Source organism: Pseudonaja textilis, chromosome 1 (genome assembly GCF_049901715.1).
Source record: "Pseudonaja textilis isolate UNSWEBS1 chromosome 1, rPseTex1.2, whole genome shotgun sequence".
Lineage (NCBI taxonomy): Eukaryota > Metazoa > Chordata > Lepidosauria > Squamata > Elapidae > Pseudonaja > Pseudonaja textilis.
This window is the reverse complement of record NC_141990.1, coordinates 3,645,860-3,768,184: the sequence shown is the minus strand read 5'-3', so window position 1 is coordinate 3,768,184 and position 122,325 is coordinate 3,645,860. Positions and strand designations below refer to the sequence as shown.

Sequence of the window (122,325 nt, the reverse complement as noted above, 5' to 3'; positions counted from 1 at the left end):
GCAACTTAGAACTAAGGAGAAATTTCCTGGCAGTTAAAACAATTAACCAGTGGAACAACTTGCCCCCAGAAGTTGGAGGTTTCTTAAAAGATGTTGGACAGCCATTTGTCTGAAGTGGTGTAGGGTTTCCTGCCTAGGCAAGGGTTTGGACTAGAAGACCTCCAAGGTCTCTTCCAACTCTGCTATTCTATTCTATTCTATTCTATTCTATTCTATTCTATTCTATTCTATTCTATTCTATTCTATTCTATTCTATTCTATTCTACTCTACTCTACTCTACTCTACTCTATTTTTTATTCCAATATTCTATTCTGTTCTGTTCTGTTCTATTCCATTCTATTCTACACTCTAATATTCTATTCTATTCTATTCTATTCTATTCTATTCTATTCTATTCTATTCTATTCTATTCTATTCTATTCTATTCTATTCTATTCTATTCTACAAGAAACCCATCAGGCTCTGACAGCACCGAGGACCTCCACAGTTCAACCATTCTGGTGGTCAGCTCAGTTATCACCTTTGTTCTGAAAGGGGAGGAGGCGTCTCCCGTCCCTTCCCACCCTCCTCTTCGCCAGTGGTGGGATTGAAATTTTTTTAATTATTGCTTCTATGGGCATGGATAGAATAGAATAGAATAGAATAGAATAGAATAGAATAGAATAGAATAGAATAGAATAGAATAGAATTCTTTATTGGCCAAGTGTGATTGGACACACAAGGAATTTGCCTTGGTGCAAATGCTCTCAGTGTTTTATTTATTTTTATTTATTCATTTTGATTTGTCAATCGCTTACAAGATAATAGGTATAAGTATATACACAGTTATGAATACATGAAATGGGTACATATAACAAAAATAAAAGAAACAATAGGACAGGGACGGTAGGCACGTTGGTGCGCTTATACACGCCCCCTACAGACCTCTTAGGAAAGGGTTGAGGTCAATAGTAGACAGTCTAAGGTGAAAGTTTTTGGGGTTTGGGGAAGAAACCACAGAGTCAGGTAGAGGATTCCAGACATTGACCACTCTGTGGCTGAAGTCGTATTTCCTGCAGTCAAGTTTGGTGCAGTTAACCTTAAGTTTGTATCTATTGTTTGCTCTTGTGTTGTTGTGGTTGAAGCTGAAGTATTCATTGATAGGTAAGTCATTGCAATTATGATTTTACATACCATGGTTAGATCAGACTGAAGACGGCGTAATTCAGGGTTTTCTAGGTCTAGAATTCAAGTCTGGTGGCATAAGGTATTCTACAACGAGTAGAGGAGTAGAGAACTCTTCTTGTGAAATATTTCTGGACTTTCTCAACTGTGCTAATATCAGATACGTAATGTGGGTTCCAGACTGATGAGCTGTATTCGGGTATTGGTCTAGCAAATGTTTTGTATGCTCTCGTTAGTAGTGTGATATTACCAGAGAAAAAGCTACATAGGATTAGGTTAACAAAACTTAATGCCTTTTTGGCTATGTAGTTGCAGTGGGCTCTAGCACTTAGATCATTAGAGGTGAGTATTCCAAGGTCCTTTACAGAGCTTGGATCATCAACAAGATCCTGACTATTCATCTTGTATTTTATTTTCTGATTTTTTTTGCCAATATGTAAGACAGAGCATTTATTTGTTGAGATTTGAAGTTGCCATTTGTTTGACCATTCTGCTACATAGTCAAGATCTTTTTGAAGGGCAGCAGTATTGTCTGTGGTATTGAACAACTTTACATCATCAGCGAAGAGAATGCAGTTGCTCTTAATATAACCACAGAGGTCATTTATGTAGAGTATGAAGAGAGTTGGTCCAAGAACACTGCCTTGGGGGACACCACTATTGACAGATACAGAATTTGATAGGACACTCCCAATTTTGACCATTTGTTGTCTGTTTGACAGGAATGCTTCTATCCAGTTATACAGTGGTCCAGAGATACCATAAGATTTTAGTTTTAGGAGTAGTTTGTCGTGTACCACTGAACCAAAGGCTTTACAGAAGTCTATGTAGATTGCGCCTATTGCTTTGCCCTGATCGAGTTGTGTAGTCCATATGTTTTTGCAGTGTAAGAGTTGTAGATTACAGGATAGTTTTTTCCTGAAACCAAATTTTTTATTGGAGAGTAGGTTGTTTGTCTCTAAGTGGAGGATAATGGATTGGTTAATAATTGATTCCATGACTTTGCAGGTGACACAGCATAAAGAGATTGGTCTGTAATTTTCAACTAGGCTGGGGTCTCCCTTTTTGAAGATGGGGATGACCGTGGCTTGTGACCATAGTTGGAGGAGCTGGTCCTGAAAGATTTTTCAAAGATTATGCTTAGGGGTTCAGCTATGGCAGTGGATAGCTTTTTAAAGAAGTAGGCACATATTCCATCCGGTCCAATAGATTAGAGATGGTTTTAGATTCCGTAGTGCTTTTTCAACATTGTCTTCTGTAAGATCAATATGTATTAGATCATTGTAGTTTTCTGTGGTTCGGCTAGGAAATACTGGGCATGATCCATTGCTGTTTACAAATACTGAGCCAAAGAAAATAAATAAAGTACATAAAAGAAAAGATACATTCATCAAGAGTCCAGAATCATCAGGTACAACACTTAATAATAGTCATAGGGTACAATAAGCAATCAAATAATACTGGGAAACAGTCAATATAAATCGTAAGGATACAAGTGACAAAGTTACAGTCATACAGTCACAAGAGGGAGGGGATGGGTGATAAGGAGTGATGAGAAGATTAATAGTAATAGTAGTGCAGACTTTGTCAATAGTTGGACAATGTTGAGGGAATTATTTGTTTAGCAGAGGGATGGCCTTCGGGAACAATTGTCCTTGTGTCTAGTTGTTCTGGTGTGCAGTGCTCTCTAGCGTCATTTTGAGGGTGGGAATTGGAACAGTTTATGTCTGGGATGTGAGGAGTCTGTAGATATTTTCACAGCCCTCTTTTTGACTCGTGCAGAATACAGGTCCTCCATGGAAGGCAGGCTGGTAGCAATTATTTTTTCTGCAGTCCTAATTCCTCTCTGGAGTCTGTGTCTGTCTTGTTGGGTTGCAGAGCCAAACCAAAGGTGGGCGTAGCGATGTGGACATATGATTCGAGGGTCAAAGGTCTTTTTTCTTTTTCAGCAAACTCCCCATGCCCCATTTTTGGCCTTCTGGGCACCAAAAAAAAGAAGCATTTTGAAGCCTTCCAAGGTAAGTACAAAAGCAGGAGGGGCGAGGAGGGGGGGAGAATCAGCTGTGAATCCAACAATTTCCTGATTTCTAGCTGATCTAAATTGAAAATACCTGTTCACCAGGGATAGGATCCAACCGGTATAACTACCGGTTCCGACAGCTGAGCAGCGCTGCGTGCAAGTGCGTAGCGGTTGGAAAAGTCCTTTTTTTTCTCCTGCTTTTTCGATCACAGCTGTGTTGCGCAAAGCAGCTGCGGTTGACAACGCAGGAAATAAAGGTCAGGTAAGAGCCTGGGTGGGCAGGTGGGCCAGAACCGTAGGAAACATAGAACCGGTTCTATGTATGCTCTCTGTTTGCTGCTCTTCAGAGCAACCAGTTCTATAGAAGTGGACAGAACTGGTAGAATCCCACCCCTGCTTCTTTGCTCAAACTAGTAGCATTGTTTTTGCTACCGGTTTGGGCGAACCGGGGTGATCCGGCAACATTTCACCTCTAGTCTTTGCCCAGCGGGCTTGGGGGCAGAGGAAGATGGTTCCTGGCCCCATGGATTGCTAAGTGAAACATTTGTTAGATCCATCTTATGACTTTCCTTGCCACCGTCGTTAAGGGAATCGCCGCATGGGTTATGTTAGCCACATGGGCGTTAAGTGAATCTGGCTTCCCTCATTGACTTTGCCTGTCCGAAGGTCGCAAAAGGGGACCGCCTGACCCTGGGGACACTGCAACCGTCGTAAGTATGAGTCGGTGGCCCAGCATCTGGATTTTGATCTTGTAACCAGGGAGATGTTGAAATGGCCGTAAGTGTGAAAAACAGTCATAAGTCGCTTTTTTTCTAGTGCCGTTGTAACTTTGGTCCCTAAATGAATTGTTGTAAGTCAAGGACAGCCTGTATTCAAGAAGAGAAGCCATCAGTCAGGTTTCCAAGTGATGAAATCCATTCAAAAAGAAACAAGCCAAGTCTATCTTCCATCATAATTTCTTTTATTTAAAATAGCATCAAATTGGCAAAGTCTGTTGTAATTCCGGATCTGACACAACCTGGAATTACACCACATAATATTGGAAGTTACAAACAAACTTCTAAAAGTCATATTCCCCAATAGAAGTAAATCAACATTGTGTCAACTCATAAAACATTTTGTATGCACATTTTATAGTTGACAACAGAAAGAGTGGAGGGAGTTTCAAAGGGCAAGTGGCAGTGTGGAATTGAAAGTACATTCTATTCATATTTTCTTCAAAGACTGATTAGATGACTGAAGCTTCTGCCACGCAAAAATCTAATTGGAGAGCATGATTGATGACTCTGGGCTATGGACGTTTTTCGTCGGATAATACACCCAGAGGGGTGAGGGGAAAAGCAGGATCATGGGTGACAGTGAATTACATATCTCAAAGTTGGCTACGCCCAGGTAAATGGTGGACGTAGAATGTTACCTTCAAATAAATCTTTTTTAGTTTTGGGAGCGTGGCTCAAGACTCATGATTTAACTGGAGTAACTGCCGGAAACCTGACACGTTGCCTGGTGATATCAATCTCCACCTTCAGATCCCAGCAGGTCAGATTTGTTCCCACGGGAAGGAGAACCACTTAGCCTAAACAACTCTATCTCCACTCCTCCCACCTTAGGAATGTGGCAAACCCGAAACCCTCTCCTCCCCATAACCAGCAAAGAGAAAGAAAGAAAAGGAATATATAAAAAGGCGAAATAAAATGACTGCACATGTCAATTTTGGGCTTGACACCATCTAGAACTTTCCTGACAATGAGAACAATTCACCGGTGGAACAGCTGGCCACCAGAATTTATGGGTGTTCCTTCACTGGATGTTTTTAAGAAGAAACTGGACAACCATTTGTCTGGAATGGTATAGGACAGGGTCTCTTGCTTGAGAAGGGGGCTCGACTAACTGGCGGTCAACAACTGGTGGTCCGTGAGAAAATTTGGGTGGTCCGCAGAAAAATTATTTCCATTTTTTATATTGCACTAAACCCTATCTTTTTTTTTTAAAAAAAAAAATTCATATTAGTGGTCTGCGGGTTTTAAAATTATGAATTTAGTGAGGTCCCTGAGGTCCGAAACGTTGGTGAACCCTGGACTAGCTCCAGGGGTGGGATACTACCGGTTCAGTGTTTTACGAGGTTTGGTGATTTATGATGCGCTTCCCTGCACGCTGCAGTGCGCGCGCCTGTAAATCGTCATCAGCACGCTGCGTGCAGAGAAGCAGCCTTTGAAACAGCCCTCTTTTCCGGCTTTTTTAACTGCAGCCGTGCCTCTTGCCTGGAGCAGGGGCCTTTCAGTCTAAGATTCTATGGTTCCAGATCGAGCTCAGAATTCGATCACGTGCCCGGGGTTAATATTGATCCCTTTTATGGGGAAACTAATCCAGGAAAGAAGCAACCTGGAACTAAGGAGGAATTTCCTGATAGTGAGAACGATTACTCATCGGAATGGTTTGGCTTCAGAAGATGTAAATCAGGGGTCTTCAAACTTGAACAGCTTTAAGGTTTGTGGACTCCGACTCCCAGAATTCCTCCTTCTCCAGTCATGTTAGCTCAGGAATTCTGGGAGTCGAAGTCCACAAGTCTTAAACTTGCCAAGTTTGAAGATCCCTGTTGTGAATGCTCCAACACCGGAAGTTTCTAAAGAAGAGATTGGACAGCCGTTTGTCCGGAATAGCGTAGCACCTCCTGCTCGATCAGGAGGTTGGACTAGAAGACCTCCGAGGTGCCTTCTGGCTCCGTTCTGCCGGAATTCCTCCTCAGCATCACGTAAGCCGCGCCCAGGGCCGCGTCGGCGGCTTTGCCGTAGGCCACGGGGAGCGTGAAGGCCTCCTCCACTTCCTGCTTCATCACCTCATTTCGGCAGAGCCCGCTTCCGCTGGCCACGATCCGCTTCGCCCCGGCGTCCTTCAAGCCCTCGGACGGGAGCATGGTGTGAAGGTTTCGGACCACCCCCCGGCACAAAGCCCGGATGACATGCCCCAAGGAAATTTCGGAGGCCGCGATCGCTGTCACCGAGGCCAGGCGGGAGGGCGCGTGCCTTTCTCCGAAGACGGTGGGGCAGATGTGGAGACGGCTGTCGGCGTGGGTCAGCCCGGCGTTGATCATCGGCTGGTAGAGCGCCGATTCTGAGACTTCGATCCCTGGGAAAGAGGAAGAGGAAAAGGAATTGGAGCAGGACTCAAGGGGTACAGGCGGGCCTGGACTAAATGGCCGCAGTGGAGCCCGATGTTTATGTTGCTAAGTGGGGCGTTGGTTAAAAGGGGAGAAGGAAGAGGAGGGAGGGAGGAAATGGAAAGAAGGTAAGAAAATGAAAAGGAAGGGAGGGAAGGAGGAAGGAAAGAGAGAGGGAAGAAAAGAAGGAAGGGAGGGAGGAAGAAGAAGGGAGAAAGGGAAGGGAAGGAAGGGTGGGAGGGATGAAAGGAGGGAGAGGAAGAAGAGAGGGAAGGAAGGAAAGAAGGAAGGAAGGATGGAAGGGGAAGAAGGAAGGAAGAAGGAAGGAAGGAAGGAAGGAAGGAAGGAAGGAAGGAAGGAAGGAAGGAAGGAAGGAAGGAAGGAGAAAAGAGCCTTGGTGGCTCAGTGGTTAAAGTGCAGTACTGCAGGAGGGAGAGGAAGGAGAGAGGGAAGGAAAGAAGGAAGAAAAGAAGCAAAGAAGGGAGAGGGAGGGAGGGAGGAGAGAAGGAGGAAGAGAAGGAAGAAAGGAAGGAGAGAGGGAAGGAAAGAAGGAAGGAAAGAAAGGATGGTGGTGGGAAGAAGGAAGGAAGGAAAGATGGATGGATGGATGGAAGGAAGGAAGGAAGGAAGGAAGGAAGGAAGGAAGGAAGGAAGGAAGGAAGGAAGGAAGGAGAAAAGTGGCTCAGTGGTTGGAGTGCAGTACTGCAGGCTACTTCTGCTGATTGTTGGCTGCCTGCAGTTTGGCAGTTCAAATCCCACCAGGCTCAAGGTTGACTCAGCCTTCCGTCCTTCCGAGGTAAAATGAGGACCCCGATTGTTGGGTGGCAAAAGGCTGACTCTGTAAAACACTTCGGAGAGGGCTGTCAAAGCGCTGTAAAGCGGTATATAAGTCTAAGCGCTAGCGCTAGAAAAGGAAAGGAGCGAAGGAAGGCAGGATGGGAAAACCACCCGGATGCTAAGCACCCCCCACCTCCTCCCTCCTCAAAGGCTCATACCTAGTTCGGCCATCCATCCGACCACCATCTTCACGAACGTCGCCATCACGTTCCCGCCATTAAGCGAAGCAGCCACGGCCAGGTAGCGGTTGTCGAAATACGGGAAATATTGGACAGGAGAATTTGAATCGGGAGACTCCGGAGGCTGGAACTCTGGGGGCATGGCGACGGCCAACTGGGCAGACGTGCCGATGTTGAGAACTGGACCGGTGGAAAGTGGGGAGGGGAGAGAGAGAAGGATTCAATTAAAAAATAAAATAAAATCAAGGCCTCCTTTTAAAAATGAGACTTTTCCCCAACCACTCCCCCCTCTCTCCCTTGCTCCACTCATTGAAGGGCAGGGGTGGGATTCTACCAGTTTGCACCTATTCGCAAGAAGCGGTTGTTAACATTATAGGCAGTTCGGAGAACCTGTTGTTAGAAGAAATTACAGGGCTAATCCTGTAAGGAAGGCAGGAAGGAAACATTCTGGTGTTGCTTACAGAAACTGCCTCTCTGTTAACCATTATTACATTCTTGGCAGGACTAGACTTCCTGTCTCAGGAACTTCTCTGGAGTTTTTTTCCCTTCCTTTGCTTGTGTGGAGTGACCATTCAAAGTTACAATGGCACTGAAAAAAGTGACTTAGGACCATTTTTCACACTTACGACTGTTGCAGCATCCCCACAGTCATGAGGGGCCAGGCGAGGAGATGCGTGCCTCGATGTGAGTGATATTGAGTTGGCCACACCCAGCCAATCACATGACTACCAAGCCACGCCCACCACCTAAGCCCCGCCCACAGAACCGGTTGTTAAAAAAATTGAATCCCACTCCTGGTGAAGGGCAAAAGAATTTCATTTATTCAGGCCTACAAACAGTCCTCTGCTGAACAACCTTGGCTCCTATTTAGCTGGTTGTCCACTAAGACTCCAAGATCCCTCTCACAGTTCCTGCTATTAAGCCTGGTTTCACCCAGTCCTCTTCCTCCTCCTCCTCTCTTCCTTCTAGCACTGATAATGTTCCCTAGTTGGGCCATGAAACGTCTGCAAGGAAACCACCCAGCTCCGAAAGCACCCAAGGACCCCGCAGAGCCAAATGTCTCTACAAGCCCAAAGTCACCTTTTCCTGCAAAGCCGGGTAATCTTCCCCTTTGCTCCAGGTCAAAGTTTTCCGTGCTTGGTTTCAGCGGCACCTTACCTGCGTCGCTGTTTTCAGACATGCAAGAGTACACCGAGCACTGGAAATCTCCCAAGGCTACCCCGACTTTGGTCCCAGCCGGGATCTGGTGCCACGCCCGGCAGGTTTTCCCAGCGAGATCTCCAGCATCGACCACTTCAGGGAGCAAGACAATGGGAAAGCCAGAATCTTCCAAACTAAAAAGAGAGGCGGAAATCAACGGCGTGTGTTTGTGGGTGGGTGGGTGGGTGTGTCTGTGTCTGTGTCTTTCGAGGCTGAATAGCATGGGTAGTCCCCAACTTACGACCACAGTTAAGTATGTTTTGCTCCGTGATACGACTTTTACGGCCACAGTTAAGTGAATCACTGCTGTTTTCTCGATTAGTGGCACTGGTCGTTAAGTGAATCATGGCTGGCCAGAATGTCACAAAAGGGGATCAGGGAGGCTGCGTCCGTCATAAATACGTGCCAGGGGCCAAGCCTCTGAATTTTGATCCTGGGAACCGTGGTGACGTTGCAATGGTCATAAATGTGAAAAACGGTCGTACGTCATTATTTTCAGTGGCATGGTAACTCCAAGCGGTCACTAAATGAATGGTTGTAAGTCAAGGACTACTTGTATTCCAGTTCTATATTTTCTTTGATTGCTGTATTTGTTCAGTTACTATATTTATTCTATTCCTACAGCCAATCACCGCAATAAATGGCTCTGGACAGCTTACAATTCAAAACATACACACCATTTAAAACAATAAGAACATTTTTAAACTTAACTTAAATGTTAAAGGATGTGCTTTAAGATCAGTGGACTTCAGCTCCCAGAATTCCACAGGCTGTCATGCTGGCTGGGGGATTCTGGGAGTGGAAGTCCACCCCCTTAAAGCAGGCTGGCTGGGGGATTCTGGGAGTGGAAATCCCCACCCCCTTAAAGCAGGCTGGCTGGGGAATTCTGGGAGTCAAAACCCACCCCTCTTAAAGCATTGCTCAGTGGGGAATTCTGGGATTCCACCCATATTCAAGTTTCCAAGTCTTAGATGCACTGGATGAAACCCCAGAGCACAGGTTGTAATGTGAACAGTTTATGGGGCGGCCAGGCTCAGTGGTGGGATTCTACCAGTTCACACCTATTTGCTAGAACTGGTTGTTAACCTTCTAAGCAGTTGGGAGAACTGGTTGTTAGAAGAAATTACTGGCCTAATCCTGTAAGGAAGGCAGGAAGGAAACATTCTGGGGTTGCTTACAGAAACTGCCTCTCCGTTAACCCTTATTACATTCTTGGCAGGACTAGACTTTCTGTTTCAGGAACTTCTCTGGAGTTTTTTCCCCCTCCTTTCCTGGTACTTTGCTTGTGTGAGTGACCATTCAAAGTTATAATGGCACTGAAAAAAGTGACTTATGACCATTTTTCACACTTACGACTGTTGCAGCATCCCCACAGTCATGAGAGGCCAGGCGAGGAGATGCGTGCCTTGATGTGAGTCATATTGAGCTGGCCACGCCCAGCCAATAACATGACCACCAAGCCATGTCCACCCAGTCACATGACCACCAAGCCACGCCCACCACCTAAGCCACGCCCACAGAACCGGTTGTTAAAAATTTTGAATCCCACCCCTGGCCAGCCTTCTTTTGAGGCCATCTGCAGACTTACAGTTTCGCATTCCAGGATTTTTCTAGGGTATTGAAGTATCCCCAGGAGGCAGCGTTTTGCACCGACATCTGTGGCTTCTCTCGGCCGCAAAGCATAGCCACGACGTAGTCCTGGATTGTTCCAGCAGTGGTGTAGGGCGCCAGGAAATCTGGCCTAGGCAGCGAGGAAAGACAAGCAGTTCAGACAAACAGAATGAATAAATGAATGAATGGAATTAATCTACAACTGTACATCTATTGGAAAAATTGTGTGGCATAAGAATATTATGCATATGAACACACACACATATAAACGCACTAGCTGGATACCTGTGCTTTGCTATAAAACTATGTGGTTTGGGCTTAGTTTTTGGGAAAGAAAATAAGGTGGGAAAAATCTGCTTCTGCCTACCAGCATCCATCGGTATTCATCTGGCTAGCATTCTGTCAGTGTGTGAGAGTTGAGGACTGTTTGGAAACTGAAACAGTATTTGTTGTGTGAGCAAGAAGGAGACGGCAAGGAGCCTGGGCGTGGCTTAGTTCAACTGTTTTGTACTAAAACTGGTTGCTGCTGTGAAACTGAAAGTGGAACTCCTCTCCTCTGCTTGTGTTTATTTGGAAGAGATTTCTTTTCAGGTGGGGAGGGGGAGTAGAACTCCTTAGCATCAGAGCGTAATAATAGTAGTAGTAGTAGTAGTAATAATAATAATAATAATAATAATAATAATAATAATAATAACGGAAATACTAAATGCTCTGGTGGTCATTTTGAAAAATCCTTTCTTAGTGAGCACCTAGAAGCCAAGAGGAACATATGTGCCTAATTTCAAGTTTGTAGGCTTTACAGTTCTGGAGATGTTGTGATGACGCATGAGGGGTATTTTGCTTTTATATATACATATACATACACACACATATACATACATTCTATCTATCTATCTATCTATCTATCTATCTATCTATCTATCTATCTATCTATCTATCTATCATCTATCGATCGTAGGAAGTTAGCACTCACCGCTCTCCTAGAAAAATGAAATATCCTGGGAAATATTAAAAAGGCAGAATATTTCCCTTAAAAAGAGTAGAAACTCAGAAGCGGAAACTCACCTCAGAGGCAGAAACTCAGCCCCTGCCCACCTTTGCTAATGGGCCACTAAGGCCTGGGCCAGAGTATTCTACATAACAAAGGCCTCTACCCATCTCACCACCTGGGCTGGGAAGATTGTCAGGTGAAGCCATGTCGTCCAGACAAAGCCTCCAACGTTAGTTAAGACCCTCAGCCCTGGGAATCTGACAGCCAATGGGATCCATTTCTTGTACAGGAACAGGAAACCCTAAGGCAGGGCCCAACGGAGGGTATATAAGGGTCTCTCAGCCTCTTGGCCCTCCCTTTTTCTCTTTTCACCTTGAAGCATGCGGTCATCCTTTTTTACTTTGGAGCTCCAAGCCACGTGGTCCTGTCCACCATTAAACCATCTTTCCAAACAGCCTCCAGGTTTCCAGTATCTTTCCCCCGCTTGGAACTGAACCCAGAAGGATAATTATTCCAACGCTATCTGTAACAAGAATATTTCTGGCTTATAATCCGTATATGTACCTGTTCTTCAAGAGCCAGAAGATGGTGGCGCAGCCGTAGCCGGAAGCCACACTGAGATGCGAATGAGGCGCCGGGAGGGAAGAGAGGAAATTGGGGCCGCAGCGGCCATCTTGCCAGGTGATGAGGTGACTCACTTTGTCTGGCTGAAAAGCCCACCTGCCTCCACTTTCGGTCCATGTGCCGCCTGGAAGAGGCAGGGGAGAGCTCAGGTGGAGGAACACCAGGGACCAGGGTGATCACAATCCTGCTTTTCTATTGTGTCCGGCCGTCCTTGACACACAAAAGCCCGTGTAGCACATTATTTAAACAGGCAGCCCTCGATGGCAGGGTTCCAACGGACACCCCAATTAATTCATGAGCCTCGAGACAAGTTTCAAAAGAAATCCAATTATTTATTAGGAGCAGCACGTCCGGCACTTTCCCCAAGTGCAGTCGGCTCTGTCCTATGTAATTGACTGCTCACCGATGACCCCGTTTTCTCCCCCTACTCCCAGGGTGTGTCATAAATCACATTCTCCAACAGAGCCCTTTTCCAGGACTGTCGAAAACACAGACTCTCCGGCTGCCTCTAGTAACCTGGGATACAATCGGGAGAAAAGTACGCCTGGAATGTGCTTCTGGCCATAGCATCAGAACTGCTCTATCATATCTTCCCCCCGCCCTCCTTCTTATGCCAAGTCGATATCAAGCCAGGAACGCTTTATGAGTTGACACTCGACTTACGACGATTCATTTAGCCGTTCGAAGTTAAAGCAGTGCTGAAAAAAGCGACTTAGGACCGTTTTTCCGCAATTACGACCGTTGCACCATTCCCACGTCAGGGCTCCAACAAATCCACCCCCATTCAAATCACAAGTCTCTAGCCGCATCTCTCAGAGTGAAAAAAAAATGATTTATTAGTTGTGACCGTGTTATTGTTAACTGGGTGCAGCTGACACTAAAATACATCATTAATTTTCCCCTTGACCCTGATCTTCCTCTTACCCCTGGACGTATATTCTCCAATGGGGCACATTCATAGCCAAGAGTCATCAATCATGTTCTCCAGTAATAATCTTGCATGCCTGTTAGGAATAACATAGATTACCTACCGTAGTTTGGGTAAAATAATATATATAAACTATGATTGTAAGTTTAAGTGTGTGTCACTTTAAACTGCAAAGCATGTAATTTTGGTTGTGGTGTAAAACCGCCATAAGAGGGAGCAAGAGAACCTGACGATTGCTGACGATTCCTGACTATACTGAATTGATGGTTTGCTAACTGCGTGTTCCCTACTGCTGAGTTGCTGAAGGAAGAGAGGAGTTTTGACTTCTTCATATCTCTACTGCGAGGAGATATATTCCTGGACTGATATTTGTAAGTTTACTGACCTCTTTTTTTCGACACCGGACTTTGCAACTGAATAATCCCCGGACGGACTGAACTTTTGAATGATATATGGACTGTTTGACTATGCTATAACTCTTACTGGAACAAACTATTTAACTAGCACGGTGTATCTGTTTTACTGAGTGTAAGCTACAAAAACGTTTATCTCACATATTTTGCCTGCCTGCCTGCCTGCCGTGCAGATTCTGCTAGGGTGTCTCCCTAACAGTGTCAACCGTTTTGGGCTGCCAAGGCGATTATCTAAGGCGTTTGAGGAATGCGCTGCTTTGCCCCACTCTCTGTCTGCTGGCAAGTACCCTGTTTCTCCAACAATACAGCCTCCCCCAATAGGAAGTCCCAGCATGTTTTATAGGCATGAAATGAAATTAAGCCCCTCCCCCCAAATTAAGGCCTATATTAAAACATGCGAAATGGAGGAGGGGCGGGGCTTGCCGTTAGGAAGTACTTTTGTGGCACACCCGGATATGGTGCTGCCTGCGTTGACCCCGATACGAAGTGCCCCACCAACGCCGAGGTCAACGTCCAAGCCGTCGCCGCCCGCCCGAAGATGCAAGGGGGGGAGGAATTAAGTCACCCCCGAAAAGACAGCCTAGCCATTTTTTCGGGGCTCAAAAAAAAATAAGACCCGGCCTTATTATAGGAGAAACACGGTAAAAAAAAAACCAAAGGAGTATTTTTTTTAGTTAACACCCCATGGGTCAGGTGATGAAAATTCAGAGGCTTGGCAACTGGCATGGACTTAGGACAGTTGCTGCATCCCGGGGGTCACATGATCCCCTTTTGAGACCTTCTGACAAGTCAAGCCAATGGGGAAGCTAGATTCACTTAACAACCAAGTTTCTTAATGACCGTGTCCCTCTGTTCTCCAAAGCACCGGAAGGCAACACCAGAAGCAACAGATAGAAAGTAATCAAGGAGACGAAATGCCCAGGAGAAATGTAAGGCTAGAAGACGTCCGAGGTTCCTTCTAACTCTTAATATTCTATGTTCGACAACCTCCAATGCCTTGCACACCTCTAACATCTGACGGCTGTTCAGAAAGTATGCAGCCGAGCTGGTTAACAGAGGGATTGAGAACATAAGATCTTCTTATGGGTGATGTCAGGGTTCCAATGGACGCCCTAATTAAACCATGAACCTAGAGCCAAGTTTCAAAAGAAGTCCAGTTATTTATTAGGAGCAACATGTCAGCACATACTCAAATCAAGTCAGCTCTGCCTCACATAATTTACAGCATGTCAACTAAAAAGATACTCCTTTGGTCTTTTTAGCTGCCGGGGAAAGGGAGGGCGGGAAAACAGTGCATTCCTTAAGTGCCTGGATAATCGCCCTAGCAGCCCAAAGTTGTTGGAGTGCACGAATATTACTGGAGAGCATGATTGATGACCCTTGGCTTATGGATGTGTCCCATTGGAGAATACACATCCAGGGGGGCTGGGGGGAAGACCAGGGTCAAGCGGGAAATGAATGATGTATTTGTCGGGCTTCGAGTTCGCTACGGAGCCTGTCAGCTCCGAACACACCTTGCAGCAAATCAGCTGGCAGTGGAGAATATCACCTTAGCTCTGCTGACGCCAGGTCTGTATTGCTGTTTGTGTGCTAGCCGATGGTGCTGAAGGTTGCTTTAGAATGACTCAGCAGAGCTGTGAGCTGCAGGATGGATTCTGAATCAATTGCAGACTGAAGGATGGATTCTGAAACAACTGCGGGCTGAAGGATGGATTCTGAAGCAACTGCGGGCTGACGGATGGATTCTGAAACAACTACGGGCTGAAGGATGGATTCTGAAGCAACTGCGGGCTGAAGGATGGATTCTGAAACAACTGCGGGCTGACGGATGGATTCTGAAACAACTACGGGCTGAAGGATGGATTCTGAATCAACTGCAGACTGAAGGATGGATTCTGAAGCAACTGCAGAGTGAAGGATGGATTCTGAAGCAACTGCGGGCTGAAGGATGGATTCTGAAGCAACTGCGGGCTGAAGGATGGATTCTGAAGCAACTGCGGGCTGAAAGATGAATTCTGAAACAAATGCGGGCTGAAGGATGGATTCTGAAGCAACTACGGGGCTGGAAATGGGTTTTTTCGTGTATTAATATGGTGCATATTGTTGGAGGGGGTTGGGGCACATATAGGCGGTAATTAAGCATTGAGTTAAGACATGGTGAAGGTGGCACCAGGTGGGGATCAGTTAGTGAGGGTCGGAGTAGGTTAAAGAGGTAGACATGTTATAGGATTAATAGCATTTAGAGATAATAGGTTAGGCGTGGCCAGGACTAGAACTGCTACAGGCCTGGGTGTGGCGGGGGTGTATCTCATGACAACGATAATAAAAGGAAAGAGAGCCAATGCTAACCTCGCCTGGCTTTTAGCCATTCTTGCCTGATTAGAGTATTTGTTGTTTGCTGAATAAACCATCATTGTCCTAAAGAGGAGCTGGAGTTTGGATTCGTTTAAAAGACAAATCTTCAATACTCAAGGACTGGCTGAGAGTATTTTAGTATCGGCTGCATCTAGCCAACAACGACATGGCCGCTTCTAATAAATCCGTTTTATTTTCTCCGAGAGATGCAGCTAGAGATTTTTGATTTGAATGGGGGTGGATTTGTTGGGGTCCTAACATGGCGCTCCTGTGACCCTGTTTGACCTCTTCCCCCACCCAGGGTGTGTCATCAATCATTCTCCAGCGGGAGTCCTCCTGCCTGCCTATCGCAACTCGAGAGCAGGCCAGGAATGCTTTACGAGTTGACAGCTAACGTGACAGCAGCCTTCCAGTATTTGAGGGGCTGCCCCAAAGAAGCGGGGAGAGTGGTCAGCCTATTCTCCAAAGCACCAGAAGGCAGGATAAGAAACAATGGATGGAAACTCATCAACTTGTTGTGGCTCCGGGCTTGGATTCAGCTCCTGTGACTGATATGAGTTCAAGTGAGGAGGTCATGGCAGAAAAATATGAGCCGGCATGGCTCAGTGATTGGACTGGTAACCAGGATGAGGAGATGGACGTGACAAAGGACGACAGACCTGATGTATTAGAATTGTCAGGACCTTTGACCTCCTCTGGTTCCTTATCTGATCAACAGCCGGGAATGGCTGACAAGGAAGTTTTGAGAGAGTCTTCTAGTGGAGATGAGAACTTGGAAAATTTGTGGTTAAATGTAAGGAACGGAAGACGTTTGAGAAGGCAAAATCAGCTGGAGCGAATGAGGAGAGCGAGTCAGTAAATTAGCACGTTGCCTCAATGAGTATAAAAGGACACAGCTGGGCTGGTACATTTTGCCAGGAACAAAGTGACTTATTTGAGTGAGGACGTTACAGAAGCTCTGAGACTGGAGATTTATTGCCAGGACTGGTTTGCCAGATGAAGTAAAGATTTATGCTGTGGATTGAGATTTCTGCCAGCCGTTATCTTGTAAGACTTCTTTCTGTTTGATTTAATTGTGAAACGGCTGCTTTCTGTTTTGTTCATTGGAATTTTGAAGGGGAGTCATAACATCAACTAATCCTAGAACTGGGGAGAAATTTCCTGACATTTAGAATAGGTAGGTGAGCTAGACTTCAGAAGCTGTGGGCGCTCCATCACTGGCAGCTTTCAGAAAGAGACTGGATGGCCATTTGTGTGAAACGGTCTAGGGTTTACGTGCCTGAGCGGGGTTAGGCTAGAAGACCTCCGAGGTCCCTCCTAACGGTGTGGTTCTGTGTTCTAAATCTCACCTTTCCCAGCTTCCCAAAACATCACCCCGTGCATTTGTCCCGAAATGCCAATGCAGCAAACTCTTCGTGTAGCAGCCAGAGAAAGAGTCACCAGACAGGCGTTCAAAGCGTCGATGATTCCGTGGACATCCCTGCTCGCTCTCCTAAGAAAGAAAGAAAGAAAGAAAGAAAGAAAGAAAGAAAGAAAGAAAGAAAGAAAGAAAGAAAGAAAGAAAGAAAGAAAGAAAGAAAGAAAGAAAGAAAGAAAGAAAGAGTGAGAAGGTAGAGGAGAAAGTGGGAAGGAAGGAAGGAAGGAAGGAAGGAAGGAAGGAAGGAAGGAAGGAAGGAAGGAAGGAAGGAAGGAAGGAAGGAAAGAAAGTGGGAAGGAAGGAAGGAAGGAGGGAGGGAAGGAAGAGAGGAAGATGAGAAAGTGGGAAGGAAGGAAGGAAGGAAGGAAGGAAGGAAGGAAGGAAGGAAGGAAGGAAGGGGAGAAAGTGGGAAGGAAGGAAGGAAGGGGAGAAAGTGGGAAGGAAGGAAGGAAGGAAGGAAGGAAGGAAGGGGAGAAAGTGGGAAGGAAGGAAAGAAGGAAGATGAGAAAGTGGGAAGGAAGGAAGGAAGGAAGGAAGGAAGGGGAGAAAGTGGGAAGGAAGGAAGGAAGGAAGGAAGGAAGGAAGGAAGGAAGGAAGGAAGGAAGGAAGGAAGAAGGGAAAGAAGGAAAGAAGGAAGGAAGAGGAGAAAGTGGGAAGGAAGGAAGGAAGGAAAGAAGGAAGGAAGGAAGGAAGGAAGGAAGGGGAGAAAGTGGGAAGGAAGGAAGGAAGGAAGGAAGGAAGGAAGGAAGGAAGGAAGGAAGGGGGAGAAAGTGGGAAGGAAGGAAGGAAGGAAGGAAGGAAGGAAGAGGAGAAAGTGGGAAGGAAGGAAGAAAGGAAGGAAGGAAGGGGAGAAAGTGGGAAGGAAGGAAGGAAGGAAGGAAGGAAGGAAGGAAGGAAGGAAGGAAGGAAGGAAGGAAGGAAGGAAGGAAGGAAGGAAGGAAGGAAGGAAGGAAGGAAGGAAGGAAGGAAGGAAGGGGAGAAAGTTGGAAGGAAGGAAGGAAGAGGAGAAAGTGGGAAGGAAGGAAGAAAGGAAGGAAGGAAGGGGAGAAAGTGGGAAGGAAGGAAGGAAGGAAGGAAGGAAGGAAGGAAGGAAGGAAGGAAGGAAGGAAGGAAGGAAGGAAGGAAGGAAGATGAGAAAGTGGGAAGGAAGGAAGGAGTCATTCATTCATTCATTCATTCAATTAGCTGCTATCTAAAGTGATTCAAGAGGGGAAAAAGAATAATCGGGGAAAATTTTATGAGAAAAGAGAAAGAATATTTTACGCATGAGAAAGGCAACCGAAAGGATTTCTCCTGGATGGATGACTTCTTCTGTCAGTTATTAAAACTCCTTCCTTTCTCCATCTCTGGGGGTCTTTAAAGAAGAAACTGGACAGCCACCTGTCTGAACTGGTATAAGATCTCCTGCTTGAGCAGGGGGATGGACTACAGGACCTCTGAGGTCCCTTCCAACTCAGTTATCCTGCTATCCTTCCTTCCCTCCATCCTTCCCTTTCTTTCTTCTCCGTCTCTGGAGATTTTAAGGAAGAGAGTGAACTGGTAGGGGGTCTCCTGTTTGACCAAGGTATCAACTTTGAACCTTGAACTTTGAACCTGGCTGGGTCATTTTTGAAGCTTCAGGATTGCCACGATGCCAAGATGGGATGGAGAGAGGAGGGAAACATAGTTAAATGGGGGTTTTTGTTATCCAAAACAAAACAGTTTCCTGTGGGAACCAAGGACGTTCCAGCAGGTAGCCGGGTGAGAGGGAGGAGTCCGGTTACCAGGCAACCAGCCAGCACCTTGATTGGACCATGGGACTGATTGCCTGGGAAAGGGGGAAACTTCCACTTTCCACATCAGGTGAAAACCGCAGGAACTTTCAGGGTCGGTTTTCACCAGTTTGTGCCAACGTGATCTCTCCGGTGTGACCAAAAGGTGAGAGATTCAACCTAGAAATAAGGAGAAATGTTCTAACGGGGAGAACGATCCACCCATGGGACGGAAGTGGCCTTCGGAAGTCGTGGGAGCTTCATCACTGGAGGCTTTCAAGAAGAGGATGGACTGCCTTTTGTTGGAAATGGGGTAGGGTCTCCTGCTTGGATGGGGTAGGGGGTGTTGTACTAGATCACTGGTCGCCAACCAGTCGGCCAGGGTCCACTGGTGGTCCGCGAGAAAATTTTGGTGCTCCGCAGAGAAATGTCCCCCACAAAGCAATTAATCCAGGCTGCGCAGGTATACAAGGCTGCACCGCCCACACGGCCCACGGGAACACAAGGCTTGTGTTGCTTGCATTGCGAAGACCATGAGGGAGTGAGGTGAGGGGGGGGAAAGGGAGGAGGGTGGGGGGGAACTCACCCCACGCGCCTCTCCTGGGCACCGGGCTGCTTCTTTCTGCTTCTTTCTTCTTCTGCTTTTGGCTGCACGCAAAGAAAGCAGCCAAAGTCTTTCTTTCTCTCCCCCAAACTCCGCCAGAAATGAGTCTTTGGGACCCTGCAAGGCCTCCTGCTCCACGAGGCTCATTTCTGGCAGTTTGGAGGAGAGAAAGAAAGACTTCTGCTGCTTCTGCTGTTTTCCTTGCATGAAGCCAAAAGTCTCTCTCTTTCTCACTCTCTCTCTCCCCCTGAGAACGGAGCTGGAGACGGTATCCTGAAATCCCAAATAAAGAACGGTCGATCGGTAGGAAAACAGGGTGGGGAATTTTTTCTGCAGACTTTATTTGGGATTTTCCCAGGGTCTCTGGTCCGCGGGGTTTAAAATTATGAGTTTGGTGGTCCTTGAGGTCCAAAAGGTTGGCGATCCCTGTAGTAGATGACCTACAAGGTCCCTTCCAACTCTGTTAATCTAATCTAATCAATAAAATTGTTCTTTGAGGAACCTACCTGCCTCAGAGTTCAGCTTCCCATGGAGTTACTACTTGGAACCCCGACACAGGGGGTTGGGCTAGAAGACCTTCCGAGGTCCCTTCCAGCTCTATTCTCTATTCGCCTTACCCGCAACTGAGCATCTTTGATGGGCACATCGGCTTGCAGTGGCTTGGTGCAGCTGGCCACCAGGGATGGGCCCTCGCTTGTTTTTTCCACCAGGACCACTTTGACGGACGTGGTACCCAGATCGATGCCAAGGATGCACGGGGTCGGCAGCCCAAAAGACTTCCGTGCCTCCTGCGCCATCCCAGGTTCCTGCGCCTTGAAGCCTGGAGTCTGAAACCACCGCTGGGAAAATGAAGCCAGGTTAGTCCTGCACCTGTTCAACGGGAGAGACTGCAGCCCAACAAATTCTGGGTGCTTTTTAAAATCCCTGTTTTTAAAATGTCCCTATTGTTTTCAATGCCACGCAAGGCTTTTGAACTGGAAGCTCCAAACGGGATTGTAGGGATGCTCCAATGGTCGTAAGTGTGAAAAATGGTCATGTCATTTTTTTCCCAATGCTGTTGTAACTTCGGTCACTAAACAAACTGTTCTAAATCGACTTGTATTGATTTGTTAGAAGTTTAAAAAGCCTCTGATCTACCCCGCCCCTACTCCTTTGCACAGATCTTTTTAAAAAAAGGTTGGATAACCCTTTGTCTGAAGTGGTGTAGGGTTTCCTGCCTAGGCAGGGGGTTGGACTAGAAGACCTCCAAGGTCCCTTCAAAATCTGTTATTCTATTCTATTCTATTCTATTCTATTCGATTCGATTCTAATTCTATGGAGTCAGAGTAACCCTGTATCCTTTCATAAAATGCAATGTTTCCTTAAAGGTAACACACTGGAATAAATCAACATTTAAAAGACATGGGAATTTTGCACCTAAGTCTGTTTTTCTTAAACCATAACAATTCTCTCAAGAAAAGACATTGTCAGCGTTCCAGAAATCCTCCACTCCAACAAATAACTCCGAGACAGACATCCTCTCCAAGGTTCTTTTTATTAGAGTAGTAAACTGGCACACCTTGGAAATCTCGAATCTGAAAGTTCTGGGTTTCCTTGCAGTAAGTAAAAAAATTACCGATCCACCCCCTGCGCCCATCATGGCATCACATGCTCCAACCACCATCTGTCACAACTTGAAATGTTCTGTCAGCCAGGTGTAGAAATAATATGACCTTGACTTAGAAGAAGAATGCTATTATGTCTACCCACATACACTCCAAGAAATTCCCCCCCCCCCCCGCTCATTTTCCCAGGCTCAAGAATGTGTTAGTGTGGAAGTGTCTGGTCTCAATATGGCTGATGAGAGAGATCTTATTCTCACAAAAGAGACAAATAGGATATTTCCTATAATCATAAAAAGCCATGTTTCCTTTATTTTTTTCTTTCTACCTGAGGCTGTGAGTTCGATCCTAGGCAGAGGCAGATATTTCTCTCTCTCTTGGGTACAGTGAGAATATATCTGCTGTGAACTCCGCATTGGTGACAGGAAGGGCATCTGGCCAGTAAACACTCAGCTACCTTCAGTTGCCCCGAGTCCACCCCGATGCAAGGGGTTACGGGGTCATTAAAAGACAAAAAAATAAAATAAAACCGTATATTATATTACTGTAAACTATGATTTATGATCTACAACCTATCACTTTTGTTACTGTATGTGTACGTGCTGAGAGCTTATGCACCAAAGACAAATTCTTTGTGCGTCCAATTGAAATTGGCCAATAAGAATTCTATTCTGTTCCATTCCTATTTCTATTCACGTCTTTCACCAGAGGCTTAAAAGTCTATAAAAATCTTGCCGGTGTGGCCAGCTGCCCGAAAGGCAAATCTTGCACAGGTACTCGTTCAAAGTCACGACACTGAAAAATGCGACTTAGGACCATTTTTCACACTTACGACCATTGCATCATCCCCATTGGCAGATAATCAAAATTTACATGCTTGGGGCAACTGGTTCATATTTAATGGCCACTGCAGTGTCCCAACATCGTGGGATCCTCTTTTGTGACCTTCCCACAAGCAGAGAGGAAGGGGTCAAGCTATTTTCTAAAGCCCCCGAAGGCCAGACAAGGAATAATGGATGGAAACTGATCAAGGAGAGATTCAACCTGGAAATAAGGAGGAATTTTCTGACAGGGAGAACAATCAACCAATGGAACAGAAGTTGCCCTCGGAAGTTGTGGGAGCGCCATCACTTGAGACTTTCAAGAAGAGATTGAACTGCCATCTGTCAGAAATGATGTAGGGTCTCTTGCTTGGGCAGGGGGTTGGACTAGATGATCTACAAGGTCCCTTCCAACTCTGATTATCTGTTATCTGTTAAAGTCAACAAGGAAGCCAGATTCACTTAACAACTGGGTTCCTAACTCCCCAACTGCAAAGATTCACTTAACAACTGTGGCAGGAAAGGTCGTAAAACGGAGCACAACTTAACAAATATCTCACTTAACAACAGAAATGTTGGCCTTAATTGTGGTCCTACTTTATTTGGCTGCCCGTCTCTAACCTCAGTGACTCTGGGTGGCTTATAAACAACCTTCTAACAAGGCAAGCCAGTGAGGAAAGCTGGTTTCCTTTATCAACTAAAGTGATTCATTTAACAACCGCAGGGAAAAAAAGGTCATAACTCACTTAACAAACGCCTCCCTTAGGAACTTCTTGTCTCAATTGTAATCATAAATTGCCAACAGGCACGCAGACTTTGCTAATGGATTCACATATGCCAGATTTCCATCATCCCAGGCCATGCTGCATGATGGGTATTGGAGTCCCACATATCTGGAGAAGAAAGGGCCCAAAAGGACCAGGGAAGAGAAATGCAATGTCAAAGATAAAGCTATAAAGAGGAGATTTCACAGCCTTTAAACAGCCCCACCCCCCCCAAATGCAGCTGCAAAGTGACATGCAATAAAGTAATAAAACCATAATGACCAGAAATGCAATTAAAAGGAAGCAGGCAGCTGGAGCAATGCAGAATAGCTTTGAGACCTCATTTTCCAAGCAGATTTTTCACCTTGAGACGGGTTAAGTTGGGTGGACTGTGCCCAGAAAGGCTCCAAAAACGGCTCCGAAAGTAAAAAAAATCGGCTTTAACATGAACTTTGGAGCAGAGGAAGCCTGACACGCTCAATATGGCGGCCATCGTGACGCGGCAGCCATCTTGAAGAGGTCACCATCGTATTTATGCTGTATCAGTGGCTTCGCCACACCCAATATGGCGAACTATGACCGTGGTCGCCATGTTGGATATGTCCTCGCTCCTCTTAATCATCACCCCTCCTGGAGTTTATACGATCGTTGAGCTGGAAAGGCTCCGGAGCTTTTGCGCATGCGCAGGCGCGACTCGTTGCCACGGAAACGGCCACCCTTTTAACTCACCCAAGATGGCCGCTACGGTGAGCAAGAGGCAAAGAGGGGGTGCCCGCCTCGTCATTATATAGCGCCGATCTCGTGAGCAACGGCAAGAACGGAGCGATGGGGCGGGGCGTCATGTTCCTGGGATGGAGCGGCGGCGCTGCTTCTCCGGGTAAGTGGACGCCCACTCGAGAGGCGGCGGGGGACGGAGACGAAGCCCCGGGCCTTAATTTGAGCGGGACGGAGCGACTTGTCGGTGTGGGAGTGTGAGGATGACTACGGGTCCCAGCGTGCCCCGCGAAGCCTCATAACGAGCTTCGACGGTTAGCCCACCGCGTTGCATGATGGGGATGGTGGTTTTGGGAAGAGTAACACCCCCCGCCGCCTGTCTAGCAGACTCTTCTCCAACTGGGCGCCCTCCTATACGATGGGAGTTGTAGTTCAGAGCCCCAGGAGGATGGGGCGAAAAATGACGACACCTACCCCATTAATCGTAGACGTTTTATGCCCGTTCTGGTTAGGAAGCCCCGCTCCAATCCCCAGAATTCCCCTCCTCCCTTGAATGTCTGCTCCTCTTGAGTGATTAGAGCCTCTGAGCATGGGCAGAATTCATGGCTTCTTGGATATCGAGATCCCTAGGGGTGTTTGGGGTGGGAAATGGAGCCCAAAGGCGACCCATAAAGATTTGGACTACAGTTTCCATCGTTTCCATGTGTGGACAGTGGGATTTGTAGCTCAGGACACCAACCTGGGAAACATAACAATAATTTATTGTTTAGCTTATTGTTATTTAAACATTTATCTAATTAAAAATATTGCTGAGGCAGAAGCTCAGGAGAATTCAGAAGATGAGATTAATGTACTGATTAAGAGAAAAGTAAATGTTTTTTTTCTGCTTCCTTTATTTAAAAACAACAACTATTTAAACAGCTGTTGTCCGGAGTGTCAGCTGGGTTCTTGTTTTTCCAGCATGAATAGATAACAAATCGTGCTGGAAGGAGGAAGGCAATTTTTTAAAAAGTCATAGCAAAACTTTTTAAAACTTTGGTCCAGTTGCCCTGATTTAACCTTTCTTTAGATATCATTGGCCTGGATGATTGAGTTTTCATTGGCACGAGGAAAGCAATTATTTTAGCTGCTTATTTCTGCAGAGGCGCCCTAATTTATCCGAAAAGTGTTTTTTCTTTATATCCTGCCAATCTACTGATATGTGATTTCTCTCACAAGATTAGTGTTCACAGCTGGTTGGTGCTGTTGCCTTTTGTTGGTACAAGATAACAAAACCTTCTTAATCCAGTCTCGTTGTCAGAGGTCTTTTGTACGGAATACAGAATAACAGCATTGGAAGGGACTTTGGAGGTCTTCTAGTCCAACCCTAGTCCAACTAGTCAAGCAAGAAACCCTTCTTCCTCTCTTCTTCTTCTTGTCCTTTCCTTTCCTTCTTTTCTTTCCTCCCTGTCTCCCTCTTTACCTGTGTCTTCCTTCCCTTTCTATCCACCATTCCTTTCTCAGAATAACATAATTGGAAGGGACCTTGAAGATCTTCTAGTCCAACCCCCTGCTTAAGCAAGAGACCCTAGTCTTTTTCAAAACATTTTAAAAATCAAGATTGTACATGGGATGAGGAATTGCAATCAAAATGTGGTGGGTTTTTTTTTTTTACATTAGCCGTAGAGGTTTATGGATAAACAGTCCTGTTGTGAAGGGACAGTTGGCTCTCACATTATCAGATTTGTAAAAAGCTTCATACAAGGAAACATTTCTAGAAAATGAGATGGTTGGCTGCCTTCAAAAATAGCAAATTGTGGCCCTTTGCATTTGCGAATCACAAGAGGGCATACCAGAGGTCTCCAAACTAGGCAACTTTAAGACTTGTGGACTTCAACTCCCAGAATTCTCCAGCCAGCATAGAATTCTGGGAGTTGAAGTCCACAAGTCTTAAAATTGCCAAGTTTGGGGACCCCTTGTGTATCCGATTGGTGGAATGCAGATTTTCAACTTACAATCATTTCTTTGGGGGACTGTTTGAAGTTAGAACAGCACTGAAAAAAGCTATTTATTGACCAGTCCTCCCATTTATAACTCTCAAGAGCATCCCCACCTTCGCATGGCACAATACAAATGCTTAGCCTACTGGAGGTCATTTTGCAGGGCTCTGGCGGTGCTCCTCCTGTCCCTCCTTGCACAAAAGCGGAAGTAGCTGTCCTGATGCTGGGTTGTTGCCCTCCTATAGCCTCCTCCATGTCTCCTGATGTACTGGCCTGTCTCCTGGTAGCGCCTCCATGCTCTGGACACTACGCTGACAGACACAGCAAACCTTCTTGCCACAGCTCGCATTGATGTGCCATCCTGGATGAGCTGTACTACCTGAGCCACTTGTGTGGGTTGTAGACTCCGTCTCATGCTACCATTAGAGCGAAAGCACCGCCAGCATTCAAAAGTGACCAAACCATCAGCCAGAAAGCATAGGAACTGAGAAGTGGTCTGTGGTCACCACCTGCAGAACCGCTCCTTTATTGGGGATGTCTTGCTAACTGCCTCTGCTTTCCACCTGTTGTCTATTCCATTTGCACAACAGCATGTGAAATTGATTGTCAATCAGTGTTACTACCTAAATGGACAGTTTGATTTCACAGAAGTGTGATTGACTTGGAGTTACATTGTGTTGTTTAAGTGTTCCCTTTATTTTTTTGAGCAGTGTATTTCCTAGGATATTTCATTTTTCTAGGAGAGGGGTGGGTGCTAACTTTCTACAAGACAAAATGAAGCAACCATTTTAGACAGTAGATGCTGAGCGGTATAAAAAGAACAGCTGTATTTGCCATGTGACCTGTTTAGAATTTTTTAGAATTTACCTTTATTGTAATTGCATTCCACGAATACAATGAAAGTTAAAAGCTACTTCAGCACAGTGGCCCAAACACCACATCACAATCACACTACAAATTGTAGCTAATAATAATAATTAAAAACCTAGTGTAAAACCTACCTAAAACATATAGTAAGTTAGATAGTTTCAAAATGGCTATATACTATATACATAGGGCAAAATCACATATGTATTGTTTGATTCAAGACAATTATTGCCTTGGAAAATAAACTGTTTCTCAGTCTATTAGTCCTCATTTTAAGACACTTATAATGTCTCCCTGATGGTAACAGTTCAAAATATAAACAACCAGGATGAGAGCGGTCTGTGGAGGTTTTTAATGCTCTAGAGAGGAGTCTGGTCTTCGCAATCTCTTCCAAAGAAGTAAGAGAGCAACCGATGATTTTTTTTGTGCTGTGTTTATTACTCTCTGGAGCATCTTCTTATCCACTATAGAGCATCCAGCATACCACACCGTTACACAGTAATTCCAAAATGCTCTCAATGGTAGAACGGTAAAAAGTAACCAGCAACTTCTCACCCAGACCACCCTTTTTCAGCAGCCTCAGAAAGTGCAGGCGCTGTTGGGCCTTCTTTGCGGTAGCCATAATGTGGATCGACCAAGTAAGGTTGTCGGAAATATGAGTTCCTAGAAATTTAAAACTGCGAACTCTTTCCACACAGTCTCCATTGATATATAGTGGGAGAGGCTCTGCTTTGCATCGTCTGAAGTCTATAATCAATTCTTTGGTCTTTTTTGATGTTCAGGGCGAGGTTATGACTCTTGCACCACAAGACCAGCCTGTTCCTAATGCCTGTAGTTCTTCTGCTGTTCTTAGAAGAGATAGAAGAAGAGATTGTTTCTTCTTCGGTTCAAGTGTGCACATGTACTGAGAAGTGTACTTTGTTCTTTTCTCAAGTGCCAAATTGTGTTTCATTAGCACTGAACCCTTCCAAAACAAATGGGGCAGTGACTTGTGTTAGCGATTAGCTAATGTGTAATAAGGTTGCCACTAATATTTTTTATACTGAAGAGGTGCCATTTGTTAATTGTGGGACTCGTAGCTTTAATTCAATGTTTAGAATAATATACATGTCACTCTAATCCCCGGTTTGCTTAGCTGTGGTTTGTTCAATAAGCTATGATTGGTTATGTTCACGTACCACAATAAGCTATACCTTCTGGGTTTCCCATAGTCACGAGTGATAATTGTGTCTTGCAGCTCCTCAGTTATTATTTGCTTACCAAGCTCTCTTGACTCACCTGATTTCATTGGTATTTCCAGTGTCATTTGCAAACTCTTAACAAAACTCTCCTCTCCTCTGCTTGTGTTTTGCATTTGGAAGAGATTTCTTTCCAGGTGAGGAGCGGGAGCAGAACTCCTTAGCATCAGAGCGTGTTAATAATATAGGAAATACTAATAGCTCTGAGGGTCATTTCGAAAAATCCTTTCTTAGTAAACCCCTAGAAGCCAAGAGGAACATAGGTGCCCAATTTCAAGTTTGTAGGCTTTACAGTTCTGGAGATCTTGTGATGATGCGTGACTGGCATTTCACTTATATATATATATATACCAGTGATGGCTAACCTTTTTGCGCTCCCGTGCCGATAATTGCGTGCGCACTTGTGTGCTCGCGCTCATGTGCCATCATCCAGAAGGCAATGCGTGTGCCCCTCATGCCCCTGCACATGGGACCCGTGCGACCCACGCTGCGCATTTCCACACATGCACACGTGCCATAGGTTCGCCACCACGGATATATACCGAAAGAAGAAGATAAACTGATGGGCAAAACCATTTACAGATTGTCCTCGACTTAGAACAGTTCGTTTAGTGACCGTTTGAAGTTACAAAGGTGCTGAACAAAGTGACTTAGGACCATTTTCACACTTAGGTGCAGCTTCCGTGATCCCAATTCAGACGCTTGGCAACTGACTCTTATTTATGATGGTCGCAGTATCCCGGATTCCCCCATTTTGCAAACTTCTGACAAGCAAAGGGAAGTGGGGGGGGGAAGCCAGATTCACTTAACAGCCGTGGCCACAAAAGTCATAGAGCGGGACAAAGCTCATTTAACAACTTTCCCACCGAGGAACATAAATTTGTGGCTGAATTGTGGTTGTAGGTCAAAAGGACTACTTGCCATTGTTTTGATTTTTAGTTTTGAGCCGTTTGGGCACAGCCTTGGTCCCTTGTGATCCCATTTGTTTTTGGGATCCACCAACTTCAGATAAGGATCAATTGTCTTCTTCGGAGAGTTGAAAATCCCCCCCCCCCTCCTTCAGTTGGCATCACGAGGGCAATTTTTTTCCATTGTAAAACCACAGAAGCAGATAGATTTATCACGTGATTTGTCCGCTGAGCGTCCCCATTTCCTTTGGTGATAAACTGTATTTTTTCATTGGAGTTTGGCACTTTGAGACCGATGTGGTTTTTTTTCCTTTTCTTAGTAAACTGAGAATTTCCTCTTTTGTGTTCTCGCTTTGCAGCTGTCGGCTCTTTTGGCGTGATGACGAATAGACTTGGCCTTTTCTCGCTGCTCTTTTTATGCTTTGCCTCGTTCGCAACCGGCGGTAAGTGATTTTGGCTTGACTTCACAGGCATTCAAGCTTTCCCGTTCACTTTTTCAACCTGGCCAACATCTGCTTCCTGTTTTTTAAGAGGTGCTTTAAGAGTTTTTCAGAGTTAACCACTTTAAGCTGAGGGAACTTCAACCCCCAGAATTCCCCAGCCAGCAGAGTTCCACCAATGTTAAAGCAGGCTGGCTGGGGGATTCTGGGAGTGGAAGTCCTCCCCTCTTAAAGCCTGCTGGATGGGGGATTCTGGGAGTGGAAGTCTTAAAGCATGCAGGCTGGGGAATTCTGGGATGGAAATCCATCCCTCTTAAAGCATGCAGGCTGGGGGATTCTGGGAATGGAAGTCCTCCCCTCTTAAAGCAGGCTGGCTGGGGGATTCTGGGAGTGGAAGTCCTCCCCTCTTAAAGCAGGCTGGCTGGGGGATTCTGGGAGTGGAAGTCCTCCCTCTTAAAACATCCTGGCTGGGGGATTCTGGAAGACCTCCCCTCTTAAAGCAGGCTGGCTGGGGTGAAGGGGATTCTGGGATTCTGGGAAGCCCCCCCTCTTAAAGCATCCTGGCTGGGGAATTCTGGGAGTGGAAGTCCATCCCTGTTAATGCATGCTGGCTGGGGGATTCTGGGAGCGGAATCCCACCCCTCTTAAAGCAGGCTGGCTGGGGGATTCTGGGAGTGGAAGCCCTCCCCTCTTAAAGCAGGCTGGCTGGGGGATTCTGGGAGTGGAAGTCCTCCCCTCTTAAAGCAGCTTGGCTGGGGGATTCTGGGAGTTGGGATTCACCCAGATTTAAGTTGCCATGTTTGAAAATCACTGCTTTACATAAAAAGCTTGTTAGGTTTGTCTTCCCTTTGCAGCACCTGCTCCTATTTATGCATGCATGGATGCAAATGAGATCTTTCAAAGCTATATCCCTAAATCTAGAGTCAGATTGTTGAGGATATTGAGTATCTCTTTTTAATGTTTGGGCGATAGCCTGGGAGTCCAGTCTGGGCAATTTGAAGACCTGTAGACTTCAATTTCCAGAATTCCCTAGCCAAAATCTTTTCTCCCTCCTTTCCACTTTCTTCCTTCCTTCCTTCCTTCCTTCCTTCCTTCCTTCCTTCCTTCCTTCCTTCCTTCCTTCCTTCCTTCCTTCCTTCCCCTCTCCTCCCTTTTCCCTTTTTTCTCATCCCTCCTTCTCCCTCTCTCCCTACCTCCCTTTCCTTTCCTTTCTCCTCCCCCTATCCTTCCTTCCTTCCTCCCATTTTCCTTCTTTCTCATCCTTCCTTCTTTCCTTTTCCTCTCCCCATCCTTCTCCTCCCTTCCTTCTCTCCTCCCATTTTTCTTATTTTCCTTCCTTCCTTCCTTCGTTCCTTCCTTCCTTCCTTCCTTCGTTCCTTCCTTCGTTCCTTCCTTCCTTCCTTCTCTTCCATCCATCCATCTTGATTTGAAGTTGAAATAGGCACATTTTAAAGCTGCCAACATCGAAAACCACTGTCTATATCAGGAATCCTCCAACCTTGGCAGCTTTTAAGACTTGTAGACTTCCAACTCCCAGAATTCCTCAACCAGCCCTGAGGAAATCTGGCAGTTGAAATCCACCAATCTCAACGTTGTCAAGGTTGGACCCTGCTTGGGCTACAGTCAGAGAAGGGCGACATGGAAAATTGGAGGCGTCACACCCAAAGGGCAACCTCTTCCAGGCCCCGAGCTTAGATCAGGGGGAGCTCCCATGCCAGTCTCTTAAATGGACCAGGTTATGTGGGCTCCAATTCTGCCAAATCAAATTATCCTTATCCAAAGCCGGGGATGTGGGATGAAAAAGGGACTTCAAAGCCGACATTTTTTTTCCCCCAGTTGAAGATGGACCCTCCGCTTTCTCTGCTCCTGGAGAAGTTTGCCTGGAAAACCACAGCGTGCAAAAAATCACACTCACCTTCAGGTAAGCCACCTCAAGGTCAACAAACACACCTGGTGGGAAAACCCAGGAAGTGCCAATCAGGCCAAGTCGTTTGGGATGCAGTCACTCGCGGGGATATAAAAAATTCAGTTTTCTTTGTTCTGTGGGGACTTTCCATCTGGGCGTGATTTGTAGGATGATGTTATCGTTCAGTCAGTCCTAATTGTCATGTCGGCCCAGCCGGTAATAGCAGGGCTGGGCCCATCAGCAGGGCTAGATTTTATTTTATTTACTTATTTGATTTGTCAATCGCTTACAAGATAATAGGTATAAGAATAAACATGAGTATGAATACAGGAAATAGGTAGGAAAAAATGGGGGCAATAGGACAGCGACGGTAGCCATGATGGTGCACTTATGCACGCCTCTTACCGCTTAGGAATGGGGTGAGGTCAATAGTGGATCATAGTGGATAGTCTATCAATCTATCTATCTATCTATCTATCTATCTATCTATCTATCTATCTATCTATCTATCTATCTATCTATCTATCTATCTATTTTCTGAGATTCTCACGGGTATTTGTATGTGGATCTTTGGTTATTCGGGTTTTCTCCCGCATAAAATTGAAAGTATCTAGGCAACGTTTTGATGAATTCTCATTCATCATCTTCAGGCTTGTGTCTTCAGCTCTGTGCTTCTCAGAGTAATGTGAGCTTGCAGCTGCTTCTTCCTTTTAACTGCTAGTGGGGGTGGGACTTGATTGGGTGGGGGCTTGGCTGTGTTCTGATTGGGTGGGGGTGTGTTCTCATTGGTGGGGTTTGGCTGTGCTCTGATTGGTTGGGGGTTGGCTGTGTTCTGATTGGCTGGGGTGTGTTCTGTTCAGGTGGGGGCTTGGTTGTGCTCAGGTTAGTCTTAGTTGCTGGGGGATTTGAGCTGGTGAGCTGTGATCCTGCTGTTTGGCTTCGTGTTCGTGGTCGTGCCGCATCTTCATGGTGGGCGTCAGTTCACTTCATGAATGGGTCGGAGGGGTTTGAGGCGGGTAGTGATGCAGCTGCAGTGTGGCTTCTGGTCCATGATCGTGTCTCCCGTATGGGTGTGAGTCTGCTTTCTACGTGGAAGTGTGGTGGTAGCATCTTGTGTGGCCTTCGTGGGTGTGGGTCTGGTGTCATTCTTCATGTTAGGTACTCGTCTGTTCATGAGGGCGGGTTTCCAAATGGCTGGTAGGCGGGAGGTGTCATCTCGTTTATTCATGCTGTGTGGGCGTTTTTCTATCTCTATGGCTTCTCTGATTGTTCTGTTGTTGAAGTGTTGGGTTTTGGCGATAGTTCTGGTATTTTTAAAGTCAATCTCATGTCCTGTGTCTTTGAGGTGTTGGACCAGGGAAGAGGTCGGTTCTTCTTTTTTGATTGAGTTCTTGTGTTCTTCAACGCGTGCACTTATTCTTCTGTTAGTTTGTCCAATGTATGTGGTGGGGCAGGCAGTGCAGGGGATTTCGTATACTCCTTGGTTTTCTAATTCGACTCTGTCTTTGGGGTTTCTTAGGATGGTGGATATTTTTCTGTTTGTGCAGAATGCTGTTTTGATGTTGTGTTTTTGGAGGATCTTGCTGATTTTGTCTGTAGTGCCTTTTATATATGGGAGGAGGGCTTTGACGTTCTCTTGTTCTCTGCCTTGGATTTTGGTTGGGGTTTCTTTTTGGATTAATCTACCTAATCCACCTAGTTACCATCTTTGAAAACTTTTATGGAATGCTGTTTTGGTTGCAAGCTCTCATACTGATCCCCGCTCCCTTTCTGTTAGCATCTCTAAAAGACCATAGAATTATTTTATGAGTTGACAGCGCCAATGTGACAACTGTAATAAATTCTTACTTGGATGAAGTTTGTTTCTGAGTGCTGAATGAAACCGGGAGTTTCGTTGGAACGCTGACACTGAGGGTGCGAATTCTCCCAGTTGCGTGTTCACTGCCCATCTATGCCATTTTCATTTTCGGATGTCCCTGCAGGGCTCCACCCAATGAGACTTTGGCGGTAAGGTTCAACATGACCTATACATCCAAGGAGAACGTCACCATTGTTGAATTGCCCAACCAGGTAAGTTTTTGATGTAGATTTTAGCCTGCTTGGATTGGATTAGATCAAGGGTCTTCAAACTTGGCAGCTTTAAGACTTGTGGATGTCAACTCCCAGAATTCCTGAGCTAACATGGATGGAGGAGGAATTCTGGGAGTTGAAGTCCACAAGTCTTAAAGCTGCTAAGTTGGAAGACCCCTGCTCTATTCTCTATTCTATTCTATTTTAAAATTCTTATTTCTATTTTAAAATTCTATATTCTAAAATTCTTATTCAAATTCTATTCTTCTATTCTCTATTCGATTCTAAAAATCTTATTCTTATTTTATTCTATTCAAATTCTTCTATTCTATTCTTATTCTTATTCTCTATTCCAAGGTTTTCAAACTTGGCAAGTTTAAGACTTGTGGACTTCACCTCCCAGAATTCCTGAGCTAACATGACTGGAGGAGGAATTCTGGGAGTTGAAGTCCACAAGTCTTAAAGCTAGTTTGAAGACCCCTGCTCTATTCTTCTATTCTATTCTATTCTATTCTATTCTATTCAAATTCTTATTCTATTCTTATTCTATTCTCGATTCCAAGGGTCTTCAAACTTGGCAAGTTTAAGATTCCCAGAATTCCTGAGCTAACATGACTGGAGGAGGAATTCTGGGAGTTGAAATCCACAAGTCTTAAAGCTGTCAAGTTTGAAGACCCCTGCTCTATTCTCCTATTCTATTCTATTCTATTCTATTCTATTCTATTCTATTCTATTCTATTCTATTCAAATTCTTATTCTATTCTTATTCTATTCTCGATTCCAAGGGTCTTCAAACTTGGCAAGTTTAAGATTCCCAGAATTCCTGAGCTAACATGACTGGAGGAGGAATTCTGGGAGTTGAAGTCCACAAGTCTTAAAGCTGTCAAGTTTGAAGACCCCTGCTCTATTCTTCTATTCTATTCTATTCTATTCTATTCTATTCTATTCTATTCTATTCTATTCTATTCTATTCTATTCAAATTCTTATTCTATTCTTATTCTATTCTCGATTCCAAGGGTCTTCAAACTTGGCAAGTTTAAGATTCCCAGAATTCCTGAGCTAACATGACTGGAGGAGGAATTCTGGGAGTTGAAGTCCACAAGTCTTAAAGCAGTCAACTTTAAGGACCCCTGGATTAGATCAATCCTTTCAGTCTGTTACATTTTGTGGTGTAGATAGAAATAGTCCTCTAGCTTACCCCCCCCCCCCATTCGCTTACTGACCGGCTGAAATTATAATAGCAATGAAAAATGAGACGGCCATTTTTCATATGACAGTTGCAGAATCTCCATGGTCACATGATCAAAATTAGGACGCTTGGCAACTGGCATGTACTTGTGACAGTTGCAGCATCCCCAGGTCACGTGATCCCCTTTTGCGACCTTCTGACAAGCAAAGCCAATGGGGAAGCCAGATTAGCTTAACAACTGGGTTTCTAACTTACCAACTGCAGTGGATCACTTAATAATGGTGCCAAGAGAGGTCGCAAATTGGGGCAAGACTCACTTAACCACTGTCTTGCTTAGCAACAGAAATTTGGGCTTCCATTTGGTCATAAGTTGAGGTCCATCTATAGTCCTCAACTTATGACTGATTGCTTAGCAACTATTGTAATTTCAACCCAGCCAGTAGGATTTAAGATGGGTGGACTTCCACTCCCAGAATTCCCCAGCCAGCCTGCTTTAAATTGGGGTGGACTTCACGCTTGAAGCCATGTAGACTTCAACTCCCAGAATCCCTGTTTTAAGCATGGCTGGCCAGGGAATTCTGGGAGTTGAAGTCCACCCATTAAAGTTGCCAGGGTTGAAAAACACTAAGACAAGGTGGAGACAAGGTCTACCTGGATCAGCCGAAAAGAATGGCCGGATTGACATCCATCTGGCCACAAGCCCATCCCTTGAATTTCATTGACAGTACATATATTTTATGTCTCCATCCCTGACAGGTCATAATTGCAGCAGGCCAAAAGGAGGCACATTTCCTTGTGAAAGCTAAAGAGGTCGGGCAGGTGACGGTATATCTACAGGTGAACGCATCCCATGACACAGGGTAAGCAGAGGTGGGATTCTAGCAGTTCACACCTATTCGCTAGAACCGGTTGTTAACATTCTAAGCAGTTCGGAGAACCGGTTGTTAGAAGAAATTACAGGGCTAATCCTGTAAGGAAGGCAGGAAGGAAACATTCTGGTGTTGCTTACAGAAACTGCCTCTCCGTTAACCCTTATTACATTCTTGGCAGGACTAGACTTCCTGTCTCTGGAACTTCTCTGGAGTTTTTTCCCCCTCCTTTGCTGGTACTTTGCTTGTGTGGAGTGACCATTCAAAGTTACAATGGCACTGAAAAAAGTGACTTATGACCCTTTTTCACACTTACGACTGTTGCAGCATCCCCACAGTCACGAGAGGCCAGGCAAGGAGATGCGTGCCTCGATGTGAGTAATATTGAGTTGGCCGCACCCAGCCAATAAAATGACCACCAAGCCACATCCACCCAGTCACATGACCACCAAGCAATGCCCACCACCTAAGCCACGCCCACAGAACCGGTTGTTAAAAAATTTGAACCCCACCCCTGGAGTAAGATGCATCCATCCCGAGCCATATTCAGCCGGTAATTCCCTTCATCGAGATGTAATTTCACTTAGTGGCCATTTTTCGGTCTCTGTACTCCAGGCACTTTAGTCCTCCACCTCCAACTGAGGCTGTGTTGCGTCTGTGCGAACCAGTGGTGGAATAGTAGGAGGAGATGAGGAAGAGCCGAGAGGGCGGCGCCAAGCAAGTCATTAGCCTAGAACGTTCCCACAAACATAACCTCTCTCTCTCTCTCTCGTTCTTCTGCAGGCCCAGAATCCGGTTCCTTGTGATCCACAGCAACGCCATTAGGATTGTGGACCAAGTGATCGGTTGGATCTACTTCCTAGCCTGGTCGGTTTCCTTCTACCCTCAGGTGTTTGAGAATTGGAGACGCAAAAGGTAAAAGACCCAACGATCCTCAGTTGCCATCCTCTGGAATTTACCAGATGGCCCAATAGCAGTTGGCATGGCACGACGATTCCGCACGTTTTAATTTTTGTCCCTGAAGCCGAGCAAAAATTGGCCAGGTTCATATTTCCATCCGTTAAAGCATGTTGCTCCTTTGTTACCCCCGCCCCAAAAAAACAGGTGTTCAGGTGATCATGATTTGTAGTCATAATGGAGCCTGGAATTTGGCTCATAAGTCACTGTGGTCTAAATTGAGGCCTCAGGTAATCAGACTCGATTCTATCACCATTTTTATGATGTTGGTAAAATGAGTCTCCAAAATGGTCATTAAGCAAATTGGGTAGCTGTTAAGCAAACACGTGGTTGTTAAAGCAACCCAGTATATCCTCTTGGTGGTATTTGCCATTTTCTGCTGGAAAACAAATTGTGGTCACGTCTTAAAGCAAGCTGGCTGGGGGATTCTGGGAGTGGAAGTCCACCCCCTTAAAGCAGGCTGGCTGGGGGATTCTGGGAGTGGAAGTCCTCCCCTCTTAAAGCATCCTGGCTGGGGGGATTCTGGGAATGGAAGTCCTCCCCTCTTAAAGCAGACTGGCTGGGGGATTCTGGGAGTGGAAGTCCATTCATCTTAAAGCATCCTGGCTGGGGGATTCTGGGAGTGGATGTCCATCCATCTTAAAGTGGGTTGGCTAGGGAATTCTGGGAATTGAATTCCGCTTGTTTTAAAGTTGGCAAGTTTGGAAAACACTGGCCTAGAAGCGGGATTTTTCCCAGCTAATTGACAATCGCGATCAGAAAATGCTGACTTTAGTGCACTTGTGAAGTTCCCGAAATCTAGCTCAGGTTGCTCCCACAACCGTTCTTCTCAACATTTACCTGTTCCTTTTGCCAGCGTTGTGGGGCTCAGTTTCGATTTCATCGCTCTGAACCTGACCGGCTTCATCGCCTACAGCGTCTTCAACATCGGACTCTTTTGGATTGTCCCCATAAAGGTACCAGGTCCCGTCTTGTCCGGCTGGGAGTCATCTGCCATCTTGGGCCAATTTCGGCGTAACATCTTTGCCTTCCTCCATAGGAACAGTTCCTGCACCAGTATCCCAATGGCGTGAATCCCGTAGCTAGCAACGATGTGTTTTTCAGCCTCCATGCAGTGGCTCTCACTTTGTTCACCATCTTCCAGTGCTTAATCTATGAGGTAGGTGCACTGATGGTATTACCTAGTTGGGTCATGGAATGACTGCAAGAAAACAGCCAAGTTCAGAGAGCATCAAAGGACCCTGGGTCTGTCTGCCTATCTGCCTACCTACCTACATCTATCTATCTATCTATCTATCTATCTATCTATCTATCTATCTATCTATCTATCTATCTATCTATCTATCTATCTATCTATCTATCTATCCCTCCATATCTTTCTATCTATCTGTCTGTCTGTCTATCTATCATCTATCTCTATTATCTATCATATCTATCATCTATCTATATCGTATCATCTATATCTATCATCTACATCTATCATATCTATCTATCTCTATATCATATCTATCTATCTATCATAACTATCTATCCATCTATATCTATCTATCTATCTATCTCTATCTGTCATCTCTATCTATCTATCATCTATATCTACCTATCTCTATCTATCATATCTATCTATCTATCTATCTATCTATCTATCTATCTATCTATCTATCTCTATCTATCATATCTATCTATATCTGTCATCTCTATCTATCATCTATATCATATCTATCTATCTATCTATCTATCTATCTATCTATCTATCTATCTATCTATCTATCTATCTATCTATCTATCTATCTATCTATCTATCTATCTCTGTCATATCTATCTATCTATCTATCTATCTATCATCTATCTATCTATCATCTATACTACAATATCTCCCTTCTCTCTCTGTCTCTCTCTCTCTCACCTTTCTGTCTTTCTCTCTATTTACCTACCTTCTGTCTGTCTGTCTATCTTTGTCTATCTACAACAGGTTAATTAAGGAGCCAGCAAGAACACTCCCACCATATGGACAGAGCAAGTCATTTGTAAACAAAGAGCAATCCCCCTTCCTTATAGCACTGATAATGTTCCCTAGTTGAGTAATATGACATCTGCAAGTAAATAATCAAGCACCAAGGACCCCACCATTCTCTTCCTCTTTCTTCTCCTCCCTTCTCCTTCTCCACAAAACAAACCCCGCTCCCAAATAGCACTGATGATGTTGCTTAGTTGGGTCATGAAATGTCTGCAAGGAAACAGCCCAGCTCAGAGCACCAAGGACCTACTCTAAAGTAGCTCCGTTTGAGTTCTAAGCCCTTTTCATAGCTAGTTTTTGAGACTGTAAACTTGGAATCAGGGCTCGGGGCTTTTATTTCAGTTTTAGGCCTTTTACAGTTAAGTCAGGCAGCCTAGTTTTATCATCACTCTATAAGAAATACGGGCAGTCGTGGATGGAGCCTGCCCACCGTGGTTGTAAGTTAGGACAATCCGTAAAACGAATCGCCTCCGTGACCCGCTTAACTTCGCAACTTTTTTTCCGCCCCCGGGCTGTTAGATAAATGCCAGCGGTTGTAACCGTAGATTAACAACGCACCTCTCACTCTTCAAGGCTGGCATAAAACTTGAATCACCTAGTCATTTTATTTATTCAGGTTTACTAATCATGAATCACAGCCAAGCCCCGTCTGGTTTTCTTCTCTGTGATTCAAGACCTACATGAAGTTCTAGGAATCGGGAAGGTAGCACACTGTTGTTTGCAACTGGGCTGCGGTGAATTATTCCACGCTTTTTTTAAGTTCTTTTAAGGCCCTGTGGCATATACTCCTTGCAGACACAGCTGGTCATTTGCATCCTTTCAGAGGGTCGTTGAGCCCACTTGGATGTTTGATCTGTATCATCGGGGTTACCTGAGGGGTGCAAATGGTTCCTGTAGTCTGTAATTTTTCCGTCTGAAAATCCATTCCTCCTCCCACACAATGGGAGGAGGGTTTATTGGTCATCTTTCTCAAGTCCTCTTCTGTATCAAGTAGTCCTTGACGTAGGACCACAACGGATCTCAAAATTTTCACTGCTAAGCAAGACAGCCATTAAAGGAGTCTGGCTCCTGCCAAGCGGTCTGACCCTTTCCTGCCAAGCGGTTAAGTGAATCACTGCAGTTGTTAAATGAGTCACAGGGTTCTTAAGTGAACCCAATTTCTTTGCTGGCTGCCAAGTGGCTGAATTTGGCTCACCTGACCACGGGGAAATGCTGCAATGGTTGTATGAAACCTAAGTCACTTTTTTTCAGTCCTGTTGTAACTTCGAATAGTGACCGTACAAACGGTTGTACGCCGAGGACTAGTTGTACACAGCTTAGAGATTTTTAGAAGGAAACTGAGGAAATTAGGATTTTACACGAATTTAGCAGGACCATTTGGCAGACTGAGAACATTCCTCTGCCCACGGGCTGCCCCACGGAAAATTCCTTTGCCACCCTTTGAATCGACCTGTGAATTCCTTGCATTTATGCCCACTGGAATACAATTTCTGAGGCCAAATTCTTGCTGGAAATCTTGTGACCCGCCAGCTAAGCAACTGTCTCGCTTAGCATTGGAAGTTCTGGCTCCAATTTTATTATTATTATTATCAAATTTATTTGCACCCTCATCTTGAAGTCTGTGTTGCGGCTGGCCAGTGGAGCTGGTGGCAGACTCAGACAGTGAGGAGGTTGTGGAGGAACATGGGCCAGTCCTGGAGTCTGGTGAAGGCTCTGACAAGGGCTCTGCGTCGGAGGCAGAGATGGGGCCAGGGTCGTCTGACAGTTATCAGCTGCCTTCAGAATCAGAGATCAGTGGGGAAGAAGAACAGCTGGAGCCTGTTCCCAGTGTGTGCATGCACAGAGCTGCCAGGAGAAGGGAACAGTAAAGGAACAAGGGTCAACTCGGGAGTAAAGACACAGATGGATGGTGAATGGCCCCTCCCAGAGGAAATAAAGAGGAGTGAAAGGGGAATGGTGTTTGCAGGAGACAATTAGTTCCTTTAATTAGTGTGAAGATTTTTTTTTCGTGACTCTCAGAGACTCTTTGCCAAGGATTTCCTCATACAGCCTTGCGCTTGGAAGCTATCGGCCTGGCAACTCTTCAAGCCTGATAAGCTCTATGGTTGTAATTCACCTGTCAGGATTCCGGCAGTTACCTCAATTAAATCATGAGTCTTGAGCCAAACTTCCAAAATTAAATTGGATTGATTGGGAGTTAACATGTCCGGCACTGCCTGGGTGTAGCTGACTCTGAGGCACATCATTCACTGCCACCCTTGCCTCTGGTTTCCCCCCACCTGTCTGGGTGTTTCATAATTCATATTCTCCAGTGAGGCACATCCATAGCCAAGAGTCATCAATCATGCCTTCCAGTTAGATAGTTGCGTGACAGAAACTTCAGTCACCTAGTTACAATCTCTGAAAAACTATGTAAGGAATGCAGTTTTGATTTCCAAGCTGCCGCACTGCTTTTTCAAACCCCTTTTCCCCCTCCCTTTCTGTTGGCAACTCTAAAATGGCCATGGGAATGTTTTATGAATGGACATCACCTTTGAAAGACCGTTTGCTGGGACTTTGCTGGATGTGAATGATAGTGCGAAGACCCAAAGGGGTGTGGCACAAAAGTAGCAAAAGTCACAAAAATAGGTAAAGTCCTCCAACTTGGCCCCCAATGTCCAGTTATCATCGACTGGAGAAAAAAAACTCTTCCCAAGAACAGTTTTTTGGGTTTGGACGGAATTTCTTCTCTTTAAAAAACTGTTCCTGGGAAGAGTTTTTTAAAGAGAAGAAATTCCATCTGAACCCAAAGTACGTATAAATTATAAATAAAAACCAACACAAACCACGCTGCAGCAATTAACGAGACAGGGCAGGATAAGGAATTGCCAAAAATATATAATATTATATAATAAAATATAACATACAGTATATTCAAAAAATAAAGAAACACACACACTTGGGAGGACGCCAGAACCCAGGTAAGACTTGACAAAGATAATGCACGCTTTGCTTCCAGCAAGGTGCTGTGCGCAAACGCCCTTTTAAAACCCTGTTTTCCCAGCTGCAGCTAATGAAGGGAATCAGGGCCCTTTCCTCCCCCATAACACATGTTGCTCCCTTCTCCGTTCTACCCTGTGTGCCCTAGGATGAAGAGGGGGCGGGCCTGGATCTTCCTCTGAATGCCCAGCCGGACTGTGCCCTTCCCCAGTTTCCTCCCCAGCCACCGGAGCCACATTTCCACTTCCTGTCAGCTGTTCGACCTCCCCCTCAGAATCAGACTCCCAATAGGGGCATGACAGATAGGAATTGACATTAACCTAATAAAAAGGGGTTTTTGTCAGGCTTCGTGATTTTGGGAAGCCTGGGTCAGAACAGGGAAATGTTGACTTTCTCTCTCTCTTCTCTCTTTACTTTCCCCGCCGCAGAGAGGGACTCAGAAGGTTTCTCGCGTCGCCATTGCGTTCCTGGTTGCGGCGTGGCTCTTCGTCTTCACCACTTTGGCCGTGACGGTTGCCCAACAGATCACCTGGTTGCAATTCTTGTTTTACTTCTCCTACATCAAGCTGGGAATCACACTCATCAAATACTTCCCTCAGGTGAGCGAAGGAGGGAGTCGGTTTTTCCATGACGGGTGTGTGTGTGTGTGTGTGTATCCTTGACCCACAACCCACAATGGGCCCCCGAAATTGCTTATTTCTTAAGCGAGGCATTTGTTAAGTGAGTTGTGCCCCTATTTATGACCTTCCTTGCCACTGCCGTTAAAGTGAATCGCTGCAGCTGTTCAGGTAGCAACACGGTCGTTAAGCGAATCCGGCATTTCCCCCCGCGAACTTTGCTTGTCAGAAGGTTGCAAAAGGGGATCGCGTGACCCCGGGACGCTGCGACTGTCATAAATGCGAGCTCAGTTTGCCGGATGTCCAAATTTTGAGACCATGAGACTAGACTGATAGTCCTTGATTTACAGCAAGCGAGTTCGTGACCCTTCACAACGGCACTGAAAACGTGACTTATGGCCGTTTTTTCACACGATTGTGCCAGCCTCCCCACGAACCCATGATTGAAATTCGGACACTGGGAAAATTGGTTCATATTGATGATGGTTGCAATGTGCAGAGTTCATGTGATACTCCTTTGCAACTTTTTGGCAAATAGTCAACGGGGAAGCCGGATTCACTTAATGACTGTGTTGTAACCGTGGGGGCCCAGTGTTTAGAATGCAGTATTGCTGGCTCACTCTGCCCACAGCCAGGAAGTTTGATCCTGACTGCTCCAGGTCGACTCAGCTTTCCATCCTTCTCGGGTCAGTAAAATGAGGACCCAGATTGTTGGGGGCAAGAGGCTGACTCTGTAAAACTGCTGAGAGAGGACTGGAAAACGGTATATAAGTCTGCTGCTTGTGAAAGGAGGGAGGGAAGCAAGGAAGGGAAGGGAAGGGAAGGGAAGGAAGGAAGGAAGGAAGGAAGGGGAAGGGAAGGAAAGGAGGGAGGGAGGGAGGAAGGAAGGAAGGAAGGAAGGAAGGAGAAACAAGGAAGGAAGGAAAGCAAGAAGCAAGGAAGGAAGCCATTGTTTTAATTCAGTATTGCCAGTTAACTCCGCTCAGTCAGGAAGTTCGATCTTGACTGGCTCAAGGTCGACTCCGCCTTCCATCCTTCCGAGGTGTGTAAAATGAGGACGTGGCGGTGCAGTGGTTAGAATGAGTATTGCAGGCTAACTCTGCCCAACACCAGGAACTTCGATCCTGACTGGCTCAAGCCTTCCATCCTTCCGAGGTCATTAAAACAAGGACCTGGACTGTTGGGGGCAAGAGGCTGACTCTGTAAACCAGTGGCCCCCAACGTTTTTTGTGCCACGGTCCGGTACCGGCATCACAAAATGATCCGCGGCCCGGTACCAGCATCAGCACGCATGACAAGGCAAGGTGAGCCGAGTGACCGGCCAGCCAGCCGTCCCCGCTTCTCCCCGCCACCTTCAACTCCTCCTTTGTACCTTTGTCGATGGGCTTCGCTTCGGGACGGCTTCGGGACGGCCGCTCGGCTCGCCTTGCCTTGGGTGCTGAAAGAATCCTCGCGCCTTAGTTTCATCGAAGAGGGGGGGGGGGGCTTCGAACGAAACTAAGGCGGGAGGATTCCTTCAGGACCCAAACGCCGCTTTCCAACGGGAAAAGCTCACCTGGAAGCACTTTCTCGTCAAACAAGATGGCGGCGCCTAGCAAACCAGCGGCCCAGTAGGAAATGTTCCACGGACCAGTACCGGTCCGCGGCCCGGTGGTTGGAGACCCCCGCTGTAAACTACTTAGAAAGGGCTGTAAAAGCACAGTGAAGTGGTATATAAGAATTAAGTGCTCTTGCTTGGGAAGGGAGGGAGGCAAGGAAGGAAAGGAAGGAAGGAAGAAAGGAAGGAAGGAAGGAAGGAAGGAAGGAAGGAAGGAAGGAAGGAAGGAAGGAAGGAAGGAAGGAAGGAAGAGCTATTGCTAATCTAACAACTGTAGTCATTCACTTAATGGTGGCAAGAAAGATGGTAAAACGAGGCAAAACTCACTCAGCAACCGTCTCGCTTAACAATGGAAATGTTGAGCTCAATTGTGGTCAGATAACAGATAATCAGACTTGCAGGTCATCTAGTCCAACCCCCCCACCCAAGCAGGAGACCCTACACCATATCTGACAGATGGCAGTCCAGTCTCTTCTTGAAAGCCTCCAGGGATAAAACTCCCACAACTTCTGAAGGCAACTTCTGTTCCATTTGTTGATTGTTTCTCACTGTCAGAAAATTCCTTCTTATTTCCAGGTTGAATCTTTCCTTGATCAGTTTCCATCCATTGTTCCTTATCTGGCTTTCGGGTACCTTGGAAAATAGCGTGACCCCTTCCTCCTCCTCTCTGGGGCAGTCCCTCCAATATTGGAAGATGCTATTCTGCCTCCCCTGGTCCTTCTCTTCCCAGACTAGCCAGGCCCAGTTCCTGCAACCGTTGATCGCATGTTTTAGCCTCCAGTCCCCTCATCCTCCTGGTTGCTCTTCTCTGAACTTTCTCTGGTCGTAAGTGGAGGACGTAGCTCTTTTCTCTCTGACGCATTGTGCGCCATTGAAGAGGACAAGAGGCTGACTTGTCTGAGGTCCTGGTTATGGAAGAGGTGTTCTTTTCCTACTTACCTGACATCCTGGTCTCCTCATAGGCCTACCTAAACTTTCGCCGGAAGAGCACTCAGGGCTGGAGCATCGGCAACGTCCTACTGGACTTCACCGGCGGTGCCTTCAGCCTCATGCAGATGTTTCTACAATCCTACAACAATGGTAAGAGCAGCTCGTTGGGTCAGGCAGAGAGAAGGGGGCATACAGCCAGTCCTCGATTTATGCCCATCATTGAGCCCAACATTCTTAACCACGACCATTTTTAAAGTGAATCACTGCTGTTGTTTAAGCTAGTAATGCGGTTTTTCAGTGAGTCTGCTTCCTCCGTTGAGGAAGTACGAGCCAGTTGCCAATTGTTTGAATTTGGATCACGTGACCATGGTGAGAAAACTGCTCACGATGATATTTTCAGAGCAGTTGTAACTTTGAACGGCCATGAACAGTTTTAAATTGAGGACTTACCTGTACTTTGCAGGGCTAGTACGACCACAACTGAGGCCAAAAGTTTTATTATTGAGTTTTGGCCCATTTGACCATCTTTTTTTTGCCACAGTTGTTAAGTGAATCGCTCCAGTTGCTAAAATGAGTCACACATTTGTTAAGTGACTCAAACCCAGGGACTTTGATTTTCAGAAGGTCACAAAAAGGGATCACGTGACCCCGGGACACTGCAACCTTCATAAATATGAACCAATTACTAAGCAGCTGTGTTGAGGTAATTCCCCGTTAGGAGAATGAGCGCATACAGGGAGACGTATTTGAGAATAGTGTTTGAATAATACACATACAGCACACAGATACACTGTACAGTAAATGTTGGATTTTACTCCCAGAAATGTTAAGCAAAGTCCAAACAAGCAATCCAAAGTCCTTCACAGGTAAATCAGTCAGTTTTTAGTCCAGGGATAATTCAATAACAAAGTCCAGTGTCAAAAACAGTTCAGTAACAGACTTACATCAAATCCAGAAATATCAGTCAATTAGGAAAAATGGCAATACTTTCCAACCGAAGGAAACAGAGATACACTCACACTCTCTTCTGAGACTAAGACAAAACAACCCAGGTTTCTGGCTCCATCTTATGGCCGTTTGAGAAACCACACCCAATTACACTTTTAGGATTGTCTTAAAGATACAGTTTTAAAATGTCTATCCTGGTTTATATATTGTCCAACCCAAACAGCTGTTAGGTGACTTACATTCCTAACAATCTGAATTTTGATCACGTGACATCATGGGGATGCTGCAAATGTCATAACTCTGAAAAAACTGTCATAAATCCCTTTTTTCAGTGCCATTGTAACTTTAAACGGTCATTAAATGAACTGTTGTAAGCTGAGGATTACGTGTATGCGCCCATCAAGAGCTCACTAAAATTCCTATTCACTGCAAAGATAATGCATTAACTTATGACCACAGTCAGGACCAGAAATTACTAAGCAAGGCATGGCCAAATTTACAACAATTTTTCCCACCGTTGCTAAGCAAATCACTGCAGTTGTTAAGTGAAACATGTTGTTAAGTGAATCTGGCTTGCCCCATTGACTTTGTTTGTTAGAAGCTAGATGGAAAGGTTGCAAATGGTGATCGCGTGACACTGCAACCACCAAATTTTGATCACTCCTGCTTTGTGGATTTACCTCAGGATGCTCCTGCTGTGTCAATTTACCTCATTATGCCCTTGTTTGCCTGTCTATCTGGTTTGCTGTATATAGATGCAAAATATATTTATTTTTTAAAACCACGAGTTCCACTTATAGGTCACTTTTTTCAGTGTCATTGTAACTTAACAACCAACTGCCTTGCTTAACAATGAAAATTCTGTTCTCAATTGCCATTGTAAGTGCAGGACAATCTGTACTTGTTTGGTGATGCTTGTAATCTTGCTTTGTAAATTCTACAGGGAAGCAGTAAAAATTTGTTAAGATATTTAAATTTGGTAGCTGGAGCAATGAGGTTGTGCAGTGAGCCAGAACACAATAGTTGCGGTTGATTGGAGAGCGCTGGCTCCTGCGTGAGGCAATCTGTGATGATTGGTTGCTGTGGGTTTGGAGGTGGAGTTTCCCTCCCCTCCCCCCGCCTTTTTCTTCTGTGTGCTCTGTTTGCTCTGTGATTTACCTCAGGATGCTCCTGCTGTGTTGATTTACCTCAGGATGCTCCTGCTGTGAAGATTTACCTCAGGATGCTCCTGCTCTGTTCATTTACCTCAGGGTACTCCTGCTCTGTTCATTTACCTCAGGATGCTCCTGCTCTGTTCATTTACCTCAGGATGCTCCTGTGGTGTCAATTTACCTCAGGATGCTCCTGCTGTGTTGATTTACCTCAGGATGCTCCTGCTGTGTTGATTTACCTCAGGATGTCCCTGCTGTGAAGATTTACCTCAGGATGCTCCTACTATGTTGATTTACCTCAGGATGCTCCTGCTGTGTTGATTTACCTCAGGATGCTCCTGCTCTGTTGATTTACCTCAGGATGCTCCTGCTCTGTTGATTTACCTCAGGATGCTCCTGCTGTGAAGATTTTTATTGATGCTCCTGTTTGCCTGACTATACAAAAATGTCGAATACAAGTATTTGTATAAAACTACAAGTTCACGTCAGGGCTCTTAGACTCCATTTGGTCACCAGCTGCACAATTTCCTTACAAAATTGTACAGATTCTTCAGTAAAATACCAGAAAACATTCATTCCATTGTGAATTATAAACGGGAAAAATCTATTTATGCTTTTCCAAGTATTTATTAGTCTCTTGTCAGTCAACCCCACTGGTTTTTGTAAGCCCTCATTGTCTCTTATTTTTCAGATGCATGGAAGCTGATTTTTGGAGACCCCACCAAATTTGGTCTTGGCCTCTTCTCCATCTTCTTCGACATCATCTTTATGATCCAACATTACTGTTTGTATCGCCACCAAATTTACGATCAGTTTGAGTAGATCAGTAGCCTATCCAAGTGTGTCGGTTGCACTGAGAAGCCTTAACTTCAAAGAAACCAGGACTGGCAAAATTGCTACAACTCGAGTTTCCACGCCACCTTAATTGCACCAAACCAGCTTTGCCCTCTTGTGCCTTTGCGTCTTGCAATCCACCAGTGCGGCCTTGCCAAAGTCATCCTCCCCTGATTTTCTCAGATGTGAATTCCTCAAAAGCTTCCAAAGAAGTCATCATTTGCAAGAGAAGAAGAATTGTGTTTTGCCCTCCGTTTTCTTACGGGAGCCCTACATCGAAGGCCTCTTGGCCAGGAAGAACCTGTTTTAGGGGGAAAAAACGGTTGTCATCAGAAGGAGCTTTAAATCAATAACTTGAAGGACAGTTTGTGTGACCTTGGGACCCTGGGTGTCCCCTTTTTTTCTTGCGCACAGGGGAGAAATGTCTGGAGGATGTCGGACTACCTCGAAAAGCTTTATGTTGGCGTCAAAGAACAATGCACTGCGGAAAAAAAACTCTTGTAAGAACTTTTGTGTGAAACGGCTGAATACAGGGATCGTTATTATTAAAGCTTTTCTAGCAGGTTGCCGATGCCTTCCTTGTGGTTGCTTGACGAAGGCTCCTATTGAAGGTTCTGTTGTGGTTGCCCAAGGTTTGAAGGGGCTCGGGACACCCGAGCGAGATCGTGGGTCCCTCTGGAAGGGATTGCAGTGCCCCGTCTGCAACCATGACAGCTCTGTGGTTGGGTTTCTGCAAGACCCTGTTTGTCTTACCGGGACTGAAGACATGGAGGATCTGCTCCTTCCCTATTTAAACTGGGGGGGCGGGGTGTGTGGTACTTTCAGGAGGAAGGTACTGCAATTTGTGGGGTCCTTGGTGCTCTCTGCGCTTGGTTGTTTTCTTGTAGACATTTCATTACCTGTCTAAGTAACACCGTCAGTGCTAGAAGAGGGGGGTTGTGGAGAGGAGGTGGACGACTGTGAAGTCCTTACTGCTCTCTGAGTTTGGTTGTTTTCCTGATAAGGCTGTGATAGAGATGGATGGATGGAGATAGATGATAGATGAGGTAGAAGATAGATAGATAGATAGATAGATAGATAGATAGATAGATAGATAGATATGAATATAGATAGATGATAGATGATAGATGAGATAGATATAGATAGATGATAGATGAGATAGATAGATAGATATAGATGAGATAGATGATAGATGATAGATTAGATAGATAGATAGAGATAGATGATAGATGAGATAGATAGATGATAGATTAGATAGATAGATGATAGATAGATAGACAGATAGATAGATAGATAGATAGATAGATAGATAGATAGATAGATAGATAGATAGATAGATAGATAGATAGAAACAGCACTTATATACCACTTTATAGCCCTTTCTAAGTGGTTTAGAGAAAAGCATATTGCCCCCAACAATCTGGGTCCTCATTTTACTGACCTCGGAAGAATGGAAGCAGAGGTGGTATTCAGCCAGTTCTGACCAGTTCTGGATAACCGGTAGTGGAAATTTTGAGTAGTTCAGAGAACTGGGCAATACTTTTTTAAAAAAATTATTTATTTTATTTATTTTGTCAATACCACCTCCGACTGGAGATTTTACAGTGTCCTTCCCTGGCCATGCCCACCAAGCCATGCCCACAGAACTGGTACTAAAAAAAAATTGAATCCCATAACAGGAGAGATGAGAGAGAGAGAGAGAGAGAGAGAGAGAGGGATAGATAGATAGATAGATAGATAGATAGATAGATAGATAGATAGATAGATAGATAGATAGATAGATATAGATAGATAGATAGATAGATAGATAGATAGATAGATAGATAGATAGATAGATAGATAGAGATGGATGGATGGATGGATGGATGGATGGATGGATGGATGGATGGATGGATGTGGGGTCCTTGCTCTCTAAGTGTGAGGCCCAAGATTCTCTCCCCGCTTCAGACGGTAAGAATGAACTTTTGAAAACTGGGTATTTCAAAAGGAATTCTTTATTGAAGAGGAAGATACCCAGCGGATATTCAAAGCAGGGTCTAAGGCATGCAGCTTAGATAAAGGGAGTTAGAACCCCTCCCCTTTGTCCGGTGAGGCTTTCGTCAATACAAAGAAACAACATGTTAATTCCCTCCCCCCCCCTTTTTTTTCTGGGAACGTAGTTGAGAAGAGCTTCCCAGGAAGTTTCCTTTGGAATTTCTGGAATTTTTATGGCCCCCTCTTCTCCTCTTGCTATTTCTCCAAGAGGTGACAAATTTCCAGGCGTTTGGGCTCTAGTCCGCCAGTTGTATATCGTGTGCAAGTTATGCAGATTCAATACAAGAATTAAGAGATTCGGGTTACATCAAAAAGGGATCAAGTGTAGCTGGAAGCATTGATAGTTCCTTGACTAGGCTGTTGTTTACTGTTGTCGAAGTTGAGTTGCTTGGCTGAGGTATTACACTGACAAGTCATTTCTCTACAAACGGAAATATATTGGCACAGATCTGGTGAAAACCGACTCGAAAGGATCCCTTGGGTTTTCCCCTAATTAAAAGAAAAAGTCCCCCCCCCATCCAAACAGTCATACATGGCCCAATCAAGGCGGCATCCGCTGATCAGGCAACATCACTCCTTCCTCCGGCCAGGTGTGGGAATGACCTTGGTTCTCAAGAGAAAGTATTTTGTTTTGACCACATCACCCCAGCTATCTCTAATCCCTCCTCCTTCAACTCTAGTGTAGCAGCACTGCAGCTTCCAAGATGGCTTCGGTCAGGTCAGCTTCAGGGTTGACACACAAGTGATTTTATGACTCACTTTTTTTTGCCACAGTTGTTAAGCGAAGCACTGCAGTCGTTAAGTGAATTGGGCGATTATACACCGATCTGTCTTTCCATGTTGGCTTTCCTTGTTGGAAGCCAGGTGCAAAGGTCACCACTGGTGATTTGAGGTGCTCCAACGGTCAAAACATGTGGTGATTGCCAAATCCCCGAATATGTGCCTGGAGATGATGCTGTCATTAAGTGTGATGACTGGTCGTGACTTTCTCCAATGCTGCTGTAACTTCAAATAGTAATTAACTATGGATTTTATGATGGCTCCAATGTCCTGGCTCATGTGATTGTAGTTTGTGACCTTCCCAGCCATCTTGTGGTGAGCAAAGCCAGTGGGGAAGCTGGATTTGCTTAATGACTGCACAATTCACTTAACGACTGCACGGTTCACTTTACTGCAATGATTTGCTTAGCATCCGTGGCAAAAAAAAAAAAAAGGATCGTAAAATCACTCGAGACTCACGACAGCCTGGCTAAGCAACAGAAACTCTTGATCCCATATTGTAGCTTTAATCGAGGAACATACGACCACAATCATCATCTTTTAGCGACCCCATAATCCCTTGTTGGGTAGAGTTGGGCAACTGAATGGAGCTAACCGAGCGTTTAATGGCCGGATGTCCTTTCTGTTACCAATACAGAGTTTTTCTTCAACAGATATATTGTCAGTGGGCCCAGAGAGAGAAATATCTGTCTCTACCTCGGATCAAACTGATTGTGAGGCGAGAGCTCTGCCTCTAGGCCATTGCACCACAATGAACATACGACCACAACGGAGCCCGAAATTTCTGTTGCTAAGCAAGAGAGTCAAGTGAGTTTTGCCCCCTTTTACTACCTCCCTTGCCACAGTTGTAAAGTGAATCACCACAGTTGTTGGAGTCACATGGCGGTTCGGTGAATCCGGCTTCCCCATTGACTTGGCTTGTCAGAAAGTTGCAAAAGGGGATTGCATGACCCCAGGATAAATATTTAAGTCAGCTGCCAGGCATCCAAATTTTGATGACGTCCTCCTGACCAAGGCTTCCCGAGACCGTAATTAAGCACACGCTTAGTTAAAACAACTCTTGTTTTATTTCAACGCTGGGAATTATATTCATTCTCAGTCTGTAATGAGTCCCACACAGTTCCTCGAGATAAGCACCCACCTTTCTCTTCTTTGAACTGCTGCCGACAACTAAAGTACCAAATGAACTATAAAAAAAACAACCAAAGTACAAAGTCCACACAGAGCTTCAAGGATTAATCCGAATAGAACGAACAATGTTGCTTCCTGCAAAGGTTTCTCTACCTTTGCATTTCCTTTATACCTTATGGGAGGGGCAATCGCCTCCCAGCCTTACTCCTGAGTCGCCCCTTTTGTCTCAGCTGCTCTCGTCTTCTAGCAGCTCTGCGCATACGCACACTGGAAACAGGCTCCCCTGATTCCTCTTCCTCACTGCTGCCAGACTCTGGAGGCTCCAGAGTCAGCACCCCACTCCCAGATGGTCCTGGCCCCATCCCCGCTTCAGACACAGGACCCTCGTCCAAGCCCTCCCCAGACTCCCGGACTGGTCCCCGCCGTCTGATTCCGCTGCCATCTGCGCAGGCTGCCAGTGAATCACAACAGTCGTGGCTGGTGCCACGGGGATGCTGCAACGGTCGTTAAGTGTGAGGAAAAATGGCCATTTTTTTTGCAGTGGTGCGATAACTTCGGTCATTAAACGAACTGTTGTAAGTCAGGGACTTATTTGTACCCGTGCAAAGTTTCAACAGAATTTCTCATTCTCATTTCTCATACATTTTCTTGGGCGTGCATGTAATTTTTCTGTATTGACTCCAGGTTTCTAGCTTAACTTCTTTTCTTTTCTTTTTTTTTTAAAAAAGGAAGAGACTTTGAGATCAGAAGTCCAGCTTGGTTTATTTTGTGTAAAACGACCTACGGCAGCCCGTTGGCAGCTTTAACCTCCGAACTAAACTGATGTGATTCGGCAGTACAAAAACACACAAAAACCCATACGGCTTTGTCCAAAAAAAAAACCCCCAAAAAACCAACCACCATCCTTCCTACCGCCATTTCCCCTTCAAAAAACAAACCACAGGGATACGAACCAGGTAGAAGGGTTGTGACACGTTTTCCTTACGAAACAGGCCGAGATTTAAGGGCCCGGAAGTTAAACGAATCAAAATAGCGGTTGTCATCTTTTAATGACCCTTGCGGGGGGTGGAGTCTAGGAAAAACTGAATGGAGCTAGAATGGCCGGATGCCTTTCCTGTTGCCAATGTGGAGTTTCGTTCAGCAGATATATCCGTATTGTGCCCAGAGAGAGAAATATCTGCCTCTACCTAGGATCGAACTCGCAGCCTCCTGATTCTGAGGTGAGAGTTCCACCTCTAGAGGCCACCCCGCACCACTCACCAGTCCAAATAGCAGTAATATACTAAAATAAATTAGTGATACAAATGTTGGAAGGGAGGTTATTTACAAGACGTAGAAAAAAGGCCTCCGGGGAAAAATTTGGCACAAGAGCCATGATTGGAAGCTAACTTTGGAAAAGCCAAGAGACCTGCTCAAGGGTGGAAACCGCGGCCTTCAGACACAGTGGGGGTCGCTAACGTCAGCCTGTTCCCAACAAATCATGGCTAACAGGGATTCTGGCCGAGCGGAAGGCCAGGCAAACGAAGGCTTAAGGCCACTGAAATTGTTCGCTTTCGTTTGAGGACTTCTGGAAAGGGGAAAACGATTTCAAATGCCTGTCTATATCGTGGCTTCTCAGTCTCACATTTAAGAGACAAGCCAATGGTTCGATGCCTCCAGGGGTGGGATTCTCCCGGTTCGGCACAGTTCGGGTGAATCGATAGCTCCGAGGATCGGCTGGGAGCAAACCGGTTCGCTCCGACGATCAGCTGGGAGCAAACCGGTTCGCTCCGACGATCAGCTGTTGTGAAGCGCACGCTCACCAAACCGGTCGTTACACCAGTTGAATCGCGCCCCTGGATGCCTCTTAAAACACAACCCCGTGCGGGATCCTAGATATTGGCAGTGAAAACTTTGGTCTGGATAAGAGGACTGCCAGAAGCTCATGAGAAGGCCATCTCGTCCCTCAAAACAGCCACCTTACAACAACGGAAATTTAAGAATGGACTCATCCGCTGGAGATAATTTCTGGGAGAAAAAGCTCTTAGGTGGTCCCAGTGGATCAGAAAAAAGGCTATTCCCTCCTTTGCAGTTTGATGCCCGCCGTCTTTGATCCAGTGGCCATCAAACTGCCTCCCGAGGTGCCCTCTTCGGGGGACACCCCGCTGAAAAGTCGTTTTTGCATAGGTGTTTTGGGTGATGTCATTATTATTGTTTTTTTTAAAGTTTCTCAGGTAAACAGGTGACAAGTGGTCCACCTGCAAAACCCCTCCGCCGTGTCACGAAGACCATCGCTCAAATCCCCCTCTCAGTGGCAGGGCTGGGACAACATGGATTGCTGGACAGCTTTCTGAAGGGAGTGTCTGGTGACCAGAAGCCGGACGACTTCCTCGTTCCGCTTGGTCAGCCGCTTGCGGGCTTGGTCGTGAGTCACCATGGTCATATCCCAGCCGTTCACCTGCAAAAATTCAGAGCGGTTTCATGGTAAGCGTCAAGATCAAACCTGGGTATTTTTATGGTCCTCGGATCACACATCCCAGCTCTTTCTCTGTACCTTTGCAACCTGCATAAATTACTTGTATTTTGAAGTCCCAACGGTGCTTTTTTTCCCAACTGGCAACTGGACTTTCTGGTTTTTTCTTTTGAAGACATGTCGCTTCTCATCCAAGAAGCTTCTTCAGGTCCGACTGGATGGTGGGAAGTGGGAGGATTTAGATTCCTTGCAGACAGCTGGTCATTTGCATCTTTTTAGAGAGTCGTTGAGGCTACTTGGGGGTTTATCTCTGTGTCCTCAAAGTCACCTGAATAGTGCAAATAGGCTGCAAGATGATTTCTGCCCCGTGTCATTGTCCTGCAGCCAAGAAGGCTCCACACCCATTTGCACTATTCAGGTGACTCTGAGGACACAGATTAACCTCCAAGTGGCCTCAACCACCCTCCAAAAGGTCCCAAATTGGATAACTAAAAGTCTTCAAAAGAAAAAAAACAGAAAGTCCAGTGGCCTCCTGAAAAAATAAAAAAGGCACCTTTGAGACAACCACAACCTGGGTGACTGGAGAATCTCTACAGATTTTAGCTGTGCAATTTGGGATGAGCCCCCTACGACTGGTGTGGGAGCAGGAATGGAAGCAGACTCCAGGAACCATTTGCACCGCTCAGGTGACCCTGAGGACACAGACAGACCTCCAAGTGGCCTCAAGCAGGGGTCCCCAACCACCGGGCCGCGGACCGGTACCGGTCCGTGGATCATTTGGTACCGGGCCGCAAAGAAAATAAAAATAAAATAAAAATGGCGGCTTTCTTCGCCTTCGGTGAATGCTGCTGGGATCAGGGATCAAGGACACAAATGAAAGAAGGGGAGGGAGGAAGCAACCAAAGCCCGTCCTGCTCTCTGGCTCAGCGGCTTCAGTTTCCTCCCGCCTCGTTCCTCTCTCAGTCGCTCTCTCGCTTCTCCACCAGCCCAGGAGAAACTGCTTCAAAGAAGCCGGCAGGGTGGCTTTTTCTGTCGGCGCAGCTCCTCCGAAGCACCCGTTCACCGCACCCGCCACCAGCAGTTCAATCCAGTGCTCCGTTCTGCCTGCCTGCCTTTGTTTCTGGTTGTTTGAGCAGCTTCGCTGAGTAAAGAGGCGAATAGTTATTATTCTCAGCTGAAGCTGCTCCGAAACAACCAGAAACGAAGGCAGGCAGGCAGGCAGAACGGAGCACTGGATTGAACTGTGGGCGGCGGGCGAACGGGCGCTTCGGAGGAGCTGCACCGACAGGAAAAGCCACCCTGCCGGCTTCTTTGAAGCAGTTTCTTCCTGGGCTGGTGGAGGAGCGAGAGAGAGACTGAGAGAGGAACGAGGCAGACACCTGAGGGATGAGGCTGAGGGAGGCGGGGCTGAGAGGCGGGGCTTCTCAGCCATCCTGCAGGGACTTGTCCTGAGCCTCCCTGAACTTGGTGGTTTGCTGGCAGACGTTTTATTACCCAACTAGGTAACAACATCAGATGTTATCTAGGCAGGTAATGAAACGTCTGCAAGCAAACCACCAAACTCGGACTCCTCCCCTCCCCCTCCTTGAAAAAGTGTCTCTCCTCCCCCGGGTCCTTGAAAAAGTGTTTCTGGGTGAAACTGGTCCCTGGTACAAAAAAGGTTGGGGACCACTGGCCTCAAGGACCCTCTAAAAGGAGGCAAACGACCAGCTGCCTTTATGCAAGGCGTATCAATCCTTCCCTTCTCCACCATCCGGTCAGAGCTGAAGAAGCTTCTGGGATGAGAAGAGAAACGTCTTCGGAAGAAGAAAAAAACAAACAAACAAGGAAGTTCAGTTGCCCCCTGAAAAAAATGCACCTTTGGGGACTCTGGAAGAATAATAATAATAAATCTCCATCCATTCAGCTTGAAAGACGCCAAGAGCGGAGGGGCGAAGAGTCCCAACTGTTCCTTAAACGGGACGTAATTTTACCTGCATGATTTTGTCACCAACTTGAAGCCCGGCCATTTCTGCAGGTCCGCCTTCGGTCACGCGAGTGACATAAATGCCCTAGAGCGAAGAAAAAGGAAAAGAAAAAAGAAAACAGAGGTGGGAGGGTGTCACTGTTTGGATGACCTCTCAGGAACCTGCCCACCCTCCCCGCCACAGGATGCCTACGGAGCGTCTTGTTGACCTCTTTCTCCAGGAATTGTTAGCCATGTACGTAGGAGTACAATTCTTTTTTTTTTTATTTATGTTAACATACAGTATTTTTTATCTAGTCTTTATTATTTTTCATAAATAGCTCAAGATGGTGAACAGGCCCAATGCTCCTTCCTCCCTATTTTCCCCATAACAACAACCCTGTGAGGTGGGCTGGGCTGAGAAAGAGTTACTGGTCCTAAGTCACCGAGCCAACTTTCATGCCTGAGGCAGGACTAGAATTCCCTGTTTCCTGGTGATTGACCCGTAGTCACCCAACTGGCTTTCATACCTAATACAGGACTAGAACTCACCGTCTCCTGGGGATTGGCCCCAAGTCACCCAGCCAACCTTGATGCCTACGACAGGACTAGAATTCCCTGTTTCCTGGAGATTGGCCCATAGTCGCCTAGCCAGCTTTCAGGTCTGAGGCAGGACTAGAACTCACCATCTCCTGGGGACTGGCTCAAAGTCACCCAGCCAACTTTCAAACCTGAGACAGGACTAGAACTCCCTGTTTCCTGGTAATTGGCTTCTAAGAGTTGAGATATAAAAAATGAGAACAAACCCACTCTCACTTGCACTGACGACGTTACTTAGTTCAGTAATTAAACATCCGCAGGACAAACCACCAAGCTCAGAGAGCACCAGGGACCACACAGTCCTCCTCTTCCTCCCCCCTCCACTCCACAACGTCCCATTCCTCCGAGCACTGATGATATTAGCTAGTTGGGTCAGGAAACATCTGACCAAAAAACCTCCCCAACTCAGAAAGCAACGAGGACTCCATAGATCTCCTTTCTCTTCCTCCTCCTCCTCTTCTCCACAAACCCACCTCTCCTCTAGCACTGACAGTGTTACCTAGTCAGGTCATGAAATGCCCGCGAGAAAACCACCAAGCTCAGAGAGCACCAAAGACCCTGCAGTCCTCCTCCTCCTCCTCTTCTCCACAAACCCACCTCTCCTCTAGCACTGAGAGTGTTACCTAGTCGGGTCATGAAACGCCCGCGAGAAAACCACCAAGCTCAGAGGGCACCAAAGGCCCTTCTCATTTCAACTCTGAGGTAAAATCTTGATAACACCACCTCGACCTCCCCAATGGAACTTGGGATATATAATATATCGAAGAAATATTATCAGTAAAGAGGGCTCCGTGCCAACCTTGTCCGTTTTGTCCTCCGAAAAGGGATTCTGAGCCGGGTCCTGGTCAATGCCACCTCCGATGCTGAAGCCCAGGATGAGGTTCTCGCCTTGGCGCAGTTTGTGGATTTCAACCCTTTGCTGAGAGGAATAAAAAGAAGAATCCAATTTGAACACTTAATGCCTGACTCCATCACAGCTCAAAACAGAAGCAGTAGGGCCTCGGATGCTACACAGAGAAGTCCCCGACTTACAACAGTTTGTTTAGCGCACTGAAAATAAAAAAGACGAAGCTTGCGTTGTGAAATATTTCTTATCTGTGATTCTTGGCAGCCTCGCACAGTTTTGGTGAGGCTTGTGCTTATCTAAGTTAGTTTGCAGCAGCCTTTTAACGGAGGATTCGTAAGAATCATTAAAAGGTTTCTGTTCCGTTTGGTTCGTGTTTGTTTTATTGGGGAAGGGTTTGGGTCAGAACACTGCCCATCATTATCATAACGTTGTGTGACGGTCGTAGAACGGAGACAATTCTGATCCTAATTGTGGTTGTTGAGGGCTACCGGTATACATTTTAAAAATAAATAAAAATAACAGGACCCCAGAAAAACACTTGAGGGAGTACAGATAGTCCTCAACTTACAAGAATGCATTTAGTGGACGTTCAAAGTTACAAAGGCAGTGAAAAGAGAGACTTAGGACCGATTTTTCACTCTTATGACCATTGCAGCATTCCCATCTTCACGTGATCAAAATTCAGGCGCTTGGCCACTGATTCATATTTATGATGGTTGTAGTGTCCGCAGGGGGGTCACGTGGTTCCCTTTTGCGACCTTTTGACGAGCGAAGTCAATAGTGGGGAACCAGATTCGCTCAACAGTTGGGTTACTAATTTACCAGCTGCGGTGATTTGCTTAACAACTGTGCCGAGGAAGGTCGTAAAATGAGGCAAAACTCACTTATGTCTCGCTGGGCCACATAAATTTGGGGTGTCGTAAGTCAAGGACTAGCTATACTACACACAGATTTGGGGCTGCTGTTTTGGTTTCCGGCCAGCTGCTTTTACAGGCACTGGAGCACCAAAAACAGCCCAAAAAAGGGCCTGAAAACCGCCCCAAACAGCCAGAAATTGACTAGAAAAATGGCCTGAAAAATGGCCAAAACCCAGGCTGTTTTCATACAGTTTTTCAGGCTGTGTTCAGGCTGTTGTCAGGCCAAATATGCCCCCAAAACAGCCTGAAAACAGCCCCAAAATGGTCTGAAAACGGCCCGAAAAATGGGCAAAAAACAGGCCGTTTTTCAGGCCTTTTTCAGACTGTTTTTGGGCTGTGTCCAGGTCAAATATGGCCCCCAAAATGGCCTAAAATGTCCCCAAAATGGCATGAAAACACCCCCCAAATGGCCTGAAAAACAGCCTGAAAATGGCCCAAAAATGGCCCCAAAACCAGCCTGAAAACCAGCCTGAAAATGGCCCAAAAATGGCCTGAAAACGGCCCCAAACAGTCTGAAATCGACTAGAAAAATGGCCTGAAAAAAAGGCCCCCAAAATGGCCAAAACCCAGGCCGTTTTCATATAGTTTTTCAGGCTGTGTTCAGGCCGTTGTCAGGCCGAATATGCGCAAAAAACAGCCTGAAAATGGCCCCCCAAAACGGCCTGAAAACAGCCCCAAAAATGGTCTGAAAACGGCCCGAAAAATGGCCCAAAACCAGGCCGTTTTTCAGACTGTTTTTGGGCTGTGTCCAGGCTGTTTTCAGGTCAAATATGGCCCCCAAAATGGCCTAAAATGTCCCAAAAATGGCATGAAAACACCCCCAAAATGGCCTGAAAAACAGCCTGAAAATGGCCCAAAAATGACCTGAAAACGGCCCCAAAAACAGCCTGAAAATGGTCCAGAAAATGGCCTGAAAACAGCTTTAAAAAAGGCATGCGCCACCGGCCAGCTGGGCTTCGGGTTTCCAGCACTCTGGCATGCGCACATGCCGAAAACATTCGGCATCACTGGTATAGGGTCTTCTGCGTCGGTGGGGGCTTGGATGAGATGACCTACCTATAAGATCCCTTCCAACTCTGATAATCTAAACAAACAAACAAAAAAACCAACCCCAAGATTTTGCTTCAACCTTTCTGGCCTTCGGTGAAGCTTTGAAGATCCGGTTTTCCCACCCCGAGTGCTGCGAGAACATGATTCGATGCTGCACATCAGAAGGTTAACTTGGTGCCAAAGCTTTTCATGTTTCTAATGAGTTGGGTTTTATGATCGTTTTAATGTGGCTTTGAACGCCGCTTTAGTTTCGGATTGGGAGATTCCCAGAGCTGGTTAGAAGCTGGACGGCTCTTTGCATGTTTAATTTCAATTAACCACATTGAAATCATCCATATAACTGGACATCTTCGGATCGAGGCGTGTCCATCTTCCAACAAAAATATCCAAATAAAATAAAAATTATTATTATAAAAGAAGCAAGGCCTGGTGAGACCATAAAACAGGGAATGATAGAAAAGGAAGAAGCTAAATTGCTCGGGGATTTTAGAAGCCAGACAGGCACCTGCTACACAACTTAATAATCTATAGATATAAAAGCGAAATGCCACTCACGCATCCTCACAACATCTCCAGAACCGTAAAGCCTACAAACTTGAAATTTGGCCCGTAGGTTCCTCTTGGCTTCTAGGGGCTCCCTAAGAAAGGATTTTTCCAAATGACCTTCAGAGCATTTACAGTATTTCCTATATTATTATTATTATTATTAACACGCTCTGATGCTAAGGAGTTCTACTCCCTCTCCCCACCTGAACAGAAATCTCTTCCAAATGCAAAACACAAGCAGAGGAGTTTCAGTTTCAGAGCACCAAGCAGGTTTAGTACAGAATAGTTGAGCTAAGCCACGCCCAGGCTCCTTGCTGTCTCCTTGCTCACACAGCAAATATGCTTTCAGTTTCCAAACAGCCCTCAGCTCCCTCACACACTGACAGGACGCTAGCCAGCTGAATCCCCATGGATGCTGGTAGGCAGAATTTTTTTCTCCTTATTTTCTTCCCCCAAAACTAAGTCTAACCACATAGTTTTGTAGCGGAGCATGGATACAGAGCTAGCTGTCAATAAGAACGACTGAAAAGTCTGTATAGTGGATGTGGCGGTACCTAGAATAGAAGAGAAGGAACTACCCCCTCCCCCAAAAAGGGTAATCCTCGACTTACGACCACAACTGAGCCCAAAATTTCCATTGTTCAGTGAGACATTGCTTATGTGAGTTTCGCACGGTTTTACGACCTTTCTTGCCACAGTTGTTAAGTGAATCACTGCCGTTATTCATTTAGTAACAAGGTTGTTAAGTGGATTTGACTTTCCCCACTGACTTGGCTTGTCAGAAAGTCGCGAAAGGGGATCGCATGATCCCGGGATAGTGCAGCCGTCATAAATGTGAATCAGCTGTCAAGCATCGGAATGTAAATCATGTGACCATGGGGGTCCTAAGTGTGAAAAATGGTCATAAGTTACTTTTTCCCCCAGTGCCGTCGTAACTTCAAACGGTCACTAAGTGGACTGTTGCAAGTTGAGGACTACCTGTAATCCATTTGTTAAGTGAATCTGGCTTCCCCATTGACTTTATCGGAAGGTGGCCAACGGGGCTCACGTGACCCCGGGACACTGCGACCGTCATAAATATGAACCAGCTGCCGAGCATCTGATTTTGTGAAAAACGGTCCTCAAGTCACATTTTTCACTGCTGTTTGTAACTTCGAACAGTCACTAAAGGAACTGCTGTAACTCAAGGACTACCGGTACAAAGACCTGCAAATAGAAAGAGAGTGACGGTGGCAGAAGAAAGCAAAGGTAGCACCAAAAGTGACAGCCGCGTGGGGCGAAATCCCCAAACTTCTGGAGCAGGAACCAGAACACCATGGGCACCGACAAATTCACCATCAGAACTTAACAGCTACAGTGATTCGCTTAACGACGGTGGCAAGAAGGATGGAAAAACGGGGGAAGGCTCACTTTAAACAACTGTTGCATTATGGAGCAGGAGGCTGACGCAGGGCAAAAAAACATCCTGCAGCCAAGAAGGCTCCACATCTATTTGCACCATCCAGATAAAGAGAAAAACCTCCAAGCGGCCTCAACGACCCTCTAAAAAGGTGCAAATGACCAGCTGCCTGCAAGGAGTATAAATCCTTCCCTTCCCCACCATCCAGACAGAGCCGAAGAAGCTTCTTGCATGAGAAGCGAAACGTCTTCAAAAGAAAAACAAGAAAGTCCAGTTGCCTCTTGAATTTTTTTTTAAAAAATGCACCTTTGGGACAACCATGACCTGGATGACGGAGAATTTTTCCGATGCTGTGGGTCACTTTGAACGGTCACTAAATGCTGAACGGCGTAAGTCGAGGACTGCCTGTAGTTGGGCATTTAAGCGCACTGAACTCTTCTCCCAAACTGTACGAGGAGACCAACTCCCGCCCAGCTCCACTTGAGGTCACCCTTCTGAAAGTGGGGGCACCGAGGATCATCTAGCTGCCGACAGAGGAGCTGTCTGTATAGGACAGGGAGGCCGACCCGCTGCTACAATTCACAGAAACGCTTTGTCCCCAGTTCATCTGGGTCAGATAAGAAACTCCTGCAAAGAACTGTGGGGGTTCTGACTGACCCACCTCCCCAAACACGACACACCCTCTGAAGTGAACTCAAAAGATTCCTTTATTAGGAGCGCCGGCAGCCCCGGCAAAACGCTTCTCTCTTGCCGCAGGCTGACCAGTCCGTCCTGCAAGGAGATGAATCGTTGTCTGTCACATCGATTCATCTCCGCCCCCGGCCTTTTATCTCCAGAGCTTGGGTGGGGGCTTCGCTAGCAGCGGTGGCTCTTCCGTCCCAAGGACCGGCCTGTAGATTTCCACTGCTCTCCTCTCCTCTGCCTTCTGCGCATCTGGACGTCAGACACTGGGCCCAGCTGTTCCTCCTCTTCCTCATCAGCCACCTCCAGACCCGGGGGCTGTTGACTCTCCATTGAAGGGCTGATGGATGACCCAGTCTCTCTCTCTCTCTCTCTCACTCACACACACACACTCATCTCTCTCTCTCTCTCTCTCTCCTCTCTCTCTCACACACACACCTCTCTCATCTTTCTCTCTCTCATCTCTCTCTCACACACACACACATACACACAAGTCTCATCTCTCTCTCTCTCTCATCTCTCCCTCTCATCTCTTCCTCTCACACACACACACCTCTCATCTCTCTCTCTCTCATCTCTCTCTCACACACCTCATCTCTCTCTCATCTCTCTCTCTCACACACACACATACACACACAACTCTCATCTCTCTCTCTCTCTCATCTCTCCCTCTCACACACACACAACTCTCATCTCTCTCTCTCTCTCTCTCTCATCTCTCTCTCACACACCTCATCTTTCTCTCTCTCACACACACACACATACACACACAACTCTCATCTCATCTCATCTCTCCCTCTCATCTCTCATCTCTCCCTCTCACACACACACACACCTCTCATCTCTCTCTCTCTCTATCTCTCTCTCTCTCACACACACAAACTCTCATCTCTCTCTCTCTGTCTCTCTCATCTGTCTCTCTCTCTCACACACACACCTCTCTCATCTTTCTCTCTCTCATCTCTCTCTCACACACACACACATACACAAGTCTCATCTCTCTCTCTCTCTCATCTCTCCCTCTCATCTCTTCCTCTCACACACACACACCTCTCATCTCTCTCTCTCATCTCTCTCTCACACACCTCATCTCTCTCTCATCTCTCTCTCTCACACACACACATACACACACAACTCTCATCTCTCTCATCTCTCTCTCATCTCTCCCTCTCACACACACACAACTCTCATCTCTCTCTCTCTCTCTCTCATCTCACCTCATCACACTCTCTCTCACACACACACACATACACACACAACTCTCACCTCATCTCATCTCTCCTTCTCATCTCTCATCTCTCCCTCTCACACACACACACCTCTCATCTCTCTCTCTCTCATATCTCTCTCTCTCACACACACACAAACTCTCATCTCTCTCTCTCTGTCTCTCTCATCTGTCTCTCTCTCTCACACACACACACATACACAACTCTCATCTCTATCTCTATCTCACACACACACAAACTCTCATCTCTGTCTCTCATGTCTCTCTCTCATCTCCATCTCTCTCTCTCTCACACACACACAACTCTCATCTCTCTCTCATAACTCTCTCTCGCACAAACTCTCATCTCTCTCTCTCTCTCATCTCTCTCCTCGCTCTGTCCCATGCTGACCCCGGCCCCCATGCCTCTCCCTCCTCCTCCCGATTTGGCTGCTGGAGGGGTTGGCGACCGACAGGCCACAACAGAGGGCACTGTGTGGAGTCCTAACAATCAGGATCAGTTGAGGGTTTTTTTGTGTTTTTTTGGCATCGCGCCCCCTTTATTTTTCCCCCGTCTTCTCTTTTCAGAAGACCCCACCCCACCCCACCCCCAGGGGGGGGGAGGCACCATAAGAAGAAACCAGGCCTTTTGGGGGGCTTCTTTGTAAACAAGGACCCATTGATGGCGCTTCCTCCCCAGAGGCTCCAAGAAGAGGATGAGCTCAGTGGAAAGAAAGATGAAAAAGCAGACAAGAAAGAAACAGGACCGGATCCGTGCCAGCGAGGACGGCCTGCCGGCTGGCAGAAATTGGAAGCATCTGAAAAGAAGACCGGGAATCCTGCGGGGTTTTGCCGACAGATGGCTGCCAGAAGGGCCGGCAACCCACGGCTTCCAGGATGCCAATTTCCCTCTCGTTTTGGAGCGGATGTACTTTCTTTTCTTTCTTTTTTTTGGGTGGGGGGGTGGAGAGAAAGAAAAAAAAAAAGCTGGAAGGTGTTTTATCCTTGGAGCTCCAGGGGGAAACTCTGAAGTTTGAGGCGTCCAGAACCCTGCAAAATTGCTCCTCTTGGGTACAGAGGAGTAATAGAGTGGACTAGAATAGAATACAGGCTAGACTAGAATAAAAAATTAAGCAGCACAGAATTAGAATAGACAATAAACAGACAGGACAGAATAAACAGAGTAGGGCAGAGCAGAACACGACAGAATACAATAAGAAATAGAACAGAATTAGAATGGAATCTTTATTAAGAACAGAATAGAATTAAAATAGGCAGTAGAACAGATGATAGAGTAGAACAGAAATTGAGAATTTAGAATAAGAGAGTTGGAAGGGACCTTGGAGGTCTTCTAGTCCAACCCCCTGCCCAGGCAGGTAACCCTATACCATCTTCGATAACTTCCAGTATTGGAGCATTTACAGCTTCTGGAGGCGAGCTGTTCCACGGATTAATTGTTCTGTCAGGAAAGAATAGAATAGAATAGAATAGAATAGAATAGAATAGAATAGAATAGAGCAAATAGGACAGAATACAATAAGAATTAAACAGAATAGAATTAGAGTAGAATAGAATGAGAATAGAATTGAGAATAAAATAGAATAGAATCTTTATTAAGAATGGAATAGAGTAAGAATTAAAAGACAAAGTAGTCTTTGTCTTACAACAGTTTAGTGACCGTTCAAACTTACAGTGGCACTGGAAAAAGTGACTGTTTTTCGCATTTACGACCGTTGCAACATGCATCCTCATGGCCACGCAATCAAAATTCAGGTGCTTGGCAGCTGGTTCATATTTATGACGGGTTGCAGTGTCCAGGGGTCACGCGATACCCTTTTGCCAACCTTCTGACAAGGAATGTCTATGGGGAAGCTGGATTCACTTAACAACCATGTCATTAATTTAACAATTGCAGTGATTCACTTAACAACTATGTGGTAAGAAAGGTCATAAAACCGAGCAAAACTCACTTAACAAAAACGTTTCACCTTATCCACAGAAATTCGGGGCTCAGTTGCGGTCGTTCAGTTGAGGGCTACTTGTTAGAACAGTTCTGTTCTGTTGAACAGAACAGCTTTTTACTGGGCCAAGTGTGATCAGCACCCACAAGGAATCTGTCACTGGTGGTGTGGAAGAAAATATTTTCTTGAAAAAAATATCTCTACCAACTGTGTTTTTAGGGCTTCAGTAGCTCACCCTGTAGGATAAGAGAAGTCCTTTCTATCTTTAGCAACCGTATCAAGCAGTTGGGAGGCTGCAAAAAGTTAAATTTAACGAAGAAGTTTAGACAGCAACACCCAGCTTTGCCCTTTGCCTATATTGCAGCGTTTTTCGACCATGGCAAATTTAAGATGGAGGGACTCCCAGAATCCCCCAGCCTGCATGCCTTAAGAGGGGTGGGCTTCCACTCCCAGAATCCCCCAGCCAGCCTGCTTTAAGAGGGGAGGACTTCCACTCCCAGAATCCCCCAGCCAGCCTGCTTTAAGAGGAGAGGGCTTCCACTCCCAGAATCCCCCAGCCAGCCTGCTTTAAGAGGAGGACTTCCACTCCCAGATCCCCCAGCCAGCCTGCTTTAAGAGGAGTGGGTTTCCGCTCCCAGAATCCCCAGCCAGGATGCTTTAAGAGGAGGACTTCCACTCCCAGAATCCCCAGCCAGCCTGCTTTAAGAGAGGAGGACTTCCACTCCCAGATCCCCCAGCCAGCCTGCTTTAAGAGGAGAGGGCTTCCACTCCCAGATCCCCCAGCCAGCGTGCTTTAAGAGGAGAGGGCTTCCACTCCCAGAATCCCCAGCCAGGATGCTTTAAGAGGGAGGACTTCCACTCCCAGATCCCCAGCCAGCGTGCTTTAAGAGGAGAGGGCTTCCACTCCCAGAATCCCCCAGCCAGGATGCTTTAAGAGGGAGGACTTCCACTCCCAGATCCCCCAGCCAGCGTGCTTTAAGAGGAGAGGGCTTCCACTCCCAGAATCCCCAGCCAGGATGCTTTAAGTGGGGTGGGCTTCCACTCCCAGAATCCCCCAGCCAGGATGCTTTAAGAGGGGAAGACTTCCACTCCCATAATCCTCCAGCCAGCATGCCTTAAGAGGGATGGACTTCAATTCCCAGAATCCCCCAGCCGGCCTGATTTATGATGGACAGACTTGAACTCCCGGAATCCCCCAGCCAGCCTGCTTCAATTCAGGGAACTGAAGTCCACCCATCTTAAAGTTGCCAAGTTTGCTGTATGTAATGTTTTAACGCTCTTTTGCAATAGTTCTATTTTCTGGCCAGGATCCAACCTTCCCTCTGCTTCTCCTTCTTTAGGGACCAGATAAGGGACAATGTCAGAATGTAACTCTTGGCCTAGGACCACACGTGGCCAGATTTAAGCCCCTACTTGGCCAGGAATGCTGAGGGGTCACTTGATCTAAACCAGACCTGGATATTTTACGGCCCCCAGGCCACTTCCAGCCCTTTGGCTGGCCCTGTTTGTCCCACATATGAGGTCAGTTGGAAACTAGAAATCGAATTTAAGTGTTCTGACCAAAGCTTCCCGAGACCGTAATTAGCACACGCTTAGTTAAAACTATTGTTTTATTTCAACGCTGGGAATTATCTACATTCCCAGCCGGTAATGAGTCCTAAACAGTCCCTCAAGATAAGCACCCACCTTTCTCTCCTTTGAATTCCTGCCAACAACTAAAGTGCCAAATGAACTATAAAAAAACCAACCGAAGTACAAAGTCCACACAGAGCTTCAAAGATCAATCAGATCACAATGAACGACTTTGCTTCCTGCAAAGGTTTATTGACCTTTGTCTGTCCTTTATATCAGGGGTGCCCAACCACTGGGCCCCGGACCGGTACCGGTCCGTGGATCATTTTCTACCGGGCCGCTGGTTTGCTGGGCGCCGCCATCTTGTTTTGACGAGAAAGTGAGCTTTTCCGGTTGGAAAGTGGCGTTTGGGTCCTGAAGGAATCCTCGCGCCTTAGTTTCATCGAAGTGGGGGGGCGGCTTCGAAGGAAGAGCCGTCCCGATGGCGGAGGAGATTAAGAAAGCACAAAAAAGCACAAAAAAGGTACAAAGGAAGAGTTGAAGGTGGCGGGGAGAAGCGGGACACGGCTGGCTGGCCGGTCGCTCGGCTCGCCTTGCCTTGTCATGCGTGCTGATGCCGGTACCGGGCTGCGGATCACTTTGTGATGCCGGTACCGGGCCATGGCACAAAAAAGATTAGGGGCCACTGCTTTATCCCTTATGGGAGGGGCAATCGCCTCCCAGTCTTACTCCCGAGTTGCCCCTTTTGTCTCAGCTGCTCTCGTCTTCTAGCAGCTCTGCACATACGCACACTGGGAACAGGCTCCCCTGATTCCTCTTCCTCACTGCTGCCAGACTCTGGAGGCTCCATAGTCAGCATCCCACTCCCAGATGGTCCTGGCCCCATCTCTGCATTGGATGCAGGACCCTCGTCCGAGTCCTCCCCAGACTCCCGGACTGGTCCCCGTTCTTCCCCACTGTCCGATTCTGCTGCTGTCTGCACAGGCTGCCGGTGAACCACAACAGTAAGAGCACGACATGCACACAACACAGGTAGTCCTCGACTTACGACCCCAACTGTGCTTCAAAGGTCTGTTGCTCAGGGAAAACAATTTGTTCTGGGAATTTGTTCCCATTTTACGACCTTTCTTCCCACTGTTGTTAAGGGAATCACCACCGGTTTTAAAGTTGGGAACACGGCTTTTAAGTGAATCTGCCTTCCCCATTGACTTCACTCATCAGGTGGTCATAAAAAGGGATCACATCACACACACACACACACACACACACATACACACACCCTAGCCAGGATGCTGCCATTGTCATAAATATGAGTCAGCTACCATGCCGCAATGGTCACGCGTGTGAAAAAGGGTAAAAAAAAATCACCTCTTTTTACAACATATTGTAAAAATATGTAATATATTTTACAACATATTGTAAATACGTAAAATATGATATTGTAACTTTGAACGGTCACTAAACGAACTATTTTAAGCCAAGGACTACCTGTATGGTACTTTTATTTAGAGGACAACTGCTATTTTTTTTCTTCTAGTTCACCTGTGCGCATGCGTGTGTCGCTACACACTTTGCGCAGCCTTCCACAACGGCCCTGATTTCGCATGGGATCCCTTGGGAAAATTAAATTTCTCACACCTGATTTAGTTCTTCACCCCCCCTGGTGCAACTCTGCTTCCAGGTGGTAGTTGGGAAAATTAAACAAAGGTGGTGTCCCCCACCCCCACCCCAATACTCTTAGGAGTAAAGTACCAATCCATTTTGAAAACCTGCAGGTTCAAAGTTTTATTTGTTTCGTTGTCAAATTTGGAAGGGAGGGAAACTGGAGAGAGAAGAAAGAAACTGGCAAACTCAGCTGAAGAACAGATTATAAGCGTAATCACAGAGGAAATATTTAACCGGATCGTTTTAAAGTTTCAATTCCCTGCAGGCAATGGAGTTGTGTTTTTTTTTTAAAACTCTTCCATGGATGTTGGTTTTTACAGTTTCGAGGCAGCTGGCAGAGGAGTTCTTCTCTCCTTGTACTCTGTGTGTCTTTATTAAACTAATGTTAAGAAATGAAACCTCCCTCCTAACAGAATAACCAATTTGGACTGTGTGTCTCCCTAATAGCTCTTAATAAAGAAATTAAAATCATCCATCTAGCAAAATAACCATTTTGGGCTGACTCTTCCCCAATAGCTGTTTAAATAAAAACTACCCACCTACCAAAATAACCAATTTAGTCTGTCTCCCTAATAGCTCTTAATAGATAAATAAATAAAACCACTTATCAAAATAACCAATTTGGGATCGGTCTCTCCCTAATAGTTTTTAATCTATATATATAAAAGCGAAATAATACCCCTCATGCATCACACACAGATCTCCAGAACCGTAAAGCCTACAAAGTTGAAATTTGGCACCTATGTTCCTCTTGGCTTCTAGGTGCTTGCTAAGAAAGGATTTTTTGAAATGACCACCAGAATTATTAGTATTTCCTATATTATTATTAACACGCTCTGATGCTAAGGAGTTCTACTCCCCCTCCTCACCTGAAAAGAAATCTCTTCCAAATGCAAAACACAAGCTTTAGTTTCAGTTTCAGAGCACTAAGCAGCTTTAGTACAGAACAGTTGAGCTAAGCCACGCCCAGGCTCCTTGCTGTCTCCTTCTTGCTCACACAGCAAATACTCTTTCAGTTTCCAAACAGCCCTCACCTCTCTCACACACACTGACAGGATGCTAGCCAGAGGAATACCGATGGATGCTGGTAGGCAGAGGCAGCATTTTTCCCCCTTATTTTCCTCCCCCAAAGCTTGCCCGATCACATAGTTTTGTAGCGAAGCACGGGTACCCTGCTAGTAAATTAATAAAACCACCCATTTACCGAAATAACAAATTTGAACTGAGCTGCTCCCTGTAAGTAGCTTAATAAAACCACCTATCAAAATAACCAATTTGGATTGCATCTCTCCCTAACAGCTCTTAATAAATAAATTAATCAAAACCACCCATCTAGCAAAATAACCAATTTGAGCTTTCTCCCTAATAGCTCTTAATAAATAAATTAAATTAAATTAAATAAATAAACCACCTATCAAAATAACCAATCTGGGCTTGGTTTCTCCCTAATAGTTATAAATAAAATAAACAAAATAAATAACCACCCATTTACCAAAATAACAAATTTGCGTTGCGCCTCTCCCTAACAGCTCTTAATAAAATCACCCATATATCAAAATAACCACTTTGAGCTGACTCTGTCCTGAATTGCTCTTAAAAAATAAATAAATAAATGAAACCATCCCATCTAGCAAAATAACCATTTTGAGCTCTCTTCCTAATAGCTCTTAATAGATTAATTAAAACCACGCATTTACCAAAATAACAATTTTGGGCTGACTCTTCCCTAATTGCTCTTAATAAATTAATAAAAACCACCCATCCACTAAAATAATCACTTTGGGGCGGAGCCTCTTCCTAACTGCTCTTAATAAATAAATTAATTACAATTACCTACCAAAACAACCAATTTGGACAATCTCCCACCCTTAAGAGCTCTTCCCTTGAATGTTGCAGCCAAGCTGGTTTTTACAACCTGGATTTTTCTTTTTAATGTCCGTCACCCCTAGCAAAACATTTCGGATCGTTTTAAACCCAGTGGAAAAAAAAATCAGTGCTTGTGAGCTACACAAGATTTTGCAGTGAGCGGCAATATTAGGCCAGGTGAGTTAAACACCGCCCCCCAAAAAAGCATGATTCATTCCCATTTTAGAACATTTGTTAATATGCTGTGTTGCAGGAAAGCAACCACAGTGAACTCTGCCTGGGTTATGCATAACTCACACATGATAAGCTCTCTCCGCATAACTCACACATGACAAACTCTCTCCGTCCCATGATTGCGACACCTTTCATCCCTCCGGGCTATTGCGGGGAAACGAACCAGACGTCCCCAGAGGGGATTTAAAAGAGGAATTGAGTTCAGACTGATCTAATTCTCCAGAGAGGAAGAGAAAGGAGGCTTAAGGGTTGGGCTGTGGGGCAGGCAAACTCCAGATTAAAATTCAAGATTTTTAAAGGGACCTCGAGTGAAACAAGTGGGGATACAGAACACAGGGAGATTTCAGGAAGAGGAAATATCTGTCTCACCCACCTCAACCCACAAAATAAAACCCTAAGGAAGGAAAACGTCTTTGACTTGTAGGGATACTAGCTTGATACCTGTGCTTCCCTACGAAATTACGTGGCCGGGCTTAGTTTGGGAGGAGGAAAATAAGGGGGAAAAAATTCTGCCTCTACCTACCAGCATCCATTGGTATTCATCTGGCAAGTGTCCTGTCAGTATGTGAGTTGAGGGCTGTTTGGAAACTGAAACAGTATTTTCTGTGTGAGCAAGGAGACAGCAAGGAGCCTGGGCATGGCTTAACTCAACTGTTCTGTACTAAAGTTGCTTGGTGCTGTGAAAACTGAAACTCCTCTCCTCTGCTTGTGTTTTGCATTTGGAAGAGGTTTCTTTCCAGGTGGGGAGGGGGAGCAGAACTCCTTAGCATCAGAGCGTGTTAATAATAATAATATAGGAAATACTAATAGCTCTGATGGTCATTTTGAAAAAATCCTTTCTTAGTAAACACCTAGAAGCCAAAAGAAAAATATGTGCCAAATTTCAACTTTGTAGGCTTTACAGTTCTGGAGATTTTGTGATGATGCGTGAGTGGGATTTCACTTTTATATATATAGATTTCAGACCTAAACTTCCATTGCTAAGACAGTTGCTAAATGAGTTTTGTCCCATTTTATGACTTTTTTTTGCCACTGTTGTTAAGAGAATCACTGCAGTGGATAAGTTAGTAACCCCATTGTTAAGTGAATCTGGCTTCCCCATTGACTTTGTTTGTCGGAAGGCTGCAAAAGGGGATCGACCGCATGACCCCAGGGGATACCGCGACCATCATAAATATGAACCTGTTGCCCAGCCTCTGAATTTTGATCACACAACCACGGGGATTAGATTAACAGAGTTGGAAGGGGTCTTGTAGGTCATCTAGTCCAACCCCCCCCGCCCAATGTTGCAAAAGTCGCAACTGTGGAAATACACAATTTTTCAGTGCCGTTGAAACTTTGAAAGGTCACTAAATGAACCATCATAAGTCGAGAATTCCCTGTAAATGACTTTTGGAGAAAACAAAGGTGTTTTCAAAAGGAACCGAAGAAGCTTCTTGGGGGAGGAGCGAAACATTTCCCAAGAGGGAGAAAAAAAAACCCAAAAATCAATTATTATTTTTTTTGGAAAACACCTTTGGGACAACCATGACAATGAAGGATGGAGAATCTGCATAGAGAGTTGCGACTGCAACTTGGAAACGGTGAGATTGCAGAAATTGGAGGGTTTTAAGAATAGCTGGTCAGCCGCCTCTGGAGTATCAGATTAAACAGAGTTGGAAGGGATCTTGTAGGTCATCTAGTCCAACCCCAACCCACCCGAGGAAATTCTACACCACCTCCGACAAATGACAGTCCAATCTCTTCCCGAAAGCCGCCAGGGATGAAGCTCCCACAAAAGTATAGTTTGATTAGATTAACAGAGTTGGAAGGGACCTTTGAGGTCATCTAGTCCAACCCCCCCCAAGGAGGAGATTCTAAACCACCTCCGACAAATGGCAGTCCAATCTCTTCCCGAAAGCCTTCAGGGATGAAGCTCCCACAAAACTATAGTTTGAGTGGGTTTTCCTGCAGAGTGGAGTACTGGATCCCAGTTGCTTTTAAGCCCATCATGCTGGGAAATTAAGGCGTGTAAGACGCCAATGCAAAGCATCCCCAGGCGGGTGGCAGCAAAGATGAGGCAGGGTCTACAGCAGGGGTTTTCAAACTTGACAGCTTTAAGGCTTGTGAACTTCAACTCCCAGAATTCCTCTTTCTCCAGTCATGTTAGCTCAGGAATTCTGGGAGTTGAAGTCCACAAGTCTTAAACTTGCCAAGTTTGAAGACCCTTGGAATCGAGAATAGAATAAGAATAGAATAAGAATTTGAAGAGAAGAGAAGAGAAGAGAAGAGAAGAGAAGAGAAGAGAAGAGAAGAGAAGAGAAGAGAAGAGAAGAGAAGAGAAGAGAAGAATAGAGCAGGGGTCTTCAAACTTGACAGCTTTAACACTTGTGTACTTCAACTCCCAGAATTCCTCCTCCAGTCATGTTAGCTCAGGAATTCTGGGAATCTTAAACTTGCCAAGTTTGAAGACCCTTGGAATCGAGAATAGAATAAGAATAAGAAATAGAATAGAATAGAGAATAGAATAGAGAATAGAGCAGGGGTCTTCAAACTTGACAGCTTTAACACTTGTGTACTTCAACTCCCAGAATTCCTCCTCCAGTCATGTTAGCTCAGGAATTCTGGGAGTTGAAGTCCACAAGTCTTAAACTTGCCAAGTTTGAAGACCCTTGGAATCGAGACTAGAATAAGAATAAGAATAGAATAAGAATAGAATTAGAATTAGAATTAGAATTAGAATTGGAATTAGAATAGAATAGAATAGAATAGAACAGAACAGAATAGAATAGAATAGAATAGAATCAGGGGTCTTCAAACTTGACAGCTTTAACAGTTGTGGACTTCAACTCCCAGAATTCCTCCTCCAGTCATGTTAGCTCAGGAAGTCTGGGAGTTGAAGTCCACAAGTCTTAAACTTGCCAAGTCTGAAGACCCTTGGAATAGAGAATAGAATAAGAAATAGAAATAGAAATAGAAATAGAATAGGAGAATAGAGCAGGGGTCTTCAAATTTGGCAGCTTTAAGACTTGTGGACTTCAACTCCCCAGAATTCCTCCTCCATCCATGTTAGCTCAGGAATTCTGGGAGTTGAAGTCCACAAGTCTTTAACTTGCCAAGTTTTTTTTTTAATTTTTATTCTTTAAAATCAAAAAATACCAAAATCTCATTTCCATTAACAGTTCTTGTGTCACTGTATATACATGTTTCTTCTTTTGTGACCATACATTATTTTTATCCTTATCCTTCACCCATTCGCACCACCTCTCCCATGTCGCATTTAACTTGCCAAGTTTGAAGGCCTTTGGTCTACAGGGCGTGCCCTGCGACAACGGGCTGAAGGTCTACCGACGGAGGAGGTTCTCAGTCCTCCAGTCCAGGCCACAGTTGTCCCAAAGGTGTTCGTTTTCCAAGAGGCAGCCGGTCTTTCTGTTTTTTTTTTCTTTTGAAGACATTTCCCTTCTCATCCAGGAAGCTTCTTCAGCTCTACCGGACGGTGGGAAAGGGAAGGATTTATACTTTTTTTGCAGACAGCTGGTCATTTATACTAAATCCTTCCCAGAATCCAGTCAGAGCTGAGAAGCTTCTCACATGAGAAGCAAAACATCTTCAAAGGAAAAATAATAATAAGAAAATCCAGTTGTCTCTTGAAAAAAGTTATTTTGGGGGGGACAACAGGGGAAGAGGATTCAGTGGGGAGAAGAGAGGGTGGAAGGGAGGCAATTGAGAGCCCTTTGGGTGCAGAAACCAGGAGGTGGGAATTCTAGCCCTGCCTTATAGGCATGAAAGCTGGATGGGTGACTTTGGGTCAGTCACTCTCACACAGCCCCACCCAGCTGAGAGTTGTTATGTTGTGGGGGAAAGAGAGGGAAGAAAGGGATGGGGGGAGAAAGGAGAAAGCGAGGAACAGGAGAAAGGAAGGAGAATGGAAAGGAGAGAGGGAGGAATGAAAACAGAAGGAAGGAGAATAGGAGGAAGGAAGGAGGAAAGGAGGAAGGAAGAACAGGAGAAAGGAAGGGAGAGAGGGAGGGAGGAAAGGAAGGAAAAAAGGAGGAAGAGCGCGAGGAAGGAAGGAAAGAGGGAGGAAGGAAGGAGAAGAAGGAAGAAGGGAGAGAGGGAAGAGAAAGGAGGAGGGAAGGAAGAGATAGGAGAAAGGAAGGAGGAAGAAAGGGAATGGAAGGAAGAGGGAAAGGAGGGAGAGGAAGGGAGGGGAAGGAAGGAGATCAGAAGAAAGGGAAAGGGAGAGAGGAGGAATGAAAGGAGGAGGAATAAACAAAGGAAGGAAGGAGAATAGGACAAAGGAAGAATGAAAGGAGGAGGAAAGGAGAACAGGAGAAAGGAAGGAGAATGGAAGGGAGAGAGGGAGGGAAGGAGAAAAGAAGGGAGGAAGGAAAAAGAAGGAAAGGAAGGAAAGAAAAGGAGGAAGGGAGGGAGCAAGAAAGGGAGGAGAAAAGAAGAATAGAAGGAGGAAAGGAGGAAGAAGAATGGAAGGGAGAGAGGGGGAGAAAGGAAGGGGAACAGGAGGAAAGCTTGAGAAAAGGAGGGAGTAAAAGGAGAAGGGAGGAGGAAGGGAGGAAGGAGGAACAGGAGAAAGGAAGGGGGAGGAGGCGAAAGGGAAGGAGAACGGGAGGAAAGGAAGGAAGAAGAAAGGGGGGGGAAGAAGGAAGGAAGCCCCCTCCCCCCCATAAAGAAAGGGGGAAAGTTGCAGCCCCCTAAGAGGGAGGGAAAACGCCCCGCCAGCCCACCCCTCCCGGGCTCGGAGCGGACTTTCTCAGCGTTGCTTTCCGACGCAAAGCCGGACTTCCAACTCCACCAAGGCTGGCAGGCGATGAGGACTAAATCCGCCCCAAAAAGAGAAAACTTCCCGAGCGTGAGAACCGGCGTCCTCTGGGGGTCGCGGGGGAGGGTGTACCCCATCCCCGGGCGGGGGGGAAGGGGCTCCTTTACCCTTCCCGGTCCCCTCGCCTGCCCACGCGAGACCCTCCCCTCCCACCCCAACACGCCTGGGCCCCTCCGCGCGCCAGACAGGCTGACACGCGTCTGCAGGTCGTGGGAACGGACTCGCGGGGGGCGGGAGGGAGGCAAACAAGGGATCCGTCCCTCCCACCCACTCCCCCACCCACACCTCTGCCCCGACCCACTCCCCCCCGCCACACGCAACCCCTTGGACTCCGATGCCCAACATCCCCTCCGTGGGGGGACGCAGGCCGCGGAGGATGGGTTTTGTAGTCCGACCAGGAAAAGGGCGGGGGGGGGGGAAAGGCTTGGCTTACCACCACGGCAGTGACGGGCTGGCCCGGGATGTAGGACATGGCTCCGGATTCGAGGGGGCTCCGGGAATCACCGCTGAAGCCGCTCCCGTCGCTTCGCCTCGGGCGGAACAAAAGCGGAGGGAGCGGGCGGGCGAGGCTCCGCCCCCTCCCTTCCTCGCGGTCACGCCCACCGCCCTGTCAGGCCCCGCCCCTCCTCTCGCTGGCCTTTCCGCTGGCCACGCCCCCCCTTCTCGTGATTCCCTCGGAGGGAAGGGGGTTTACCGCGTGGGCGGGGCTTACCGCGTGGGCGGGGCCGAAGGCTCTTCCGTAGGGACGTTGTCCACCATTTCACCAAGGGGGAGGAAAAATCCGGCCGGGCGGAGGGGCGCTCTAGGCCTCTCCGTCTCTATGGCCTCCCTGCCCTCAAGCGGCCTTTTTTGCCCGAAGGGTCCCGCCCAAGCTCGCTCTATGGAAGACGCGCGGGGAAGGAGCGACGTCTGGTGGCGACGTCGTGTGCGTGCGTGGGAACGCCGTCGCTCCCAGAATCCTTTTCTGTTCCAAGATGGCGGCAGCTTCCTCTTTGCGGTGAGGTCGGAGGAGGCGAAAGTGGTTGGGCGACAGCTGAGGGGAGAAAAATACATTAGCGAGGTAAGAGGGGCTTTGGGTTTAAGTCGGTAGGGAAAAAGAGACTTAAGAAACTTGCCTGGTATTTTTAAAATTTCTATGAAGAGGGTCGGTTTTTTGAGGTCGTTGCTGAGAACTTTCTCACGTGTGTGACGTCACTACAGGGGCCTTAAAGTGGGGTGTGTGCCTTTTCTGCCTTTAAATAAGATATTTAATGTACCCTTTGCATTTTCTGCTACTGGACGGGTACTCCTCAACTTACGTCCCCAATGGAGCCCAGAATGTATGTCGTTAAGTGAGGCAGTTTAAGTGAGTTTTGCTCCATTTTACAACCGTTGTTGCCACTGTTATTAAGCGAATCCCTGCAGTTGCTAAGTGAGTCACATGGTTGTTAAGTGAATCTGTCTTTGGAGAGACGATCTTGGGTAAGCAAGAGAGACTCGACATACAACCATTTGTTCAATGACCGCTCAATGTTATGATGGCACTGAAAAAAGTGACTTATAATCAGTCCTCACACTTATTGATTCATCACAGCCTTCCTGCTGTCACATGATCAGAATTTGGGCAGTGGACAATCAGCATGTATTTATGAAGGTTGCAGTGTCAGTTGATCACCATTTGCAATACAGGTAGTCCTCAACTTACGGCCACAACCAAAATTTCTGTTGTGAGGTGAGATCATTGTTAAGTGAGTTCTGGCCCGTTTTACAACCTTTCCTGCCACCGTGATGAAGTAAATCACTGCAGTTGGTAAATGTCAGGTGAAGCTCCATTCGAAATCCAAGAAAGAAAACCTTAGACTCCATTGTTATAGAGAAAAGGACTTTTATTGAAAATTGAAGCGGCAGCATCAGAAGAAATACGAGATCTGAGGCAATAGGCACAAAAATCACATATAGAAAGTTACCCTGTATTCCCACCCCCAATAGTTCAAACTGGCCATCCAATCTGAGATGTGTATAATGTCGTGTGGGCGCATCTTCATGTGGCGTTTCACACATCTGGTATGCAAAGACGGTTGACCTTGGCCTGAACAGATAAGAGGCTACATCTGCACAGTAAGCATAATCAAGAAACTATCCCAACTTTTACAATTCACCAGCTTCATCCTCCAGCACCCTTCCCCCCACGAGGCCCTCCCGTTTACAGATAACAGATAATCAGAGTCGGAAGGGACCTTGTAGATCATCTAGTCCAACCCCCTGCCCAAGCAAGAGAGACTACACCATTGCTGACAGGTGGCAGTCCAGTCTCTTCTTGAAAGTCTCAAGTGATGAAGCTCCCACAACTTCTGAAGGCAACTTCTGTTCCATGGGTTGATTGTTCTCCCTGTCAGAAAATTTCTCCTTATTTCCAGGTTGAATCTCTCCTTGTTCAGTTTCCATCCATTATTCCTTGTCTGGCCTTTGGGTGCTGTGGAAAATAGTTTGACACCCCCCTTCCTCTCTGTGGCAGCCCCTCAAATATTGGAAGATGCTATCCTGTCTCCCCTGATCCTTCTCTTCCCTAGGCTAGCCATGCACAGTTCCTGCAACCATTCATCGTATGTTTTAGCCTCCAGTCCCCTCATCATCCTGGTTGCTCTACTCTGCACTTTTTCTAGAGCCTCAACATCTTTTTTATAATGTGGTGACCAAAACTGGATGCAGGACTCTAGGTGTGGTCTTACTAAGGCTTTACAGAGTGGTATTAGTACCTCACTTGATCTCGATTGTATCCCTCTGTTAATGCAACTTAGGATTCCATCTATGGCAGCCAGAAAAGACAAGCAGAAGAAGGATACTTGGAGGCTAACAGTAAATTAGTAACTCAGTTGTTAAATGAATTTGGCTTCCCTATTGACTTTGCTTATCTGAAAGTCGCAAAAGGGGATCCTATGACCCTGGGACACTGTGACCGCCGTAAATATGAATAAGCTGCCAAACAGCACAAGTATAAATCTCGTAGCCATGGAGATGCAGCATATTGGTCATAAGTCATTTTTTGCAGTGCCGTTGTAATTTGAAATGGTCGCTAAGTGAACTGCTGTACCTTGTGGACTACTTGTATAAGGAATACCTGAGACTGCATTGAGTTGGCATGAAGCAGCCCTGTTGAACTTCCACCTGTCAGCAGCACTGTTGGGATCTGACAAATAAATAAATTTGTCAGCACCCCCTAGTAGTTTATGTGCTGTATGACCACACAAAACCAGAGAAAGTGTCTGGACCATAAGGAAAGATTAGGCTCTTATAAACAGTGGTTGTAAGTTGCGGGTTACCTGTATTGATTTATCTTTTTTATTTTTGTTTGTTACTGAAAGTAACGGCCAGTTAGAAGCTAAATCAAAAGAGAGAGGGCAACTACCTGAAAAACGTACAGTGAGACAGAAGTTCGCCTATCCCCTGGATTTTAAGCCCCATTACAGGTATCCTTCAACTTACGACCACAATTTGAACCCAAGGTGGTCCCTTCCAACTCTTTTACTCTATTGTCATGCCCCCATCGGAGTCTGAATCTGAGGGGGGGGACAAACAGCTGACAAAAGAGCAGGAGAGTGACTCTGTTGGCTGTGTAGAAAACTGGGGAAGGGCAGAGTCAGGCTGGGCACAGCATGGGAGAGGTAGAACAGGGGAGAGGGGTTCAGAGGAAGACCAAGGCCTGCCCCCTCTTCATTCTAGGGCGCGCAGAAGAAAGCAATGTGGGTTGTGTGACTTACAAGGAAGGAAAGCCCCCCCCCCATACCCTTCACAAGGCACACCTGAGGGTGGAGTTTAAAGGAGAGGCAGTTGGGAGGGGCGTTTGTCGGGAACGAACGCTGAATTCATCTAGTGTTGGGAGTTGTGGCCTACATTCCTGGCATTCCTCCTGGCTGTTTGAATTATTGCCGTGCTTGTCTGGCCTTGCTGGAATTATTGAGGTGATTCTTCGCTATCTTGTTCTGCTGGGGTGATTGCAGTCATTCTGCTTGCAGTGTTTGGACTGGTGTATCTGCAGCCAGAGGCTGTTGCAGGTTCGTGGGAGAGCTTTTCTCCCAGCTGGAGAGTAAACAGGCTGTTGTTGGAGCAAATAAAGGGACTCATACCTGTTCTCTGGCTGTGTTGCCTCCCTGCCACGCCCCGGGTCATCACATCTATTCTTGCTTAAGTGAATCAGTGCTGTTAAGTTGGTAACACAATTGTTTCACTTAACAACTGGCTTCATCTGACTTTGCTTGTCACAAGGTCCCAAAAGGGCATTGCAAGACTCCGGGACACTGCAACTGTCATAAATACATGCCAGTTGCCAAGCATCTGAATTTTGATCACGTGAGCCACGGGGCTGTTGCAACAGTTGTAAATGTGAAAAGCAGTCGTAAGCCACTTTGTGCTGTTGTAACTTTGAACATTCACTAAATGAATGGCTGTAAGCCAAGGACTACCTGTTTTTTTGCACCACAGGAGTGACATGAGGGAATCGGTTGCTTCATCTGTTCTCTACTGTAGTTAGAAGGATGACATAAAGTCCCACTCAGAACCTGTTATGTTACCGCAGTCCATCCTAAATTAAAGCAAACAGGAACCATAATATTAGGACATCGATTGAACCAATCCTTTTAAATTGTAGCTGTAGCTTTTCAGCTGAAAGCATGATATCTATGGAGATTCTCAGTCATCCAGATCTTGGGTTGTCCCAAATGTGCTTTTTTCAAGAGGCAACAGGACTTTCTGGTTTTTCTTTGAAGACTTTTCACTTCTCATCCAAGAAGCTTCTTCAGCTCTGACCTGGATGGTGGGGATTGTCTGAATGAAGAAGCTGAAGAAGCTTTTTGGATGAGAAGTGAAATGTCTTCAAAGAAAAACCAGAAAGTCCTGTTGCCTCTTTTAAAAAGCACCTTTGGGACTGAAAGCACGATGTTTTCATTAACTGCCTAATGTCAGGATGGTTGTCTAAGTGCCAGAGTTGAGTAATTAGGCAAAATGTGTACATAGGTAGTCCTCGACTTACGACTACAACTGAGCCCCATATTTCTGTCGTTAAGTGAGACATTTGTTAAGTGAGTTTTACCCCGTTGTACAACTTTTCTTGCCACAATTGTTCAGTTGAATCACTGGAACTTTTAAGTTAGCACCCCGGTTGCTGAATGAATCTGGCTTCCTTCCCGTTGATTTTGTTTGTCAGAAGGTCGCAAAAGGTGGACCACATGATCTTAGGGTACAGCAGCGGTCATAAATATGAACCAATTGCCAAGCATCTGAATTTTGATCACACCATGGGGATGCTACAATGGTCGTAAGTGTGCAAAATGGTCATAAGTCAAATTTTTTTAGTGCCGTTGTAACTTTGAACGGTCAGTAAATGAACTGCGATAAGTCAAGGATTACTTGTAGTCTTTTCACTGTTGTAAGAGGAAGGAATATTGCTGGCGTATAGAATTATTGTTTTGCAAAAGAGTAAAGACTGCATGAGTTCACAAAAGGACATTGTCTCCCTGGTTCATAATCTAATCTGTTCATAAAGTGTATGGACAGGCCCTGGTATCTTATAGCCTTGTTGTTTGTTCTTGTTTCAGTCAAAAAGGGTTTGGTAGGTATAGCAGACAACATAGAAAACACTACTGTGTAAAGAATGGCTCAGCCCTGAACTTCTAAAACTGACTTTTGGGTAGAAACACAGCACAAAATAATTATTCAGGGTGCCATGAGATAGAAATTTTTAAAAAATCCAGTTTCCTTCAAAACCCCATAAAATATTTCTCTCCTGATAAAGAAATCAAGTTTAAATCTTTTTGTTCAATATTGGGTTATTGGTCATATTCTCTGGATGGTTTTCATCATTTTAACTGTTCTGTGGTTTTAGAAGTGTAAACCTCCCAGAGTCACTTGGCTGAGAGGGGTGATTTTTAAAATTGAATGAATATATAATTTGTCTTTCACTGAGCTTGAAGCAGCTCAACTATTTCTTCTCCTTCCTGTTTTATTTACAATTGTGTCTTCTACTTCAAAAGAGGTCATTTTTTTTACTTCAAAAACAAATTCACATGTTCTTTTATAGGTGAGTTCTTTTAAGTGGCTTGCTATTCATTGTAGGGCTGTGTTTCTTATTAATTTGAGAGCTACTTTGGTCTAGTGCTTAAAACACCAGGCTACGAAGTGGGAGATGGTGAGTTCTAGTCCAGCCTTAGCCATGAATGATGGTTGCATGACTTTGGGCCAATCACCAGGACACAGTGAGTTGTAGTCCCTCCTTAAAAGCATTAAAGTTAGCTGGGTAACCTTGGGCCAGTCACACTCTGTTAGACCAACCTAGGGTTGTGGTTGCAGGGAAAACAGGAAAACGGTGTGTTAGATATGTTTGTCACCTTGATCTCTTTAATAGATCAGTAAAATCTGTTTCTCATTTGTTAACCTGGCTCTCTGGAAGGACGGTCTCTTAGATTTCCAAGAAACAAATCTGGATATAAGAATAGAATAGAATTCTTTATTGGCCAAGTGTGCTTTCAGTGTACCTTAAAAAAAAAGATACATTTGTCAAGAGTCAAGAATCATCAGGTACAACAGTTAATAATAGTCATAGGGTACAATAAGTAATCAAATCATACTAGGAAACAGTCAATATAAATTGTAAGGATACAAGTGACAAAGTTACAGTCATACAGTCACAAGTGGGAGGGGATGGGTGATAAGGAGTGACGTGAAGATTGCCCTGTTTCTCCAATAGTACGGCCTCCCCCAATAGGAAGTCCCAGCATGTTTTATAGGCATGAAATGAAATTAAGCCCCTCCCCTCAAATTAAAGCCTATATTAAAACATGCGAAATGGGGGGGGAAATGGGGAGGCTTGCCATTAGGAAGTACTTTTGTTGCACACCCGGATATGGTGCTGCCTGTGTTGACCCCGATACGAAGTACCCCACCAACGCCGAGGTCAACATCCAAGCTGTCGCCGCCCGCCTACCCGAAGATGCAAGGGGGGGGAATTAAGTCACCCCCGAAAAGACGACCTAGCCATATTTTCGGGGCTCAAAAAAAAAATAAGACCCGGCCTTATTATATGAGAAACACGGTAGTAGTAATAGCAATGCAGACTTTGTAATAGTTGGACGGTGTTAAGGGAATTATTTGTTTAGCAGAAGGATGGCTTTTTGGAAAAAAAACTGTTCTTGTGTCTAGTTCTGGTGTGCAGTGCCCTATAGCATCGTTTTGAGGGAAGGAGCTGAAACAGGATGTGAGGGGTGTGTAGATATTTTCACAGCCCTCTTTTTGACTCGTGCAGTAGACAGGTCTTCCACGGAAGGCAGGTTGGTAGCAATTGTTTTCTCTGCAGTCCTAATTCCTCTCTGGAGTCTGTGTCCTGTTGGATTGCAGAACCGAACCAGACAGTTCTAGAGGTGCAGATGACAAGACTCCATCCTTCCTCTGTAGAACTGGATCAGCTGTTCCTTTTGGGCAGTTTGAGCTTCCTGAGTTGCAGAAAGAACATTCTTTGTTGTGCTTTTTTGATGACGTTTTGGGATGTTAGGTGTCCATTTTAGATCTTGTGATATGATAAGAGCCTAGAAATGTGAAGGTCTCTACCGTTGATACTGTGTTGTCTAGTATTGTAAAAATATCTGAATGATTTCCATTTTTCCCTTGCAGAAAGTCCTGAAAGGAGAGAGCTGCCCCACCCACCGCTCCCTGCCGAAGAAGCCATGGCCGCAGTGGTGGCCAAACGCGAAGGCCCCCAGTTCATCAGCGAAGCGGCTGTCCGGGGAAATGCAGCCATCCTGGATTATTGCAGGACGTCCGTCTCCGCTCTCTCGGGAGCCACCGCCGGCATTCTCGGCCTCAACGGCCTCTACGGCTTCATCTTCTACTTCCTGGCGTCCGTCTTACTCTCGGTGCTTCTGGTGCTGAAAGCCGGACGGCGATGGAGCAAATATTTTAAATCCCGAAGGCCCCTCTTTACCGGAGGACTGATCGGGGGCTTATTCACATATATTCTCTTCTGGACTTTCCTCTATGGCATGGTACACGTTTACTAGGCGGAGGAAGGAGGCATCCTAGTCAGAACAAGCTCTTGAGGAGAGACGAGCCCGCTCATCTCGGTTGCCCTAGAGCCGGGGTATCCTGGCCCATCGCTTGCACTCTTCACACATGCTCCCTAACACATGTCAGAAAGGCAAGCCCGCTAACGAAACAGAATGTGAAACGCTGCCCTCCCCTTCAGATTTTAAAAACGGCTTGTAAATTAACCCATCCTCCATGTCCGGAGGGACGGTCCCAATTCTTCTTCTCGGTTTATCTTTCTCGCCGCCAAGCTGCTAGATACTCTGTCCTTAACCCCCTTAGCCCAACCCTTTTGGAGACTTTCATTGCTTGTGTAACCAGATCTACTATTTTGGAGAGGAGAAAAAAATAATAATAATATCTATATCAATAATTCCGTACTTGTGTGCACCTTGATTGAAAAGACTCCAGAAGGAAAAACCAGAGTTTTCACAGCCTTGTTACAGGCAGGCTGTTAAGGGGGTAGGTACAACAGGGGTGGGATTCAAAAAGTTTTTTAGCAAGGGGTTCCTCTGCCCCGTTGCTGGGTGGACATGGATGTGGTGGGTGTGGCCTAGTTGGCCTCCTGCACTGGGGGGGGGGGCATATTTGCCTTTCCCAGACTCCAGAGGCTTTTCTCAAACCTCTGGGAGGGTGAAAATGGCCTCCCCGGGCTCTGGAGGCCGGAAACAGGCCTATTTCCAGCCTTCCCGAACGTCCAGGCGGCCTTTTTCGCCCTCCCTGAGCCTATCCCTAGGTAGGTAGGTGGGGGGTGAGGTTGAAGCTACTTTCAAGTAAACATTTGCAAGGAGCTCGGTGGGACTTTTATTTTTGAAGTGGGTGGGTTGGATTTATAGGCCTTTCCATGTTCATAAACCCAGCCAGCGTTGCCAAAGGTGATGGATGCTGGATCTTGACCTTTGCTACCCATCACCTCAAGCTTGGGAGAGACCCAGTTCTCTCATACCTACTCAAGGTAATGCAGGGCTCTCCAAACCTGGCAACTTGGAAGACTTGTGGACTTTAACTCCCAGAATTCCTCAGCCAACATGGCTGGCTGAGGAATTCTGGGAGTTGAAGTCTTCAAGTTGCCAAATTCGGAGACCCATGAGATAGCGTGTGTAGGTATGTATGTATGTATATTTGTTTTCTGAGGTTCTCGCGGGTATTAGTATGTGGATCTTTGGTTATTCGGGTTTTTGTGAGAAGCACAGAGCTGAAGACACAAGCCTGAAGATGATGAATGAGACTTCACCGAAACGTTGCCTAGATACTTCCAATCTTACATGGGAGAAAACCCGAATAACCAAAGAAAGATAGATAGATAGATAGATAGATAGATAGATAGATAGATAGATAGATAGATAGATAGATAGATAGATAGATATGATTACAGCATCCCTGGATTCAAGAATGAAATAGTCAGGATTTATGACTTCTCATTCTTTTAACTTTTGTGCCATGATAGTTCTAAAGTGACAGCGCTGAGTATCTCACTTCTTAAGCCAGAATCAAATTGCCTTTCCAGTTGCTTGGGTCTTGGTAAGTCCCAGGAAACTATAAATATCAACATATCATTTTGGAATTTAAGCAGGGGTTGGGGTGGGGGAGAGAGTTCCTTTGCTGACTTTATTTTTGAGCCTCTCAAATGCTGCTGGGAACAAGGTGCAAGGCTAAATCAAGAAGATGTAATGCCACTTCTGTGGTGCTCTCTGAGCTTGGTGGTTTTCTTGCAGACATCTCATTACCCAACTAGATAACATCTTCAGTGCTAGAACGGAGTGGTGTGTGCAGGGAGGAGGAGGATGACTGTTAGGTGTTCTCTGAGCTTGGTTGTTTTCTTGCAGACATTTCATTACCCAACTAGGTAACATCATCAGTGCTAGAAGTATGGGAATCGCTCCCTGTTAATATATAGTAGCATATGCCATTCTTTCCCTCTCTCTCTCTCTCTCTCTCTCTCTCTCTCTCTCTCTCTCTCTCTCTCACACACACACACACACACACACACACACACACACACACACACAGGGTTTTGTTCACTGCTTGTTTGGTGTTAATTCCTTCTTAACTGAGTGTGGACAGAATATATTCTGGTCTTTTCGTTTCTTTCTTAGCTTTTCGTTGTCTCTCTTGAATGGTATGTAAATGTGCTTCATCTCTACATATCTATTGATAGCTGATAGTCTATTTGTCTCTTAACGAATTCCACCCCGGGGCAAGCTTACTATATATAAATAGGCAGCAAATCCCACCATCACACATACTGATGATGTTACCTATTTGGGTCGTGAAACGTCTGCAAGAAAACCACCAAGCTCGGGGAACACCAAGGGCCCCACAGTTCAGTCCTGAACTACAAATATCAAAGCATTTTCCTTTTCTGACTGCCCCTCAATGCTTCTTCGCTGGTACTTTTGTGAAATCAAAATTCAGGGGGAAACGTGCAGCCGCCGCAAATGCATTTTTTGTGGGTCACAATCTCCCATTTGCGTTCATTGCTTCCGTGTCTCAGCAAAGAAACTGTAAATGTCGGTCTGTGTTAAGAGGTGTTCAAGCTTGGCCACTTTAAAACCCGTGGATTTCAACTCCCAGAATTCCCCAGCCGCCTTCGTAGCAGCCCCTCAAATATTGGAAGACTGCTATCTTGTCTCCCCTGGTCCTTCTCTTCACTAGACCAGCCAGGCCCAGTTCCTGCAACCATCCATCGTATGTTTGAGCCTCCAGCCCCCTAATCATCCTGGTTGCTCGTCTCTGCACTTTTTGTAGAGTCTCAACATCTTTTTTTACATCGTGGTGACCAAAACTGGGTGAAAATATTCCAAGTATGGCCTTACCAAGGCCTATTTAAAGCCGTAATAACCCTTCACCTGATCTTGATTGTGTGTTCACTCACCTTGACCTGTATTCACTCACCTCCACAGTGAAATCTATGACCCAGTTCTGACACACACTCTTCCCCCTACTGACACAACTGCATTTTAGCCGATTAGTAACCAGCCCGCATTTACCGCTGTTTTCTGTATTCCTGTGTTTAACATGACCATGAATTACAACGTACTTGCCATTTTTATTTCCAGGTTCGGGCAAAAACAGCCCATAGCAAACAGTTAACGACGGTGGCAACCAAAAAATAAGGTCATAAAATTGGGTGGATGTCCCCCCTTTACAACCGTCACAACTTAAGACTCATGGGCAGGCTCCTTAACGGTCATAAGTCGAGTGCTTGCAGTTGCTGGATTGTAGGCAGCCCTCAACTTACAGCCATTTGCTTAGTGACTTAATACTTAAAGCTTCCTCCTAATTTCCTCGCAACAACCACCCTGTGAGGATGTAAAGCAGAGGTCCCCAAACTTGACAACTTTAAGACTTGTGGACTTCAGCTCCCAGAATTCTCCAGCCAGCATAGCTGGCTGGAGAATTCTGGGAGTTGAAATCCACAAGTCTTAAAGTTACCAAGTTTGAAGACCTCCGATAAAAAGGAAAAATAGGAAATGAGGGAAAAAAAGCCCAAACTGCAAAAAGAAACACAATAACAAACACAACAATCTCTCTTACTTTATAGTTTTTTCTTTAAAAAAAACCCCTCTATGATCATGTTCATTTTTTAAAAACTTTTCAGTTCAACCCACTTTATCTTTTAAGCATACAGAAATTCCTGGTGAACCAGCCCTCAGGAGTATGGCTTGTAGTTCCGTAGATAATATTCTGATTTAATTCCTGCGATTTGCCACTCTGCACCGGTCATAAAATAAGACCTGGGTTGTGTGTAAATTGCAGAAAAATAAAATAAAATTGTAGTCTCTCTTTTTTTTCCCTGAAGTGGAGGTTCAAGGCATGGCAATGACCAGCCCATCTTCACCGTGGAGTTACGTTTGATGAGTTGGTTGGATGCTGGAGAATTGTTTATGCACGTTGCAGGAATTTATTTAGAATGCCAGCCTAATCCCACAGGCTGGAGAATGGTTTGTGCACGTTGCAAGAATTTATTTTGAATTCCTGGATTTATTTTGAATTCAAGAATTTATTTTTTTTGAATTCCACAGGCTCAACAATTTGCAGGAAGAGATTCAAAGCGGATAGCAGAATGGGAAGCAAGACGATTAAAGCCTCGCTATCATATAATTTCAAACAAGTGTCAGGATTCCAGCAGTGACCCCCGTTTAAATCATGAGTCTTGAGCCAATTTTTCAAAACTTTAGAAGGATTTATTTGGGAGTTAACATGTCGGCACTGCCTGGGTGTAGCCGACTCTGAGGCACATAATTCACTGTCACTCTTGACCCTGGTTTTCCCATTCACCCCCTGGGTGTATCGTAATTCATATCCTCCGATGGGACACCTCCATAGCCCAGAGTCATCAATCATGCTCTCCAGTTAGATATTTCCAGGGCAGAAATTTCAGTCACCTAGTTACTATCTTTGAAAACATTTACGGAATGCAGCTTCAGTTTGCAAGCTCCCTTTCTGTTCGCAACTCTAAAAAAGACCAGAGAAATATTTTACGAGTTGACAACAAGAATGCTCCAGCATATCCTTATTTTCAGAGTCGCTTTGAAGTGCGAGATGGACGGCAAATAAATTTGATAATTACAGGTGGCCCTTGACTTATGACCACAGTTCAGCCCAAAATTTGTCGTTAAGTGAGACATTGGTTAAGTTTTGCCCCCATTTTACGATGCTTCTTGCCACAATGAATCGCTGAGGTTGATAAGTTAGTAATACAGTTGTTAAATGAATCCAGCTCCCCCGTTGACTTTGGGAGGTTGCAAAAGGGAATCACGTCAGCTCATCAAACATTTCTATGCCTGTTTTTTAGTTGCCAACAGGAAAGTGGGGGAGGAGTTGTGCAATGCAGCAATTTGGAATCGAAAGTGTATTCCATTCATAACTTGCAGAGATTGTAACTAGGCGATTGAAGTTCCTGTCATGCAAATCACTAATTGGAGAAGATGATTGAGGACTCTGGGCTATGGATGTGTTTCGTTGGAGAATATGAATTATGATGCATCCAAAGAGGTGGAGGAGAAACCAGAGCAAGGATGACTATCATGCCCCGTGACAGGAATCGTGATTCTGAGGGGTAGGTCAAACAGCTGCCAGGGAGTGTGGGAGTGTGGCTCTGGTGGCTGTGGAGGAAACTGGGGAAGGGCACAGTCCGACTCGGCATTCAGAGGAAGACCCAGGCCCATCCCTTCTTCATCCTAGGGCACGCAGGGAGGAACAGATAAGGGAGCAACATGGGTTACGGGGAAGAAAGGGGCCCTGATTCCCTTCATTAGCTGCAGCTGGGAAAACAGGATAAAAAGGGTGTTTACGCACAGAACCGTGCTGGAAGCAAAGCGTGCATTATCTTTTGTCGAGTCTTATCTTATCTTTTGAAAGTCTGCAATTCCTTATCCTGCCCTGTCTCGTTAATTGCTGCAGCGTGGCTTGTGTCGGTTTTTATTTATAATTTAGATGTACTTTGGGTTCAGACTGAATTTCTTCCCTTAAAAAACTGTTCTTGGAGGGTTTTTTTTTTCTCCAGCCGATGGTAACTGGACATTGGGGGCCAAGTTGGAGGAATTAAAGGGACTTTACCTACTTTTGTGACTTTGTTGCTTTTGTGTCACGCCCCTTTGGGTCATCCCAGTGACGGTGAATTACGTGTCTCAAAATCGGCTTCAACCAGCTCCTGCCGACATGTTCGCTTCCAATAAATTCATTTGAAGCTTGGCTCGAGGCTCATGATTTAATTAGGGCAACTGCCGGAATCCTGACACACATTAATCTTTGGGCACAGGAACGGTCACCAGTATGAGTCAGTTTTGATTTTGATCCCAGGATCATGGGGGCTGCTGCAAAGCTCGTTAAGTGTGAAAAACGGCCATAAGTCGCTTTTTTTTCAGTGCCGTTGTAACTTTGAACCGTTACTAAACGAATCGTAAGTCGAGGACTGCCTGTAATAAATGATTGTGGCAAAACAAAGCAAAGGTAATATCCATAGTAATAGGTGCCTTGGGGGCAAACCCAAAACAACCCCAGCACCACTTGAAGGCCCATTGGCATTGACAAATTTGCCAACAGTCAATTGCAAAAGGCGGATTTACTCATAATAGTTGACATCCTGCAACGAGAACTTTACCATCATCAAATATCCACATCTGCCTTTTCCGGGGTCTCGGGCAGGACTTTTTTTTGTCATTTAATGACCTCATAATCCCTTGTGGGATGGAGTTGGGGCAACTGAACGGGGCTGAGTATTTACTGGCCGAACGCCCTTCTTATTGCCAATGAGGAAGGGTGGGGTTTTTTTTTGCAGCAGATATATTCTCATTGTGCCCTGAGAGAGAAATATCAGCCGCTACCTAGGATCGAACGCTCAGCCTTCCTGATTGTGGTGCAACCTCTGGGCCACCGCACCATTCTTGGGAAGGACTCGATGCCAAATGCAGTCTAATCATCCGGTCGACTGCGCAGTGAACAATGATAATAATTCCAAGGTGGACAACTGTCCTCTCCGCTCGTCAATTGCCTTTTGACATACGCTTGGCAACTGCCGTGTTAGGTTATCCAGAAGCCACACAAAAGAGAATGTATATCCACCACGCCGCTACGGTCCTCACTCAAGATTTCCTGGAAATTTGGTCTCGTTAAAATCCCGCCACGTGTGGTATCCTAGGTTCAGGATGCCAAAAACTAAGGCAGTTAAGAGCTTAAGCGAATCCCTTCCTGCAGCTTTCTGTAGTCCGTGGTTTTTCTTAACAACTGATGGCGTTGGGATGAGTAGTTTCCAGAGAAAAACACAGCTTTAGGTCTCGACTGTCTGTAGTTTTTCAAGTTGATCCAACTGAGATAAAGAATCTTCACTCTGATTCCCTTCCTGGTTCCTGTTGACGGTGCTTGCCGGTAAAGTGTTTTGGTTGTTTAACCTACACGAGGAAAAGTTGGGAAAAATCAGCAAAATGTGGAGTCTCTAAGCTTGGTGGCTTTCTAGCAGATGTTTCATCACCCAACTAGGTAGCATCATCAGGACTGTTGAGTGTGGGGAGAACAATCAACCAATGGAACAGAAGTTACCCTCCGAAGTTGTGGGAGTATCATCACTTGAGACTTTCAAGAAGAGACTGGACTGCCATCTGTCAGAAATGGTGTAGGGTCTCCTGCTTGGGTGGGGGGTTGGTCCAGATCAGCGTTCGCCGACCCGTGGGCCGTGAGAAAATTTTGGTGGGCCGCAGAGAAATCTCACCCCCAGAGCACCCCCAAAGCAATTAATCCAGGCTGCGCAGAAACACAAGGCTGTGCTGTCCACATGGCCTGCGGGAACCCTCTCTGCCCCATTCACTCCTTATCTGGCAAACTTACCTGCTAAATTGCTATTTTTCCTTTTTCTGACCATCATCTGTTCTGCTGTGCCGGGAGATTTAGATTAGCTAGGAAGCAGGAAATGGTTGGATTTCTTGCTTTCTAGCTAGTCTTTAGATCTTCGGCTCTGCTTTTAAGCACAGCCGAACCTCCCTTAGGACGGAAGGTTTACTTGCAAGCAAATTCAGTGCAGACTCACAGCAAGCGAATTTGAGAGACTGAGCTAGCTGATGGCAGATAGATAGATCACTGAATTATTCTGTGAGCAATTCAATCTGCCTGCTTTGCCTGATTTTGGGTTGCTCTTTTTTATAAAAAATTCAATATTTACATGCATGGTGTGTTGTGAGTTAATTTTATGAGTTTGCTTGCAAGCAAATTTTATGTGACAGACTGAGCTAGCCAATGGCAGATAGATTTCTGAATGAATCTGTGATTCTGTGAGCAACTCAATCTGCCTGTCTGCTTTGCCTGATTTTGGGTAAAAGTTGCTCTTTTTAAAAAAAAAAAATTAATATTTATATAAATATTTATAATATTTACATGCAAGCCATGCCCAGCAGTCACATGACCACCAAGCCACACCCGCAAATTAGGCCACGCCCACAGAACCAATTAGTGGTCCCTGGGATCTAAAATTATGAATTTGTTGGTCCCTGAGGTCCAAAAGGCTGGCAACCCCTGGTCTAGATGATCTACAAGGTCCCTTCCGACTCTTGATTATCTGTTTATCTGTATATACACAGCTAATCCTCGACTTAACGACCACAATTGAACCCATCACAAATATGAACCAGCTGTCAATCATCTGAATGTAAATCACGTGGCTGTGTGGATGCTGCAATGGCCATAAGTGTGAGAAATAGTCATAAGTCACTTTTTTCAGCCCTGTTGTAACTCTGAATGGTCACTAAACTAACTGTTGTAAGTCGAGCGCTATCGGTAGTAGCTTGTCCTGGGGTGGAGTTTGTCAATACACTAACAGACTTATCAGCCATCCAAAAGAGAGGATAGAAAGCTAAGAAGGAAACAGACTAGAATATATACACTAGTTTACCCTGCCGGTGTTGGTGTAGGCGTCATTTTCTTGGTACTTCCTTGGTGATTGATGGTTTGCCTGCTTGATGGTTTAATCCCCGCTTACCTGCATTGCTAGAAAAGATCTGTTCCAGATTTATTTTATTATTATTTCCTTGTTAGCTTTTTAATGTCTTTTTTTTTAAAACGGTGTGTGAATGTGGTTTATCTCTATGTGTCTGTAGATGCTGTTGTGTCTGAAGGCCAAACTTCCAGGAATTCCCTAAAGTTTTTTTTGCAACGTTCCAAGGGATTTTTTTTTTAGATTCCTCAAGGTTCCTGTGACCTAGATCCCATCATTTTGAGACCGACATCCCCATCTTAAGACCCTCCGCAAGGACGGAAGATCTGATGCAATCTGAAGACTTTCCCTTCCCTTCCTTGTCCCCCGTTTCAGCATTTAGAAGGTTTACACACTTTGCTTGGTGATGGACCATCAAATCAACGTGGACTATTACCAACTACATAGGTAGGTTTTTTTTTTCCTTTTACACACTATTTTACACAGAACAGAATTACAGAGTTGGAAGGGACCTTGGAGGTCTTCTAGTCCAGCCCCCAGCTAAATCAGACACTAGACCAATGGCTATCCAGTCTCTTCTTAAAAGTCGCCGGTGATGAAGCACCCACAGCTTCTGAAGGCAAGTCATCCCGCTGATTAATTCTTCTCACTGTCAGGAAATAAGAAATCTATGAATCAAGAGTGCTTTGCAGCTGCAGGCAACCTACCTCACTTCTTCGTATTTTTTCCCCCTGTAAAACTGGCTCTTTCGGAGAAGATACAGCAGCACCAAGTCGCAGAGAAACGCCCCCTGGGTGGGTTGGATGGCAGAAACAATTCCATATAAACAGAGCGGAAATCCACATGCTAAACATCACTTTTTAAAAAGGTTTCTTATTTGCAGTTGCGTGCAAAAATAATGAGGGTTTTTAAATTATATTTTATTATGTTTTATTTTTAAACCCAAAAGCGCAGCTTTAAATGGTCAGATAACCTATATCCGTGATGGCGAACCTATGGCATGGGTGCCACAGGTGGCATTTGTGCCAGCATACGAGCTGCAGGCAAACTTACCTCACGGCGCATGTGGACCGCCTCACAACTGATTTTTGGTCGCTTTGAGGCCTTTTTCGGCCTCCCAGAGGCTTGAGGAAGGCTTCTGCAGGCTGAAAACTAGCTCCGTTTCATCACCGTGTTTTACCGGAAATACTGGAAGTGACAAAACAGGCCTAGTTTTCAGCCTGCAGAAGCCTTCCTCAAGCCTCTGGGAGGCCGAAAAAGGCCTCCAACCAGCCGAGGTGTAGTGCAGGTAAGGGGGTGGCAGGTGCAAGTGGATGGGTGGGGATTGCATGCACAGGCATAGGGGGCAAGCGGAGGGCACACATTGACTTCTGGGTGCTGGGAGCACAAGCGTGTAAGCACATGCACAATTTTTGGCACAGGAGCCCAAAAAGGTTAGCCACCACTGATCTATATATATAGAAGCGAAAAACCCCTCATGCATCATCCCAAAATCTCCAGAATCTTAAAGCCTACAAACTTGAAATTTGGCACGTATGTTCCTCTTGGTTTCTAAGGGCTCACTAAGAAAGGATTTTTCCAAATGACCATCAGAGCTATTAGCATTTCCTATATTATTGTTATTTGTTGTAATAACGAGACAGTCGAGTTGTTTGATCATGAACAACTGAATCATGATGATCTTTATTGGAGTCTAGTCTTGCATTTATACACATTTTTAATTATCCTCCATCATTGGTTAACTTTTGTTACTGCTTAACTTTCGTTACTGTTTAGCACAGTAATTAATTATCACTAGTTAAAGTCTAACATATGTTGACTTCCTCTCTCTAATCCTCCTTTAGATTAGTGACTTTGTTTGCCTGAGTTGTATTTGCTTGGAAACATTCTTTATCTGAGGTTTGCCATCCGAGATAGGAACATTCCTGCAATTACAACTCTACAGTTATTAACAGGCTCTGATGCTAAGGAGTTCTACTCCCCCTCCCCACCTGAAAAGTAATCTCTTCCAAATGCAAAAGACAAGCAGAGGAGAGTTCTGTTAGAGTTTGCAGCCTAAATTCAAATCCAGAAAGCACACAGATGACTGATTCAGCAGGATCATTAACTTCTTTATAAACAATAAAATGAGCAAAGTTTACAATACCATTTGTAGATTCTTTCAATGTGACATAAGCAAAAACGCAAGCAGCAGCAGCGGCAGAGCAGATATTAGTTTCAGCAAACAAGTTTCACTTTAGTTCAGCAAGCAAGCAAGACGAGAGCCACACCCAGGCCACTTCTAGTTTCACTTTCCAATTCAGCTCCCATTGTCTGGTCATTGGCTGACTTTGTTACTAAGTTCTATTCCAGTTCATGAATATATTCTGACAAGTTTCATTTTCAGAGCACCAAGCAGCATTAGTACAGAACAGTTGAGCTAAGCCACGCCCAGGCTCCTTGCTGCCTCCTTGCTCACACAGCAAATACTGTTTCAGTTTCCAAACAGCCCTCAACTCTCACACACTGACAGGACACCAGCTAGATGAATACCGATGGATGCTGGTAGGCAGAGGCACATTTCCCGCCTTATTTTCCTCCCCCAAAACTAAGCCCGACCACATGCTTTCGTAGCGAAGCACGGGTATCGAGCTAGTAAGATATATATAATATCTTAATAACATAGGATACAATAAGATAATACAGGTAGCCCTCAACATACAATGCGAGAGTTTTGTTTAGTGACAGTTCAGTGTTATGGTAGCACTGAAAAAGTAACTTATGGCCGCTTTTCCACACATACGACCATTGTAGCATCTCCATGGTCACATGATCGGAATGCTTGGCAACTGACTTGTACTTACAACCGTTGCTGTGTCCCAAGGACATGTGATCCCCTTTTGTGACCACCTGACAAGCAAAATCAAGGGAAGAGCCAGATTTACTTAACAAACATGTTAGTAACTTAACCTCTGAAGTGGTTCACTTAACAACGGTGGCAAAAAAGGTTGTAAAATGTGGCAAAACTCACTTCACAAATGTTTCACTTAAGTGACAGAAGTCTTGGGCTCAATTGTGGTCATAATTCGACTCCCTGTAATTAGATAATAACATAAGACAATAGTCCTGGGCCTACGACCACAATTAGGAGCAGAATTTCAGTTGCTAAACAAGGCTGTTGTTAAGTGAGCCACACCTAATTTTAATAACCTTTTTTGCCATGGTTGTTAAGTGAATCACTGCAATCATTAAGTCAATCGTGCGGTCATTAAACGATTCCGGATTTCCCCCATTGACTTTGTTGGTTGGAGAGTCAGCTGAGAAGGTGACAAATAATGATCGCCTGATTCTAGAACCATAAATTTATGATTCCAGAGTCATAAAGATGTGCTCATTATCAAACACCTTGAATTATGATCCCGTGACCATGGGAATGCTGCAACGGTCATAAGTACGAGGACTGGTTGCACCACTTTTTCCGGTGCTGTTGTAACTTTGAACCATCGCTAAATGAAGGGTTGTACGTCAAAGCCTGCCTGTAATCTTTTAATCATCATCTTCTAACAAACTCATAATCCCTTGTGGGCTGGAGTCTGGGCAATTGAATGGAGCTAGCCGAGTGTTTCACTGGCCGGATGCCCTTCCTGTTGCCAGTGCGGAGTTTTGTTCGGCAGATATATTCTCATTGTGCTCAGAGAGAGAAATATATCTGCCTCTACCTAGGATCGAACTCACAGCCTCCAGATTGTGAGGCGACAACTCCACCCTTAGGCCACCGCGCCACTCCTAAGGACGGCCTGTAATCCAACAATAGATCGCTTCCACACCGAATGATTGACCTACCACTCCCATTAGCGCAAGACTGGATCCCACGTTGATTACCGTTGGGATGATGTTAAATTTCCCTGCCTGGAAAAGAAAAGAAAAAAACAAACGAAAAAGTGAATTTGTGCGATGTGCCCAGATTTTAAAGTTTGTGCAGGTAGTCCTTGAAGGTTGCAAAAAGAGGATCGCGTGACCCCGGGACACTGCAAACATCATAAATATGAGTCAGTGGCCAAGCGCCTGCATTTCGATCACGTGATCGTGGCAAAGCTGCAACGGTCGTAAGTGTGAAAAACGATCACGAGTCCCTGTTTTCAGTGCCATTGGATCTTCGAACCGTCACTAAACTGTTGTAAGTTGAGGACTTCCTGTACCGGTTAAGACCAGTGTTTCTTAAATGGGGCCATCCAGCAGGATCACTGGATGGAGAATTCTGGGAGTTGAAGGCGACACAGCTTAAAGTGTTCAAGGTTGAGAAACAGTGGCTTGGAGCACAGGTGTCAGGGTTCCGATGGACGCCCTAATTAATTCAAGAGCCTCAAGCCAAGTTACAAAAGAAATCCAATCATTTATTAGGAGCAACATGTCAGCACTTTCCCTAGTGCAGTTGGCTCCGCCCCATGTAATTTACTGCCCACCTATGACCCAGGTTGTGTCATAAATCACATTCTCCAACAGAGAATTTTCCTGGGCTGTACAAAACACGCCTCTCCAGCTGGCTCTGGTAACCTGGGACACAGTCTGTAGAAAGGTGTGCGTGGAATGTGCTTCTGGTCATAGCAGCCAAGCTGCTCCCTCAGTTCTCCCCCTCTTCTCCTGCCTATGGCAACTCAGAGCAGACCAGGAATGCTTTACGAGTTGACAATGGGTATCAAACTTGCGTCACGTTGCTGTCACGTAATATATCGCAACGTTTTTCCCATTCGCGGAGCTGGGGTGGGTGTGGCCCACAAGTGGTGCATCCGGTCAGTGGGCCACATGTATGACACCCCTGGCTTTGAGCCTTAAGACAGTTCTCCCAGTGGGACTCTATTATTTAGAACAGAGTGGGAAGGGACCTTGGAGGTCTTCTAGTCCCACCCCCTGGTCAAGCAGGAAACCATCGCAAGACCAGTGAGTGAGATTCAGCCGGTTCGGCCCGGTTCAAGTGAACCGGATTTTAAATTTACATCTGGTTTGCCGAACTGGTAGTTGGACTGACCTGCTGGACCCATCCGCCCCTCCCCCACCCAGAAATCTCCACACAGCCCATTTTCGATGCAGGTAAGTGTAGGGTCCACGTGGAGGCTCTGGGAGGGTGAAAAACTGGCCAAACCGGAAGTACCGGAAGTTCAGGAAGTCCGGAAACGGGCTGTTTCTGGCTTCTGGAGGCCAGGGAAGACCATTTTTGCCCTCCCAGAGGCCCGAGGGAAGCCTCCTGACTCTGGGGAAGACAAAAAAACAGCCAAATCGGAAGTTCTAGAAGTCTGGAAACCAGCTTGTTTCCAGCTTCCGGAGGCCCTCCAGGGCCCGAGGAAGTCCATTTTCGCCCTCCCAGAGACCCAAGGCAAGCCTCGGGACTCTGGGGAAGGCAAAAAAGGGTCCTCCCGAAAGTTCTGGTACGCCACACCCACCATGGCCACGCCCACCCAGCAACCAGGCATAGAACCGGTTGCTGGGATTTTAGAATCCCACCCTGCCCAAGACCCTCACCTAATATGATCTTCATCTGACTTGATCTCCCCACTCACCATACAAGACCACTCACCACACGAACCCTTATAAGTGTCAGGACTCTGACAAATCCACCCCCATTCAAATCATAAGTCTCTAGCCGCATCTCTCAGAGTAAAATAAAAAGGATTTATTAGGAGTGACCATGTCGGTGTTACCTGGGTGCATCCGACGCTAAGAAACATCATTCATTTCCCCCTTGACCCCGGTCTTCCCCTCCCCACCCCCTGGATGTATAGACACATCCATAGCCAAAAGTCATCAATCATGCTCTCCAGTAATAATCTTGCGCGCCAGCAGCTTCGGCTGCCTAGCAATTATCTGCAGCATTTAAGGAATGCACTGTTTTCCCCCCACTCCCTTTCTGCTGGCAACTAAAAAGATCAAAGGAGTCTTTTTTTTAGTTGACAGTAAGAAGAACACAGATCCCCCAACATCCCCTCAGCCACACTGAAGATGTTACTTAGCCTGGTAGCGAAACGTTTGGAAAACCAATTCCACAACCTCGAGGAACGAACCTCTATCTTCATGCTATACTCGAGCTACAGATATTCGCTACCATCGCAAATCTGTGGTGTTTTTTCCCCAGCTGTGCCTCTGACCTCACCTTGCCATTCACCATGATATCGAAACGGATCCCGTAAGCTTTGATCAGCATTCGGAAATCAACACCAGCCGCGCTCCGGTAATACTTGGCAAATCTGAAAAATAAAATAAAAATCATCAAATGTCATACGATTAAATTTTTCCAAGCAAAAGGAAAAGTCTCTTTCTTTTCCCCCACTTTGGCTTTTATCGCCGGTTGAATCACGACAGATTTTACTGTCTGATTACTGGCAGTCCTCGACTTAGAACCATTCATTTAGTGACTGAAATTACAATGGCACTGAAAAAAGGGGACATGACAGTTTTTCACATAACCGTTGCGGTATCTCCATGGTCACTTGATCAACATTCAGGTGCTTGGAAACTGGCATGGGTTTATGACAGTTGTAACGTCCTGGGATCATGTGATCCCTCTTTTGCGACTTTCTGGTGAGCCAAATCAGATTCACTTAACAGCTGCGTTACTGTGATGACCCGGGGCATGACCACAAAAATAACACAAAGTAGAATAAATTCCCTTTAATGCCTCCAACTTGGGCCCCAATGTCCAATTATCCTCTACTGCATATCAAACTCTTCCAAAAACAGTCTACAAAGACAGTAAACGCAGTCCGAAACAAAAGTAAAGATAATTAGAAATAAAAAAAACCCAACACAAACCACACTGAAGTAATTAAAACGGCAGGCCAGGATGATAAATTGCAGACTTTCACGAGATAGCGCAGCAACCACAGTTAGGAGGACGCCAAAACCCAGATAAGCCTCGACGAAGAAAATGCACACTTTGCTTCCAGCAACGAGCTGTGTGAAAACGCCCCTCTTATACCCTGTTCTTCCAGCCTCAACTAATGAAAGGGATCAGGGCCTTTTCTTCTCTCGTAAGCCACGTTGCTCCCTTCTCCATTCCTCCCTGCGTGCCCTAGGATGAAGAGGGGGTGGGCCTGGGTCTTCCTCTGAATGCCCAGCCGGACTGTGCCCTTCCGCCGTTTCCTCCACAGCCACCGGAGCCACACTCCCACTCCTTGTCAGCTGCTACATCTCCCCGTCAGAATCAGACTCCAACAAGGGCACGACAGTTACTAACTTCACAACTGCAGTGATTCGGTTAACAACCGTGGCAAGAAAGGCGTAAAATGGGGCAAAACTCACTCACTTAACAATGGGGATTTTGAGCTCAATCGGGGTCATAAGAGGTGAAACCTGGGCCTCCCATCAGATAGTCAACAGCCCCCAGATCTGGAGGTGGCTGATGAGGAAGAGGAGGAACAGCTGAGTCCAGTGCCTGACGCACAAATGCACAGAAAACAGAGGAGAGGAGAGCAGTGGAAATCTATGGGAAGGTCCTTGGGACGGAAGGGCCATTGCTGCTAGCAAAGCCCCACCCGAGCTCAGGATAAACGGCAGAGGGCGGAGATGTGGCAAACAACTATTCATCTCCCTGCCGGATGAACTGGTTAGCCTGCGGCGAGAGAGAAACGTTTTGCCGGGGCTATTGGCGCGCCTAATAAAGGAATTTTTTGAGTTCACATCAGAGGATTTGTCCTATTTGCCGAGCTGGGTCAGAACAGGTAGTTCAGACTTATGCCTCTTGCAGCGATGCAAGGATTCCAAGCTAGGTCCTCACTTGACTCCTCCTTCCAGCCTGGCTGACCTGATCAATTAAATCCCATTCGAATTTGGCCACCGAGGCCATTTCAGAAAAAACAAACCGCCGAAGTTGCAGACTTGAGGATGCTTCGGCCAAATGCCTCCTTCTCCCTCACCTGAAGTTGTATCCAGAGGAGATGGACTTCTCCGCAAAACTGTTATCTAGGCGACTGAAAGAATAGTGAGGGTTGCATTCGGACGGTTTTTTATCTAGGTTGCAATCCCATTCAATCTGGATGCCAATCACGCCACCCTGAATTTAAAATAAAACAAAACAGAGAAAGGTTGTCTTCAGTTTTGGCAGAAGATCAGGAAGATGTTTTCCCTCAAAAACCTTGGGAGGTCCACCAGAGTTGGCACGCGGGGTCCACGGCTTGTCCTACATGCAGGTTGTCCTCGACTCACGACTGGTTGCATAATGACCATTCAAAGTTCAAATGGACTCCTCCCCCACAATAGGTATTCACCACCCAGTTCTGAAGTTCTAATAGCCATTCATCCCCTGATGATGGCCACGTGGCCACATTTGGGGCACACTTATGACTGTTTGCAGCATTTTGGGGACACTTGACTCTGATATTGCATTTAGGCATGAAAGACGGTTGGGTGACTTTGGGCCAATTACCAGGAGATGGTGAGTTCTAGTTCCACCTTAGGAATGAAATCCAGTAGGGTGATTTTTAACCATTCACCAGGAGATGGTGAATTCTAGTTCCAACTTAGGCATGGAAGGTGGCTGGATGACTTTGAGACAATCACATGGGGACAGTGAGTTCTAGTCCTACCTTAGGCATGAAAGCCGGCTGGGTTACTTTGGGCCAATTACCAGGAGAGGGTGAGTTCTAGTTCCACTTTAGGAATGAAATCCAGCAGGGTGATTTTTAACCAATCACCAGGAGGCTCTGAATTCTAGTTCCAACTTAGGCATGAAAACCAGTTGAGTTACTTTGGGCCAATCACCAGGAGATGGTGAATTCTAGTTCCAACTTAGGCATGGAAGGTGGCCGGGTGACTTTGAGACAATGACATGGGGACAGTGAGTTCTAGTCCCACCTTAGGCATGGAAGGTGGCTGGGTGACTTTGAGACAATCACATGGGGACAGTGAGTTCTAGTCCCACCTTAGGCATGGAAGGTGGCTGGGTGACTTTGAGACAATCACATGGGGACAGTGAGTTCTAGTCCCACCTTAGTCATAAAAGCCGGCTGGGGGTCTTTGGGTCTTTGGAGATGGTGATTTCTAGTTCCAACTTAGGCACAGAAGTCAACTAGGTGACCTTGGGCCAATCACCAGGAGATGGTGAATTCTAGTTCCAACTTAGGCAGGAAAGCCAACTTGGAGACAATTGTCTGGAGACGGTGAGTTCTAGTCCCACCGTAGGCATGAAAGCCAGCTGGGTGCCTTTGGGCCAATCACCCGGGGGGAGATCCCTTTATGACAGACCACCTGCTAAAAAGAAGGAACAACCCCCCCCCCTTTTTTTTTTTCATACCTCGGATGCCATCTCGTGAAAGTTACTCCCCGCCCAGTTGACCAGTTTCCCCAGTGAGAAGATGGGGCAATACGGCTGGTCTGCTCCATAGCGACAATTTTTCAAATAGGCATCGTTTTTGGTGTCGAGGACGTTGGTTCTACATCAGAACAACAGGGAAGTGAGAAGCGCATTCAAAAATACAGGCTGTCTCGCTATTGCTCGTTATTGAGCTCAATTGTGGTCCTAACTCAAGTACTACCTGTATATATAAACGTGGAGCATAATCCCCTCTCTTCTGGCACTGATGATGCTACCTAGTTGGGTCATGAAATGTCTGCAAAGAAACAACCTCAGAAAGGATCAAGTACCCCACAGTCCTCCTCTTCCTCCTCCCTTCTAGCACTGAGGATATTACTGTTGTGGCCTGTCGGCCAACGACCCCTTTATTATATAGATAATGAAGTTAAGGAGGAGGAGGAGGAGGAGGAGGAGGAGGAGGAGGAGGAGGAGGAGGAGGAGGAGGAGGAGGAGTAGTGAGAGTCAGGGTCAGCACCAGGGCAACCTGGGTAGCTCCGAGGGGGAAGAGAGAATGGAGCTGGCAGAAGGGTGGGGCGGAGCCTGGGCCATCTGTCAGATCTCCGATAGAGAGTTAACAGCCCTCAGATGCTCAGAAGGCAGAGGAGAGGAGAGCAGTGGAAATCTATGGGCCGGTCCTTGGGACGGAAGAGCCACCACTGCTAGCGAAGCCCCTACCCAAGCTCTGGGGATAAAAGGCAGGGGGCGGAGATGAATAGATGTGGCAGACAACTATTCATCTCCCCTACAAGACGGACTTGTTAGCCCGCGGTGTGAGAGAAACGTTTTGCCGGGGCTGCCGGCGCTCCTAATCAAGGAATCTTTTGAGTTAACTTCAGAGGGTTTGTCGTGTTTGGGGAGCTGGCTCGGAACAATTACCTAGGAATTGGGTCAAGAAATGTCTGTAAGGAAACAGCCAAGCGCACGGAGCACTAAGAACCCCACAGTTCTCTCCCTGATGACCGTTTTTCACACTGAAGAACGTTGCGTCAGCCCTGTGGTCAATTGATCAAAATTAGGACGCTTGGCAACTGGCATGTACTTATGACAGTTGCAGTGCCCCGGAGTCACATGATCCACTTTGGCGACCTTCGGACAAGCAGAATCAAACGGGGTTGCCAGATTCACTTCACAACATGTTACTGATTTAACAACGGCAACGATTCCCTTAACGGTGGCAAGAAATATTGTGAAGGGGGGGGGGGGGGGAAAAACTCATTTAACAACCGTCTTGCTTAGCAATGGAATTTTAGGGCCCAGCTGTGGTAAGTTGAGAGCTGCACGGACTTTTATTAAATAGGAATGTTTGTTTTGGTGGGCATGTTGTTCTTTTTTCATAAATACATATATATATTAATTTTAATTTTGATGCTGTATGATACCTAGAGTCTTCGGGGGCTGATGGCCTTCTAAATTTAATTTTAAAATATGTTAAACATGGAATGCTATCATTTAGAATTTCAGTCTTGCCTCAGCACAGAACAGAATAGAAATAGAATAGAATAGATATTGGAATAAAGAATAGAATAGAATAGAATATAGGAATAGAATAGAATAGAATAGAATAGAATAGAATAGAATAGAATAGAATAGAATAGAATAGAATAGAATAGATATTGGAATATAGCATAGAATAGAATAGAATAGAATAGAATAGAATAGAATAGAATAGAATAGAATAGTATAGAATAGAATAGAATAGATATTGGAAAATAGAATAGAATAGAATAGAATAGAATAGATATTGGAATAAAGAATAGAATAGAGTAGAATATAGGAATAGAATAGGATATAATAGAATAGAAGATATTGGAATGAAGAATAGAATAGAAATAGAATAAAATAGAAAATAGAATAGAATAATAGATTAAAATAGAGAATAGGAGAAATGAATAGAATATAGAACAGAGTAGAAGAGAAGAGAGAAGAAATGAATAGAATATAGAATAGAATAGAGTAGAATAGAATAAGTATAGAATAGAACAGAATTATTTATTGGCCAAGTGTGATTGGACATACAAGGAGTTTGCCTTTGGTGCATAAGCTCTCTGTGTACATAAGAAAAATAAAATGCGTTCATCAAGAATCGTAAGATACAACACTTAGTGATAGTCGTAGGTTACTAATAAGCAACCAAATAAATCTGTTTATTGTTCCTTTCTTTTCCTTCTTCCCCTCTCTCATAAATTTTCATCTACATATCCATAGAGCCCTTTTCTCTCTTTTTTTTCTCACAACCTGACTTGTCCAGAAACTTGGCAACTTGTTTCTGCAGGCAGAACATTTCCTAGAATGGTGTCAAAAATGATTAAAAGAAAAGAAGAAGAAGAAGAAAGAAAAACTTACTTGGAAAAATTAAACTTGGGGAAACGGATGGTGTTCTTGATGTAAACCGTGAAATTCTCCGCGTCGGTCAGAAGAGCTGATCTTAAATATAAATGAACAGGCTGGTTAAGTGAATTCTTTCAGAATAGAATAGAATTAAGAATAGAACAGAAATAGAAATAGAATAGGAATAGAATAGAATTAGAATAAAGAATAGAATAGAAATAGAAATAGAAATAGAATAGGAATAGAATAGAATAAGATTAGAATTAGAATAGAATAGGAATAGAATAGAATAAGAATAGAATTAGAATAGAATTAGAATAGAATTAGAATAGAATAGAATTAAAAATAGAATAGAATAGAATAAGAATAGAATAGAATAGAATAGAATAGAAGACAAGACAAGACAAGACAAGACAAGACAAGACAAGACAAGACAAGACAAGAGAATTAGAATAGAAATAAAATAGAAATAGAATAGACAGTGGAATGGAATTGAACTAAATGGAATAGATTTTGAATAGGATAAGATAGGATAGGACAGAATTTAGAATATAGAATAGAAAAGAAAATAGAATAGTATAGAATTATAGTGGAATGAAGAATTAGAATAGAACAGAACAAAATGGAATAACAGAATTGGAAGGGACCTTGGAGGTCTTCTAGTCCAACCCCTGCTCGGGTAGGAAACCCTACACCACTTCTGACAAGTGACTGTCCCGATCTCTTCTTGAAAGCCTCCAGTGATGCAGCAACCACAACTTCTGGTGGCCAGCTGTTCCACTGGTTCATTGTCCTCACTGTTAGGAAGTTCTAGGTTGCTCCCCTCCTAGTTTCCATCCGTTGATTCTTGTCCAGTAGAATTGTAATTATGTCACAAAGAGGTCAAATCCTCTATATGAGCAGTCCTTGACGTACAACGATTGATTTAACAATTGTTCAAAGTTACAGAATCCTGGGATCATGTGATCAACACCTGCAACTTTCCCTGCTGGCTTCCGACAAGCAAAGACAACGGGGAACCTGGATTTGCTTAACAACTGCAGTGATTCATTTAACAACCATAGCAAAAAAAAGGCTGTAAAATCAGGCACGTCTCTCTCTTAACAACTGTCTCGCGCAGCAACAGAAGTTCTGAGACTATTTGTGGTCATAAGTCGAGGACTTAGTTAGATGGTGGGCTCCCCTTTTTAGTTCAAACGGAGGGATGGTGTGCCATTTCTCAACGATGCCTAAACTTGAATTCTATACGGAGAAAGGGATTGAGTAGATGACCTCAAGGGACCCTTCCAATTCTAGCCTTCGAGGCCTCAGCTATGGAAAAGTTTGTTTTGTTGTTTTGTGTTGTGTGTTGTATGTGTGTTATGTTGCGTGATGTTGTGTGTTCTGTCATGTGTGGTGTGGTGTGTGTTTTGTGGTGTGTGTTGTGTGTTTTGTTGTTTTGTATTTTGCGTTGTTTTGTGTTGTATGGTGTGGTGTGTGTGTGGTGTATGTGTTGCGTGTTGTGTTGTGTGTTTTGTGTTGTGATGTGTTTTTGGTGTTTTGTGTTGTGTGTGGTATGAAGTGTGTGTTATGTGGGGTGTAGTGTGTGATGTGTGATGATGCATGGGATGGGATGTGTTGTGGTGTTCTGTAGTGTGTGGAGTTGTGGTGTGTGGTGTGTACTATGTGGGATGTAGTGTGTGGTGTGAGGTGGTATGTATTTTATGGTGTGTGGTAGTGTGTGTTGTGTATGTGTGTTGTGTGTTCTGTGTGGTGTGGTGTGTATGTGGTATATGTGTTGTGTGTTGTGTTTTGTGGTGTGTGTTATGATGTGTGTTTTGTTGTTTTGTGTTGTGTGTTATGTTGTGTGTGGTATGAGGTATGTGTTATGTAGTGTGTGGGGTGTGGTGATGCTTGGGGTGGGGTGTGTTGCGGTGTTTTGTAGCGTGTGGTGTTGTGGTGTGTTACATTGTTCTGTTTTAGAACTAACTTCGTTTTGTCTTTCTTCTCCACTGGACACCAACCAAAGATTTCGCACGTCCCACTGATATTGTCCCCCATTTTTATGCACAATCCGGTCTTGATCCCTGTAGGAGCAAAGAAACAGATCAGAAAAACGTCAGTCAGGTTATAATTTGGTGAATCACTGAAACAATTTCCAGTGGGCTCAGGATGAGGGAAAATGGCGGGTGGGTCCAAAGAGTCAAGATGGCGGTCGCAACCAAACACTTCACACGCGACAAATGGGGGGAGTTGTAAACTCACCTTTGCAAACTCCATTTTGAATTTTTTTGACCTCCCCTTCATATGCCATCAGTCCTCGACGTACAGCAGTTCATTTAGTGACCGTCCAAAGTTACAGCGGCACCAAAAATAAGTGACTTATGACTATGTTTCACACAACTGTTGCGGGATCCCGCAAAATTCAGTCACTCGGCAACTGACTCACTTTTATGACGGTCGCAGCAGCCCTGGGTCACACGTGATCCCCTTTTGCGACCTCCTGACGAGCAAAGTCAATGGGGTAGCCCGATTCGCTTAACAAGGGTATGACTAAGATAACAACTACACTGACTCATTTAACAACTATGGCAAGAAAACCGAGCGAAACTCACTGTTCACATACTGTATGTCTCGCTTAGCAACAAATTTTGCGCTCAACTGTGGCCGTAAGTCGAAGATTACCTGCACACGCAACAAATGAGTTGAGTTGCAATCTCACGGTTGCAAATTCTGTTTTAAGGGTTTTTTAAAAAAATTCTCCCTCCATCCCCTATTTAAATGCCACTATATAATGGTGGATGCTAGTGTGAAAAAAGTAATTTAAAATGTTATGTATTTACTTGTTTATAAAATGTATTTGCCGCCCATCTTGTACATTCTCCTGCAGAAAAATGATCTGTTTTTATTGGTTTTAAATTTTTATGATGTTATTATGTCATAAAATGCTTAATGATCATTTCTATGTCATCAAGCGCATCATTAAATTGGCCAAATTTAATTCCGCTGGAGTCTTAGGTCCTGCATCTTGGATGCACTGTGTAAGTTATTTCCTTTTAGAGGTACCCCAGTACAAAAATTGTTGCCTTACGATGCACCGTTTCACCCAGGTAAAGGTTACAAACAGACACCAGAGTTTTAGTTGGATTTGGAAGAGGGAACGGGAAAAATTGGAAAAAAAAAACAGGAATATCTCTCTCTTTGCAGCTTGGAAAAAAGTGTCAGGAAATAAGGAAAGGCTAAAAATATGCTTTTGAAAAATAATTTTAAAGCTCCTTCAAATCCCATCCAGGGAAAATATCTACGGAGATTCTCCATAATCCAAGTCGTGGTTATTTTTCAAGAGGCAATTGGACTTGTTTTTTTTTCTTTGAAGACGTTTCACTTCTCATCCAAGAAGCTTCTTCGGCTCTGACTGGATGGTGGGGGAATGGAAGGATTTATACTCCTTGCAGACTGCTGGTCGTTTGCATCCTTTGAGAGGGTCGTTGAGGCCGCTTGGAGGTTGATCTGTATCCTCGGGGTCACCTGAGTGATGCAAATAGATGCGGAGAGATACAACAGTCCTTTCAGTAGTTCCAAGAAGGCTGCACACCCATTTGCACCACTCAGGTGACCCTGAGGACACAGATGACCCTCCAAGTGGCCTCAACGACCCTCGAAAAGGATGCAAATGACCAGCTGTCTGCAAGGAGTATAAATCCTTCCCTTCCCCACCATTCAATCAGAGTTGAAGAAGCTTCTTGGATGAGAAGCAAAACAACTTCAAAAGAAAAACCAGAAAGTCCAGTTGCCTTTTGGGAAAAAAAAAAAAGCACCTTTGGGACCTCCAGGGAAAAATGTTATTTTTTTTTCTGTTATTTACATCTTTTGTTTATCACCAGGCGCTCTTCTCTTCTTCCCGCTTTTGCAAAGTCAGCTTAATTTTCCCGTTTGTTTTCTTTTTAAATGTTATCTGAACAAAATGCCAAGGAGAACATTAGCCTCCTTAAGCCTCTAATTAGCAAAATGGGGATGACTTAATTCTCCTCTCCTGCACAGAGGAATTTCAAACACTTTGTCCTTGCTTTTCGCATGATTGCTTTTAATTAATTACATTATTGAGAGGCTCTGTTTGATTTTTTTTTTTTTTTAGTAGAGATTTCCCTGGAGTTTTTAATCTTGTTACAAAAGGCTTTATTTATCCTCTCTACCTGCCATGAAATGGTATTGCTCACTTTGATGTTTTAATCCTTCGTATCTAAGCTGCTGTGGCTGAATGCAGTTGGTGAGATTTTATAGGCGCTCTTTGACTTACAACCCAACGATTCAGCCCCACCCCCCCCCAGCAGAAAGTGAGAAAACAATATTATGAAAACTGAAAAATCTATATATATATAAAAGCGAAATACCACTCACACATCATCACAAAATATCCAGAACTGTAAAGCCTACAAACTTGAAATTTGGCACGTAAGTTCCTCTTGGCTTCTAGGGGCTCACTAAGAAAGGATTTTGTGAAATGACCATCAGAGGTGTTAGTTTTCCTATATTATTATTATTATTAACACGCTCTGATGCTAAGGAGTTCTACTCCCTCTCCCCACCTGAAAAGAAATCTCTTCCAAATGCAAAACACGAGTATAAGGCAGGACATAAAAATATACTAATTTTAGAGAAACAAGGATACAAGTTCTATAGATAGTGAAATGTGTGTGGTATTAGCAAGAGAAAGAACAAGGAACTGTGAAATGCCAACCCACGAGGATCATCTATCGGTCACTAAGTCATATTTGCCAAGACACCTTGTCTCGCTTGTAACAAAGCCACAAGCTAGGGAGTTTAGCAAGATGGGTTTGTGACAAATCCAGCCATCCCAGCCTAGCAACAGGGGAGGGGGAAAGCTGTGTTTCAAGTAACCAAGTTATATTTCTGTGTTTTGCCCTTTCTGAAGAAGTATATAGGCATGTGCCGTTCAGTAAGAAGGTTGTTCAGAAGTGAGTCTCACTAAAATACTCGGAACCTGTTTGTGCAAATAAAACCAACTTATTTTTGGATTCCAAGGTCTGAGCCTCGTAATTTCCTGAAACAGAGGAGTTTTGTTAAGAGTTGGCAAGATAAATTCAAGTCCAGAAAGCACACAGATGACTGGTTCAGCAGGATCATTAACTTCTTTATAAACATAATCATATGAGTAAAGTTTACAATACCATTTGTAGATTCTTTCAAAGTAACATAAGCAAAAGCACAAACAGCAGCAGCTCAGAGCAGATATCAGTTTCAGGAGGCAAGCAAGTTTCACTTTAGTTCAGCAGGCAAGCAGCCCACTTCTAGTTTCACTTTCCAATTCAGCTCCCATTGTCTAGTCCAGGGGTGTCCAACCTTGGCAACTTTAAGACTTGTGGACTTCAACTCCCAGAATTCCTCAGCCAGCTCCAATTCTGGGAGTTGAAGTCCACAAGTCTTAAAGTTGCCAAGGTTGGACACCCCTGGTCTAGTCTGTTGACATGCCTATTCATTGGCTGACTTTGTTACTAAATTCTATCCCAGTTCATGAATATACTCTGACAAGTTTCAGTTTCAGAGCTCCAAGCAGCTTTAGTACAGAATAGTTGTGAACTAAGCCACGCCCAGGCTCCTTGCTGTCTCTTTCTTGCTCACACAGAAAATACTGTTTCGGTTTCCAAACAGCCATCAACTCTCCCACGCCCTGACAAGATGCTAGCCAGATGAATACCGATGGACGCTGGGAGGCAGAGGAAGATTTTTTTTACCCTTATTTTCCTACCCCAAAACTAAGCCCAACCTCATAGTTTCGTAGCAAAGCACAGGTATTGAGCTAGTATTATGATTATTATCTATACGTAAAAGTTAAAAGTTGAAAAAGTATGACTATGTATACTTAAATGGTAATATCGCTATCAGAATTGAATGCAGAATATATTGACCCAGATAATAAATACACTGTCTACTAAACACCTGTGGATGTTTAAAAAAAATCATAAATATAAAATTATTTTTTAAAAAAACAATTCAGCCCCAAATTTATGTCGCTAAGCGAAACATTTGTTAAGTGAGTATTGCTCCATTTTAAGACCTTTCTTGCCGCAGTTGTTAAGTGAATCAACGCTGTTGTTAAGTTACAAATACGGTCGTTAAGTGAATCTGGCTTCCCCATTGACCCTTGCTTGTCAGAAGGTCGCAAAAGGGGACCACGCGACCCCGGGGGCATTGCGGCCGTCGTAAATACGAGTCAGTTGCCAAGCCTCTGAATTTTGATCCTGTGTGAAAAATGCATTACAAAAATGCAAAGACCGACAAACAGGAGAAAAACCGGGGCACTAGAAAGCAAAGGTACAGGTAGTCCTCAAGTTACGACCACACTTGAGCCCAAAATATCTGTTAAGTGAGACATTTCTTAAGTGAATTTTCCTCCTTTTTAGGACCTTTCTTGCCACCTTTGTTAAGTGAATCACTGCAGTTGATAAGTTAGTCGCCCGGTTGTTAAGTGAATCTGGCTTCCTGTCATGCCCTTTTCTGAGGGCGAGATGGAACAGCTGACAGGGAGTGGGAGCGTGGCTCCGGTGGCTGTGGAAGTAACAGGGGAAGGGCACAGTCCGGCTGGGCATTCAGAGGAAGACCCAGGCTCACCCCCTCTTCATCCTAGGGCATACAGGAAGGAACAGAGAAGGGAGCAACGTGGGTTGCGGGGCGAAAAGGGCCCTGATTCCCTTCATTAGCTGCAGCTGGGAAAACAGGATATAAGTGAGGCATTTGCACACAGCACCTTGCTGGAAGCAAAGTATGCATTATCTTTGTTGAGGCTTATCTGGGTTTTGGCATCCTTCCAACTGTGGTTGCTGTGTTATCTGGTGGAAGTCTGCAATTTATCATCCTGCCCTGCCGTGTTAATTACTTCAGTGTGGTTTGTGTTGGGTTTTTTTTATTTCTAATTATCTTTACTTTTGTTTCGGACTGCGTTTACTCTCTTTGTAGAAGAGAGGTTTTTGGAAGAGTTTGATATCCAGCCGAGGATAACTGGACATTGAGGCCCAAGTTGGAGGCATTAAAGGGAATTTATTCTACTTTTGTGACTTCGTTATTTTTTTGTCACGCCCCGGGTCATCACACTTCCCCATTGATTTTGCTGATTAGAAGTTTGCCAAATGACCGCGCAGCACTGCCACTGTCATAAATGTGAGTCTGCAGCCAAGCATCTGAATTTTGATCCCGTGTCCATGGCAATGCTGCAATGGTCGTAAGTCTGGAAAACAGTCATAAGTCCCTTTTTTCCAGTGCTGTTGTAACTTTGAACGGTCACTAAGCAAACTGTTGTAAGTCAAGGACTGCCTGCAGTACCAGTGGCGATAGGTGTCTTGGGTTCAATTCCAAAACGTCTGGAGCACCACTGGAATACCATCGGCAGTGACAAATTCATCGGTCAATTGCAGAAGGCAGCTTTGCTTGCAACGGCTTACATCCTGTCCTGAAACCTTAACATCAACCTTAAACATCAACATCTGGCTATTCTAGGTGCTTGGGAAGAACTGGATAGGTGGACAAAAATGCCAAATGCAGTCTAAACATCTGGCTGGCTGGGGGAGCACCACTTGAACACCATTGGAATTGACAAATTCACCATCAGTCAATTGCAGAAGGCAGCTTTGCTTGGAACGGCTTACATCCTCCCCTGAAACTTTTCATATTATTAAACATCAACATCTGGCTATCTCAAGTGCTTGGGAAGGACTGGAGAGGTGGACAAAAATGCCAATTCCAGTCTGAACATCTGGCTGACTCTGCAATGAACAAATCATCATCATCATAAATTATCATCAGTCCAGTGCAAAAGGCAGCTTGTCCTGGGTTTGAATAAATTGTGCAGTAATATTATTAAACATCTCCAGGTCCCTGGAAAGGACTAACCAGGTGGATAAAAATGCCAAATTAAATCTGGCTGACTATGCAATGAAACATCCTCATTATAATAAATTATCATCAGTTCAATTGCAAAAGGCAGATTGACTAAGAATAATTATGGAGCAAGAACTATAATATTATTAAACGAGAACATGTGTCCTTGGGAAGGACTCAGTGAGTAGATAAAAATGCCAACTCTAATTTATCTGAAATAATATTCATAGCAATTATACCGTTGCCGGCGATCACTGCTTCTCCGCGTGGACAGTCTTTGTCGCGGTAACACAAGGCATCTGGAATACCGGGATTCTGGAAGAGACAGAAAATCTTCTTTTTAAAGGCTTAAAGAACTCAAGGCTGGAAGTCAACTGGAATTCTCCCAGGATCATACTTAAACCGATCAAGATACAGGGGAGGTGTCAGGGTTCCAATGGATGCCCTAATTAATTCATAAGCCTCAAGCCAAGTTTCAAAAGAAATCCAATTATTTATTAGGAGCAACGTGTGGGCGCTTTTCCCAAGTGCAGTCGGCTCTGCCCTGCGTAATTTACTGCCCACCTATGACCCTGTTTCCCCCCTCCTCCCAGGGTGTGTCATAAATCACATTCTCCAACAGAGCACTTTCCCAGGCCGGCTGGCTCTGGTAACCTGGGATACAATCTGAAGAAACGTATGCATGGAATGTGCTTCTGGTCATAGCAACCCAACTGCTCCGTCACATCTCCTCCCCCTCCTTCTTATGGCAACTCGAGAGCAAGCCAGGGATGCTTTACGAGTTGACAAGAGGATGGAATATGAACCTGACCCTGATGTTGCCTTCTTCTCATGAAGAATCACTAAAAAAAACTTGGCTCAGGGTTTTTAAAACTTGGCCACTTTTAAGTTGAGTGGACTCCAATTCCCAGAAATCCCCAGGCAACCTGTTTTAAGACGAGTGGGCTTCCACTTCCAGAATTCCTCTGCTGGCAATACCATATCTATCTATCTATATCAGGGGTGTCAAACTCAAGGCCCGGGGCGCAGATCCGTCTGTCTGTCTGTCTGTCTGTCTATCTATCTATCTATCTATCTATCTATCTATCTATCTATCTATCGTCTATCTATCTTATCTATCCATCCATCATCCATCTATATCTATCTATCTATCTGTCTGTCTGTCTGTCTGTCTGTCTATCTATGTTGTCTATCCATCCATCATCTATCTATCTATCTATCTATCTATCTATCTATCTATCTATCTATCTATCTATCTATCTATCTATCTTGTCTGTCTATCTTGTCTATCCATCCATCATCCATCCATCCATCCATCCATCTATCTATCTATCTATCTATCTATCTATCTATCTATCTATCCATCCATCCATCATCCATCCATCCATCCATCCATCCATCCATCCATCCATCCATCCATCTATCTACTATTTATCTATGTCTCTGGGTTTTTTCCCCTACTCTATCACTCTCTCTCTCTCTCATCTCATCTATCTTTCAAATTGGGGCGGGAGTTAGGGGGTGATTTTTTATTTTATTTATTTTATTTTTTTCCCAGATTTTGTTCTATTGTACTTCATTAATGTATGGCAATATAAATTCAATAAATAAATAAATTCATTTACTGGCTGCCCATCTTATCCCAGGGTAATTCTTGTTGACTTACAGTATTAAAAAAAATAAAATAAAACCACATGCAGCAAAATGCTACAAAACTATAAAAATATAAAATACAAAATATAATAGCTAAAAGATGCAAGGGGTGGAAGTGGGATGAGCAGAGCAGGAGGTGGAATCTGGTATTTAACAGACGCTTAGCAACTGTCTTGCTTAGCAACAGAAATCTGGGGTCCATTGTGGTCATAAGTTGAGGAATCCCTGTACATTATTAGCAGTTCTGATTCCAAGAGAGAGACAGGCGGTTTCGTGAAATATAAATAAATAAATTCCAAAGGAGGAGTAAAAAAAAATGATCCTGAAATATTTTAAGCATCCATTTATTATCCTTAGCTTTTCCTCTGGTGATTATTTAGGGTAAAGAGCAATTCTCCGGAGATCGAAATCTTCCAGAGATGAACATTATATTATTTATAGCTTCTTGGCATCACATTGAATTGATCGGACCTTCTAAATGGCCTTGACCAAAGGCAAAACACCAATAAATATTTCTACCAAGCAGCCAAGAAATCATATCATGTTATTTTTTTTCCCCCTGCATCGAACTCAAAAGACACCTTGAATGAAATAACTTCCTTTCCTTTCCTGAAATAATGTAAGAGAAGCCTTAGCATGTCCCATTCTTATCATGCTGGAACGTTCTGTGACAGAATAACTGAGTTGGAAGGGGCCTTGGAGGTCTTCTAGTCCAACCCCCTGTTCAAGAAGGAGACCAGGAGTTGCCAACCTTTTGGACTTCAGGGACCACCAAACTCATCATTTAAAATCCTGCAGACCAGAGACCCTGGGAAAATGTCCCCCCAAAAGTCTGCAGGAAAATCCCCCACCCCGTTTTCCTACCGATTGATCGTTTTCTATTTGGGATCACAGGATACCATCTCCAGCTCTGTTCTCAGTGGGAGAGAGAGAGAGAGAGAGAGAGGAGAGACTTTTGGCTTCATGCAAGGAAAGCAGCAGAAGCCGCAGAAGTCTTTCTTTCTCTCCTCCCAAACTCCGCCAGAAATGAGTATTTGTGGGCCTCTTGGAGGAGGAGGCCTTGCAGGGTCCTAAAGACTCATTTCTGGTGGAGTTTAGGGGAGAGAAAGACAGACTTTGGCTGCTTTCCTTGCATGCAGCCAAAAGCAGAAGAAGAAAGAAGCGGAAAGAAACAGCCCGGTGGCCAGGCCAGGCGCGTGGGGCAAGTGGAGCAAGTTTCCCCCTTCTTCCCTTTCCCCTCTCCTCTCACTACCTTGTGTTGTTCACAATGCACGCAACGCAAGCCTTGTGTTCTCGTGGGCCATGTGGGCGGCGCAGCCTTGTGTTCCCGCACAGTCTGGATTCATTGCTTTGGGGGTGACATTTTTCTGCGGACCACCAACATTTTCTCGTAGACCACCAGTGGTCCCCGGTCCACTGGTTGGTGACCACTGTTCTAGACCATTTCAGACAAATGGCTGTCCAATCTCTTCTTAAAAACCTCCAGCGATAAAACATCCACAACTTCTGGAGGCAAGTAGTTCCCCCGGTTAATTGTTCTGTCAGGAAACTTCTCCTTAGTTCTAGGTCTGTGATGGCGAACCTATGGCACACGTGCCAGGGGTGGCACGCAAAGCCCTCTCAGTGGGCACATGCGCCATCGCCAGCTACTCTTCTGGTTTCAGGCACCGGAGTGCTGGAAAACAGCCCCCAAAACTTCCTGAAAAGAGCTCAGAAAATGGCCTGGAAAACTGCCCCTCAAATGGGGGCAGCCCTTCAAATATTGGAACGCTGCTATCATGTCACCCCTGGTCCTTCTTTTCATTAAACTAGGCCAGGGGTCTTCCAAACTTGGCAAGTTTAAGACTTGTGGACTTCAACTCCCAGAATTCCTCTTTCTCCAGTCATGTCAGCTCAGGAATTCTGGGAGTTGAAGTCCACAAGTCTTAAACTTGCCAAGTTTGGAAGACCCTTGGGCTAGTTTAATGAAAAGAAGGACCAGGGGTGACAGGATAGCGGGCTTCCCATATTTTAGGGCAGGGGTGGGCAAACTTTTTGGCTGGGGGGCCTCATTGACTTTTAAAATTTGACAGATGGGCGGGATCGGCACAAGATACGATACATATAAAAAACTGCAAAATCTCGGCAAAATCAAGTCACTGCGCCTAATGCGCCACCTGGTGTCGAAATGCCTGTCATTACAAGTCAAAATCAAATGAATGCAATCATTCAATCATTCACATCAATTCTGTACCAATCTTCGGCGGGCCGGATTAAAAAGACCAACGGGCCGGATGTGGCCCGCGGGCCGTAGTTTGCCCACCCCTGTTTTAGGGGCTGTCCCAAAGAAGAAGGGAGTCAATCTATTCTCCAAAACATCTGAAGGCAGGACAAGAAGCAACGGGTGGAAACTAATCAAGGAGAGAAGCAACCTAAAATTAAGGAGGAATTTAGTGACAATAAGAACAATTAACTAGCGGGACAATTTGCCTCCAGAAGTTGTGAATGCTTCAACGCTGGAAGTTTTTAAGAAGAGATGGGACTACCATTTGTCTGGAATGGTGTAGGGTTTTTTTCTTGAGCAGGGGGTTGGACTAGATGACCTGCAAAGCCACTTCCGTTAGTCTGGTAATATATATTCATTGTTTGTCTCTTTCTTGTTTGAACCTGTGTTAGCCAAATATCGGCCTCTCCTTGGATCTATGCTCCTCACTGCTCAGTTCATGTGCTTGCACACATTTCCTTGCACACATGTCACCTTGACCAACTTCCATCCCATCTTTACCTCAGTGCAGGTCTCTTGCGTCTGGTTGGGGGTGATAATCAGATTAGTCATTACGAAGAAAACACTTTCGCCCTAAAGAGAGGGAAGACATTAGGGAAAAAAAAGTTTGAGAATTTTGTGAGAAAAAGAAGGGAGGGGAGAGGGAGGGAGGGAGGGAGGGAGGGAGGGAGGGAGGAAGGAAGGAAGGAAGGAAGGAAGGAAGGAAGGAAGGAAGGAAGGAAGGAAGGAAGGAAGGAAGGAAGGAAAGACGATGTGGAAGTGAGAATGAAGGGAGGGGAAGGGAAGGAGGGAAGGAAGGAAAGGATGAAAGATTTGGAAGTGAGAAGGAAGGGAAAGGAAGGAAGGAGGAAGGAAGGAAGGAAGGAAGGAAGGAAGGAAGGAAGGAAGGAAGGAAGGAAGGAAGGAAAGAACATGTGGAAGTGAGAATGAAGGAGGGGAAGGGAAGGGAAGGAAGGAAGGAAAGGATGAAAGATTTGGAAGTGAGAAGGAAGGGAAAGGAAGGGAAGGAGGAAGGAAGGAAGGAAGGAAGGAAGGAAGGAAGGAAGAAGGAAGGAAGGAAGGAAGGAAGGAAGGAAGGAAGGAAGGAAGGAAAGAACATGTGGAAGTGAGAATGAAGGGAGGGGAAGGGAAGGAGGGAAGGAAATGATGGAAGATGAAATGAGGAGGAATGGGAAGGGAAGGAAGGAAGGAAAGGATGAAAGATTTGGAAGTGAGAAGGAAGGGAAAGGAAGGAAGGAAGGAAGGAAGGAAGGAAGGAAGGAAGGAAGGTGAGGAAGTGAGAAGGGATGGGACGTGATGGGAAGGGAAGGAATGAAAGATTTGGAAGTGAGAAGGAAGGGAAAGGAGGGAGGAAGGGAAGATGAGGAAGTGAGAAGGGATGGGAAGGGAAAGGAAGGGAAGAAGGAAGGAAGGAAGGAAGGAAGGAAGGAAGGAAGGAAAGATGAGGAAGAGAGAAGGGAGGAAAGGGAAGAGAAAAGGAAGGAAATGAAAGGAATCTGTGGCATTTTGTAGGAAGCCCGGAATATTTTTATCTTCTATTTTGAGTAATCAGAGAAACTCAGCCAGTCAAAGCACACAATTTCCCCCCAATCCTGGACTTTTTAAAGAGATTAAGCCACTAACCCCCATCTCCAGCCCTGAGTTACTGGCTGGGAATGATGGATCCTGAAATCCAAGCCTCTGAAGGCCAACCTGTTTGGAGGGTTGCAGGAGACAGCCACAGAAACCGTGGCCAGAGCTGTGGTGGCAAGCAGTGGTCTACCTGTACCTGAGGGGGCATGACGTAGTCCACCACGTCCCAAATCCTCTTGCCCATCTCCGACGTGTTGGTGAAGGCCACGCCCTTCACCTTGGTGATGACCGAACTCTGGATGGAGGTGTCCACTTCCTGGTACCCTTTCTTGACCATGAAGACCCACCTGGGGAGGCCGGAGACCGAAGGTTGAGCAATTAAAAATAGCCCACAGGTCAGTTTGTGCAAGTGCTGTTTAGAGTTCATTCAACCAGTGTTTTTCCGCATCTCAAGAGACGGCGAATGTTGGCTGGCCTTCAGGAGCCTTCTTTTAAGCTTACAGATTAACAGAGCTGGAAGGGACCGTGTAGGTCATCTAGTCCAACCCCCTGCCCAAGCAGGAGACCCTACACCATTTCTGACTGAGGGCAGCCCAGTCTCTTCTTGAAAGTCTCAAGTGATGAAGCTCCCACAACTTCTGAAGGCAATGTTTGTTCCATGGGTGGATTGTTCTCACGGTCAGAAAATTCCTCCTTATTTCCAGGTTGAATCCTGGATCAGTTTCCGTCCATTATTCCTTGTCTGACCTTCGGGTGCTTTGGAAAATAGCTTGACCCCCTTCCTCCTCTCTGTGGCAGCCGTTCAAATATTGGAAGACTGCTCTCCTGTCTCCCCTGGTCCTTCTCTTCCCTGGACTAGCCAGGCCCAGTTCCTGCAACTATTCATTGTATGTTTTAGCCTCCAATCTCCTAATCATCTTTGTTGCTCTTCTCTGCATATACCACTCTGTGAAGCCTTAGTAAGGCCACACCTAGAGTCCTGCATCCAGTTTTGGTCACCACACTATAAAAAAGATGTTGAGACTCTGGAAAAAGTGCAGAGAAGAGCAACCAGGACGATGAGGGGACTGGAGACTAAAACGTATGATGGATGCTTGCAGGAACTGGGCCTGGCTAGTCTAGGGAAGAGAAGGACCAGGGGAGACAGGATAGTGGTCTTCCGATATTTGAGGGGCCAGGCTATTCTCCAAAGCACCTGGATGGAGGTTGGAAGAAGGGTGAGGGAGGAAGGAAGGAAAGAAAAAGGAGTAGGGAGAGAGAGAGGGAGGGAGAGGGAAGGAAGGTGGAAGGTAGGAGAGAAAGAAAGAAGGAAGGGGGAGGGTGGTAGGAAGGAAGGGAGGGGAGGGAGAGAGAGGAAGAAAGAAAGAAGAAAGAAATAAAGAAGAGGAGGAGGAGGAAAGGTAGGAGGGAGGGAGGGAGGGAGGAGAGGGGAAGGAGTGGGAGAGAGAGAGGAAGGAAGGAAGGAAAGGATGAAGGTTGGAAGAAGAGGGAGGGAGGGAAGAAAAAGAAGGAGTAGGGAGAGAAAGAGGGAGGGAGGGAAGGAGGGTGGAAGGAAGTAGGGAGGGGAGGCGAAAGAGAGAGGAAGAAAGAAAAAGAAAGAAAGAAAGAAAGAAAGAAAGAAAGAAAGAAAGAAAGAAAGAAAGAAAGAAAGAAAGAAAGAAGGAAGGAAGGAAGGAAGGAAGTAGAAGAGGGGGAAAGGAAGGACAGAGAGAGGATGGGAGGGAGGGAGGAAGGAAGGAAGGAAGGAAGGAGGAAGGAAGGAAGGAAAGGACGGAGGGTGGAAGGAAGGAAAGAAAAAGAAAGAGTAGGGAGAGAAAGAGGGAGGGAGGGAAGGAGGGTGGAAGGTAGGAGGGAAAGAAAGAAGGAAGGGGAGGGTGGTAGGGAGGGAGGGAGGAGAAAGAGAGGAAGAAAGAGAGAAGAAAGAAAGAAAGAAAGAAAGAAAGAAAGAAAGAAAGAAAGAAAGAAAGAAAGAAAGAAGAGGGTTAAGAGGAAAGGAAGGAGAGAAGAGAGAGAGGGAGGAAAGGAAAGGATGGAGGGTGGAAGGAAGGAAGGAAAGAAGGTGAGGGAAGGAGGAAGAAAGGAAAGAAAAAGAAATAGTATAAAGAGGGAGGGACAGCGGAAATTAGGAAGGAAAGACAGAAAGACAATCCAGAGAGGAATAATGCTAAGAGAGGAAAGAGAGAGAGAGAGAAGGAAAAAAAAGGAAGAAAGAAGCTCCCCTGAATCCACACAGCCGCAAAATGCAGATGGGCTGAGCTTCTCCTCCTGAACCAACAGGAAAAACCTGCCTCCAGAAATCTCGAGTGAGTAGCTACTCCGCATGGCAGCAGAACGCAGCCTCCTCCTTCCCAAGCAGCGTTTTGGACCCAGAGCAAACCAGGCAGGTTCGAGATGGAGACCTGGAGAAAAAACAGACTCTTCCCCTTCTTCCGACTCCGCGTAAAGGAAGCCCCCCTGTCTCCAATTTCCACCGCCTTCCTTCTTCCCCCTTCCCACCTGGCAGCTCCCGGGCTTGCACCGGGGTCGGTGCTGCAAATCCCCCCCCACCCCGTCCCTACCTGCAGAAGATGCCGAGTTATTCTCCTCCTCCTCCCCCAAGATAAAATACCAAGCTATCCTCACCCCACGATGTAGAAGAGGATGGAGACCTGGACCAGCCGGTAGAGAATGCCCACTTTCTTGTTCTTGGCAATGACATACTTCTCGGTTTTATAATCGAAGAGCGAGCAGCACAATTCTTTCCAGGCGACCTGATCCATCCCTGGGGAAGGCCGGGGCTCAGAGGAGCATCAGAGGCGCAGGGGATGCATCGGCCGGCGGCCCTCGAAGAAAAGGCGGTTCGCGGGAAACGGTCCCCGGCCTGCGCAGAGAGCGCAGCAGAAGAGCCAGCCTCATCGAAAACCCTGCTCGCCCTGCTGCAGATCCGGGCTGCGGGGGAGGGTTGGGGGTTGGGTTGGGTTTAAAATGCTGGCTTTTCAAATTCAAACTCGGAAGAGAGCTGGAAGGGACCTTGGAGGTCTTCTAGTCCAACCCCCTTGGCTCGGGTAGCAAACCCTGTATCATTTCAGACGAGTGGCTGTCCAACCTCTTCTTCTTTCTTCTTCCTTCTTCTTTCTTTTTCTTCTTCTTCCTTCTTTCTTCTTCCTTCTTCATACTTCTTCCTTCTTCTTCCTCCTTCCTCCTCCTCCTCCTTTCTTTCTTCTTCTTCCTTCTTCTTCCTTCTTCTTCTTCCTCCTTTCTTCTTCTTCTTCTTCTTCCTTCTTCTTCTTCTTCTTCCTCCTCCTTTCTTCATACTTCTTCCTTCTTCTTCCTCCTTCCTCCTCCTCTTCTTTCTTCTTCTTCCTCCTCCTCCTTCCTCCTCCTTCTTCTTCCTTCTTCCTTCTTCCTTCTTCATACTTCTTCCTCCTTCCTCCTCCTCCTCCTCTTCTCTTCTTCTTCCTTCTTTCTCTTTCTTTTTTCTTCTTCCTTCTTCTTCCTTCTTCCTTCTTCTTCCTCCTCCTTCTTTCTTTCTTCTTCTTCCTCCTTCCTCCTCCTCTTCTTCCTTCTTCTTCCTCCTTCCTCCTCCTCCTCTTCTTCTTTCTTCTTCTTCCTCCTCCTTTCTTTCTTCTTCTTCCTTCTTCTTTCTTCTTCCTCCTTTCTTCCTCCTCCTTCTTTCTTCTTCTTCTTCTTGATCTTCTTCCTTCTTCCTTCTTCATACTTCTTCCTTCTTCCTCCTCCTCCTTTCTTTCTTCTTCTTCCTTCTTCTTTCTTCTTCCTCCTTTCTTCCTCCTCCTTCTTTCTTCTTCTTCTTCTTGATCTTCTTCCTTCTTCCTTCTTCATACTTCTTCCTTCTTCCCCCTCCTCCTCTTCTTCTTTCTTCTTCTTCTTCCTCCTCCTCCTTTCTTTCTTCTTCTTCTTCTTCTTCTTCTTCCTCCTTTCTTCCTCCTCCTTCTTTCTTCTTCTTCTTCTTGATCTTCTTCCTTCTTCCTTCTTCATACTTCTTCCTTCTTCCCTCCTCCTCTTCTTCTTTCTTCTTCTTCCTCCTCCTCCTCCTCCTTTCTTTCTTCTTCTTCCTTCTTCTTTCTCTTCTTCTTTCTTCTTCTTCCTTCTTCTTCCTTCTTTCTTCTTCTTCCTCCTCCTCCTTCTTTCTTTCTTCTTCTTCCTCCTACCTCCTCCTCCTCTTCTTCCTTTCTTCTTCCTCCTTCCTCCTCCTCCTCTTCTTTCTTCTTCTTCCTCCTCCTTTCTTTCTTCTTCTTCCTTCTTCTTCTTCTTCCTCCTTTCTTCCTCCTCCTCCTTTCTTCTTCTTTCCTTCTTCTTCCTCCTTCTTCCTTCCTTCTTCTTTCTCCTTCCTTCTTCTTATTCCTCCTCCTTCTTTCCTTCTTTTTCTTCTTCCTCCTTCCTCCTCCTCCTTCTTCTTTCTTCTTCTTCCTCCTCCTCCTTTCTTCTTCTTCTTCTTCCTTCTTTCTTCTTCTTCCTCCTTCTTCCTCTTCCTCCTCCTCCTCCTCCTCCTCCTCCTTCTCTCCTCCTCTCTGTGGCAGGGCTTAGAAATATAAGGGGAAAAAAAGGCAGGAAATGTTTGCAGCCCCAAAGTCAGGCTAGCTGCCTAGCTTGTTAACCGCAAGGGCAGGTACATGATCTAGAAATGCAGCTGCTTGTTTCGGTTTACGCTTATAGATTCAATGAAAGGGCAGGGGTCACAGCTTTACTAAGTGATATAACCCAGGAGCAACCACAGCAAACAGACGATTGTAATAAATAGTGGTTTTATCTGCAAAAGAACATATACTAAACATATACGTACTATAGGTGGAGGCCAAACAAGCAGCAAATTACAGCAGGGAAGAAGAGAGAGAAAGAGAGAGAGAGAGAGATAGAGAAGGGGAAGGGAGAAGGAGAGGGAGGGAGGGAGGGAGGGAGAGACAAAGGGAGGAAGAAGGACGGAGAGAGGGAGAGGGAGGGAGAGAGGGAGAGGGAAAGGAAGGGAAGGAGGAAGGAAGGAAAGATGAGGAAAGTGAGAAGGAAGGGAAGGGAAGGAAAAGAAAGGGAAGGAAGGAAGGAAGGAAGGAAGGAAGGAAGGAAGGAAGGAAGGAAGGAAGGAAGGAAGGAAGGAAGGAAGAACTCTAGATGGAAGTGTCCACTTCCTGGTACCCTTTCTTGACCATGAAGACCCACCTGGGGAGGCCGGAGACCGAAGGTTGAGCAATTAAAAATAGCCCACAGGTCAGTTTGTGCAAGTGCTGTTTAGAGTTCATTCAACCAGTTTTTTTCCGCATCTCAAGAGACGGCGAATGTTGGCTGGCCTTCAGGAGCTTTCTTTTAAGCTTACAGATTAACAGAGCTGGAAGGGACCGTGTAGGTCATTTAGTCCAACCCCCTGCCCAAGCAGGAGACCCTACACCATTTCTGACCGAGGGCAGTCCAGTCTCTCCTTGAAAGCTTCCAGTGATGAAGCTCCCACAACTTCTGAAGGCAATGTTTGTTCCACTGGTTGATGGTTTCTCACTATTGAAAAATTTCTCCTTATTTCCAGACTGAATCTCTCCTTGTTCAATTTCCATCCATTATTCCTTGTCTGGCCTTCAGGGTCTTTGGATAATAGCTTGACCTCCTCCTCCTCTCTGTGGCAGCCCCTCAAATATTGGAAGATGCTCTCCTGTCTCCCCTGGTCCTTCTCTTCCCTAGACTAGCCAGGCCCAGTTCCTGCAACCGTTCATTGTATGTTTTAGCCTCCAGTCCCCTCATCATCCTGGTTGCTCTTCTCTGTACTTTATTTCTAGAGCCTCAACATCTTTTTATAGTGTGGTGACCCAAACTGGATACAGTACGCTAGGTGTGGCCTTACTAAGACTTCATAGAGTGGTATTAGCACCTCCCTTGATCTCGATTGTATCCCTCTGTTAATGCAACTTAGGATTGCATTGGCTTTTTGGCTGCTGCTGCACAACATTGGCTCCTATTTAGCTGGTTGTCCACTAAGACTCCAAGATCCCCCTCCCATTTCCTGCTATTGAACCTGGTTTCACCCAGTCTATAAGTTTATCCCATTTTTATCCCCTTACACAAGTTTGCTCAACCCTGTCGCCTTTTTGGCATCCTATCAAAAACATCTACCGTCTATGGTACTTACTTCCCTCCCTTTTACAGTTTAACCATAACCTACTTTTTGCTAGCATAAGCGAAGCAAACTTTTATCTTGATACTTCCTCTACTTGCGGTTAGACCTTTTTAGCTGCCAGTTGTTTATTTAATATCAGAACGGTTTAGAATTTTTCCATCTGTTAAGCATTTTCTTTTAAGAAAAGAAGAATTTCATTTTTATAAATGACAAATGGGGTCGTAAGTTAACTTAGACATGAGCCAAAGGTGTGTAGCATTGCATGAACAGGGGGATTGGGTCAAGATCAAGTGAGGTACTAATATAGAATAACAGAGTTGGAAGGGACCGTGTAGGTCATCCAATCCAACCCCCCTGCCCAAGCGGGAGACCCTACACCATTTCTGACCAAGGGC

The 122,325-nt window shown here is 45.4% G+C and overlaps 5 protein-coding genes across 13 annotated transcripts; 2 read left to right on the top strand and 3 right to left on the bottom strand.

The window, feature by feature from the left end:
* Positions 1–4,129: 4,129 nt before the first annotated feature.
* SHPK (sedoheptulokinase) lies at positions 4,130–22,908 on the bottom strand. Of its 5 annotated transcripts, none has more exons than XM_087924544.1 (9): positions 22,721–22,908; positions 22,421–22,567; positions 19,870–20,091; positions 16,830–16,972; positions 11,725–11,908; positions 10,147–10,299; positions 8,517–8,692; positions 7,338–7,538; positions 4,130–6,311 (listed from the first exon to the last, which is right to left on the bottom strand). In XM_087924544.1, exons 3-9 carry the CDS (start codon positions 19,896–19,898, stop codon positions 5,878–5,880), a joined length of 1,320 nt encoding a protein of 439 aa, XP_087780670.1. In that variant the 5' UTR covers positions 19,899–20,091; positions 22,421–22,567; positions 22,721–22,908; the 3' UTR covers positions 4,130–5,877. The 5 variants fall into 5 exon arrangements, with proteins under 5 accessions (XP_087780670.1, XP_026566014.2, XP_087780686.1 ...); XM_026710229.2 differs by having other exon boundaries at positions 22,803–22,908; XM_087924560.1 differs by lacking the exon at positions 22,421–22,567 and adding an exon at positions 18,226–18,227 and having other exon boundaries at positions 16,830–16,969; positions 22,803–22,908.
* A 247-nt stretch (positions 22,909–23,155) lies between these two features.
* Positions 23,156–47,212, top strand: CTNS (cystinosin, lysosomal cystine transporter). 2 transcript variants are annotated; one of them, XM_087924588.1, is made up of 11 exons: positions 23,156–23,315; positions 28,504–28,587; positions 30,421–30,505; positions 32,473–32,560; positions 34,507–34,610; positions 35,403–35,534; positions 36,433–36,532; positions 36,616–36,735; positions 40,998–41,168; positions 43,746–43,863; positions 46,504–47,212. In XM_087924588.1, the coding sequence occupies exons 1-11, from the start codon at positions 23,264–23,266 to the stop codon at positions 46,632–46,634; spliced, it is 1,185 nt and encodes a 394-aa protein (XP_087780714.1). In that variant the 5' UTR covers positions 23,156–23,263; the 3' UTR covers positions 46,635–47,212. The 2 variants fall into 2 exon arrangements, with proteins under 2 accessions (XP_087780714.1, XP_087780718.1); XM_087924592.1 differs by having other exon boundaries at positions 23,307–23,466.
* Positions 47,213–51,327: 4,115 nt separating this feature from the next.
* TAX1BP3 (Tax1 binding protein 3) lies at positions 51,328–75,061 on the bottom strand. 2 transcript variants are annotated; one of them, XM_087924665.1, is made up of 4 exons: positions 74,786–75,061; positions 56,388–56,507; positions 55,017–55,094; positions 51,328–53,028 (listed from the first exon to the last, which is right to left on the bottom strand). In XM_087924665.1, the coding sequence occupies exons 1-4, from the start codon at positions 74,822–74,824 to the stop codon at positions 52,879–52,881; spliced, it is 387 nt and encodes a 128-aa protein (XP_087780791.1). In that variant the 5' UTR covers positions 74,825–75,061; the 3' UTR covers positions 51,328–52,878. The 2 variants fall into 2 exon arrangements, with proteins under 2 accessions (XP_087780791.1, XP_087780785.1); XM_087924659.1 differs by lacking the exon at positions 74,786–75,061 and adding an exon at positions 58,463–58,587.
* Positions 75,062–75,072: 11 nt separating this feature from the next.
* On the top strand, positions 75,073–82,774 carry EMC6 (ER membrane protein complex subunit 6). The gene is made up of 2 exons (XM_026710245.2): positions 75,073–75,412; positions 81,991–82,774. The coding sequence occupies exon 2, from the start codon at positions 82,044–82,046 to the stop codon at positions 82,374–82,376; it is 333 nt and encodes a 110-aa protein (XP_026566030.1). The 5' UTR covers positions 75,073–75,412; positions 81,991–82,043; the 3' UTR covers positions 82,377–82,774.
* Positions 82,775–88,449: 5,675 nt separating this feature from the next.
* P2RX5 (purinergic receptor P2X 5) lies at positions 88,450–118,943 on the bottom strand. Of its 3 annotated transcripts, XM_087924567.1 has the most exons (12): positions 118,459–118,748; positions 116,033–116,183; positions 114,766–114,837; positions 110,588–110,663; positions 104,446–104,542; positions 102,492–102,572; positions 100,089–100,227; positions 98,713–98,849; positions 96,951–97,044; positions 94,649–94,714; positions 91,534–91,616; positions 88,450–89,294 (listed from the first exon to the last, which is right to left on the bottom strand). In XM_087924567.1, exons 1-12 carry the CDS (start codon positions 118,593–118,595, stop codon positions 89,174–89,176), a joined length of 1,254 nt encoding a protein of 417 aa, XP_087780693.1. In that variant the 5' UTR covers positions 118,596–118,748; the 3' UTR covers positions 88,450–89,173. The 3 variants fall into 3 exon arrangements, with proteins under 3 accessions (XP_087780693.1, XP_087780706.1, XP_087780696.1); XM_087924580.1 differs by lacking the exon at positions 91,534–91,616 and having other exon boundaries at positions 118,459–118,943; XM_087924570.1 differs by lacking the exon at positions 114,766–114,837 and having other exon boundaries at positions 118,459–118,749.
* Between the last annotated feature and the right edge of the window lie 3,382 nt (positions 118,944–122,325).

Coding starts and splice junctions, on each gene's coding strand:
- SHPK (XM_087924560.1), bottom strand. CDS start 20,049: ATGGCGCAGGAGGCACGGAAGTCTTTTGGGCTGCCGACCCCGTGCATC. Junction 11,909..16,829: donor GTTTTGGGAAGCTGGGAAAG/GTGAGATTTAGA, acceptor TGCCTCTTCCAG/GCGGCACATGGACCGAAAGT. Junction 7,539..8,516: donor GTCTGAAAACAGCGACGCAG/GTAAGGTGCCGC, acceptor CCACCGGTCCAG/TTCTCAACATCGGCACGTCT.
- TAX1BP3 (XM_087924659.1), bottom strand. CDS start 58,561: ATGTGCAGCATCGAATCATGTTCTCGCAGCACTCGGGGTGGGAAAACC. Junction 55,095..56,387: donor CGGAGGACAAAACGGACAAG/GTTGGCACGGAG, acceptor TCTTCGCTCTAG/GGCATTTATGTCACTCGCGT. Junction 53,029..55,016: donor TTGGTGACAAAATCATGCAG/GTAAAATTACGT, acceptor GAATTTTTGCAG/GTGAACGGCTGGGATATGAC.
- CTNS (XM_087924588.1), top strand. CDS start 23,264: ATGGGGCGGGGCGTCATGTTCCTGGGATGGAGCGGCGGCGCTGCTTCT. Junction 34,611..35,402: donor AACGCATCCCATGACACAGG/GTAAGCAGAGGT, acceptor GTTCTTCTGCAG/GCCCAGAATCCGGTTCCTTG. Junction 36,736..40,997: donor TCCAGTGCTTAATCTATGAG/GTAGGTGCACTG, acceptor TCCCCGCCGCAG/AGAGGGACTCAGAAGGTTTC.
- EMC6 (XM_026710245.2), top strand. CDS start 82,044: ATGGCCGCAGTGGTGGCCAAACGCGAAGGCCCCCAGTTCATCAGCGAA.
- P2RX5 (XM_087924567.1), bottom strand. CDS start 118,595: ATGGATCAGGTCGCCTGGAAAGAATTGTGCTGCTCGCTCTTCGATTAT. Junction 97,045..98,712: donor TCCTCTGGATACAACTTCAG/GTGAGGGAGAAG, acceptor TTTATTTTTCAG/ATTTGCCAAGTATTACCGGA. Junction 91,617..94,648: donor GTCTTGCGCTAATGGGAGTG/GTAGGTCAATCA, acceptor CAACCCACCCAG/GGGGCGTTTCTCTGCGACTT.